A 144,179-nucleotide genomic window follows, 5' to 3' on the forward strand; every position below is an offset into this window, starting at 1 on the left:
ACTCAGCCAGCTAGCTCTGATCCAGGTCCCACTCAGCCAGTTAGCTCTGATCCAGGTCCCATTCACGTAGCTAGCTCTGATACAGGTCCCAGCCAGCTAGCTCTGATCCAGGTCCCATTCACGTAGCTAGCTCTGATACAGGTCCCACCCAGCCAGCTAGCTCTGATCCAGGTCCTATTCGCATAGCTAGCTCTGATCCAGGTCCCACTCAGCCAGCTAGCTCTGATCCATGTCCCACTCAGTCAGCTAGCTCTGATCCAGTTCACATTCACTCAGCCAGCTAGCTCTGATCCAGGTCCCACTCAGCCAGTTAGCTCTGATCCAGGTCCCACTCAGCCAGCTAGCTCTGATCCAGGTTCCACTCAGCCAGTTAGCTCTGATCCAGGTCCCACTCAGCCAGCTAGCTCTGATACAGGTCCCATTCAGCCAGCTAGCTCTGATCCAGGTCCCATTCAAATAGCTAGCTCTGATCTAGGTCCCATTCACATAGCTACCTTTGATTCAGGTCCCACTCAGCCAGCTAGCTCTGATCCAGGTCCCATTCACATAGCTACCTTTGATTCAGGTCCCACTCAGCCAGCTAGCTCTGATCCAGGTCCCATTCACATAGCTAGCTCGGATCCAGGTCCCATTCACATAGCTAGCTCTGATCCAGGTCCCACTCATCCAGCTAGCTCTGATCCAGGGCCCACTCAGCCAGCCAGATCTGATCCAGGTCCCATTCAGCCAGCTAGCTCTGATCCAGATCCCACTCAGCCAACTAGCTCTGATCCAGGTCCCATTCAGCCAGCTAGCTCTGATCCAGGTCCCACTCAGCCAGTTAGCTCTGATCCAGGTCCCATTCACATAGCTAGCTCTGATCCAGGTCCCATTCACATAGCTAGCTCTGATCCAGAGCCCAGTCAATTTGCTAGTTCTGCTCTACTACTATGGTTTTATAATCTGAGTGTATGAAATGTCCACAGTTGTGTTACCTGTCCAACTTCATGTCATCTGACCAGGTGAGCTCATGTGACAGCTCTCTTCCAGTCTATTAAAACCATAGATTTGAAATGTCTTTATTCTTTTGGATCTTTTGTGAGTGTAATGTTTACTGTACATGTTTTGTTTATTTCACTTTTGTTTATCTATTTCACTTGCTTTGGCAATGTAAACATGTTTCCCATGCCAATAAAAGCCCTTAGTTTGAAATTTAATTGATAGAGCTCACAAATGCCCAAAAGCCAGTTTTGCATGGGCAGTGCCTTTAACCATGTGTATGTGACAAATAAAATTTGATTTGATTTGAGGACTTCCACCATTTTTAAGTAGTCAACTGGGTGGGACTTCCTATCGGTTAAGGAAGGATCACATAATTCCATTTAGGTCATCAGGAGGGATCAGCCAATTAATTATAGTGGTGAGCAAACTTTGCATAACTGCAGGTAAATCGCCAACCTTGGCTTTATACCTAATTCAAACAACATACTCTAGGCGACAGTATGCACCCTTTCAGTTATATTTCTGTTCTAATCTCCACCTGGCACAGCCAGAAGAGGACTGGCCACCCCTCATAGCCTGGTTCCTCTCTAGGTTTATAATCTCCACCTGGCACAGCCAGAAGAGGACTGGCCACCCCTCATAGCCTGGTTCCTCTCTAGGTTTATAATCTCCACCTGGCACAGCCAGAAGAGGACTGGCCACCCCTCATAGCCTGGTTCCTCTCTAGGTTTATAATCTCCACCTGGCACAGCCAGAAGAGGACTGGTCACCCCTCATAGCCTGGTTCCTCTCTAGGTTTATAATCTCCACCTGGCACAGCCAGAAGAGGACTGGTCACCCCTCATAGCCTGGTTCCTCTCTAGGTTTATAATCTCCACCTGGCACAGCCAGAAGAGGACTGGCCACCCCTCAGAGCCTGGTTCCTCTCTAGGTTTATAATCTCCACCTGGCACAGCCAGAAGAGGACTGGCCACCCCTCATAGCCTGGTTCCTCTCTAGGTTTATAATCTCCACCTGGCACAGCCAGAAGAGGACTGGCCACCCCTCATAGCCTGGTTCCTCTCTAGGTTTATAATCTCCACCCGGCACAGCCAGAAGAGGACTGGTCACCCCTCATAGCCTGGTTCCTCTCTAGGTTTATAATCTCCACCCGGCACAGCCAGAAGAGGACTGGTCACCCCGCATAGCCTGGTTCCTCTCTAGGTTTATAATCTCCACCCGGCACAGCCAGAAGAGGACTGGTCCCCCCTCATAGCCTGGTACCCCTCATAGCCTGGTTCCTCTCTAGGTTTATAATCTCCACCCGGCACAGCCAGAAGAGGACTGGTCACCCCTCATAGCCTGGTTTCTCTCCAGGTTTCTTCATAGGTTTTGGCCTTTCTATGTAGTTTTTCCTTGCCACCGTGCTTCTACACCTGCATTGCTTGCTGTTTGGGGTTTTAGGCTGGGTTTCTGAAAAACACTTTGAGATATCAGCTGATGTAAGAAGGGCTTTATAAATAGATTTGATTTGTTTACCAACTCATAGACGTAGTAGAAGCAAAAAATGTACCACTTCAAAATGGAGATGGCCTTAATGGTGCTGCCCATGCCCACACAGACGCCATTATGGGACAGATGAAAGAGGAGTCCTCTATCATTCTCTATGTTTAAAACACACCACCATAGAAGAAGTGTGATGTTATAAAAATATGACAACTATAAAGATAAACATATAAAGCAGTCTAAGATGGAAAGGCTGAAATGAGATGTTCTGATTAATAAAGTTTCCATTGATTCCACTCTAACTGATGACACTTTCTTGTCTTGCAGAACCTCAGGGAGACAAAGACGCCGGAACCATGTCACAGCCTCTGCACCCTGCAGCCCAGGAGACTGAGCTAGCATGACCAGTACTGCAGCCAGACCACCATAACCCCCGGACAGACGGACGCACAGAGGTATCTGCTGTCTGGCCCTGCTGCCTAGACCTCACCCCGGTCTGGCCCTGCTGCCTAGACCTCACCCCGGTCTGGCCCTGCTGCCTAGACCTCACCCCGGTCTGGCCCTGCTGCCTAGACCTCACCCCGGTCTGGCCCTGCTGCCTAGACCTCACCCCGGCCCGGCCCTGCTGCCTAGACCTCACCCCGGCCTGGCCCTGCTGCCTAGACCTCACCCCGGCCCGGCCCTGCTGCCTAGACCTCACCCCGGTCTGGCCCTGCTCTTGGTTCTGCTGTATGGCTGATCTGCCCCCCTGCAGTAGCAGCAGTATGGAGGAATGGCATGAGAAACGAGGCCTGCAGACGGTAAGTAGAGAAACCACTACCAGACCACCTGGACAATGAGCCTTTATATTCTATTATAAACTGGGTGGTTCAAGCCCTGAATGCTGAAAGCCGTGGTATATCAGACCGTATACCACGGGTAGGACAAAACATTTATTTTTACTGCTCTAATTATGTCGGTAACCAGTTTATAAGCAATAAGGCACCTCGGGGGTTGGTGATATATGGCCAACGGGTGTATCCAGGCACTCCGCTTTGCCTAATTTATCTATTATATACTGTTTGGATACATACAGACTGTGGCCAGAGAAACCAGACCAGCTGGACTATGAGTTAGCCTTTATATTCTAATATACACTGCCATTCAAAAGGTTGGGGACACTTAGAAATGTCCTTGTTTTTGAAAGAAAGTTAGTTTTTTTGTCCATTTAAAATAACATCAAGTTGATCAGAAATACAGTGTGGACATTGTTAATGTTGTAAATGACTATTGTAGCTGAAAATGGCAGATTTTTTTGTTTTCTGTGGAATATCTACATAGGCGTACAGAGGCCCATTATCAGCAACCATCACTCCTGTGTTCCAATGGCACGTTGTGTTAACTAATCAAAGTTTATCATTTTAAAAGTATAATTGATCATTGGAAAACCCTTTTGCAATTATGTTAGCACGGCTGAAAACTGTTGTTCTGATTAAAGAAGCAATAAAGCTGGGTTTCTTTAGACTAGTTGAGAATCAGGAGCATCGGCGTTTGTGGGTTCAATTACAGGCTCAAAATGGCCAGAAATAAAGAACTTTCTTCTGAAACTCATCAGTCTATACTTTTCTGAGAAATGAAGGCTATTCCATGTGAGAAATTGCCAAGAAACTGAAGATCTCGTACAACACTGTGTACTACTCCCTTCACAGAACAGAGCAAACTGGCCCTAACCAGAATAGAAAGAGGAGTGGGAGGCCCTGGTGCACAACTGAGCAAGTGGACAAGTACATTAGTGTCTAGTTTGAGAAACCGATGCCTCACAAGTCCTCAACTGGCAGCTTCATTAAATAGTACCCACAAAACACCAGTCTCAACGTCAACAGTGAAGAGGAGACTCCGGGATGCTGGCCTTCTAGGCAGAGTTCCTCTGTCCAGTCTCAACGTCAACAGTGAAGAGGAGACTCCGGGATGCTGGCCTTCTAGCAGAGTTCCTCTGTCCAGTCTCAACATCAACAGTGAAGAGGCGACTCCGGGATGCTGGCCTTCTAGCAGAGTTCCTCTGTCCAGTCTCAACGTCAACAGTGAAGAGGAGACTCCGGGATGCTGGCCTTCTAGCAGAGTTCCTCTGTCCAGTCTCAACGTCAACAGTGAAGAGGAGACTCCGGGATGCTGGCCTTCTAGGAGGAGGAGGAGACTCCGGGATGCTGGCCTTCTAGGAGGAGGAGGAGACTCCGGGATGCTGGCCTTCTAGCAGAGTTCCTCTGTCCAGTCTCAACATCAACAGTGAAGAGGAGACTCCGGGATGCTGGCCTTCTAGGAGGAGGAGGAGACTCCGGGATGCTGGCCTTCTAGCAGAGTTCCTCTGTCCAGTCTCAACGTCAACAGTGAAGAGGAGACTCCGGGATGCTGGCCTTCTAGCAGAGTTCCTCTGTCCAGTCTCAACATCAACAGTGAAGAGGAGACTCCGGGATGCTGGCCTTCTAGGCAGAGTTCCTCTGTCCAGTCTCAACGTCAACAGTGAAGAGGAGACTCCGGGATGCTGGCCTTCTAGCAGAGTTCCTCTGTCCAGTCTCAACGTCAACAGTGAAGAGGAGACTCCGGGATGCTGGCCTTCTAGCAGAGTGCCTCTGTCCAGTCTCAACGTCAACAGTGAAGAGGAGACTCCGGGATGCTGGCCTTCTAGCAGAGTTCCTCTGTCCAGTCTCAACGTCAACAGTGAAGAGGAGACTCCGGGATGCTGGCCTTCTAGCAGAGTTCCTCTGTCCAGTCTCAACATCAACAGTGAAGAGGAGACTCCGGGATGCTGGCCTTCTAGGAGGAGGAGGAGACTCCGGGATGCTGGCCTTCTAGGCAGAGTTCCTCTGTCCAGTCTCAACGTCAACAGTGAAGAGGAGACTCCGGGATGCTGGCCTTCTAGGAGGTGGAGGAGACTCCGGGATGCTGGCCTTCTAGCAGAGTTCCTCTGTCCAGTCTCAACATCAACAGTGAAGAGGAGACTCCGGGATGCTGGCCTTCTAGGAGGAGGAGGAGACTCCGGGATGCTGGCCTTCTAGCAGAGTTCCTCTGTCCAGTCTCAACATCAACAGTGAAGAGGAGACTCCGGGATGCTGGCCTTCTAGGAGGAGGAGGAGACTCCGGGATGCTGGCCTTCTAGCAGAGTTCCTCTGTCCAGTCTCAACATCAACAGTGAAGAAGAGACTCCGGGATGCTGGCCTTCTAGGAGGAGGAGGAGACTCCGGGATGCTGGCCTTCTAGCAGAGTTCCTCTGTCCAGTGTGAATCTTTTTATTGGCCAGTCTGAGATATGGCCTTTTCTTTGCACTGTATTTCTGATAAATTTAATGTTATTTTAATGGACAAAAAAATTGCTTTTCTTTCAAAAACAAGGACATTTCTAAGTGACCCCAAACTTTTTAAGGGTAGTGTATCTATTATATACTGTTTGGATACATACAGACAGTGGCTAGAGAAACCAGACCAGCTGGACTATGAGTTAGCCTTTATATTCTAATATACCTATTATATACACACTGAGTGTACAAAACTGCTCCTTCCATGAGACCCGAAAAGGTGAAAGCTATGATCCTTTTTGATGTCACTTGTATTTTCACTTATATCAGTGTAGATGAAGGGGAGGAGACGGGTTGAAGAAGTCTTGAGACATGGATTGTCACATTCACAGGGTGAATGAACAAGACAAAATATTTAAGTGCCTTTCAATGGGGTATGGTAGTAGGTGCCAGGTGCACCGGTTTGTGTCAAGAACTGCAATGTTGCTGGGTTTTTCATGCTAAACAGTTTCCCGTGTGTATCAAGAATGGTGCACCACCCAAAGGCCATCCAGCCAACTTGACACAACTATGGGTAGGATTGTAATCAACATGGGCCAGCATCCCTGTGGAACGCTTTCGACACCTTGTAGAGTCCGACCCCAGATTAATTGAGGCTGTTCTGAGGGCAAACGGTGTGCTTCTCAATATTACGAAGGTGTTCTATGTCTCAAGGCTTAAAAATCATTATTTAACCTGTCTCCTCTCCTACACTGATTTTAAGTGGGTTTAAGAAGTGACATCAATAAGCTTAGCTTTCACCTGGTCAGTCAATGTCAATGTTTTGTCCACAGTGAATTTAGGTCTACATAGTGAACTCAATGTTGTCTGTTGTTTTTATTGGATAGTTTATTGACCAATGCTGTGTCTCCGTCAGATGAACCTGCGGTCTGTGTTCACATTGGAGCAGCAGCGAGTCCTGGAGAGCTACTATGACAACGGGATGACCAATCAGAGCAAGAGCTGCTTTCAGCTGATCCTTCAGTGTGCTCAGGAGACCAAGCTGGACTTCAGTGTGGTGCGGGTATGTAGGGAAATAGAAAATCGCTAAATGTTTTGCTACTTTGAGACCACTTTTTTTCTGTGTTCTCTGCATCATGGATTTTCTAAGGCCCTAGGTACGATCTATTCTCTATATCTATACTCTATCTATACATTCAGCATGATGCCAGTACGATCTATGACCTCTATCTATACACTCCTATTATTATTTATCCATCAGCTGTTATCCTCTAGTGCAGGGTATTTATCCATCAGCTGTTATCCTCTAGTGCAGGGTATTTATCCATCAGCTGTTATCCTCTAGTGCAGGGTATTTATCCATCAGCTGTTATCCTCTAGTGCAGGGTATTTATCCATCAGCTGTTATCCTCTAGTGCAGGGTATTTATCTATCAGCTGTTATCCTCTAGTGCAGGGTATTTATCTATCAGCTGTTATCCTCTAGTGCAGGGTATTTATCCATCAGCTGTTATCCTCTAGTGCAGGGTATTTATCTATCAGCTGTTATCCTCTAGTGCAGGGTATTTATCCATCAGCTGTTATCCTCTAGTGCAGGGTATTTATCCATCAGCTGTTATCCTCTAGTGCAGGGTATTTATCCATCAGCTGTTATCCTCTAGTGCAGGGTATTTATCTATCAGCTGTTATCCTCTAATGCAGGGTATTTATCTATCAGCTGTTATCCTCTAGTGCAGGGTATTTATCTATCAGCTGTTATCCTCTAGTGCAGGGTATTTATCCATCAGCTGTTATCCTCTAATGCAGGGTATTTATCCATCAGCTGTTATCCTCTAATGCAGGGTATTTATCCATCAGCTGTTATCCTCTAGTGCAGGGTATTTATCCATCAGCTGTTATCCTCTAGTGCAGGGTATTTATCTATCAGCTGTTATCCTCTAATGCAGGGTATTTATCCATCAGCTGTTATCCTCTAATGCAGGGTATTTATCCATCAGCTGTTATCCTCTAGTGCAGGGTATTTATCCATCAGCTGTTATCCTCTAGTGCAGGGTATTTATCTATCAGCTGTTATCCTCTAGTGCAGGGTATTTATCTATCAGCTGTTATCCTCTAGTGCAGGGTATTTATCCATCAGCTGTTATCCTCTAGTGCAGGGTATTTATCTATCAGCTGTTATCCTCTAATGCAGGGTATTTATCCATCAGCTGTTATCCTCTAGTGCAGGGTATTTATCTATCAGCTGTTATCCTCTAATGCAGGGTATTTATCCATCAGCTGTTATCCTCTAATGCAGGGTATTTATCCATCAGCTGTTATCCTCTAGTGCAGGGTATTTATCCATCAGCTGTTATCCTCTAGTGCAGGGTATTTATCCATCAGCTGTTATCCTCTAGTGCAGGGTATTTATCTATCAGCTGTTATCCTCTAGTGCAGGGTATTTATCTATCAGCTGTTATCCTCTAGTGCAGGGCATTTATCTATCAGCTGTTATCCTCTAGTGTAGGGTATTTATCCATCAGCTGTTATCCTCTAGTGCAGGGTATTTATCTATCAGCTGTTATCCTCTAGTGCAGGGTATTTATCCATCAGCTGTTATCCTCTAGTGCAGGGTATTTATCTATCAGCTGTTATCCTCTAGTGCAGGGTATTTATCTATCAGCTGTTATCCTCTAGTGCAGGGTATTTATCTATCAGCTGTTATCCTCTAGTGCAGGGTATTTATCCATCAGCTGTTATCCTCTAGTGCAGGGTATTTATCCATCAGCTGTTATCCTCTAGTGCAGGGTATTTATCTATCAGCTGTTATCCTCTAGTGCAGGGTATTTATCCATCAGCTGTTATCCTCTAGTGCAGGTTTCCCACACCTTTTTCAGCCCACAACCCAATTTTGATATCTGAAAAATCAACAATGTAAAACATTTTTTACAGCCAATTGGACTATGGCAGTCAATAGAAAAACATTCAGTAACCCACGAGCTGAGACAAATAGTTAACACTACTACTATTACAGCATCACCCAGGTCTGCAGAGACAGACAGACACATAGTTAACACTACTACAACTAACATCAAATCAAACTTTATTTGTCACATGCGCTGAATACATCAGGTGTAGACCTTCCTACTTAGCCCTGAACTAACAATGCAGTTCCAGAAATAGTTAAGAAAATATTGACCAAATAATAAAAAGTAACACAATAAAATAACAATAATGAGGCTATATACAGGGGGTACAGAGATAATGTGCAGGGGTACAAGTAATTCAAGGTTATTTGTACATGTAGGTAGGGGTAAAGTGACTATGCATAGATAATAAACAGCGAGTAGCAGCAGTGTGGGGGGGGGGGGGGGGTCTGGAGACAAATCCATTCATCACATAGTTAACACTACTGAATATTGACTGATTTTCATCAAGCTGTCTGCTCAAGAGGAAGCTTCTCCTTGTAACCAGTGCCTGTAATCTGGTTCAGGTTATTAATCAACCTACCAGGGTGTTTACAAACACTACAGGAACTACATCATCCACATGTATTGATCACATTTTTACTAATGCTCCAGAAATCTGCTCTAAAGCTGTATCCGTACCCATGGGATGCAGTGATCACAATATAGTGGCTATATCCAGGAAAGACAGGAGACCTTTAAGCTTGCTGCCAGCTCTTAGCAAACTGATGGAATTTTTTGGGGACCAAATACAATGCTATTTCTCTGTAAACAAATGAACAACAGACTTTCAGCATGCTTATAGAGAAGGTGACTCAACATGTACTGCACTGACACAAATGACTGATGATTGGTTGAAAGGAATTGATAATAAGACGATTGTGGGAGCGGTACTGTTAGATTTCAGTGCAGTCTTTTGATATTATTGACCATAACCTGTTGTTGAAAAAAACATATGTCTTATGGCTTTTCAACCTCAGCTCTAAATCCACGATATTCCATTAATGGAAGCTTCTCTAATGTCAAACATGTAAAGTTTGGTGTACCGCAGGGCAGCTCTCTAGGCCCTCTACTCTTTTCTATTTTTACCAATGACCTGCCACTGGCATTAAACAAAGCATGTGTGTCTATGTATGCTGATAATTCAACCATATACACATCAGCAACCACAGCTAAAGAAGTCACTGAAACCCTTAACAAAGAGTTCCAGTCTGTTTTGGAATGGGTGGCCAGTAATAAACTGGTCCTGAACATCTCTAAAACTAAGAGCATTGTATTTGGTACAAATAATTCCCTAAGTTCTAGACCTCAGCTGAATCTGGTAATGAATGGTGTGGCCGTTGAACAAGTTGAGGAGACTAAATTACTTGACGTTACCTTAGATTGTAAACTGTCATGATCAAAATATATAGATTCAATGGTTGTAAAGATGGGGAGAGGTCTCACTGTAATAAAGAGATGGGGAGAGGTCTCACTGTAATAGAGAGATGGGGAGAGGTCTGTCTGTAATAAAGAGATGGGGAGAGGTCTCACTGTAATAAAGAGATGGGGAGAGGTCTCACTGTAATAGAGAGATGGGGAGAGGTCTGTCCGTAATAAAGAGATGGTGAGATGTCTGTCATAATATAGAGATGGGGAGAGGTCTCACTGTAATAGAGAGATGGGGAGAGGTCTGTCCGTAATAAAGAGATGGTGAGATGTCTGTCATAATATAGAGATGGGGAGAGGTCTCACTGTAATAAAGAGATGGGGAGAGGTCTGTCTGTAGTATAGAGATGGGGAGAGGTCTGTCTGTAATAAAGAGATGGGGAGAGGTCTCACTGTAATAAAGAGATGGGGAGAGGTCTCACTGTAATAAAGAGATGGGGAGAGGTCTGTCTGTAATAAAGAGATGGGGAGAGGTCTGTCTGTAATAAAGAGATGGGGAGAGGTCTGTCTGTAATAGAGAGATGGGGAGAGGTCTGTCTGTAATAAAGAGATGGGGAGAGGTCTGTCTGTAATAAAGAGATGGGGAGAGGTCTGTCTGTAATAAAGAGATGGGGAGAGGTCTGTCTGTAATAAAGAGATGGGGAGAGGTCTCACTGTAATAAAGAGATGGGGAGAGGTCTGTCTGTAATAAAGAGATGGGGAGAGGTCTGTCCGTAATAGAGAGATGGGGAGAGGTCTGTCCGTAATAAAGAGATGCTCTGCTTTTCTTTTTTGACACCACACTCCAGAAAGCAAGCCCTGCAGGCTCTAGTTTTGTCTAATCTTGATTATTGTCCAGTCGTGTGGTCCAGTGCTGCAAGGAAAGACCTAGTTAAGCTGCAGCTGGTCCAGAACAGAGCGGCACGTTCTGCTCTTCATTGTAATCAGAGGGATGATATAAATACTATGCGTGCCAGTCTCTCTTGGCGAAGAATGGAGAGACTGACTGCATCACTTCTTCTTTTTTATAAGAAACGTTAATGTGTTGGAGATAACGTGTGTTGAAAATAACGATAGCTACATGTACATACTACCTCAATCAGCCTGACTAACAGGTGTCTGTATATAGTCTCTCTACTGTATGTAGTCTCTCTACTGTATGTAGCCTCTCTCCTGTATATAGTCTCTCTACTGTATGTAGTCTCTCTACTGTATGTAGCCTCTCTCCTGTATATAGTCTCTCTCCTGTATATAGTCTCTCTACTGTATATAGTCTCTCTCCTGTATATAGCCTCTCTCCTGTATATAGTCTCTCTCCTGTATATAGTCTCTCTACTGTATATAGTCTCTCTCCTGTATATAGCCTCTCTCCTGTATATAGCCTTGCTACTCTTTTTTTCAAATGTATTTTTACTGTTGTTTTATTTCTTTACTTACCTACACACACACACCTTTTTCCCCCGCACCATTGGTTAGAGCCTGTAAGTAAGCATTTCACTGTAAGGTTGTATTTGGGCCACGTGACAAATAAACTTTGATTTGATCCCAACTTGTTTGCACAGTCAACTTACACACAGCTCTGACACACACACACTTACCCCACCAGACATGTCACCAGGGGTCTTTTCACAGTCCCCAAATCCAGAGCAGATCCAACAAAGCATACAGTATTATATAAAACTCTTTATTGCATGGAACTTCCTTCCGTCTCATATTGCTCAAATAAACAGCAAACGTGGTTTCAGAAAACAGATAAAGTATCACCTCACGGCACAACGCCTCTCCCCTATTGGACCTAGATAGTGTGTGTGTATGTATTGATATGTAGGCCACGTGTGCCTTTTTAAAATTAATGTAGTTCTGTCCTTGAGCTGTTCTTGTCTATTAATGTTCTGTATTATGTCATGTTTTGTGTGAACCCCAGGAAGAGTAGCTGCTGCTTTTGCAACAGCTAAATGGGGATCCTAATAAAATACCAAATAACTTTCCTCAAGTGAAATATATTTTCACGTGACGTTCCTTCTACCCAGATAAATCATTAAAACATAAAGTAGCCAATGGGCACACACGTCAATTCAACGTCTAATCCACGTTGGTTCAACCTTATTTAGTTGAAATGACATGGAAACAATGTTGATTCAACCAGTGTGTGGCAAGTGGGTAGATAGCTCTGAACATGCCAACCATTTACCCTCACTCAGTCTGGAGAGAGACACATAGTTAACAAAACTACCACCACTATTACTACTACAACAACATCACCCAGTTCTGGAGAGAGACACATAGTTAACACTACTAATACTACTACAATAACATCACCCAGTTCTGGAGAGAGACAGACAGACACATAGTTAACACTACTAATACTACTACAATAACATCACCCAGTTCTGGAGAGAGACACATAGTTAACAAAACTACTACTAATACTGTTACTGTTACTACTGCTACTAATACTACTGTTACTACAGCTACTAATACTACTACTACTGTTACTACTGCTACTACTACTACTACTGTTACTGTTACTACTGCTACTAATACTACTACTACTACTACTACTATAGTACTACTACTACTACTCCTATAGTACTACTACTACTATAGTACTACTACTACTACTGTTACTGTTACTACTGCTGATGCTACTACTACTACTACTAGACTACTACTACTACCATGCGTCTGTCTGTCTCTCCAGACCTGGGTGATGTTGTAGCAACGGTAGTGTTAACTATGTGTCTGTCTCTCTCCAGACCTGGGTGGGGAACAAGAGACGGAAGCTGGCCTCGAGGAATGACCAGAATGCGGGCGTATCCCACAGCATGGTTGGGGGAGCTCTGTCCAATCACAGCGTGGCTGGGGTAGCTCTGTCCAATCACACACTAGCAGGCGGGGCTTTAGTCGCGGGCGCCATGCAGACAGCAGAGATGGCGGCGGCTCGGTACATCCAGAGAGGCTCCTCCCATCTCCTCCCTTCCTCCTCCTCCTCTTCTTCTTCCTCTCCGCTTAGCTCTGTCAACAACAACAATGATGTCATCCTGACTGGGATTTACTCTCTAGGCTCCGCCTCTAGTTCCCGGCCCACTGTTAAGCCCCTCCCTTCTGACTCTGAGCTGCCTGCACATGTCCATCAAACTCTGCTTAACCAATCACAGCACAGGAGTAACAGTTCTGTCTCCTCCCCTCTCCAGCTCCACTCCAGATTGGGTACCTTGTCACTTCCTCACTATAAAACCCCCTCCCTCTCCTCTTCCCCCTCCTTCTCCTCACCCCCCTCCTCCTCACCCCCCGGCCCCCCAATCAACAGCATGTCCAAGAGGGTGGGTTTCCCCACAAGTGGGGCCATGGCCGGGGGGGCAGCAGGAGTGGCCGGGGTAGGAGGGGGGGTACCTCGGAGCTGGGCTAGACAGTATGGTTCTCTCCAGTCTGGCCCCTGGCCCTCTCCCTCCCAGCCCCAGACCAGGCCTCAATCCAACCACCAGACTCTCCCACCTCATCCCCCCAGGCCCCGTCCCTCCCCCTCTCCTCACCCCATCCCTCCCCCTTCAGACCACTCCCCCCGCATTCATCAGGTCTTCAGCCTATCAGAGAGGGGGGAAGGGGAGGGATTAGGACAAGGACAGCCTTCTGATAGGAGCAGGCTGGAGAAACACAGACCGACTCCCCACCCCTCGGACACTATTGGTTGCCTCTCTATCGCCATGGAGACGGGTGATGAAGAGGATGAGTGGCGGAGGGAGGAAGAGTTATCCAACATGGCTGCCACGGCCCATGGGGACCTCCAGAGAGGCCAGGGGGTGAGGGACAGCCCCAGCAGGGGAGAGGGATCTGGGGAGAGAGTCCTCACATCCCCCTCACTGGTCCTCAGCAGCTCCAGGCCTGGTCCATATCCTCGGGACAGCTACCCAGTTACTACAACACTACAGACCTCCCCTATTATACAGGTAGGGGTTACTGTTACTACTACTACTGCTACCCAGTTACTACAACACTACAGACCTCCCCTAGTATACAGGTAGGGGTTACTGTTACTACTACTACTACTACCCAGTTACTACAACACTACAGACCTCCCCTATTATACAGGTAGGGGTTACTGTTACTACTACTACTGCTACCCAGTTACTACAACACTACAGACCTCCCCTAGTATACAGGTATGGGTTACTGTTACTACTACTACTACTACCCAGTTACTACAACACTACAGACCTCCCCTAGTATACAGGTAGGGGTTACTGTTACTACTACTACCCAGTTACTACAACACTACAGACCTCCCCTAGTATACAGGTAGGGATTACTGTTACTGTTACTACTACTACTACTACTACTACCCAGTTACTACAACACTACAGACCTCCCCTAGTATACAGGTAGGGGTTACTGTTACTACTACTACTACTATTACTACCCAGTTACTACAACACTACAGACCTCCCCTAGTATACAGGTAGGGATTACTGTTACTACTACTACTACTACTACTACTACTACCCAGTTACTACAACACCACAGACCTCCCCTAGTATACAGGTAGGGATTACTGTTACTACTACTACTACTACGTCTACTACTACTACTACTACTACCCAGTTACTACAACTCTACAGACCTCCCCTAGTATACAGGTAGGGGTTACTGTTACTACTACTACTACTACCCAGTTACTACAACACCACAGACCTCCCCTATTATACAGGTAGGGGTTACTGTTACTACTACTACTGCTACCCAGTTACTACAACACTACAGACCTCCCCTAGTATACAGGTAGGGGTTACTGTTACTACTACTACTACTACCCAGTTACTACAACACTACAGACCTCCCCTATTATACAGGTAGGGGTTACTGTTACTACTACTACTGCTACCCAGTTACTACAACACTACAGACCTCCCCTAGTATACAGGTATGGGTTACTGTTACTACTACTACTACTACCCAGTTACTACAACACTACAGACCTCCCCTAGTATACAGGTAGGGGTTACTGTTACTACTACTACCCAGTTACTACAACACTACAGACCTCCCCTAGTATACAGGTAGGGATTACTGTTACTGTTACTACTACTACTACTACTACTACTACCCAGTTACTACAACACTACAGACCTCCCCTAGTATACAGGTAGGGGTTACTGTTACTACTACTACTACTACCCAGTTACTACAACACTACAGACCTCCCCTAGTATACAGGTAGGGATTACTGTTACTGTTACTACTACTACCCAGTTACTACAACACTACAGACCTCCCCTAGTATACAGGTAGGGGTTACTGTTACTACTACTACTACTACCCAGTTACTACAACACTACAGACCTCCCCTAGTATACAGGTAGGGGTTACTGTTACTACTACTACTACTACCCAGTTACTACAACACTACAGACCTCCCCTAGTATACAGGTAGGGATTACTGTTACTGTTACTACTACTACCCAGTTACTACAACACTACAGACCTCCCCTAGTATACAGGTAGGGGTTACTGTTACTACTACTACTACTACCCAGTTACTACAACACTACAGACCTCCCCTAGTATACAGGTAGGGGTTACTGTTACTACTACTACTACTACCCAGTTACTACAACTCTACAGACCTCCCCTAGTATACAGGTAGGGGTTACTGTTACTACTACTACTACTACCCAGTTACTACAACACTACAGACCTCCCCTAGTATACAGGTAGGGGTTACTGTTACTGTTACTACTACTACCCAGTTACTACAACACTACAGACCTCCCCTAGTATACAGGTAGGGATTACTGTTACTACTACTACTACTACCCAGTTACTACAACACTACAGACCTCCCCTAGTATACAGGTAGGGATTACTGTTACTGTTACTACTACTACCCAGTTACTACAACACTACAGACCTCCCCTAGTATACAGGTAGGGATTACTGTTACTGTTACTACTACTACCCAGTTACTACAACACTACAGACCTCCCCTAGTATACAGGTAGGGGTTACTGTTACTACTACTACTACTACCCAGTTACTACAACACTACAGACCTCCCCTAGTATACAGGTAGGGATTACTGTTACTGTTACTACTACTACCCAGTTACTACAACACTACAGACCTCCCCTAGTATACAGGTAGGGATTACTGTTACTGTTACTACTACTACTACTACTACTACCCAGTTACTACAACACTACAGACCTCCCCTAGTATACAGGTAGGGGTTACTGTTACTACTACTACTACTATTACTACCCAGTTACTACAACACTACAGACCTCCCCTAGTATACAGGTAGGGATTACTGTTACTACTACTACTACTACTACTACTACTACCCAGTTACTACAACACCACAGACCTCCCCTAGTATACAGGTAGGGATTACTGTTACTACTACTACTACTACGTCTACTACTACTACTACTACTACCCAGTTACTACAACTCTACAGACCTCCCCTAGTATACAGGTAGGGGTTACTGTTACTACTACTACTACTACCCAGTTACTACAACACCACAGACCTCCCCTAGTATACAGGTAGGGGTTACTGTTACTACTACTACTACTACCCAGTTACTACAACACTGCAGACCTCCCCTAGTATACGGGTAGGGATTACTGTTACTACTACTACTACTACTACTACTACTACTACTACTACTACTACTACTACTACTACCCAGTTACTACAACACTACAGACCTCCCCTAGTATACAGGTAGGGATTACTGTTACTACTACTACTACTACCCAGTTACTACAACACTACAGACCTCCCCTAGTATACAGGTAGGGATTACTGTTACTGTTACTACTACTACCCAGTTACTACAACACTACAGACCTCCCCTAGTATACAGGTAGGGATTACTGTTACTACTACTACTACTACCCAGTTACTACAACACTACAGACCTCCCCTAGTATACAGGTAGGGGTTACTGTTACTACTACTACTACTACCCAGTTACTACAACACTACAGACCTCCCCTATTATACAGGTAGGGGTTACTGTTACTACTACTACTGCTACCCAGTTACTACAACACTACAGACCTCCCCTAGTATACAGGTATGGGTTACTGTTACTACTACTACTACTACCCAGTTACTACAACACTACAGACCTCCCCTAGTATACAGGTAGGGGTTACTGTTACTACTACTACCCAGTTACTACAACACTACAGACCTCCCCTAGTATACAGGTAGGGATTACTGTTACTGTTACTACTACTACTACTACTACTACCCAGTTACTACAACACTACAGACCTCCCCTAGTATACAGGTAGGGGTTACTGTTACTACTACTACTACTACCCAGTTACTACAACACTACAGACCTCCCCTAGTATACAGGTAGGGATTACTGTTACTGTTACTACTACTACCCAGTTACTACAACACTACAGACCTCCCCTAGTATACAGGTAGGGGTTACTGTTACTACTACTACTACTACCCAGTTACTACAACACTACAGACCTCCCCTAGTATACAGGTAGGGGTTACTGTTACTACTACTACTACTACCCAGTTACTACAACACTACAGACCTCCCCTAGTATACAGGTAGGGATTACTGTTACTGTTACTACTACTACCCAGTTACTACAACACTACAGACCTCCCCTAGTATACAGGTAGGGGTTACTGTTACTACTACTACTACTACCCAGTTACTACAACACTACAGACCTCCCCTAGTATACAGGTAGGGGTTACTGTTACTACTACTACTACTACCCAGTTACTACAACTCTACAGACCTCCCCTAGTATACAGGTAGGGGTTACTGTTACTACTACTACTACTACCCAGTTACTACAACACTACAGACCTCCCCTAGTATACAGGTAGGGGTTACTGTTACTGTTACTACTACTACCCAGTTACTACAACACTACAGACCTCCCCTAGTATACAGGTAGGGATTACTGTTACTACTACTACTACTACCCAGTTACTACAACACTACAGACCTCCCCTAGTATACAGGTAGGGATTACTGTTACTGTTACTACTACTACCCAGTTACTACAACACTACAGACCTCCCCTAGTATACAGGTAGGGATTACTGTTACTGTTACTACTACTACCCAGTTACTACAACACTACAGACCTCCCCTAGTATACAGGTAGGGGTTACTGTTACTACTACTACTACTACCCAGTTACTACAACACTACAGACCTCCCCTAGTATACAGGTAGGGATTACTGTTACTGTTACTACTACTACCCAGTTACTACAACACTACAGACCTCCCCTAGTATACAGGTAGGGATTACTGTTACTGTTACTACTACTACTACTACTACTACCCAGTTACTACAACACTACAGACCTCCCCTAGTATACAGGTAGGGGTTACTGTTACTACTACTACTACTATTACTACCCAGTTACTACAACACTACAGACCTCCCCTAGTATACAGGTAGGGATTACTGTTACTACTACTACTACTACTACTACTACTACCCAGTTACTACAACACCACAGACCTCCCCTAGTATACAGGTAGGGATTACTGTTACTACTACTACTACTACGTCTACTACTACTACTACTACTACCCAGTTACTACAACTCTACAGACCTCCCCTAGTATACAGGTAGGGGTTACTGTTACTACTACTACTACTACCCAGTTACTACAACACCACAGACCTCCCCTATTATACAGGTAGGGGTTACTGTTACTACTACTACTGCTACCCAGTTACTACAACACTACAGACCTCCCCTAGTATACAGGTAGGGGTTACTGTTACTACTACTACTACTACCCAGTTACTACAACACTACAGACCTCCCCTATTATACAGGTAGGGGTTACTGTTACTACTACTACTGCTACCCAGTTACTACAACACTACAGACCTCCCCTAGTATACAGGTATGGGTTACTGTTACTACTACTACTACTACCCAGTTACTACAACACTACAGACCTCCCCTAGTATACAGGTAGGGGTTACTGTTACTACTACTACCCAGTTACTACAACACTACAGACCTCCCCTAGTATACAGGTAGGGATTACTGTTACTGTTACTACTACTACTACTACTACTACTACCCAGTTACTACAACACTACAGACCTCCCCTAGTATACAGGTAGGGGTTACTGTTACTACTACTACTACTACCCAGTTACTACAACACTACAGACCTCCCCTAGTATACAGGTAGGGATTACTGTTACTGTTACTACTACTACCCAGTTACTACAACACTACAGACCTCCCCTAGTATACAGGTAGGGGTTACTGTTACTACTACTACTACTACCCAGTTACTACAACACTACAGACCTCCCCTAGTATACAGGTAGGGGTTACTGTTACTACTACTACTACTACCCAGTTACTACAACACTACAGACCTCCCCTAGTATACAGGTAGGGATTACTGTTACTGTTACTACTACTACCCAGTTACTACAACACTACAGACCTCCCCTAGTATACAGGTAGGGGTTACTGTTACTACTACTACTACTACCCAGTTACTACAACACTACAGACCTCCCCTAGTATACAGGTAGGGGTTACTGTTACTACTACTACTACTACCCAGTTACTACAACTCTACAGACCTCCCCTAGTATACAGGTAGGGGTTACTGTTACTACTACTACTACTACCCAGTTACTACAACACTACAGACCTCCCCTAGTATACAGGTAGGGGTTACTGTTACTGTTACTACTACTACCCAGTTACTACAACACTACAGACCTCCCCTAGTATACAGGTAGGGATTACTGTTACTACTACTACTACTACCCAGTTACTACAACACTACAGACCTCCCCTAGTATACAGGTAGGGATTACTGTTACTGTTACTACTACTACCCAGTTACTACAACACTACAGACCTCCCCTAGTATACAGGTAGGGATTACTGTTACTATTACTACTACTACCCAGTTACTACAACACTACAGACCTCCCCTAGTATACAGGTAGGGGTTACTGTTACTACTACTACTACTACCCAGTTACTACAACACTACAGACCTCCCCTAGTATACAGGTAGGGATTACTGTTACTGTTACTACTACTACCCAGTTACTACAACACTACAGACCTCCCCTAGTATACAGGTAGGGATTACTGTTACTGTTACTACTACTACTACTACTACTACCCAGTTACTACAACACTACAGACCTCCCCTAGTATACAGGTAGGGGTTACTGTTACTACTACTACTACTATTACTACCCAGTTACTACAACACTACAGACCTCCCCTAGTATACAGGTAGGGATTACTGTTACTACTACTACTACTACTACTACTACTACCCAGTTACTACAACACCACAGACCTCCCCTAGTATACAGGTAGGGATTACTGTTACTACTACTACTACTACGTCTACTACTACTACTACTACTACCCAGTTACTACAACTCTACAGACCTCCCCTAGTATACAGGTAGGGGTTACTGTTACTACTACTACTACTACCCAGTTACTACAACACCACAGACCTCCCCTAGTATACAGGTAGGGGTTACTGTTACTACTACTACTACTACCCAGTTACTACAACACTGCAGACCTCCCCTAGTATACGGGTAGGGATTACTGTTACTACTACTACTACTACTACTACTACTACTACTACTACTACTACTACTACTACTACCCAGTTACTACAACACTACAGACCTCCCCTAGTATACAGGTAGGGGTTACTGTTACTACTACTACTACTACCCAGTTACTACAACACTACAGACCTCCCCTATTATACAGGTAGGGGTTACTGTTACTACTACTACTACTACTACCCAGTTACTACAACACTACAGACCTCCCCTAGTATACAGGTAGGGGTTACTGTTACTACTACTACTACTACTACCCAGTTACTACAACCCTACAGACCTCCCCTAGTATACATGTAGGGATTACTGTTACTACTACTACTACTACTACCCAGTTACTACAACCCTACAGATCTCACCTATTGCATAACCCAGCATACAGGTAGGGGTTACTGTTACTACTACTACTACTACTACCCAGTTACTACAACCCTACAGACCTCCCCTAGTATACATGTAGGGATTACTGTTACTACTACTACTACTACTACCCAGTTACTACAACCCTACAGATCTTACCTATTGCATAACCCAGCATACAGGTAGGGGATAGGAATCATTTGAAACTGAAAGTGTACTACTGTTCTGTACATGCAGTCCTCTCCTGTTATCTGTCTAGGTTCCAGTCAGCCTTTCCATTGCTCATCAGTAACTCTCCTCCTCTTTCCTCCTCTCTCTTCTCCTCTTTCCTCTTCTCGTCTCCTCCTTTCCCCTCTCCTCCTCTTTCCTCTTCTCGTCTCCTCCTTTCTCATCTTCTCCTCTTTCCACCTCTTGTCTTCTCCCCTCTCCTCCTCTTTCCTCTTCTCGTCTCCTCCCCTCTCCTCCTCTATCCTCCTCTCGTCTCCTCCCCTGTCTAGGTTCCAGTCAGTCCCTCTGCTCCGTGGCTCATCAGTAACTCCAGGAAGAGAACTGTAAGTCTTCATCTAGCAGTCTTTAGGAGATTAGAGCACTGTCACCATCAGACCATCTATACTGTTCCATAATATGTCATGTGTCTATAATGTATAGTGTGTGTGTTTAGCTACAGGACAGGACCCAGTTCAGTGATGTGGACCTGGGCCAGTTGAAGCGGTACTGGGATCGAGGGATGACCAGTCTGGGTTCTGTCTGCAGAGAGAAGATCAACGCAGCAGCCAATCAGCTCAACGTAGACACTGAGATAGTCAAGGTAGCAACCAATCAGAGGCTTCCTCTCAGTTGTATCAGCCAATCACACACTCCCTTTGAGTGTTGTACAGTATTAACATTAGTTGTGTTTGATTGACAGATGTGGATCTTAACCGTATATTATATTTTGTGATGTGTTTGATTTAGAGGCGAAAGAAACGCACGCCTATTTAGGCGAGGTGCTGGCTAGAGGAGTGGAACACTTAAAAAATACAGGAGAGCCACACTCTCTAGGAGCTCAGATACAAAAATAATTATGTCCAATGTTTCGACAGACGGTGGTGACCTCGACAATTCATTGTTAAAACGAGAGGCTGCCTGGATCTTTAATTTAAAGACCCTTTGCTCCCTTCGGTCTCAACGTAGACTTTGATCTGAAGCCATTCTTGTGATTATTGTGATTTTGCTATTCTAAATGTCTGTCTGCTTATGCAGCCAAATTGATCTATGATCGTACGCAATCCATTTGTTTTTTTGTATGCTATTTTAATATTTAATATATGAGAATAAACCAATGATATCAGGCCACACCCGGCCATGACTACAGACACCTGTGTGTCCTTTGACACGACATAATGAGTCACCCCACTGTGTTTGTCATTGTACCCTGCTGACGCGTTGGACCTACAGTGGGGAGTTTACATACACTGAGGTTGGAGTCATTAAAACTCGTTTTTCAACCACTCCACACATTTATTTTTAACAAACTATAGTTTTGGCAAGTCGGTAAGGACATCTACCTTCTGCATGACACAAGTAAGTTTTACTAAAATTGTTTACAGACAGATTATTTCACTTATAATTCACTGTATCACAATTCCAGTGGGTCAGAAGTTTATATACACTATACACTAAAGACTGTGCCTTTAAACAGCTTGGAAAATTCCAGAAAATGTCATGGCTTTAGAAGCTTCTGATAGGCTGATTGACATAATTTGTGTCAATTGGAGGTGTACCTGTGGATGTATTTCAAGGCCTACCTTCAAACTCAGTGCCTCTTTGTTTGACATCATGGGAAAATCCAAAGGAATCAGCCAAGACCTCAGAATAAAAATTGTAGACCTCCACACATCTGGTTCATCCTTGGGAGCAATCCACACGCCTGAAGATACCACGTTCGTACGCAAGTATAAACATCATGGGACCACACAGCCGTCATACCGCACAGGAAAGAGACGCGTTCTGTCTCCTAGAGATGAGCTTACTTTGGTGTGAAAAGTGCAAATCAATCCCAGAACAACAGCAAAAGACCTTGTGAAGATGCTGGAGGAAACAGGTACAACAGTATCTATATCCACAGTAAAACGAGTCCTATATCGACATAACCTGAAAGGCCGCTCAGAAATGAAGAAGCCACTGCTCCAAAACCGCCATAAAAAAGCCAGACTACGGTTTGCAACTGCAACTGTACATGGGGACAAAGATCGTACTTTTTGGAGAAATTTCCTCTGGTCTGATGAAACAAAAATAGAACTGTTTGGCCATAATGACCATCGTTATGTTTGGAGGTAAAATGGGGAGGCTTGCAAGCCGAAGAACACCATCCCAACCGTGGGGGCAGCACGGGGGGGGCAGCATGATGTTGTGGGGGTGCGTTGCTGCAGGAGGGACTGGTGCACTTCACAAAATAAATGTCATCATGAGGAAAGAGAATTTTTGTGGATATATTGAAGCAACATCTCAAGTCATCAGTCAGGAAGTTAAAGCTTGGTCTCAAACGGGTCTTCCAAATGGACAATGACCCCAAGCATACTTCCAAAGTTGTGGCAAAATGGCTTAAGGACAAGTCAATGTATTGGAGTGGCCATCACAAAGCCCTGACCTCAATCCTATAGAACATTTTTGGGAAGAACTGAAAAAGTGTGTGCGAGCATGGAGGCCTATAAACCTGACTCAGTTACACCAGCTCTGTCAGGAGAAATGGGCCAAAATTCACCCAACTTATTGTGGGAAGCTTGTGGAAGGCTACCCGAAACGTTTGACCCAAGTTAAACAATTTAAAGGCAATGCTACCAAATACTAATTGCGTGTACAGTCCTGGTCAAATGTTTTGAGAATGACACAAATATTAATTTACACAAAGTTTGCTTCTTCAGTGTCTTTAAATGTTTGTGTCAGATGTTACTATGGAATACTGAAGTATAATTACAAGCATTTCATAAGTGTCAAAGGCTTTTATTGACAGTTACATGAAGTTGATGCAAAGAGTCAATATTTGCAGTGTTGACCCTTCTTTTTCAAGACCTCTGCAAACCGCCCTGGCATGCAGTCAATTAACTTCTGGGCCATATCCTGACTGATGGCAGCCCATTCTTGCATAATCAATGCTTGGAGTTTGTCAGAATTTGTTGGTTTTTGTTTGTCCATCCACCTCTTGAGGATTGACCACAAGTTCTCAATGGGATTAAGGTCTGGGGAGTTTCCTGGCCATGGACCCAAAATATCGATGTTATGTTCCCCGAGCCACTTAGTTATCACTTTTGCCTTATGGCAAGGTGCTCCATCATGCTGGAAAAGGCATTGTTTGTCACCAAACTGTTCCTGGATGGTTGGGAGAAGTTGCTCTCGGAGGATGAGGTTGGTACCATTCGATATTCATGGCTGTGTTCTTAGGCAAAATTGTGAGTTGAGCCCACTCCCTTGGCTGATAAGCAACCCCACACATGAATGGTCTCAGGATGCTTTACTGTTGGCATGACACAGGACTGATGGTAGCGCTCACCTTGTCTTCTCCGACAAGCTTTTTTCCGGATGCCCCAAACAATCGGAAAGGGGATTCATCAGAGAAAATGACTTTACCCCAGTCCTCAGCAGTCCAATCCCTGTACCTTTTGCAGAATATCAGTCTGTCCCTGATGTTTTTCCTGGAGAGAAGTGGCTTCTTTGCTGCCCTTCTTGACACCAGGCCATCCTCCAAAAGTCTTCGCCTCACTGTGCGTGCAGATGCACCTCCTCCTGCCTGCTGCCAATCCTGAGCAAGCTCTGTACTGGTGGTGCCCCGATCCCACAGCTGAATCAACTTTAGGAGACGGTCCTGGCGCTTGCTGGACTTTCTTGGGCACCTTGAAGCCTTCTTCACAACAATTGAACCGCTCTCCTTGAAGTTCTTGATGATCCGATAAATTGTTGATTTAATTGCAATCTTACTGGCAGCAATATCCTTGCCTTTGAAGCCCTTTTTGTGCAAAGCAATGATGACGGCACGTGTTTCCTTGCAGGTAACCATGGTTGACAGAGGAAGAACAATGATTCCAAGCACCACCCTCCTTTTGAAGCTTCCAGTCTGTTATTCGAACTCAATCAGCATGACAGAGTGATCTCCAGCCTTGTCCTCGTCAACACTCACACCTGTGTTAACGAGAGAATCACTGACATGATGTTAGCTGGTCCTTTTGTGGCAGGGCTGAAATGTAGTGGAAACATTTTTGGGGGAATTCAGTTAATTTGCATGGCACAGAGGGACTTTGCAATTAATTGCAATTCATCTGATCACTCTTCATAACATTCTGGAGTATATGCAAATTGCCATCATTCAAACTGAGGCAGCAGACTTTGTGAAAATTAATATTTGTGTCATTCTCAAAACTTTTGTATGTTAACTTCTGACCCGCTGGGAATGTGATGAATGTAATAAAAGCTGAAATAAGTAGAGAGAATGATTTATTTCAGCTTTCAGTCTTAGGTCAGTTAGATCACCACTTTATTTAAAGAATGTGAAATGTCATTCTTTAAATAAAGTGGTGATCTAACTGACCTAAGACAGGGAATTTTTACTAAGATTAAATGTCAGGAATTGTGAAAAACTGACTTTAAATGTATTTGGCTGTGTATGTAAACTTCCGACTTCAACTGTAAATATTTTGCGTCTGAGCTCCTAGAGTGTGTGGCTGTCCTTCATTTTTTAAAGTGATGTATATGTTTGACAGACGTGGATCTTAACAGTATGTTGGGCTATGTGTTTGTTTGACAGACGTGGATCGGGAACCGGAGGAGGAAGTACCGTCTGATGGGCATCGAGATCCCGTTCCCTAAATGTGGGCCGGCCGTGTTCCTGACATCACAGGAAGGGGAGGAGTCTCCCTCTGCGCTGAGTTCCGATGGGGAGGGGCTTGGAACACCAGAGTTGGGAGACAACCTAAACGATGGAGCATCCTTCTGTCTGTCCGAGGGTGAGACGCGCGCGCACACACACACACACACAACCACCCCCAGTAGCAGTGTCCAGTGTAACAGTGTTGTTGTTTTAGATGGGACCAGTGATTCGTACCAGAGAGAAGAAGAGAATGGAGTAGAGGACAGCAGCAGCGCTCCCATGGTTCACGACGTGGTACTGCAGTATACACTAGTACACTACACTGTTATTACACTAGAGGGACACTGTTATGACACTAGAGACACGAGAGAGACCCTGTTATGACACTAGAGAGTCCCTGTTATGACACTAGAGAGACCCTGTTATGACACTAGAGAGACCCTGTTATGACACTAGAGAGACCCTGTTATGACACTAGAGAGACCCTGTTATGACACTAGAGAGACCCTGTTATGACACTAGAGAGACCCTGTTATGACACTAGAGAGACCCTGTTATGACACTAGAGAGACCCTGTTATGACACTAGAGAGACCCTGTTATGACACTAGAGAGACCCTGTTATGACACTAGAATGACCCTTTTATGACACTAGAGGCACTAGAATGACCCTGTTATGACACTAGAGACACTAGAATGACCCTGTTATGACACTAGAGATACCCTGTTATGATACTAGAGAGACCCTGTTATGACACTAGAGACCATGTTATGACACTAGATACCCTGTTATGACACTAGAAAGACCCTGTTATGATGTTAGAGACACTAGAGACCCTGTTATGACACTAGAGAGACTAGAGACACTGTTATGACACTAGAGGGACACTGTTATGACACTAGAGACACAAGAGAGACACTGTTATGACACTAGAGAGTCCCTGTTATGACACTAGAGAGTCCCTGTTATGACACTAGAGAGACCCTGTTATGACACTAGAGAGACCCTGTTATGACACTAGAGAGACCCTGTTATGACACTAGAGACCCTGTTATGACACTAGAGAGACCCTGTTATGACACTAGAGAGACCCTGTTATGACACTAGAGAGACCCTGTTATGACACTAGAGAGACCCTGTTATGACACTAGAGAGACCCTGTTATGACACTAGAGAGACCCTGTTATGACACTAGATACCCTGTTATGACACTAGAGAGACCCTGTTATGACACTAGAGAAACTAGAGAGACCCTGTTATGACACTAGAGAGACCCTGTTATGGCACTAGAGAGACCCTGTTATGACACTAGAGAGACCCTGTTATGACACTAGAATGACCCTGTTATGACACTAGAGAAACTAGAGAGACCCTGTTATGACACTAGATAAACTAGAGAGACCCTGTTATGACACTAGAGAAACTAGAGACCCTGTTATGATACTAGAGACTATAGAGACCCTGTTATGACACTAGAAAGACCCTGTTATGATGTTAGAGACACTAGAGACCCTGTTATGACACTAGAGAGACTAGAGACACTGTTATGACACTAGAGAGACTGTTATGACACTAGAGAGACCGTGTTATGACACTAGAGAGACCGTGTTATGACACTAGAGAGACCCTGTTATGACACTAGAGAGACCCTGTTATGACACTAGAGAGACCCTGTTATGACACTAGAGGCACTAGAGAGACCCTGTTATGATACTAGAGACTATAGAGACCCTGTTATGATACTAGAGAGACTAGAGTGACCCTGTTATGATACTAGAGACTATAGAGACCCTGTTATGATACTAGAGAGACTAGTGACCCTGTTATGATACTAGAGACTATAGAGACCCTGTTATGATACTATAGAGACTAGAGTGACCCTGTTATGATACTAGAGACTATAGAGACCCTGTTATGATACTAGAGACCCTGTTATGATACTAGAGAGACCCTGTTATGACACTAGAGAGACCCTGTTATGATACTAGAAAGACCCTGTTATGACACTAGAATGACCCTGTTATGACACTAGAGAGACCCTGTTATGATGCTAGAGACACTAGAGACCCTGTTATGACACTAGAGAGACTAGAGACCCTGTTATGACACTAGAGAGACTAGAGACCCTGTTATGACACTAGAGGGACTGTTACTTTACACTGTAAACATGGGAATGTAAAGAAGAGCGTTGAGATTTAGCCACTGACTATATAGGGTTGTGTTTCCTGACAGATTTAGCCACTGATTATATAGGGTTGTGTTTCCTGACAGATTTAGCCACTGATTATATAGGGTTGTGTTTCCTGACAGATTTAGCCACTGATTATATAGGGTTGTGTTTCCTGACAGATTTAGCCACTGATTATATAGGGTTGTGTTTCCTGACAGATTTAGCCACTGACTATATAGGGTTGTGTTTCCTGACAGATTTAGCCACTGATTATATAGGGTTGTGTTTCCTGACAGATTTAGCCACTGATTATATAGGGTTGTGTTTCCTGACAGATTTAGTCACTGATTATATAGGGTTGTGTTTCCTGACAGATTTAGCCACTGACCAAATAGGGTTGTGTTTCCTGACAGATTTAGTCACTGATTATATAGGGTTGTGTTTCCTGACAGATTTAGCCACTGACTATATAGGGTTGTGTTTCCTGACAGATTTAGCCACTGATTATATAGGGTTGTGTTTCCTGACAGATTTAGCCACTGATTATATAGGGTTGTGTTTCCTGACAGATTTAGTCACTGACTATATAGGGTTGTGTTTCCTGACAGATTTAGCCACTGACTATATAGGGTTGTGTTTCCTGACAGATTTAGCCACTGATTATATAGGGTTGTGTTTCCTGACAGATTTAGCCACTGATTATATAGGGTTGTGTTTCCTGACAGATTTAGCCACTGATTATATAGGGTTGTGTTTCCTGACAGATTTAGTCACTGACTATATAGGGTTGTGTTTCCTGACAGATTTAGTCACTGATTATATAGGGTTGTGTTTCCTGACAGATTTAGTCACTGACTATATAGGGTTGTGTTTCCTGACAGATTTAGTCACTGATTATATAGGGTTGTGTTTCCTGACAGATTTAGTCACTGATTATATAGGGTTGTGTTTCCTGACAGATTTAGTCACTGATTATATAGGGTTGTGTTTCCTGACAGATTTAGTCACTGACTATATAGGGTTGTGTTTCCTGACAGATTTAGTCACTGACTATATAGGGTTGTGTTTCCTGACAGATTTAGTCACTGATTATATAGGGTTGTGTTTCCTGACAGATTTAGTCACTGATTATATAGGGTTGTGTTTCCTGACAGATTTAGCCACTGATTATATAGGGTTGTGTTTCCTGACAGATTTAGTCACTGATTATATAGGGTTGTGTTTCCTGACAGAAGATAGAGGTGATTGATGATGATGATGATGATGATGATGGTGTTGAGATGGTCGGATCTGATATGGAAAACATGCAGAACCTCCTGGAGTTTAAGGTGATGGGACACACACACACACACACACACACACACACACACACACACACAACCATACCATGATGTGTATAGGCCAGTATGTCATGTTGTCTGTGTGTGTTTCAGCTTGAGGAGGTGCAGTATCTGGAGAGCCAACTAGAGAATCAGAATCAGAGATATTATGAGTTGGAGACCTTCACCAAGAGTCTTCTGACTGCTGTAAGGACCAACAACCTGGACAGACAACAGGTACACACACACAACCACACTTACACAACATAATTTCATTTCGAAACAGCATAGTGTGTCTCTGACTGTGTGTGTGTGTGTGTGTGTGTGTGTGTAGGAACTTCTAGCCAGTCTACCTCAGCCTGCAGATCAGGACTGGGACATGAGTCCAGAGGGAGGAGCCAACCCCATCTCCATAACAACAAACTCTGCATCCAATCACGAGTCCCCGTTGGCCGGGAGCAATGACGAGACACCATTGGTCAACCCCAACAAGGACCTCCCATTGGTCACTGTAAACGAAGACGGTTCATTGATTGCTGAGCTCAACGAGTCGTCTGTATCAGAGGAGCTAGAGACTGAGACCGGACCAGAGTGACTGTACTGACACACACAACCACTCCACACCCTGTGCCTGTGGAAGGATCCTAAACTAACTGTGCTGGGCTCACAATGCCTTTTCTATTACTTATCACTACGCCTTGTCTGGTCTAGTATCAGACACAACAATAAACAGACTCCATAATAACTGACCTGACGACTCCGTCTGTTGTTACTCTGCTTAGAATGTCTGTTACTGTCTGTTACCATCCAGAATGTCTGTTACTCTATTGACTGTCTGTTACCATCCAGAATGTATGTTACTCTGTTGGCTGTCTGTTACCATCCAGAATGTCTGTTACTCTCTGTTACCATCCAGAATGTCTGTTACTGTCTGTTAACATCCAGAATGTCTGTTACTCTATTGACTGTCTGTTACCATCCAGAATGTATGTTACTCTGTTGGCTGTCTGTTACCATCCAGAATGTCTGTTACTCTGTTGGCTGTCTGTTACCATCCAGAATGTCTGTTACTGTCTGTTACCATCCAGAATGTATGTTACTCTCTGTTACCATCCAGCATGTCTGTTACTCTGTTGGCTGTCTGTTACCATCCAGAATGTCTGTTGCTCTGTTGGCTGTCTGTTACCATCCTGAATGTCTGTTACTCTATTGACTGTCTGTTACCATCCAGAATGTCTGTTACTCTATTGACTGTCTGTTACCATCCAGAATGTCTGTTGCTTTGTTGGCTGTCTGGTACCATCCAGAATGTCTGTTACTCTGTTGGCTGTCTGTTACCATCCAGAATGTATGTTACTCTGTTGGCTGTCTGTTACCATCCAGAATGTCTGTTACTCTGTTGGCTGTCTGTTACCATCCAGAATGTCTGTTACTGTCTGTTACCATCCAGAATGTATGTTACTCTCTGTTACCATCCAGCATGTCTGTTACTCTGTTGGCTGTCTGTTACCATCCAGAATATCTGTTGCTCTGTTGGCTGTCTGTTACCATCCTGAATGTCTGTTACTCTATTGACTGTCTGTTACCATCCAGAATGTCTGTTACTCTGTTGACTGTCTGTTACCAGCCAGAATGTCTGTTACTCTATTGACTGTCTGTTACCATCCAGAATGTCTGTTGCTCAATTGACTGTCTGTTACCATCCAGAATGTCTGTTACTCTGTTGGCTGTCTGTTACCATCCAGAATGTCTGTTACTCTATTGACTGTCTGTTACCAGCCAGAATGTCTGTTACCAGCCAGAATGTCTGTTACTCTCTGTTACCATCCAGAATGTCTGTTACTCTCTGTTACCATCCAGAATGTCTGTTACTGTCTGTTGCCATCCAGAATGTCTGTTACTCTCTGTTACCATCCAGAATGTCTGTTACTCTGTTGGCTGTCTGTTACCATCCAGAATGTCTGTTACTGTCTGTTACCATCCAGAATGTATGTTACTCTCTGTTACCATCCAGCATGTCTGTTACTCTGTTGGCTGTCTGTTACCATCCAGAATGTCTGTTGCTCTGTTGGCTGTCTGTTACCATCCTGAATGTCTGTTACTCTATTGACTGTCTGTTACCATCCAGAATGTCTGTTACTCTATTGACTGTCTGTTACCATCCAGAATGTCTGTTGCTTTGTTGGCTGTCTGGTACCATCCAGAATGTCTGTTACTCTGTTGGCTGTCTGTTACCATCCAGAATGTATGTTACTCTGTTGGCTGTCTGTTACCATCCAGAATGTCTGTTACTCTGTTGGCTGTCTGTTACCATCCAGAATGTCTGTTACTGTCTGTTACCATCCAGAATGTATGTTACTCTCTGTTACCATCCAGCATGTCTGTTACTCTGTTGGCTGTCTGTTACCATCCAGAATATCTGTTGCTCTGTTGGCTGTCTGTTACCATCCTGAATGTCTGTTACTCTATTGACTGTCTGTTACCATCCAGAATGTCTGTTACTCTGTTGACTGTCTGTTACCAGCCAGAATGTCTGTTACTCTATTGACTGTCTGTTACCATCCAGAATGTCTGTTGCTCAATTGACTGTCTGTTACCATCCAGAATGTCTGTTACTCTGTTGGCTGTCTGTTACCATCCAGAATGTCTGTTACTCTATTGACTGTCTGTTACCAGCCAGAATGTCTGTTACCAGCCAGAATGTCTGTTACTCTCTGTTACCATCCAGAATGTCTGTTACTCTCTGTTACCATCCAGAATGTCTGTTACTGTCTGTTGCCATCCAGAATGTCTGTTACTCTCTGTTACCATCCAGAATGTCTGTTACTCTGTTGGCTGTCTGTTACCATCCAGAATGTCTGTTACTGTCTGTTACCATCCAGAATGTATGTTACTCTCTGTTACCATCCAGCATGTCTGTTACTCTGTTGGCTGTCTGTTACCATCCAGAATGTCTGTTGCTCTGTTGGCTGTCTGTTACCATCCTGAATGTCTGTTACTCTATTGACTGTCTGTTACCATCCAGAATGTCTGTTACTCTATTGACTGTCTGTTACCATCCAGAATGTCTGTTGCTTTGTTGGCTGTCTGGTACCATCCAGAATGTCTGTTACTCTGTTGGCTGTCTGTTACCATCCAGAATGTATGTTACTCTGTTGGCTGTCTGTTACCATCCAGAATGTCTGTTACTCTGTTGGCTGTCTGTTACCATCCAGAATGTCTGTTACTGTCTGTTACCATCCAGAATGTATGTTACTCTCTGTTACCATCCAGCATGTCTGTTACTCTGTTGGCTGTCTGTTACCATCCAGAATATCTGTTGCTCTGTTGGCTGTCTGTTACCATCCTGAATGTCTGTTACTCTATTGACTGTCTGTTACCATCCAGAATGTCTGTTACTCTGTTGACTGTCTGTTACCAGCCAGAATGTCTGTTACTCTATTGACTGTCTGTTACCATCCAGAATGTCTGTTGCTCAATTGACTGTCTGTTACCATCCAGAATGTCTGTTACTCTGTTGGCTGTCTGTTACCATCCAGAATGTCTGTTACTCTATTGACTGTCTGTTACCAGCCAGAATGTCTGTTACCAGCCAGAATGTCTGTTACTCTCTGTTACCATCCAGAATGTCTGTTACTCTCTGTTACCATCCAGAATGTCTGTTACTGTCTGTTGCCATCCAGAATGTCTGTTACTCTCTGTTACCATCCAGAATGTCTGTTACTCTATTGACTGTCTGTTACCATCCAGAATGTCTGTTACTGTCTGTTACCATCCAGAATGTCTGTTACTCTCTGTTGCCATCCAGAATGTCTGTTACTCTCTGTTGCCATCCAGAATGTCTGTTACTCTATTGACTGTCTGTTACCAGCCAGAATGTCTGTTACCAGCCAGAATGTCTGTTACTCTCTGTTACCATCCAGAATGTCTGTTACTCTCTGTTACCATCCAGAATGTCTGTTACTGTCTGTTGCCATCCAGAATGTCTGTTACTCTCTGTTACCATCCAGAATGTCTGTTACTCTATTGACTGTCTGTTACCATCCAGAATGTCTGTTACTGTCTGTTACCATCCAGCATGTCTGTTACTCTCTGTTAACATCCAGAATGTCTGTTACTCTCTGTTGTATGTTATTGGAGAGTTCTATAGGAGAGTTCTATAGGAGAGTTATGTGGTGGGAGAGTTCTATAGGAGAGTTATGTGGTGGGATAGTTCTATAGGAGAGTTATGTGGTGGGAGAGTTCTATAGGAGAGTTATGTGGTGGGATAGTTCATGGGGAGGTTGGGGTGGATCAGCCACAAAGTTTTTCTAGCTGTGTGCGGCTGTTCATGTGGTTTGACATCCGAGTTGCTCCCAAAGGATAACATTGGTTTCAGGCATGCGATTTGCAAAATTCCTTTTGCCTCGTGTGCAGGGCCACCGGTACCCCTCAATATATCGATATTATGAGAGTAAGAAGGGCCTTTAAAGGGATGTATGAACTTACAATATATCATATGGCCAATGCCATTGTAAGATATGGCATTTGGACAGGAATCAATTCAGCCATCTCATTGCTTAAAATCATTATAAACAGTTATAGGACAGCACATTTGAGTTGTATTTGTACAGTAGTGTTCCAGTAGTGGACTTTGTTAGTTTAAACCCTTTAACTGCATGTCCAATTCGTGATGGTAAATGCCCATTGTAATATTTTGCCAATGGACAGTGTCCATATGATATATTCCCTGTGCCAACATTTCATACTGCAAATATTGGCACTGGCAGTATATCATATGGCCAATGGACACTGTCCATTTCCAATATATTTAGGTAGTGATTTACCATTACCAAATGGACAGGCTGAAATCAACACTAACGAGCGAGGGATTAGGAACCACTATCACTGCTAGGCAGTCCTGAGTTCAACAAGCCAGACAATTGGGCCTTTCAGCAATGTAACAACATGTCCAATTCGTGATGGTAAATGCCCATTGTAATATATTGCTAATGGCCAGTGTCCATTACACATAAGACATTCCCAGTATTAACATGTTCTACTGCAAATGGACAGTGTCCATTGTCAAAATTGTGCTGATGGACAGTGCCCATTGGACATAAGATACAGTACCAGTCAAAAGTTTGGACACACCTACTAATTCTGGGTTTTTTCTTTATTTTTACTATTTTATACATTGTAGAATAATAGTGAAAACATTAAACTATGAAATAAAACATGGAATCATGTAGTAACCAAAAAAGTGTTACAAAAATCGAAATATATTTTATATTTGAGATCCTTCAAAGTAGCCACCCTTTGCATTAATCAATCAAATGTATTTATAAAGCCCTTTTTACATTAAACAACGTCACAAAGTGCTATACAGAAACCCAGCCTAAAACCCTAAACAGTAAGCAATGCAGATGTAGAAGCACGGTGGCTAGGAAAAACTCCCTAGAAAGGCCAAAACCTAGGAAGAAACCTAGAGAGGAACCAGGCTCTGAGGGGTGGCCAGTCCTCTTCTGGCTGTGCCGGGTGGAGATTATAATAGTACATGGCCAAGATGTTCAAACGTTCATAGATGACCAGCAGGGTCAACTAACAATAATAATCACAGTGGTTGTAGGTTGCAAGGTCAGCACATCAAGGTCAGCATCTCAGGAGTAAATGTCAGTTGGCTTTTCATAGCCGATCATTCAGAGTCAGAGATAGCAGGTGCGGTAGAGAGAGAGAGTCAAAAACAGCAGGTCTGGGACAGGTAGCACGTCCGATGAACAGGTCAGGGTTCCATAGCCGCAGGCAGAATAGTTGAAACTGGAGCAGCAGCACAGCCAGGTGGACTGGGGACAGCAAGGAGACATGGTCATAGGGCTCAGGTCCTCCGGGAGGGGAGAGAGAGAGAGAGCATACTTACATTCACACAGGACACAGCTTTGCTCACTCTTGGCATTCTCTCAACCAGTTTCATGAGGTAGTCACCTAGAATGCATTTCAATTAACATGTGTACCTTGTTAAAAGTTAATTTAATAAATTTGAGCCAATCAATTGTGTCGTGACAAGGTAAGGGTGGTAAATGGCGCCGAAGGAGATGGCCACCGTTTTACGGTCTCCTAACCAATTGTGCTATCATGTGTTTGTTTTTTTGCGATATTTGTAAATGATTTTGTACATAATGTTTCTGCAACCGTATCTTACAGAAGAAAATAGCTTTTGGATATCAGGACAGCGATCACTTACCTCGGATTAGACGAAGATTTCTTCAACAACAACAACAACAAGCAGGACTCACACGATATTCTCCAAACACCCCACAGGGCAGACATCCCAATTATTCGCAAAAGGAAGCGATGCAGAAGAAGAAGAGTTGGATGCCTCGTCCGGACCGGCAGAAGACAACTAGGAAAGCTGCCGTTACCGTCAATATTACTCGCCAACGTGCAATCATTGGACAATAAACTAGACGAGGTAAGATCACGAATATCCTACCAACGGGACATCAAAAACTGTAATGTCCTATGTTTCACGGAATCGTGGCTGAATGACGACATGGATATTCAGTTAGCGGGATACACGCTGCATGGGCAGGATAGAACAGCACACTCCGGTAAGACGAGGGGGGGCGGTCTGTGCATATTTGTAAACAACAGCTGGTGCACAAAATCTAAGGAAGTCTCTAGATTTTGCTCGCCTGAAGTAGAGTATATTGTGTTAAATTGCAGGCCACACTACTTGCCTAGAGAGTTCTCAGCTATACTTTTAGTGGCTGTTTATTTACCACCACAGACAGATGCTGGCACTAAGACCGCACTCCGTCAGCTGTTTTAGGAAATAAGCAAGCAGGAAACCATTCACCCAGAGGCGGTGCTCCTAGTGGCCGGAGACTTTAATGCAGGGAAACTTAAATCAGTTCTACCAAATCTCTATCAACATGTTAAATGTGCAACCAGAGGGAAAAAAAATCTAGATCACCTGTACTCCACACACAGAGACGCATACAAAGCTCTCCCCCTTCCCTCCATTTGGTAAATCCGACCACAACTCTATCCTCTTGATTCCTGCTTACAAGCTAAAATTAAAGCAGGAAGCACCAGTGACTCGGTCTATAAAAAAGTGGTCAGATGAAGCAGATGCTAAACTACAGGACTGTTTTGCTATCACAGACTGGAACATGTTCCGGGATTCTTCCGATGTCATTGAGGAGTACACCATATCAGTCCCTGGCTTTATCAATTTGTGCATTGAGGACGTCGTCCCCACAGTGACTGTGCGTACATACCCCAACCAGAAGCCATGGATTTCAGGCAACATTCGCACTGAGATAAAGGGTAGAGCTTCCGCTTTCAAGATGCGGGACTCTAACCCGGAAGCTTACAAGAAATACCGCTATGCCCTGCGACGAACCATCAAACAGGCAAAGCGTCAATACAGGGCTAAGATTGAATCATACTACACCGGCTCCGACGCTCGTCGGATGTGGCAGGGCTTGCAAACTATTACAGAGTACAAAGGGAAGCACAGCCGTGAGCTGCCCAGTGACACGAGCCTACCAGACGAGCTAAATCACTTCTATGCTCGCTTCGAGGCAAGCAACACTGAGGCATGCATGAGAGCATCAGCTGTTCTGGACGACTGTGTGATCACGCTCTACGTAGCCGACGTGAGTAAGCCCTTTAAACAGGTCAACATACACAAGGCTGCGGAGCCAGACGGATTACCAGGACGTGTGCTCCGGGCATGTGCTGACCAACTGGCAGGTGTCTTCACTAACATTTTCAACATGTCCCTGATTGAGTCTGTAATACCAACATGCTTCAAGCAGACCACCATAGTCCCTGTGCCCAAGAACACAAAGGTAACCTGCCTAAATGACTACAGACCCATAGCACTCACGTCCGTAGCCATGAAGTGCTTTGAAAGGCTGGTAATGGCTCACATCAACACCATTATCCCAGAAACCCTAGACCCACTCCAATTTGCATAACGCCCCAACATATCCACAGATGATGCAATCTCTATTGCACTCCACACTGCCCTTTCCCACCTGGACGAAAGGAACACCTATGTGAGAATGCTGTTCATTGACTACAGCTCAGCGTTCAACACCATAGAGCCCTCAAAGCTCATCTCCAAGCTAAGGATCCTGGGACTAAACACCTCCATCTGCAACTGGATCCTGGACTTCCTGACAGGCCACCCGCAGGTGGTGAGGTTAGGTAGCAAAACATCTGCCACGCTGATCCTCAACACTGGAGCTCCCCAGGGGTGCGTGCTCAGTCCCCTCCTGTACTCCCTGTTCACCCACGACTGAGGCACGACTCCAACACCATCATTAAGTTTGCTGACGACACAACAGTGATAGGCCTGATCACCGACAACGACGAGACAGCCTATAGGGAGGAGATCAGAGACCTGGTCGGGTGGTGCCAGAATAACAACCTATCCCTCAACGTAACCAAGACTAAGGAGCTGATTGTGGACTACAGGAAAAGGAGCACTGAGCACGTCCCCATTCTCATCGACGGGGCTGTAGTGGAGCAGGTTGAGAGCTTCAAATTCCTTGGTGTTCACATCAACAAATCAAATCAAAACCAATTTTATTTGTCACATACACATGGTTAGCAGATGTTAATGCGACTGTAGCGAAATGCTTGTGTTTCTAGTTCCGACAATGCAGTAATAACCAACGAGTAATCTAACCTAACAATTTCACAACAGCTACCTTATACACACAAGTGTAAAGGGATGAAGAATATGTACATAAAGATATATGAATGAGTGATGGTACAGAACGGCATAGGCAAGATGCAGTAGATGGTATCGAGTACAGTATATACATATGAGATGAGTAATGTAGGGTATGTAAACATTATATTAAGTGGCATTGTTTAAAGTGGCTAGTGATACAATTTTTTTTACATGTATGGCAGCAGCCACTCAATGTTAGTGATGGCTGTTTAACAGTCTGATGGCCTTGAGATAGAAGCTGTTGTTCAGTCTCTCGGTCCCTGCTTTGATGCACCTGTACTGACCTCGCCTTCTGGATGATAGCGGAGGTGAACAGGCAGTGGCTCCCTCTGCTGTTTCCTGAAATCCACGATCATCTCCTTTGTTTTGTTGACGTTGAGTGTGAGGTTATTTTCCTGACACCACACTCCGAGGGCCCTCACTTCCTCCCTGTAGGCTGTCTCGTCGTTGTTGGTAATCAAGCCTACCACTGTAGTGTCGTCCGCAAACTTGATGATTGAGTTGGAAGCGTGCATGGCCACGCAGTTGTGGGTGAACAGGGAGTACAGGAGAGGGCTCAGAACGAACCCTTGTGGGGACCCAGTGTTGAGGATCAGCGGGGTGGAGATGTTGTTACCTACCCTCACCACCTGGGGGCGGCCCATCAGGAAGTCCAGTACCCAGTTGCACAGGGCGGGGTCGAGACCCAGAGTGGACCTATTAGGGCGGTAAGCATATTGGAGTGGGTCTAGGGTGTCAGGTAGGGTGGAGGTGATATAGTCCATGACTAGTCTCTCAAAGCACTTCATGATGACGGAAGTGAGTTCTACGGGGCGGTAGTCGTTTTGCTCAGTTATCTTAGCTTTCTTGGGAACAGGAACAATGGTGGCCCTCTTGAAGCATGTTGGAACAGCAGACTGGGATAAGGATTGATTGAATATATCCGTAAACACACCAGCCAGCTGGTCTGCGCATGCTCTGAGGACGCGGCTGGGGATGCCGTCTGGGCCTGCAGCCTTGCGAGGGTGAACACATTTAAATGTTTTACTCTCGTCGGCTGCAGTGAAGGAGAGTCCGCAGGTTTTGGTAGCGGGCTGTGTCAGTGGCACTGTATTGTCCTCAATGCGAGCAAAGAAGTTGTTTAGTCTGTCTGGGATCAAGACATCTTGGTCCGCGACAGGGCTGGTTTTCTTTTTGTAATCAGTGATTGACTCTAGACCCTGCCACATGCCTCTTGTTTCTGAGCCGTTGAATTGCGACTCTACTTTGTCTCTATCCTGAAGCTTAGCTTGTTTGATTGCCTTGCGGAGGGAATAGCTCCACTGTTTGTATTCGCTCATGTTTCCGGTCACCTTGCCCTGGTGAAAAGCAGTGGTTTGTGCTTTCAGTTTCGCGCGAATGCTGCCATCAGTCCACGGTTTCTGGTTGGGGAATGTTTTAATAGTTACTGTGGGTACGACATCGCCAATGCACTTGCTAATGAACTCGCTCACCGAATCAGCGTATTCGTCAATGTTATTGTTTGACGCAATGCGGAACATATCCCAATCCACGTGATCGAAGCAATCTTGAAGCGTGGAATCAGATTGGTCGGACCAGCGTTGAACAGACCTGAGAGCGGGAGCTTCCTGTTTTAGTTTCTGCCTATAGGCTGGAAGCAACCAAATGGAGTCGTGGTCAGCTTTTCCGAAAGGAGGGTGGGGGAGCTCCGCTGCATGAACTTCTATCGCCGCTGCATGAACTTCTAACACGGCTGCATGACCTTCTATCGCCGCTGCATGACCTTCTATCGCCGCTGCATGACCTTCTATCGCCGCTGCATGAACTTCTAACACGGCTGCATGAACTTCTAACACGGCTGCATGACCTTCTATCGCCGCTGCATGACCTTCTATCGCCGCTGCATGACCTTCTATCGCCGCTGCATGAACTTCTAACACGGCTGCATGAACTTCTAACACGGCTGCATGAACTTCTAACGCGGCTGCGTAAACTTCTAACACGGCTGCATGAACTTCTAACACGGCTGCATGAACTTCTAACACGGCTGCATGAACTTCTAACGCGGCTGCGTGAACTTCTAACGCGGCTGCATGAACTTCTAACTCGGCTGCGTGAACTTCTAACGCGGCTGCGTGAACTTCTAACGCGGCTGCATGAACTTCTAACTCGGCTGAATGAACTTCTGACGTGGCTGCATGGACTTCTAATGCGGTTGCATGGGATTTGTCAGATATAAAGCTGCTGGGTTTCGTTGCATTCAAAGGTAGTGTAGGCGATAAGGTTACACAAGGTTGCTTGTGGATTTGACAGCTCTAATGCAGATCCACTTCCGACAAAACAACCGCCATACGGTGTCAACGCTAATGTGATTGAATCGAGCCCTAGAACTTTCAGATTTAGTTTTTTCCTCTGTTTGCATGGATATTGGCATACTTTGCATTCAGAAAGTATTCAGACCCCTTGACTTTTTCCACATGTTGTTACGTTACAGCCTTATTCTAAAATTGATTAAATAAATACAAATGTACGCACAATACCCCATAATGACAAAGCGAAAACAGGTTTTTAGAAATGTTTGCAAATGCATTAAAAATAAAAAAACTTATTTACATAAGTATTCAGACACTTTACTATGAGATTTGAAATTGAGCTCAGGTGCATCCTGTTTCCATTGATCATCATTGAGATGTTTCTACAGGTTGATTGGAGTCCACCTGTGGTAAATTCAATTGATTGGACATGATTTGGAAAGGCACTCACCTGTCTATATAAGGTCCCACAGTTGACAGTGTATGTCAGAGCAGAAATCAAGCCACGAGGTCAAAGGAATTGTCCGTAGAGCTCCGAGACAGGATTGTGTGGAGGCACAGATCTAAGAAGGGTACCAAAAAATGTCTGCAGCATTGAAGGTCCCCAAGAACAGTGGCCTCCATCATTCTTAAATGGAAGAAGTTTGGAACCACCAACACTCTTCCTAGAGCTGGCCGCCCGGCCAAACTGAGCAATCGGGGAGAAGAGCCTTGGTCAAGGAGGTCTCTGCAGCACTCCATCAATCAGGCCTTTATGGTAGAGTGGCCAGACGGAAGCCACTCCTCAGTAAAAGGCACATGACAGCCTGCTTGGAGTTTGGCAAAAGGCACCTAAAGGCACATAAAGACTCTCAGATAAAAGCAAGATTCAACTCTTTGACTTTGAATGCCAAGCGTCATGTTGGGGATGCTGGTATGATGGTGACCAAACTGGTCCATGTTGGGGATGCTGGTATGATAGTGACTAAACTGGTCCATATTGGGGATGCTGGTATGATGGTGACCAAACTGGTCCATGTTGGGGATGCTGGTATGATAGTGACTAAACTGGTCCATATTGGGGATGCTGGTATGATGGTGACCAAACTGGTCCATGTTGGGGTTGCTGGTATGATGGTGACCAAACTGGTCCATATTGGGGATGCTGGTATGATGGTGACCAAACTGGTCCATATTGGGGATGCTGGTATGATAGTGACCAAACTGGTCCATATTGGGGATGCTGGTATGATAGTGACCAAACTGGTCCATATTGGGGATGCTGGTATGATAGTGACCAAACTGGTCCATATTGGGGATGCTGGTATGATGGTGACCAAACAGGTGCGTGTTGGGGATGCTGGTATGATGGTGACCAAACGGGTGCGTGTTGGGGATGCTGGTAGGATAGTGACCAAACTGGTGCGTGTTGTGGATGCTGGTATGATAGTGACCAAACTGGTCCATATTGTGGATGCTGGTATGATGGTGACCAAACTGGTCCATATTGGGGTTGCTGGTATGATGGTGACCAAACTGGTCCATGTTGGGGATGCTGGTATGATGGTGACCAAACGGTCCATATTGGGGATGTTGGTATGGTGACCAAACTGGTCCATATTGGGGATGCTGGTATGATGGTGACCAAACTGGTCCATATTGGGGATGCTGGTATAATGGTGACCAAACTGGTCCATGCTGGTCAAACTGGTCTTACCACGCCCATCATTATTATATTTCCCAGAATGCTCTATTGTAATTGTTTCAATATCTTTTTTTGTTAGTGTTTTTGCATTGACTGATTAATGAATCTTATGCAACACAAAGACAAATCTAGAGGCGAAAGATACATAATATACATTTTTCTCAACTATTGCATCCATTACTGAAATGGTTGTTCTAGTGTAGATGGTTTAGGTCATCTAATTTATTAATCTTTCTGACTGCTAAAACACTGCTAAGGCACCATGAAAACACTGTTAAGGCACCATGAAAACACTGCTAAGGCACCGCGAAAACGCTGCTAAGGCACCGCGAAAACGCTTCTAAGGCACCGCGAAAACGCTGCTAAGGCACCGCGAAAACGCTGCTAAGGCACCGTGAAAACGCTGCTAAGGCACCGCGAAAACGCTGCTAAGGCACCACGAAAACGCTGCTAAGGCACCACGAAAACGCTGCTAAGGCACCACGAAAACGCTGCTAAGGCACCGCGAAAACGCTGCTAAGGCACCGCGAAAACGCTGCTAAGGCACCGCGAAAACACTGCTAAGGCACCGCGAAAACGCTGCTAAGGCACCGCGAAAACGCTGCTAAGGCACCGCGAAAACGCTGCTAAGGCACCGCGAAAACGCTGCTAAGGCACCATGAAAACGCTGCTAAGGCACCGCGAAAACGCTGCTAAGGCACCGCGAAAACGCTGCTAAGGCACCGCGAAAACGCTGCTAAGGCACCACGAAAACGCTGCTAAGGCACCACAAAAACGCTGCTAAGGCACCACGAAAACGCTGCTAAGGCACCACGAAAACGCTGCTAAGGCACCACGAAAACACTGCTAAGGCACCGCGAAAACGCTGCTAAGGCACCACGAAAACACTGCTAAGGCACCACGAAAACGCTGCTAAGGCACCACGAAAACACTGCTAAGGCACCGCGAAAACACTGCTAAGGCACCGCGAAAACGCTGCTAAGGCACCACGAAAACGCTGCTAAGGCACCACGAAAACGCTGCTAAGGCACCGCGAAAACACTGCTAAGGCTGGTCACCAGCCAAACCAGCTCCTATGCTGGACCAGCCTGTATGGACCCCAAAAGGAGCCTTGGCCCCCCAAAAATGTAATTTCGATCTCTGAGCACACTTGTTTTCCTTAGAGATGATTACAATAGCCACTACACCAAAAGACATGTGTAACTGTGTGTATTGTTGTCAGACAGGACCATACAGCACTGAATGAGAGAACATTTGACTTATCTATTAATCAGCTACCAAAAAGTAAAACTTAAATTCATCATAAAAATTCATAGTTGATATTTACGCCTATTGTAAATGTGTTTACAGGTCTATATTTACAAGATGCATTAAAAGTATGTAAGACAGCAGATTACTTGTATTCCACATTTTTGCAATATCAGCACTTGCAATATTGGGTTCCATGAGTTTCTGTCACAACATCATTCAACCATCCATTTGACAAATGGGAGGAGACATTAGAGATGTGAAAAGACATGGTTGTGTTTTGTTCCACCTCGGGTAAGGTTATCTAAAAAGAAATGTAGAGGCCTTGCCACTAGCCTATACAGTTTCTAGACAGTCAATGTGTGATAACATCAATGCACAACGCTGTTATAACCAGTAAAACAACTCTCAGATCTTTATTGTACACAAAAATAAGACTATTATGGTGAGGCAGAGAAGAGAGGAGAGATTATATGGATCATATTATACTATGGCACCAAGCTGAACAAACATTCTGACCAGTATATGTGTGAATCTGAATTGAGTAGTTAGCGGTATACAGACATGTTTACAATAATACATCACCTCTCTGCTTCCGTTACAGATGTATATTTTGGCATGTTATATTTGTATTACTTCATGTTATCTTTATCACATTTCATCTCTATCAAAACAAGCAGATCAAAACATTAAGTCACAGGGCCTCAGGCATAAAACAACTAGCATCTAGGTGCCGTGTTCTCTGTAGAACAGAAGATGGTCAGATTGCTGAGAATAGTGGAGGGAGAGGAAGAAGTAGACAGGAGGACAGCTGGGACATTTGGAGAGAGGAGGAAGGCAACATTTTGTGTTTAACATTAGAGAGAAGTGCTACTCTGATAGTACATCCTGTCTTCTAGAGGACATGCATTCAGACTGACTGGGACATCATGACATCAGGTGTGGAGACATTCAGACAACAGGCTTTAAGGCCAGCGGAGGGACTCATGGGTACCCAGCATGCTCTGCTTCAGTACCTCCTCACACCCAGCTGATAAGGCACAGCTGAAGCATGAGACACAACAACAACAAAACTAAACTAAACATCTGGAAAGAACCCCCTGACCTCTAACAGAGTGAGAATAATATGGTATGGTCTGCCCAGCAGGCTCTGGCTTGGTCATGGTCTGGTCTGGTCTGTGGTTGGAGGAAGGAGCACTGTGGAACTATTGCTGCTCTCTCTTGGCTAGGGCCTCAGCCTCCTACAGAGAGAAATATGAAGAGAGAGCGGGAGGGAGAGAGAGAGGTGGGAAAAGGGAGAGTGAGATTGGGAGGGGGGAGAGCGAGAGAGAGGAAGAGGGAGGGGGAGAGAGAGAGAGGTAAAGAGAATGGGGAAGGGGAGAGAGAGAGGTGTAGAGTGGAAAAGGGGAGAGAGAGAGAGTGGGGCGGGAGAGAGAGGGAGAGTGGGGAGGGGGAAAGAGGTGTGGTGAATTTTAGTAGTAAGGTCTGTTGGTTTTAACAGCTTCAGTGTGACCAAAGAAAGCCCCTGTATCTCCATGGTGATAGACACACCTCCCTGAAGTTCCCTGAGTGGCGGAGAGGGGGAGCCAGGGTGCAGAGACAGACAGACAAAGGGGTATGTATATACAGGATGAAGTTGGGTTTGGTAATATGTGTAACTGATAGAAGACAGAATGTGACAGGTGTGGTTATGGTTAAGTGTTAGGTATTTGCATTTATTATGGATCCCCATTAGTTCCTGTCAAGGTAGCAGCTACTCTTCCTGGGGTTTATTATGGATCCCCATTAGTTCCTGCCAAGGCAGCAGGTACTCTTCCTGGGGTTTATTATGGATCCCCATTAGTTCCTGTTAAGGTAGCAGCTACACTTCCTGGGGTTTATTATGGATCCCCATTAGTTCCTGTCAAGGCAGCAGCTACTCTTCCTGGGGTTTATTATGGATCCCCATTAGTTCCTGTCAAGGCAGCAGCTTCTCTTCCTGGGGTTTATTATGGATCACCATTAGTTCCTGTCAAGGCAGCAGCTACTCTTCCTGGGGTTTATTATGGATCCCCATTAGTTCCTGTCAAGGCAGCAGCTACTCATCCTGGGGTCCAGCAACACACATACATTCAGAACAGATTTCACAACACATTAAATTTGTGCCCTCAGGCCCCTACTCTACTGCCACATATCTACAACACAAAATCCATGTGTACGTGTGTGTATAGTGCATATGTTATCGTGTGTGTGTGTATGCATGTGTCTGTGCGTATGTTTGTGTTGCTTCACAGTCCTCGCTTCCATAAAGTGTATTTGTATCTGTTTTTTAATCTAATTCTCCTGCTGCATCAGTTACCTGATGTGGAATAGAGTTCCATGTAGTCATGGCTCTATGTAGTACTGTGGAATAGAGGTCCATGTAGTCATGGCTCTATGTAGTACTGTGGAATAGAGTTCCATGTAGTCATGGCTCTATGTAGTACTGTGGAATAGAGTTCCATGTAGTCATGGCTCTATGTAGTACTGTGGAATAGAGTTCCATGTAGTCATGGCTCTATGTAGTACTGTGGAATAGAGTTCCATGTAGTCATGGCTCTATGTAGTACTGTGGAATAGAGTTCCATGTAGTCATGGCTCTATGTAGTACCTTGAGCCTCCCATAGTCTAGTTCTGGATTGTGAAGAGACCCTTTGTGGCATGTATTGTGGGGTATGCATGGGTGTCCGAGCTGTGTGCCAGTATTTTAGACAGACAGCTCGGTGCATTCAACATGTCAATAACTCTGACAAATACAAGTTGTGATGAAGTCAATCTCTCTTCCACTTTGAGCCAGGAGAGATTGACATGCATATTATTAATATTAGCTCTCTGTGTACATCCAAGGTAAAAAGAGGCTATTCTTTTAGTACAGTTCACAAACACAGTAAGGCAGTTTGATTACTATGCTGCCCTGTTCTGAGCCAGTTGTGGCACCTCATTGTGGCACTTGACCAGACGACTGAACAGTAGTCCAGGTACGTCAAAACTAGGGCCTGTAGGATCTGCCTTGTTGATAGTGTTGTTAAGAAGGTAGAAACTAGGGCCTGTAGGACCTGCCTTGTTGATAGTGTTGTTAAGAAGGTAGAAACTAGGACCTGTAGGATCTGCCTTGTTGATAGTGTTGTTAAGAAGTTAGAAACTAGGGCCTGTAGGACCTGCCTTGTTGATAGTGTTGTTAAGAAGGTAGAAACTAGGGCCTGTAGGACCTGCCTTGTTGATAGTGTTGTTAAGAAGGTAGAAACTAGGGCCTGTAGGATCTGCCTTGTTGATAGTGTTGTTAAGAAGGTAGAAACTAGGGCCTGTAGGATCTGCCTTGTTGATAGTGTTGTTAAGAAGGTAGAAACTAGGGCCTGTAGGACCTGCCTTGTTGATAGTGCTGTTAAGAAGGTAGAAACTAGGGCCTGTAGGACCTGCCTTGTTGATAGTGCTGTTAAGAAGGTAGAAACTAGGGCCTGTAGGACCTGCCTTGTTGATAGTGTTGTTAAGAAGGTAGAAACTAGGACCTGTAGGATCTGCCTTGTTGATAGTGTTGTTAAGAAGGTAGAAACTAGGGCCTGTAGGACCTGCCTTGTTGATAGTGTTGTTAAGAAGGTAGAAACTAGGGCCTGTAGGACCTGCCTTGTTGATAGTGTTGTTAAGAAGGTAGAAACTAGGGCCTGTAGGACCTGCCTTGTTGATAGTGTACCTTGGACTAAAGTTGATGACTAAAGTTAGAGTGTGTTACCTTAGAGCCTGGTGGGGTGCTCATCAGCCTCAGACAGAGGATGTGGGTGGGACTTCCAACCCTCTGAGGTTTTAGCCTCCTATAGTAACTGACTGTAGGCCTAGAATGCTCATGTAGCCTAATATAATAATAATGTCTTGCAGTAAAATGATACAGAATGGCACCGGAGGGAATGGCTGACATTTTACAGGCTCCTAACCAATTGCACTATTTTTTGTGTTTTTTCGCATTGTTTGTAACTTATTTTGTACATAATGTTGATTATTTCTTTAATGAGTCTGACAAGAAGGATATAACGTTGCTCCCAGACAAGTCCCAAATCCCCATCATTCACATGAAGAACATAAGGAACTACAGGGGGCGGAGATCAAGGTGCCTTGCAAGAATTGGGCGGCGAGTGGGTTATCTGATTCTGCCTCTACCAGACCCAGGAAGAGTTAGGGATTTGGGTGTAGAGGTTAGGGTACCTTAGATCCAGGGGGAGCGGTGAGACCCAGGAAAGCGTAGACAATATTGTCTTCTCTGGCATCAAAGAACGCCTCGTAGTTCTGAAGGAGAGAGAGATAAATCCCTTATAAACCCTACAGCCTCGTAGTTCTGAAGGAGAGAGAGATACATCCCTTATAAACCCTACAGCCTCGTAGTTCTGAAGGAGAGAGAGATACATCCCTTATAAACCCTACAGCCATGTAGTTCTGAAGGAGAGAGAGATAAACCCCTTATAACCCTACAGCCATGTAGTTCTGAAGGAGAGAGAGATAAATCCCTTATAAACCCTACAGCCATGTAGTTCTGAAGGAGAGAGAGAGATAAATCCCTTATAAACCCTACAGCCATGTAGTTCTGAAGGAGAGAGATAAACCCCTTATAAACCCTACAGCCATGTAGTTCTGAAGGAGAGAGAGATAAATCCCTTATAAACCCTACAGCCATGTAGTTCTGAAGGAGAGAGAGATAAACCCCTTATAAACCCTACAGCCATGTAGTTCTGAAGGAGAGAGAGATAAATCCCTTATAAACCCTACAGCCATGTAGTTCTGAAGGAGAGAGAGATAAATCCCTTATAAACCCTACAGCCATGTAGTTCTGAAGGAGAGAGAGATAAACCCCTTATAAACCCTACAGCCTCGTAGTTCTGAAGGAGAGAGAGATACATCCCTTATAAACCCTACAGTCATGTAGTTCTGAAGGAGAGAGATAAACCCCTTATAAACCCTACAGCCTCGTAGTTCTGAAGGAGAGAGAGATAAACCCCTTATAAACCCTACAGCCATGTAGTTCTGAAGGAGAGAGAGATAAATCCATTATAAACCCTACAGCCATGTAGTTCTGAAGGAGAGAGAGATAAACCCCTTATAAACCCTACAGCCTCGTAGTTCTGAAGGAGAGAGAGATAAATCCCTTATAAACCCTACAGCCTCGTAGTTTCTGAAGGAGAGAGAGATAAACCCCTTATAAACCCTACAGCCATGTAGTTCTGAAGGAGAGAGAGATAAACCCCTTATAAACCCTACAGCCATGTAGTTCTGAAGGAGAGAGAGATAAACCCTACAGCCTCGTAGTTCAGAAGGAGAGAGAGATAACCCCCTTATAAACCCTACAGCCATGTAGTTCTGAAGGAGAGAGAGATAAACCCCTTATAAACCCTACAGCCATGTAGTTCTGAAGGAGAGAGAGATAAACCCCTTATAAACCCTACAGCCTCGTAGTTCTGAAGGAGAGAGAGATAAATCCCTTAGAAACCCTACAGCCATGTAGTTCTGAAGGAGAGAGAGATAAATCCCTTATAAACCCTACAGCCATGTAGTTCTGAAGGAGAGAGAGATAAATCCCTTATAAACCCTACAGCCTCGTAGCTCTGAAGGAGAGAGAGATAAACCCCCTATAAACCCTACAGCCATGTAGTTCTGAAGGAGAGAGAGATAAACCCCTTATAAACCCTACAGCCATGTAGTTCTGAAGGAGAGAGAGATAACCCCCTTATAAACCCTACAGCCTCGTAGTTCTGAAGGAGAGAGAGATAAACCCCTTATAAACCCTACAGCCATGTAGTTCTGAAGGAGAGAGAGATAACCCCCTTATAAACCCTACAGCCTCGTAGTTCTGAAGGAGAGAGAGATAAACCCCTTATAAACCCTACAGCCATGTAGTTCTGAAGGAGAGAGAGATAAACCCCTTATAAACCCTACAGCCATGTAGTTCTGAAGGAGAGAGAGATAAATCCCTTATAAACCCTACAGCCATGTAGTTCTGAAGGAGAGAGAGATAAACCCCTTATAAACCCTACAGCCTCGTAGTTCTGAAGGAGAGAGAGATAAACCCCTTATAAACCCTACAGCCATGTAGTTCTGAAGGAGAGAGAGATAAACCCCTTATAAACCCTACAGCCTCGTAGTTCTGAAGGAGAGAGAGAAGGTTAACAGGAGCTATTCAATAATAGCAAGTCCAGCTTATTTTATTATCTCACAGGACAAGCTGGCTTCACACCCAACACACACACACACACACACACTTTACTACAGAGCACAAACTTTACTGAAGCTTCATGTCATCTCCTCTGTCTTATGTGTTATTGAACCCTCTACTACATCCTCTATTAGTCCTTTATACCATAACCTCATCACCCCTCTACTACATCCTCTATTAGTCCTTTATACCAAAACCTCATCACCCCTCTACTACATCCTCTATTAGCCCTTTATACCATAACCTCATCACCCCTCTACTACATCCTCTATTAGTCCTTTATACCATAACCTCATCACCCCTCTACTACATCCTCTATTAGTCCTTTATACTATAACCTCATCACCCCTCTACTACATCCTCTATTAGTCCTTTATACCAAAACCTCATCACCCCTCTACTACATCCTCTATTAGTCCTTTATACCATAACCTCATCACCCCTCTACTACATCCTCTATTAGTCCTTTATACTATAACCTCATCACCCCTCTACTACATCCTCTATTAGTCCTTTATACTATAACCTCATCACCCCTCTACTACATCCTCTATTAGTCCTTTATACCATAACCTCATCACCCCTCTACTACATCCTCTATTAGTCCTTTATACCATAACCTCATCACCCCTCTACTACATCCTCTATTAGTCCTTTATACTATAACCTCATCACCCCTCTACTACATCCTCTATTAGTCCTTTATACCATAACCTCATCACCCCTCTACTACATCCTCTATTAGCCCTTTATACCATAACCTCATCACCCCTCTACTACATCCTCTATTAGTCCTTTATACCATAACCTCATCACCCCTCTACTACATCCTCTATTAGTCCTTTATACCATAACCTCATCACCCCTCTACTACATCCTCTATTAGTCCTTTATACCATAACCTCATCACCCCTCTACTACATCCTCTATTAGCCCTTTATACCATAACCTCATCACCCCTCTACTACATCCTATTAGTCAACATGATGCCTGACTGACTGAGCTGAACCCACATTCAACTCTCTAAACCTGGACAGAAAAACTGGGTCAATCTAATGAAAACTCTAGTAGGGCTGTTACAGACTAACATAGAAACAGAATGATGCTCGTACACCTGCTGAGTGAGTCAATGCATGATACCAATCCATTAGAATTCACTATCGCTCATTATCCTGCACCCACCCCGCAGTATCTGTCCTGGTTGAAGATCTGTGGAGGTAGAGGGTTCCCTGCAGCGGGTCGAGCCTCCTCCGGAACATTCTCTCTCATCCACTTCCTGTTGTCCTCATTGGCAGCGATGTCACACTCCTCAAACTCAATCTTATTGGCTGACAGGAAGCCCATCACATCCTGCTGCTGTTTCTTTATCTGTAAGAAGGGGAGGAGGGATGTGTTCATTTCATATTCATATTGTCTTTCTTTTTGTTATCTCTTCTGTGAGGAACTGAAGTCAGCTGTACTGAGAGCTGTGTAGAGTCAGCTGTACTGAGAACTGTGTAGAGTCAGCTGTACTGAGAACAGTGTAGAGTCAACTGTACTGAGAACAGTGTAGAGTCAGCTGTACTGAGAACTGTGTAGAGTCAGCTGTACTGAGAACTGTGTAGAGTCAGCTGTACTGAGAACAGTGTAGAGTCAGCTGTACTGAGAACAGTGTAGAGTCAGCTGTACTGAGAACTGTGTAGAGTCAGCTGTACTGAGAACTGTGTAGAGTCAGCTGTACTGAGAACTGTGTAGAGTCAGCTGTACTGAGAACTGTGTAGAGTCAGCTGTACTGAGAACTGTGTAGAGTCAGCTGTACTGAGAGCTGTCTAGAGTCAGCTGTACTGAGAACTGTGTAGAGTCAGCTGTACTGAGAACAGTGTAGAGTCAGCTGTACTGAGAACTGTCTAGAGTCAGCTGTACTGAGAACAGTGTAGAGTCAGCTGTACTGAGAACTGTGTAGAGTCAGCTGTACTGAGAACTGTGTAGAGTCAGCAGTACTGAGAACTGTGTAGAGTCAGCTGTACTGAGAGCTGTCTAGAGTCAGCTGTACTGAGAGCTGTGTAGAGTCAGCTGTACTGAGAACAGTGTAGAGTCAGCTGTACTGAGAACAGTGTAGAGTCAGCTGTACTGAGAACTGTGTAGAGTCTGCTGTACTGAGAACTGTGTAGAGTCAGCTGTACTGAGAGCTGTCTAGAGTCAGCTGTACTGAGAGCTGTGTAGAGTCAGCTGTACTGAGAGCTGTGTAGAGTCAGCTGTACTGAGAGCTGTGTAGAGTCAGCTGTACTGAGAGCTGTGTAGAGTCAGCTGTACTGAGAGCTGTGTAGAGTCAGCTGTACTGAGAGCTGTCTAGAGTCAGCTGTACTGAGAACAGTGTAGAGTCAGCTGTACTGAGAACTGTGTAGAGTCAGCTGTACTGAGAACTGTGTAGAGTCAGCTGTACTGAGAGCTGTCTAGAGTCAGCTGTACTGAGAACAGTGTAGAGTCAGCTGTACTGAGAACTGTGTAGAGTCAGCTGTACTGAGAGCTGTCTAGAGTCAGCTGTACTGAGAACAGTGTAGAGTCAGCTGTACTGAGAACAGTGTAGAGTCAGCTGTACTGAGAGCTGTCTAGAGTCAGCTGTACTGAGAACTGTCTAGAGTCAGCTGTACTGAGAACTGTCTAGAGTCAGCTGTACTGAGAACTGTGTAGAGTCAGCTGTACTGAGAACTGTGTAGAGTCAGCTGTACTGAGAACTGTGTAGAGTCAGCTGTACTGAGAGCTGTCTAGAGTCAGCTGTACTGAGAGCTGTGTAGAGTCAGCTGTACTGAGAGCTGTGTAGAGTCAGCTGTACTGAGAGCTGTGTAGAGTCAGCTGTACTGAGAGCTGTGTAGAGTCAGCTGTACTGAGAGCTGTGTAGAGTCAGCTGTACTGAGAGCTGTCTAGAGTCAGCTGTACTGAGAACAGTGTAGAGTCAGCTGTACTGAGAACTGTGTAGAGTCAGCTGTACTGAGAACTGTGTAGAGTCAGCTGTACTGAGAGCTGTCTAGAGTCAGCTGTACTGAGAGCTGTCTAGAGTCAACTGTACTGAGAACTGTGTAGAGTCAGCTGTACTGAGAGCTGTCTAGAGTCAGCTGTACTGAGAGCTGTCTAGAGTCAGCTGTACTGAGAACAGTGTAGAGTCAGCTGTACTGAGAACTGTGTAGAGTCAGCTGTACTGAGAACTGTGTAGAGTCAGCTGTACTGAGAGCTGTGTAGAGTCAGCTGTACTGAGAACTGTGTAGAGTCAACTCTACTGAGAACTGTGTAGAGTCAGCTGTACTGAGAACAGTGTAGAGTCAGCTGTACTGAGAACTGTGTAGAGTCAGCTGTACTGAGAACTGTGTAGAGTCAGCTGTACTGAGAACTGTGTAGAGTCAGCTGTACTGAGAACTGTGTAGAGTCAGCTGTACTGAGAACTGTGTAGAGTCAGCTGTACTGAGAGCTGTGTAGAGTCAGCTGTACTGAGAACAGTGTAGAGTCAGCTGTACTGAGAACAGTGTAGAGTCAGCTGTACTGAGAACTGTGTAGAGTCAGCTGTACTGAGAACTGTGTAGAGTCAGCTGTACTGAGAGCTGTGTAGAGTTAGCTGTACTGAGAACTGTGTAGAGTCAGCTGTACTGAGAGCTGTGTAGAGTCAGCTGTACTGAGAACTGTGTAGAGTCAGCTGTACTGAGAACTGTGTAGAGTCAGCTGTACTGAGAGCTGTGTAGAGTCAGCTGTACTGAGAACAGAAAAAACATGATCAAATACAAATCTTAGAATCAACTATTAAAGAACAGAAACCCACTGGATTCTCCAATTACATTGAATGAACTTCAGGCCAAAATACAAACCCTCTAACCCAAAAAGGCCTGTGGTGTTGATGCCATCCTAAACTAAATGATAAAATATACAGACCACAAATTCAAATTGGCTATTCTTAAACTCTTTAACATCATCCTCAGCTTGGGCATCTTCCCCAATATTTGGAACCAACCCCAATCCACAAAAGTGGAGGGAAATTTGACCCCAATAACTACTGTACCATGGCATATGTGTCAACAGCAACCTTGGGAAAATCCTCTGCATTATAATTAACAGCAGACTCGAACATTTCCTCAGTGAAAACAATGTACTGAGCAAATGTCAAATTGGCTTTATAACAAATTACCGTACAACAGACCACGTATTAATTTTATTTAACTAGGCAAGTCAGTTAAGAACAGATTCTTATTTACAATGAAGGCCTAGGAACTGCCTTGTTCAGGGGCAGAACGACAGATTTTTACCTTGTCAGCTCAGGGATTCGATCTAGCAACCTGGCCCAACGCTCTAACCACTTGGCTACCTTCCGCCCCACACTGTCACTACATTAAGTAGGTTACTAGCCCAATGCTCTAACCACTAGGCTACCTGCCGCCCCACACTGTCACTACATTAAGTAGGTTACTGGCCCAACGCTCGAAACCACTAGGCTATCTCCCGCTATAGGGTTTATAAGGGTTTTATCTCTCTCTCCCAACGCTCTAACCACTAGGCTACCTGCCGCCCCACACTGTCACTACATTAAGTAGGTTACTGGCCCAACGCTCTAACCACTAGGCTATCTGCCGCTATAGGGTTTATAAGGGTTTTATCTCTCTCTCCCAACGCTCTAACCACTAGGCTACCTGCCGCTATAGGGTTTATAAGGGTTTTATCTCTCTCTCCCAACGCTCTAACCACTAGGCTACCTGCCACCCTCTGCACACCCTAATTGACAAACACACCAAAACAAAGGAAAAGTGTTCTCATGCATTGTTGATTTCAAAAAGCTTTTGACTCAATTTGGCACGAGGGTCTGCTATACAAATTGATGGAAAGCGGTGTTGGGGGAAAAATATATGAAGTTATAAAATCCATGTACACAAACAACAAGTGTGCAGTTAAAATTGGCAAAAAAACCACACATTTATTTCCACAGGGTCATGGGGTGAGACAGGGATACAGCTTGAGCCCCATCCTCTTCATAATATACAGTACATGTGACTTGTTTTTTTATCCAAATATATATGTGTTGATACAGTGCCTTGCGAAAGTATTCGGCCCCCTTGAACTTTGCTACCTTTTGCCACATTTCAGGCTTCAAGCATAAAGATATAAAACTGTATTTTTTTGTGAAGAATCAACAACAAGTGGGACACAATCATGAAGTGGAACGACATTTATTGGATATTTCAAACTTTTTTAACAAATCAAAAACTGAAAAATTGGGCGTGCAAAATTATTCAGCCCCTTTACTTTCAGTGCAGCAAACTCTCTCCAGAAGTTCAGTGAGGATCTCTGAATGATCAAATGTTGACCTAAATGACTAATGATGATAAATACAATCCACCTGTGTGTAATCAAGTCTCCGTATAAATGCACCTGCACTGTGATAGTCTCAGAGGTCCGTAAAAAGCGCAGAGAGCATCATGAAGAACAAGGAACACACCAGGCAGGTCCGAGATACTGTTGTGAAGAAGTTTAAAGCCGGATTTGGATACAAAAAGATTTCCCAAGCTTTAAACATCCCAAGGAGCACTGTGCAAGCGATAATATTGAAATGGAAGGAGTATCAGACCACTGCAAATCTACCAAGACCTGGCCGTCCCTCTAAACTTTCAGCTCATACAAGAAGACTGATCAGAGATGCAGCCAAGAGGCCCATGATCACTCTGGATGAACTGCAGAGATCTACAGCTGAGGTGGGAGACTCTGTCCATAGGACAACAATCAGTCGTATATTGCACAAATCTGGCCTTTATGGAAGAGTGGCAAGAAGAAAGACATTTCTTAAAGATATCCATAAGTGTTGTTTAAAGTTTGCCACAAGCCACCTGGGAGACACACCAAACATGTGGAAGAAGGTGCTCTGGTCAGATGAAACCAAAATTGAACTTTTTGGCAACAATGCAAAACGTTAAGTTTGGCGTAAAAGCAACACAGCTGAACACACCATCCCCACTGTCATGGGGTGGCAGCATCATGGTTTGGGCCTGCTTTTCTTCAGCAGGGACAGGGAAGATGGTTAAAATTGATGGGAAGATGGATGGAGCCAAATACAGGACCATTCTGGAAGAAAACCTGATGGAGTCTGCAAAAGACCTGAGACTGGGACGGAGATTTGTCTTCCAACAAGACAATGATCCAAAACATAAAGCAAAATCTACAATGGAATGGTTCAAAAATAAACATATCCAGGTGTTAGAATGGCCAAGTCAAAGTCCAGACCTGAATCCAATCGAGAATCTGTGGAAAGAACTGAAAACTGCTGTTCACAAATGCTCTCCATCCAACCTCACTGAGCTCGAGCTGTTTTGCAAGGAGGAATGGGAAAAAATGTCAGTCTCTCGATGTGCAAAACTGATAGAGACATACCCCAAGCGACTTACAGCTGTAATCGCAGCAAAAGGTGGCGCTACAAAGTATTAACTTAAGGGGGCTGAATAATTTTGCACGCCCAATTTTTCAGTTTTTGATTTGTTAAAAAAGTTTGAAATATCCAATAAATGTCGTTCCACTTCATGATTGTGTCCCACTTGTTGTTGATTCTTCACAAAAAAATACAGTTTTATATCTTTATGTTTGAAGTCTGAAAAGTGGCAAAAGGTCGCAAAGTTCAAGGGGGCCGAATACTTTCGCAAGGCACTGCAGTTCTTTCTACAGTACCATTTTTTAAAGTTATAACATTAGCCATTGACAACTACAAAAGTGTTCTACTTTTCTCAACAACATTGATACCCTGAATTTATCAGGTGCTATCAACAGATGAGTTGGAAAAACTGATGGTCTACTTCCACGGTCAGTGTGAACTGGAGTGACTTGACACAGTGTGAACTGGAGTGACTTGACACAGTGTGAACTGGAGTGACTTGACACAGTGTGAACTGGAGTGACTTGACACAGTGTGAACTGGAGTGACTTGACACAGTGTGAACTGGAGTGACTTGACACAGTGTGAACTGGAGTGACTTGACACAGTGTCAACTGGAGTGACTTGACACAGTGTGAACTGGAGTGACTTGACACAGTGTGAACTGGAGTGACTTGACACAGTGTGAACTGGAGTGACTTGACACAGTGTGAACTGGAGTGACTTGACACAGTGTGAACTGGAGTGACTTGACACAGTGTGAACTGGAGTGACTTGACACAGTGTGAACTGGAGTGACTTGACAACACTGACCAAACAAGATGTAGCTACAAACAGAAGGTCGTTAAATGGTTCCAGTCTGCCGTGAAGCCTTCATCCATGTATATGAGTTAGAGTCTAGCTACATTTTCTGATATACATTTCTAATTTTGTCAGAAATTCATTTTTATTTCAAGTTAAAGCGTACTGTTAGTTAGCTAGCAAATGTCAGCTTGCTGGTTCGCTAGATAACGTCACGTGTATGATCTGTGTAGGATTATTATTCTAATCAGAAATCCATTTGCATTGCTAGTTTTAGCCTAATGTTAGCTAGCTAGCTACATGTCTAAACAAAAGACTTCACTTCACCAGATGATTACATGACCCATCAAGTTAGCCAGGTGTGTCTGGGGGTGATTATGTACATCTATTGTATTTCATGAACATGTGAACATGTCTAGACAATAGAGAGTTAGCTAGATGTGTCTGGTGGTTATAGCATTTCCTTCAATTTAGACAAGTGTGTCGGGTAAGCGTAATCTGATAATCATAATATATAATAAAAAATATATCAAATATTTTTTATCTGGACACTTTCTGTTTTTGATATTGCTACTATAGTAACCATTTCAGTGTACCGTGTACACCTTCCGTATCCTGTGCATGTGACAAATAAACTTACATTTGATTTGACATAGTGTGTGTTTATCACATGGCATCACATGTGAATCCTTAAAGAGACGGGTTAAACCCTCTCAGGGTGTGAACGATGCTGAACGGGTGTCGACTAAGATATGCCCTCCAACAGCTGTAACAAAATATTCAAGGGCCATTTCCTCCTGGAAGGAGATCTCAGGAAGACGAAGATAATGGTTTCCAATTGTCAAGACAACAAATACAAACTCCATCTAGAGACCGTTGCCCTGGAGCACACCAAACTATACATACCACGGCCGAAACATCAGCACCACAGGTACCTTCCACAAAGCTGTGAACGACCTGAGAGACAAGGCAAGAAGGGCCTTCTACGATATAAAAAGGAACATAAAATTCAACATACCAATTAGGATCTGGCTAAAAATACTTGTATCAGTTATAGAACCCATTGTCCTTTATGGTTGTGAGGTCTGGGTTCCGCTCACCAACCAAGAATTCACAAAACGGTACAAACACCAAATTGACACTCTGCATGCAGAACTCTTTAAAAAATATCCTCTGTTCAAAACGTAAAACAATAAATAATACATGCAGAGCAGAATTAGGCAGATACCCACTAATTATCAAAATCCAGAAAAGAACCGTTAAATTCTACAACCACCTAAAAATAAGTGATTCCCAAACCTTCCATAACAAAGCCATCACCTACAGAGAGATGAACCTGGAGAAGAGTCCCCTAAGCAAGCTGGTCCTGAGGCTCTGTTCACAAACAGACCCCACAGAGCACCAGGACAGCAACACAATTAGACCCAACCAAATCATGAGAAAACAAAATGATAATTGCCTGACACATAAGAAAGAATTAACAAAAAAACTGAGCGAACTAGAATGCTATTTGGCCCTAAACAGAGAGTAAACAGTGGCAGAATACCTGACCACTGTGACCGACCCAAACTTAAGGAAAGATTTGACTATGTACAGACTCAGTGAGCATAGCCTTGCTATTGAGAAAGGCTGCCATAGGCAGACCTGGCTCTCAAGAGAAGACAGGCTATGTGCTCACTGCCCACAAAATGAGGTGGGAACTGACATGCACTTCCTAACCTCCTGCCAAATGTATGACCATATTAGAGAAACATATTTCCCTCAGATTACACAGATCCACAAAGAATTTGAAAACAAATACAATTTTGATAAACTCTCATCTGTACTGGGTGAAATACCACAGTGTGACATCACAGCAGCAAGATGTGTGACCTGTTCGCACAAGAAAAGGGCAACCAGTGAAGAACAAACACCATTGTAAATATAACCCATATTTATGTTTACTAAATGTCCCTGGTTATGGTTATAACACTGTATATATACAAAATATTACATTTGTTATTTATCTACTTCAAAATCTTTCGCATGCCAATAAAACCTTTTGAATTTAATTAGGAGAGAGAGAATACTATATTGACTGGGTTAGTACTGTATTGACTGGGTTAGTGTTAGTACTGTATTGACTGGGTTAGTACTGTATTGACTGGGTTAGTGCTGTATTGACTGGGTTAGTGTTAGTACTGTATTGACTGGGTTAGTACTGTATTGACTGGGTTAGTGTTAGTACTGTATTGACTGGGTTAGTGTTAGTACTGTATTGACTGGGTTAGTACTGTATTGACTGGGTTAGTGTTAGTGCTGTATTGACTGGGTTAGTGTTAGTACTGTATTGACTGGGTTAGTGTTAGTGCTGTATTGACTGGGTTAGTGTTAGTACTGTATTGACTGGGTTAGTACTGTATTGACTGGGTTAGTGTTAGTACTGTATTGACTGGGTTAGTGTTAGTACTGTATTGACTGGGTTAGTACTGTATTGACTGGGTTAGTGTTAGTGCTGTATTGACTGGGTTAGTGTTAGTACTGTATTGACTGGGTTAGTGCTGTATTGACTGGGTTAGTGCTGTATTGACGGGGTTAGTACTGTATTGACTGGGTTAGTGTTAGTACTGTATTGACTGGGTTAGTGTTAGTACTGTATTGACTGGGTTAGTACTGTATTGACTAGGTTAGTACTGTATTGACTGGGTTAGTGTTAGTACTGTATTGACTGGGTTAGTACTGTATTGACTAGGTTAGTACTGTATTGACTGGGTTAGTGTTAGTGCTGTATTGACTGGGTTAGTGCTGTATTGACTGGGTTAGTGTTAGTGCTGTATTGACTGGGTTAGTGCTGTATTGACTGGGTTAGTGTTAGTGCTGTATTGACTGGGTTAGTAATGTATTGACTGGGTTAGTGTTAGTACTGTATTGACTGGGTTAGTACTGTATTGACTGGGTTAGTACTGTATTGACTGGGTTAGTACTGTATTGACTGGGTTAGTGTTAGTGCTGTATTGACTGGGTTAGTGGTAGTACTGTATTGACTGGGTTAGTGTTAGTACTGTATTGACTGGGTTAGTGTTAGTGCTGTATTGACTGGGTTAGTGTTAGTACTGTATTGACTGGGTTAGTGTTAGTGCTGTATTGACTGGGTTAGTGCTGTATTGACTGGGTTATTACTGTATTGACTGGGTTAGTGTTAGTGCTATATTGACTGGGTTAGTGTTAGTACTGTATTGACTGGGTTATGGTTAGTACTGTATTGACTGGGTTAGTGCTGTATTGACTGGGTTATTACTGTATTGACTGGGTTAGTGTTAGTGCTATATTGACTGGGTTAGTGTTAGTACTGTATTGACTGGGTTAGTGTTAGTGCTGTATTGACTGGGTTAGTACTGTATTGACTGGGTTAGTACTGTATTGACTGGGTTAGTACTGTATTGACTGGGTTAGTGTTAGTGCTGTATTGACTGGGTTTGTACTGTATTGACTGGGTTAGTGTTAGTGCTGTATTGACTGGGTTAATGCTGTATTGACTGGGTTAGTGCTGTATTGACTGGGTTGGTACTGTATTGACTGGGTTAGTACTGTATTGACTGGGTTAGTGCTGTATTGAATGGGTTAGTGTTAGTGCTGTATTGACTGGGTTAGTACTGTATTGACTGGGTTAGTGTTAGTGCTGTATTGACTGGGTTAGTGTTAGTGCTGTATTGACTGGGTTAATGCTGTATTGACTGGGTTAGTGCTGTATTGACTGGGTTAGTGTTAGTGCTGTATTGACTGGGTAAGTGTTAGTACTGTATTGACTGGGTTAGTGTTAGTACTGTATTGACAGGGTTAGTAATGTATTGACTGGGTTAGTGTTAGTGCTGTATTGACTGGGTTAGTGCTGTATTGACTGGGTTAGTGTTAGTACTGTATTGACTGGGTTAGTGTTAGTGCTGTATTGATATTGACTGGGTTAGTGTTAGTGCTGTATTGACTGGGTTAGGGTTAGTACTGTATTGACTGGGTTAGTGTTAGTGCTGTATTGACTGGGTTAGTGTTAGTGCTGTATTGATATTGACTGGGTTAGTACTGTATTGACTGAGTTAGTGTTAGTACTGTATTGACTGGGTTAGTGTTAGTACTGTATTGACTGGGTTAGTGTTAGTGCTGTATTGACTGGGTTAGTGTTAGTGCTGTATTGATATTGACTGGGTTAGTGTTAGTGCTGTATTGACTGGGTTGGTGTTAGTACTGTATTGACTGGGTTAGGGTTAGTACTGTATTGACTGGGTTAGTGTTAGTACTGTATTGACTGGGTTAGTGTTAGTGCTGTATTGATATTGACTGGGTTAGTGTTAGTGCTGTATTGACTGGGTTAGTGTTAGTACTGTATTGACTGGGATAGGGTTAATACTGTATTGACTGGGTTAGTACTGTATTGACTGGGTTAGGGTTAGTACTGTATTGACTGGGTTAGTACTCTATTGACTGGGTTAGTGTTAGTACTGTATTGACTGGGTTAGTGCTGTATTGACTGGGTTAGTACTGTATTGACTGGGTTAGTACTGTATTGACTGGGTTAGGGTTAGTACTGTATTGACTGGGTTAGTGCTGTATTGACTGGGTTAGTGTTAGTACTGTATTGACTGGGTTAATGTTAGTACTGTACTGACTGGGTTAGTGTTAGTACTGTATTGACTGGGTTAGTGTTAGTGCTGTATTGACTGGGTTAGTGTTAGTGCTGTATTGAAATTGACTGGGTTAGTGTTAGTGCTGTATTGACTGGGTTAGTGTTAGTACTGTATTGACTGGGTTAGGGTTAGTACTGTATTGACTGGGTTAGTGTTAGTACTGTATTGACTGGGTTAGTACTGTATTGACTGGGTTAGGGTTAGTACTGTATTGACTGGGTTTGTAAACCTATTGACTGGGTTAGTGTTACTGCTGTATTGACTGGGTTAGTGTTAGTACTGTATTGACTGGGTTAGTGTTAGTACTGTATTGACTGGGTTAGGGTTAGTACTGTATTGACTGGGTTAGTACTGTATTGACTGGGTTAGTACTGTATTGACTGGGTTAGTGCTGTATTGACTGGGTTAGTGTTAGTACTGTATTGACTGGGTTAGTGTTAGTGTTGTATTGAGTGGGTTAGTGTTAGTGCTGTTTTGACTGGGTTAGTGCTGTATTGACTGGGTTAGTACTGTATTGACTGGATTAGTGCTGTATTGACTGGGTTAGTGTTAGTACTGTATTGACTGGGTTAGTGTTAGTACTGTATTGACTGGGTTAGTACTGTATTGACTGGGTTAGTGTTAGTACTGTATTGACTGGGTTAGTACTGTATTGACTGGGTTAGTGTTAGTGCTGTATTGACTGGGTTAGTGTTAGTACTGTATATACTGGGTTAGTACTGTATTGACTGGGTTAGTGTTAGTGCTGTATTGACTGGGTTAGTGCTGTATTGACTGGGTTAGTACTGTATTGACTGGGTTAGTGTTAGTACTGTATTGACTGGGTTAGTACTGTATTGACTGGGTTAGTGTTAGTACTGTATTGACTGGGTTAGTGTTAGTGCTGTATTGACTGGGTTAGTGTTAGTACTGTATTGACTGGGTTAGTGTTAGTGCTGTATTGACTGGGTTAGTGCTGTATTGACTGGGTCATTACTGTATTGACTGGGTTAGTGGTAGTACTGTATTGACTGGGTTAGTGTTAGTACTGTATTGACTGGGTTAGTGTTAGTGCTGTATTGACTGGGTTAGTGTTAGTACTGTATTGACTGGGTTAGTGTTAGTGCTGTATTGACTGGGTTAGTGCTGTATTGACTGGGTTATTACTGTATTGATTGGGTTAGTGTTAGTGCTATATTGACTGGGTTAGTGTTAGTACTGTATTGACTGGGTTATGGTTAGTACTGTATTGACTGGGTTAGTGCTGTATTGACTGGGTTAGTGTTAGTACTGTATTGACTGGGTTAGTACTGTATTGACTGGGTTAGTGTTAGTACTGTATTGACTGGGTTAGTGTTAGTGCTGTATTGACTGGGTTAGTGTTAGTACTGTATTGACTGGGTTAATTCTGTATTGACTGGGTTAGTGCGGTATTGACTGGGTTGGTACTGTATTGACTGGGTTAGTACTGTATTGACTAGGTTAGTGCTGTATTGACTGGGTTAGTATTGTATTGACTGGGTTAGTGTTAGTGCTGTATTGACTGGGTTAGTGTTAGTGCTGTATTGACTGGGTTAATGCTGTATTGACTTGGTTAGTGCTGTATTGACTGGGTTAGTGTTAGTGCTGTATTGACTGGGTAAGTGTTAGTACTGTATTGACTGGGTTAGTGTTAGTACTGTATTGACTGGGTTAGTAATGTATTGACTGGGTTAGTGTTAGTGCTGTATTGACTGGGTTAGTGCTGCATTGACTGGGTTAGTGCTGTATTGACTGGGTTAGTGTTAGTACTGTATTGACTGGGTTAGTGTTAGTACTGTATTGACTGGGTTAGTGTTAGCGCTGTATTGACTGGGTTAGTGTTACTACTGTATTGACTGGGTTAGTGTTAGTACTGTATTGACTGGGTTAGTGTTAGTGCTGTATTGACTGGGTTAGTGTTAGTGCTGTATTGATATTGACTGGGTTAGTACTGTATTGACTGAGTTAGTGTTAGTACTGTATTGACTGGGTTAGTGTTAGTACTGTATTGACTGGGTTAGTGTTAGTGCTGTATTGACTGGGTTAGTGTTAGTGCTGTATTGATATTGACTGGGTTAGTGTTAGTGCTGTATTGACTGGGTTAGTGTTAGTACTGTATTGACTGGGTTAGGGTTAGTACTGTATTGACTGGGTTAGTGTTAGTACTGTATTGATATTGACTGGGTTAGTGTTAGTGCTGTATTGACTGGGTTAGGGTTAGTGCTGTATTGACTGGGTTAGTGTTAGTGCTGTATTGATATTGACTGGGTTAGTGTTAGTGCTGTATTGACTGGGTTAGCGTTAGTACTGTATTGACTGGGTTAGTGTTAGTGCTGTATTGACTGGGTTAGTGTTAGTGCTGTATTGATATTGACTGGGTTAGTACTGTATTGACTGGGTTAGTGTTAGTACTGTATTGACTGGGTTAGTATTAGTGCTGTATTGACTGGGTTAGTGTTAGTGCTGTATTGATATTGACTGGGTTAGTGTTAGTGCTGTATTGACTGGGTTAGTGTTAGTACTGTATTGACTGGGTTAGGGTTAGTACTGTATTGACTGGGTTAGTGTTAGTACTGTATTGACTGGGTTAGTGGTAGTGCTGTATTGATATTGACTGGGTTAGTGTTAGTACTGTATTGACTGGGTTAGGGTTAATACTGTATTGACTGGGTTAGGGTTAGTACTGTATTGACTGGGTTAGTACTCTATTGACTGGGTTAGTGTTAGTACTGTATTGACTGGGTTAGTGCTGTATTGACTGGGTTAGTACTGTATTGACTGGGTTAGTACTGTATTGACTGGGTTAGGGTTAGTACTGTATTGACTGGGTTAGTGCTGTATTGACTGGGTTAGTGTTAGTACTGTATTGACTTGGTTAATGTTAGTACTGTACTGACTGGGTTAGTGTTAGTACTGTATTGACTGGGTTAGTGTTAGTGCTGTATTGACTGGGTTAGTGTTAGTACTGTATTGACTGGGTTAGGGTTAGTACTGTATTGACTGGGTTAGTGTTAGTACTGTATTGACTGGGTTAGTACTGTATTGACTGGGTTAGGGTTAGTACTGTATTGACTGGGTTTGTAAACCTATTGACTGGGTTAGTGTTACTGCTGTATTGACTGGGTTAGTGTTAGTACTGTATTGACTGGGTTAGTGTTAGTACTGTATTGACTGGGTTAGGGTTAGTACTGTATTGACTGGGTTAGTACTGTATTGACTGGGTTAGTACTGTATTGACTGGGTTAGTGCTGTATTGACTGGGTTAGTGTTAGTACTGTATTGACTGGGTTAGTGTTAGTGTTGTATTGAGTGGGTTAGTGTTAGTGCTGTTTTGACTGGGTTAGTGCTGTATTGACTGGGTTAGTACTGTATTGACTGGGTTAGGGTTAGTACTGTATTGACTGGGTTTGTAAACCTATTGACTGGGTTAGTGTTACTGCTGTATTGACTGGGTTAGTGTTAGTACTGTATTGACTGGGTTAGTGTTAGTACTGTATTGACTGGGTTAGGGTTAGTACTGTATTGACTGGGTTAGTACTGTATTGACTGGGTTAGTACTGTATTGACTGGGTTAGTGCTGTATTGACTGGATTAGTGTTAGTACTCTATTGACTGGGTTAGTGCTGTATTGACTGGGTTAGTACTGTATTGACTGGATTAGTGCTGTATTGACTGGGTTAGTGTTAGTACTGTATTGACTGGGTTATTTTTAGTACTCTATTGACTGGGTTAGTACTGTATTGACTGGGTTAGTGTTAGTACTGTATTGACTGGGTTAGTACTGTATTGACTGGGTTAGTGTTAGTGCTGTATTGACTGGGTTAGTGTTAGTACTGTATTGACTGGGTTAGTGTTAGTACTGTATTGACTGGGTTAGTGTTAGTGCTGTATTGACTGGGTTAGTGTTAGTACTGTATTGACTGGGTTAGTGTTAGTGCTGTATTGACTGGGTTAGTGCTGTATTGACTGGGTTATTACTGTATTGACTGGGTTAGTGTTAGTGCTATATTGACTGGGTTAGTGTTAGTACTGTATTGACTGGGTTATGGTTAGTACTGTATTGACTGGGTTAGTGCTGTATTGACTGGGTTATTACTGTATTGACTGGGTTAGTGTTAGTGCTATATTGACTGGGTTAGTGTTAGTACTGTATTGACTGGGTTAGTGTTAGTGCTGTATTGACTGGGTTAGTGTTAGTACTGTATTGACTGGGTTAGTACTGTATTGACTGGGTTAGTACTGTATTGACTGGGTTAGTGTTAGTACTGTATTGACTGGGTTAGTGCTGTATTGACTGGGTTAGTGTTAGTGCTATATTGACTGGGTTAGTGTTAGTACTGTATTTCTGGGTTATGGTTAGTACTGTATTGACTGGGTTAGTGCTGTATTGACTGGGTTAGTGTTAGTGCTGTATTGACTGGGTTAGTGTTAGTACTGTATTGACTGGGTTAGTACTGCATTGACTGGGTTAGTGTTAGTACTGTATTGACTGGGTTAGTACTGTATTGACTGGGTTAGTGTTAGTACTGTATTGACTGGGTTAGTGTTAGTACTGTATTGACTGGGTTAGTGCTGTATTGACTGGGTTCGTGTTAGTGCTGTATTGACTGGGTTAGTGTTCGTGCTGTATTGACTGGGTTAGTACTGTATTGACTGGGTTAGTGTTAGTACTGTATTGACTGGGTTAATGTTAGTACTGTATTGACTGGGTTAGTACTGTATTGACTGGGTTAGTGTTAGTACTGTATTGACTGGGTTAGTGTTAGTACTATATTGACTGGGTTAGTACTGTATTGAATGGGTTAGTGTTAGTACTGTATTGACTGGGTTAGTGTTAGTGCTCTATTGACTGGGTTAGTGTTAGTGCTGTATTGACTGGGTTAGTACTGTATTGACTGGGTTAGTGTTAGTGCTCTATTGACTGGGTTAGTGTTAGTACTGTATTGACTGGGTTAGTGCTGTATTGACTGGGTTCGTGTTAGTGCTGTATTGACTGGGTTAGTGTTAGTACTGTATTGACTGGGTTAGTGTTAGTACTGTATTGACTGGGTTAGTGTTAGTGCTGTATTGACTGGGTTAGTGTTAGTACTATATTGACTGGGTTAGTACTGTATTGACTGGGTTAGTGTTAGTACTGTACTGACTGGGTTAGTGTTAGTGCTCTATTGACTGGGTTAGTGTTAGTGCTGTATTGACTGGGTTAGTACTGTATTGACTGGGTTAGTGTTAGTGCTCTATTGACTGGGTTAGTGTTAGTACTGTATTGACTGGGTTAGTGCTGTATTGACTGGGTTCGTGTTAGTGCTGTATTGACTGGGTTAGTGTTAGTACTGTATTGACTGGGTTAGTGTTAGTGCTGTATTGACTGGGTTAGTGTTAGTACTGTATTGACTGGGTTAGTACTGTATTGACTGGGTTAGTTCTGTATTGACTGGGTTAGTACTGTATTGACTGGGTTAGTGTTAGTACTGTATTGACTGGGTTAGTGTTAGTACTGTATTGACTGGGTTAGTGTTAGTACTGTATTGACTGGGTTAGTACTGTATTGAATGGGTTAGTGTTAGTACTGTATTGACTGGGTTAGTACTGTATTGACTGGGTTAGTACTGTATTGACTGGGTTAGTGTTAGTACTGTATTGACTGGGTTAGTACTGTATTGACTGGGTTAGTACTGTATTGACTGGGTTAGTGCTGCTTTGACTGGGTTAGTACTGTATTGACTGGGTTAGTACTGTATTGACTGTGTTAGTGCTGTATTGACTGGGTTAGTACTGTATTGACTGGGTTAGTACTGTATTGACTGGGTTAGTGCTGTATTGACTGGGTTAGTGCTGTATTGACTGGGTTCGTTTTTGTGCTGTATTCCCTGTGTTAGACTGCAACTGACCTCAAGCCACACTTCAACATCCCAGACTGAGAAACACGTGTGTGTTTGGGGGTGTGGTTAGTGGCTGGTCCTGAGGCTGTGGTCCTATCAGAGCAGCCCTGGGCGGTGTCGGTGGGGCTAGGGAGAAAGGATGGCCCTATAAGGAGTCAGGAAGCTAAGGGCTTTAGAGGAACCAGTTTGTCGGTCAGACACACACCATATATGGCCTGGTACAGCTGTTACACACTGATACTCTACTGCAACACACACATGCACGCAAAAAAAAACAGGCATGCACACACACCCACACACACATACACACGCAAACCACACACCAGGAGAATAACAGCTAATGTCCCTCCATCCAGTATTGGTTCAGCTGAGTGAGTTCTAAATTAACAGTTCTGCTGTTTTAATCATTACATGATTGTTCGTATTATTGGGCCAAAGCCAATCCAGGGGAAGAGAGAGAGTTGAGGGAGAGGGAGGGGAGATGGAGGGAGGACAGGGTGAGGGAGGACAGGGGGAGAGAGATAGTTGAGGGAGGGGAGATGGAGGGAGGACAGGGTGAGGGAGGACAGGGGGAGAGAGAGAGTTGAGGGAGGGGAGATGGAGGGAGGACAGGGTGAGGGAGGACAGGGGGAGAGAGTTGAGGGAAGGCCGAGGGAGAGGGAGGGAGGGAGGGGAGATGGATGACAGGGGGTGTGATCGGAGGATGGGGTTGAGGGAGGGGGGAGGGTGGGAGAGAGAGAGGGGGAGGGAGGGAGGGAGGGAGGGAGGGAGGGAGGGAGGGAGGGAGGGAAGAGAGAGAGAGAGAGAGAGAGAGAGAGAGAGAGAGAGAGAGAGAGGGGTGACAGGGGAAGAGAGAGAGAGAGAGAGAGTGAGAGAGAGAGAGAGAGAGAGAGAGAGAGAGAGAGAGAGAGAGGTGACAGGGGAAGAGAGAGAGAGAGAGAGAGAGAGAGAGAGAGAGAGAGAGAGAGTGAGAGAGAGAGAGAGAGAGAGAGGGGGGTGACAGGGGAAGAGAGAGAGAGAGAGAGAGAGTGAGAGAGAGAGAGAGAGAGAGAGAGAGAGAGAGGTGACAGGGGAAGAGAGAGAGAGAGAGAGAGTGAGAGAGAGAGAGAGAGAGAGAGGGGGGTGACAGGGGAAGAGAGAGAGAGAGAGAGTGAGAGAGAGAGAGAGAGAGAGAGGGGTGACAGGGGAAGAGAGAGAGAGAGAGAGAGAGAGAGAGAGAAGTAGCAGTCATGTGGAACAACCTCCACAACCAGAGAGTATGCTGGGAAAACCTGCACAGCAGTAACAAACTCCCACCCTTTCTACCCTTTCTTTCTTTCTTTTTTCCTCTCCTTCTCCTCTCCTCTTCCCTCTCTTCTCTCCTCTCAATGTTAACAAAGCTCTATTGTGCAGACGACAAACAAAATTAAGTTAGATGAGATCTCCAGTCTCCATCTGCTCCACTACACTAATTACACAACTACAACTGGAACATTCTCGCTGTAACCATACAGTAACGTAATATATTTATTTATACACAGCGTGCAACAATCTTTTTTTATTTATTTTATAGATTACTGTTTATTTGCCACTAGTCAGCAACTTTACACAAAACCATTTTCTCTGGGTGTGCTTTTAAATAGACTCTAACCAGACTTTAACAGAAGAGTAATGTCCTGTAACCAGACTGTAACAGAAGGGTAATGTATGTCCTGTAACCAGACTGTAATAGAAGGGTAATGTATGTCCTGTAACCAGACTGTAATAGAAGGGTAATGTATGTCCTGTCACCAGACTGTAACAGAAGGGTAAGGTCTGGGGTATTTCCTGTAACCAGACTGTAATAGAAGGGTAATGTATTTCCTGTAACCAGACTGTAACAGAAGGGTAATGTATGTCCTGTCACCAGACTGTAACAGAAGGGTAAGGTCTGGGGTATTTCCTGTAACCAGACTGTAACAGAAGGGTAATGTATGTCCTGTAACCAGACTGTAACAGAAGGGTAATGTATGTCCTGTCACCAGACTGTAACAGAAGGGTAATGTATTTCCTGTAACCAGACTGTAACAGAAGGGTAATGTATTTCCTGTCACCAGACTGTAACAGAAGGGTAATGTATTTCCTGTCACCAGACTGTAACAGAAGGGTAAGGTCTGGGATATTTCCTGTCACCAGACTGTAACAGAAGGGTAAGGTCTGGGATATTTCCTGTAACCAGACTGTAACAGAAGGGTAAGGTCTAGGGTATTTCCTGTCACCAGACTGTAACAGAAGGGTAATGTATGTCCTGTAACCAGACTGTAACAGAAGGGTAATGTATGTCCTGTAACCAGACTGTAACAGAAGGGTAAGGTCTGGGGTATTTCCTGTAACCAGACTGTAACAGAAGGGTAATGTATGTCCTGTCACCAGACTGTAACAGAAGGGTAATGTATGTCCTGTCACCAGACTGTAACAGAAGGGTAATGTATTTCCTGTCACCAGACTGTAACAGAAGGGTAAGGTCTGGGATATTTCCTGTCACCAGACTGTAACAGAAGGGTAAGGTCTGGGATATTTCCTGTAACCAGACTGTAACAGAAGGGTAAGGTCTAGGGTATTTCCTGTCACCAGACTGTAACAGAAGGGTAATGTATGTCCTGTAACCAGACTGTAACAGAAGGGTAATGTATGTCCTGTAACCAGACTGTAACAGAAGGGTAAGGTCTGGGGTATTTCCTGTAACCAGACTGTAACAGAAGGGTAATGTATGTCCTGTCACCAGACTGTAACAGAAGGGTAATGTATGTCCTGTCACCAGACTGTAACAGAAGGGTAAGGTCTAGGGTATTTCCTGTCACCAGACTGTAATAGAAGGGTAATGTATTTCCTGTAACCAGACTGTAACAGAAGGGTAATGTATGTCCTGTAACCAGACTGTAACAGAAGGGTAATGTATGTCCTGTCACCAGACTGTAACAGAAGGGTAATGTATGTCCTGTCACCAGACTGTAACAGAAGGGTAATGTATTTCCTGTCACCAGACTGTAACAGAAGGGTAATGTATTTCCTGTAACCAGACTGTAACAGAAGGGTAATGTTTGTCCTGTCACCAGACTGTAATGGAAGGGTAAGGTCTAGGGTATTTCCTGTAACCAGACTGTAACAGAAGGGTAATGTATATCCTGTCACCAGACTGTAACAGAAGAGTAATGTATGTCCTCTAACCAGACTGTAACAGAAGGGTAATGTTTGTCCTGTCACCAGACTGTAACAGAGGGGTAAGGTCTAGGGTATTTCCTGTAACCAGACTGTAACAGAAGGGTAATGTATGTCCTGTAACCAGACTGTAATAGAAGGGTAATGTATTTCCTGTAAACAGACTGTAACAGAAGGGTAAGGTCTAGGGTATGTCCTGTCACCAGACTGTAATAGAAGGGTAATGTATTTCCTGTCACCAGACTGTAACAGAAGGGTAATGTACGTCCTGTAACCAGACTGTAATATAAGGGGCGGCAGGGTAGCCTAGTGGTTAGAGCATTGGACTAGTAACCGGAAGGTTGCGAGTTCAAACCCCCGAGGTACAAGGTACAAATCTGTCGTTCTGCCCCTGAACAGGCAGTTAACCCACTGTTCCCAGGCCGTCATTGAAAATAAGAATTTGTTCTTAACTGACTTGCCTGGTTAAATAAAGGTAAAAAAAAAATAAAATAAAAAAATAAATAAGGGTAATGTATGTCCTGTAACCAGACTGTAATATAAGGGTAAGGTCTGGGGTATTTCCTGTAACCAGACTGTAACAGAAGGGTAATGTATGTCCTGTCACCAGACTGTAACAGAATGGTAAGGTCTAGGGTATTTCCTGTCACCAGACTGTAACAGAAGGGTAATGTATGTCCTGTAACCAAAGATCTCGGCGCTACTCTGGACCCTGATTTCTCTTTTGATGAACATATCAAGACTGTTTCAAGGACAGCTTTTTTCCATCTAACATGTAACATTGCAAAAATCTGAAGCTTTCTGTCCAAAAATGATGCAGAAAAATGAATCCATGCTTTTGTCACTTCTAGGTTAGAATACTGCAATGCTCTAGTTTCCGGCTACCCGGATAAAGCACTAAACAAACTTCAGTTAGTGCTAAATACGGCTGCTAGAATCCTGACTAGAACCAAAAAATTGTATCATATTGCTCCAGTGCTAGCCTTTCTACAATGGCTTCCTGTTAATTAATAACTAGGGGGCAGTATTGACTAAAGGGCAGCATTTTCATTTTTGGAAAAATAACGTTCCCATAGTAAACGGGATATTTTGCCAGGACAAGATGCTAGAATATGCATATAATTGACAGCTTATTATAGAAAACACTCTAAAGTTTCCCAAACTGTAAAAATATTGTATGTGAGTATAACAGAACTGATATTGCAGGCAAAAGCCTGAGAAAAATCTAATCCGGACCTCTGAGACTATCACAGTGCAGGTGCATTTATACGGAGACTTGATTACACACAGGTGGATTGTATTTATCATCATTAGTCATTTAGGTCAACATTGGATCATTCAGAGATCCTCACTGAACTTCTGTAGAGAGTTTGCTGCACTGAAAGTAAAGGGGCTGAATAATTTTGCACGCCCAATTTTTCAGTTTTTGATTTGTTAAAAAAGTGTGAAATATCCAATAAATGTCGTTCCACTTCATGATTGTGTCCCACTTGTTGTTGATTCTTCACAAAAAAATACAGTTTTATATCTTTATGTTTGAAGCCTGAAATGTGGCAAAAGGTTGCAAAGTTCAAGGGGGCCGAATACTTTCGCAAGGCACTGTACCTGGCCTGGTGACTACCTGGCCTGGCCTTGTCCCCAGTCCACCTGGTCGTGCTGCTGCCCCAGTTTCAACTGTTCTGCCTGCGGCTATGGAACCCTGACCTGTTCACCGGACGTGCTACCTGTCCCAGCAGTGCTACCTGCTGTTTTCAACTCTCTAGAGACAGCAGGAGCGGTAGAGATACTCTTAATGATCGGCTATGAAAAGCCAACTGACATTTACTCCTGAGGTGCTGACTTGCTGCACCCTCGACAACTACTGTGATTATTATTATTTGACCATGCTGGTCATTTATGAACATTTGAACATCTTGGCCATGTTCTGTTATAATCTCCACCAGTACAGCCAGAAGAAGACTGGCCACCCCTCATAGCCTGGTTCCTCTCTAGGTTTCTTCCTAGGTTTTGGCCTTTCTAGGGAGTTTTTCCTAGCCACCGTACTTCTACATCTGCGTTGCTTGCTGTTTGGGTGTTTTAGGCTGGGTTTCTGTACAGCACTTTGTGACATCGGCTGATGTAAAAAGGGCTTTATAAATAAATTCATTTATTTTCTCACACATTTTCTCTGAAGAGCTGCCTTTTCTCACACATTTTCTCAACTCCTGGAGCTGCAGCCTGCCTTGACATGATCATGCTGCTGTAACAGTAGTGGGTAGAGGCAAAGGTTTCATGACTCCACAACACTCAACTCTCTCTAGCAGACTGACTCTCTTCATGACTCCTGTGATCAAGGGTTAGGGGAAGGTCGTGGGACTCACCATACTAGTTATTCAAGGGTTAGGGGAAGGTCGTGGGACTCACCATACTAGTTATTCAAGGATTAGAGGAAGGTCGTGGGACTCACCATACTAGTTATTCAAGGGTTAGGGGAAGGTCGTGGGACTCACCATACTAGTTATTCAAGGGTTAGGGGAAGGTCGTGGGACTCACAGTACGAGTATTCAAGGGTTAGGGGAAGGTCGTGGGACTCACCATACTAGTTATTCAAGGGTTAGGGGAAGGTTGTGGGACTCACCATACTAGTTATTCAAGGGTTAGGGGAAGGTCGTGGGACTCACAGTACTAGTTATTCAAGGGTTAGGGGAAGGTCGTGGGACTCACCATACTAGTTATTCAAGGGTTAGGGGAAGGTCGTGGGACTCACAGTACTAGTTATTCAAGGGTTAGGGGAAGGTCGTGGGACTCACCATACTAGTTATTCAAGGGTTAGGGGAAGGTCGTGGGACTCACAGTACTAGTTATTCAAGGGTTAGGGGAAGGTCGTGGGACTCACCATACTAGTTATTCAAGGGTTAGGGGAAGGTCGTGGGACTCACCATACTAGTTATTCAAGGGTTAGGGGAAGGTCGTGGGACTCACCGTACTAGTTATTCAAGGGTTAGGGGAAGGTCGTGGGACTCACCATACTAGTTATTCAAGGGTTAGAGGAAGGTCGTGGGACTCACCATACTAGTTATTCAAGGGTTAGGGGAAGGTCGTGGGACTCACAGTACGAGTATTCAAGGGTTAGGGGAAGGTCGTGGGACTCACCATACTAGTTATTCAAGGGTTAGGGGAAGGTCGTGGGACTCACAGTACTAGTTATTCAAGGGTTAGGGGAAGGTCGTGGGACTCACCATACTAGTTATTCAAGGGTTAGGGGAAGGTCGTGGGACTCACAGTACTAGTTATTCAAGGGTTAGGGGAAGGTCGTGGGACTCACCATACTAGTTATTCAAGGGTTAGGGGAAGGTCGTGGGACTCACCATACTAGTTATTCAAGGGTTAGGGGAAGGTCGTGGGACTCACCGTACTAGTTATTCAAGGGTTAGGGGAAGGTCGTGGGACTCACCATACTAGTTATTCAAGGGTTAGAGGAAGGTCGTGGGACTCACCATACTAGTTATTCAAGGGTTAGGGGAAGGTCGTGGGACTCACCGTACTAGTTATTCAAGGGTTAGGGGAAGGTCGTGGGACTCACAGTACTAGTTATTCAAGGGTTAGAGGAAGGTCGTGGGACTCACCATACTAGTTATTCAAGGGTTAGGGGAAGGTCGTGGGACTCACAGTACGAGTATTCAAGGGTTAGGGGAAGGTCGTGGGACTCACCATACTAGTTATTCAAGGGTTAGGGGAAGGTTGTGGGACTCACCATACTAGTTATTCAAGGGTTAGGGGAAGGTCGTGGGACTCACAGTACTAGTTATTCAAGGGTTAGGGGAAGGTCGTGGGACTCACCATACTAGTTATTCAAGGTTTAGGGGAAGGTCGTGGGACTCACCATACTAGTTATTCAAGGGTTAGGGGAAGGTCGTGGGACTCACCGTACTAGTTATTCAAGGGTTAGGGGAAGGTCGTGGGACTCACCATACTAGTTATTCAAGGGTTAGGGGAAGGTCGTGGGACTCACCATACTAGTTATTCAAGGGTTAGGGGAAGGTCGTGGGACTCACCATACTAGTTATTCAAGGGTTAGGGGAAGGTCGTGGGACTCACCGTACTAGTTATTCAAGGGTTAGGGGAAGGTCGTGGGACTCACCATACTAGTTATTCAAGGGTTAGGGGAAGGTCGTGGGACTCACCATACTAGTTATTCAAGGGTTAGGGGAAGGTCGTGGGACTCACAGTACGAGTATTCAAGGGTTAGGGGAAGGTCGTGGGACTCACCATACTAGTTATTCAAGGGTTAGGGGAAGGTTGTGGGACTCACCATACTAGTTATTCAAGGGTTAGGGGAAGGTTGTGGGACTCACAGTACTAGTTATTCAAGGGTTAGGGGAAGGTCGTGGGACTCACCATACTAGTTATTCAAGGGTTAGGGGAAGGTCGTGGGACTCACAGTACTAGTTATTCAAGGGTTAGGGGAAGGTCGTGGGACTCACCATACTAGTTATTCAAGGGTTAGGGGAAGGTCGTGGGACTCACAGTACTAGTTATTCAAGGGTTAGGGGAAGGTCGTGGGACTCACCATACTAGTTATTCAAGGGTTAGGGGAAGGTCGTGGGACTCACCATACTAGTTATTCAAGGGTTAGGGGAAGGTCGTGGGACTCACCGTACTAGTTATTCAAGGGTTAGGGGAAGGTCGTGGGATTCACCATACTAGTTATTCAAGGGTTAGGGGAAGGTCGTGGGACTCACCATACTAGTTATTCAAGGGTTAGGGAAAGGTCGTGGGACTCACCGTACTAGTTATTCAAGGGTTAGGGGAAGGTCGTGGGACTCACAGTACTAGTTATTCAAGGGTTAGAGGAAGGTCGTGGGACTCACCATACTAGTTATTCAAGGGTTAGGGGAAGGTCGTGGGACTCACAGTACGAGTATTCAAGGGTTAGGGGAAGGTCGTGGGACTCACCATACTAGTTATTCAAGGGTTAGGGGAAGGTTGTGGGACTCACCATACTAGTTATTCAAGGGTTAGGGGAAGGTCGTGGGACTCACAGTACTAGTTATTCAAGGGTTAGGGGAAGGTCGTGGGACTCACCATACTAGTTATTCAAGGGTTAGGGGAAGGTCGTGGGACTCACAGTACTAGTTATTCAAGGGTTAGGGGAAGGTCGTGGGACTCACCATACTAGTTATTCAAGGGTTAGGGGAAGGTCGTGGGACTCACAGTACTAGTTATTCAAGGGTTAGGGGAAGGTCGTGGGACTCACCATACTAGTTATTCAAGGGTTAGGGGAAGGTCGTGGGACTCACCATACTAGTTATTCAAGGGTTAGGGGAAGGTCGTGGGACTCACCGTACTAGTTATTCAAGGGTTAGGGGAAGGTCGTGGGACTCACCATACTAGTTATTCAAGGGTTAGGGGAAGGTCGTGGGACTCACCATACTAGTTATTCAAGGGTTAGGGGAAGGTCGTGGGACTCACCGTACTAGTTATTCAAGGGTTAGGGGAAGGTCGTGGGACTCACAGTACTAGTTATTCAAGGGTTAGAGGAAGGTCGTGGGACTCACCATACTAGTTATTCAAGGGTTAGGGGAAGGTCGTGGGACTCACAGTACTAGTTATTCAAGGGTTAGGGGAAGGTCGTGGGACTCACCATACTAGTTATTCAAGGGTTAGGGGAAGGTCGTGGGACTCACCATACTAGTTATTCAAGGGTTAGGGGAAGGTCGTGGGACTCACCGTACTAGTTATTCAAGGGTTAGGGGAAGGTCGTGGGTTCAATCTGAGTGGTGGACACTTGTTTTGTTTTAACCGTATCTCTTAAAACCCATAACACACACAGAGATACACACATGGTCTCTTCTAAACACAGGACCAGTATACTGAACAGATTGTCAGACCAAATAGCAGCCTTAGAGCTGACTCAGACAAACACATAACCCCTCCCTTAACACAGACACACATTTTATTATAGGTAAATGAGGCAGTAAAGTAGTGATATTGTGAAGGACTTTGTCCCATATTTTCACAGGCTGGTTGTCGTGGTTACCAAGATGACGTACTCTTTCTCCATAGGTTCATTATTCCATTACCAACCACACCTCCCCCCTCTCTCTCCTTCTCGCTTTCCCTTTCTCCCGCTCTATATCCCTCTCTCTCCCTCTACCTCCCTCCATCTCTTGCTTTCCCACTTCCTACCTGTCTCTCGTCCTCTTCCTCTCTCCCTCTCTATCCCTCTATCTCCCTATTCCTTCCTCTCTCTCTCTTCCTATCCCTCCCTCTCTCTCTCTTCCTCTTTCTCCCTCTTCCTCTCCTTCCCGTTCACTCTCTCCCTCTTCCTATCCCTCCCACTCTCTCTGTCCCTTTTCCTCCCTCTCTCCTACCTCTCTCCTTCTCTCTCCCTATTCCTTCCTCTTCCTCCCTCTCCCTCCCTCCCTCTCTCTCTGTCCCTCTTCCTCCCTCTCCCTCTTCCTCTCCATCTCTCTCTGTCCCTCTTCCTCCCTCTCCCTCTTCCTATCCCTCCCTCTCTCTCTGTCCCTCTTCCTCCCTCTCTCTCTGTCCCTCTTCCTCCCTCTCCCTCTTCCTCCCTCCCCATCTCTCTCTCTTCCTCTCCATCTCTCTCTCTCTCTTTCCCTCTCTTTCTCCCTCTTTCTATCCCTCTCTTTCTCCCTCTTCCTTTCCCTCCCTCTCTCTCTCCCTCTTCCTCCCTCTCTCCCTTTCTCTCTCAGGTTCCTCTTCCTCTCTCTCTCTTTCTCCACTCTCTTTTCTGATATCTCCCTCTTCCTCCCTCACTCTCTCCTCTCCATTTCTCCCTATTCCCCTCTCTCTCTTCCTCTCCCTCTCACTGTCCCTGTCTTTCTTCCTCTCTCTCTTTCTCTCCTTCCTCTCTCTCTCTCTCAGAGAGAGTGAGAGAGGGAGAGAGGGGGAAGAGGATTACCAGGCAGATTTTTAAAATTTTCTTTTTTCTTTTACTGTTATTTTACCAGGTCAGTTGACTGAGAACACATTCTCATTTACAGCAACGGCCTGGGGAATAGTTACAGGGGAGAGGAGGGGGATGAATGAACATATTGTAAGCTGGGGATGATTAGGTGACCATGATAGGATGAGGGACAGCTTGGGAATTTAGCCAGGACACCGGGGTTAACACCCCTACTCTTGCGATAAGTGCTATGGGATCTTTAATAACCTCAGAGAGTCAGGACACCCGGTTAACGTCCCATCTGAAAGACGGCGCCCTACACAAAGCAATGTCCCCAATCACTGCCCTGGGGCATTGGAATATTTTTTTAGGCCAGAGGAAAGAGTGCCTCCTACTGGCCCTCCAACACCACTTCCAGCAGCATCTGGTCTCCCATCCAGGGACCAACCAGGACCAACCCTGCTTAGCTTCAGAAGCATGCACTGGATTACCAGGATGTGTACTGCGAGCATGCGCTGACCAACTGGCAAGTGTCTTCACTGCCATTTTCAACCTCTCCCTGACTGAGTCTGTAATACCAACATGTTTCAAGCAGACCACAATAGTCCCTGTGCTCAAGAACAATAAGGTAACCTGCCTAAATGACTACGTAAGACATCTGTAACCATGAAGTGCTTTGAAAGGCTGGTCATGGCTGACATCAACACCACTATCCCAGAAACCCTAGACCGACTCCAATTTGCATACCGCCCCAACAGATCTACAGATGATGCGAACTCTATTGCACTCCACACTGCCGTTTCCTACCTGGATAAAAGGAACACCTATGTGAGAATACTATTCATTGACTACAGCTCAGCATTCAACACCACCATAGTGCGCTCAAAACTCACCAATAAGCTAAGGACTCTGGGACTAAACACCTCCCTCTGCAACTGGATCCTGGACTTCCTGACGGGTCGCCCCCAGGTGGTAAGGGTAGGAAACAACACATCCGCCATGCTGATCCTCAACACGGGGACCCCTCAGGGGTGCGTGCTCAGTCCCCTCCTGTACTCCCTGTTCACTCATGACTGCATGGCCAGACACGACTCCAACACCATCATTAAGTTTTCCGACGACACAACAGTAGTAGGCCTGATCACCGACGACGACGAGACAGCCTATAGAGAGGAGGTCAGAGACCTGGTGCCAGAAGAACAACTTCTCCCTCAACGTAACCAAGACAAAGGAGATGATTGTGGACTACAGGAAAAGGTGGACTGAGCACGCCCCCATTCTCATCGATGTAGTGGAGCAGGTTGAGAGCTTCATGTTCCTTGGCGTCCACATCACCAACAAATTAACATGGTCCAAGCACACCAAGACAGTTGTGAAGAGGGCACGACAAAACCTATGCCCCTCAGGAGACATACAATTTTGCCATGGGTCCTCAGATCCTCAGCTGCACCATCGAGAGCCTCCTGACGGGTTGCATCGCTGCCTGGTATGGCAACTGCTCGGCCTCCGTCCTCAAGGCATTACAGAGTGTAGTGCGTACGGCCCAGTACATCACTGGGGCCAAGCTTCCTGCCATCCAGGACCTCTATATCAGGCGGTGTCAGAGAAAGGTCCTAAAAATTGTCAAAGACTCCAGCCACCCCAGTCATAGACTGTTCTCTCTGCTACCGCACGGCAAGCAGTACCGGAGCGCCAAGTCTAGGACCAAGAGGTTTCTAAACAGCTTCTACCCCCAAAGCCATAAGACTCCTGAACATCTAATCAAATGGCTACCCAGACTATTCACATTTCCCCCAACCCCTTTTACGCTGCTGCTTCTCTTTGTTGTTACCTATGCATTGTCACTTTAATAACTAAACTACCGTTCAAAAGTTTGGGGTCACTTAGAAATGTCCTTGTTTTCCATGAAAACATACATGAAATGAGTTGCAAAATGAATAGGAAATATAGTCAAGACGTTGACAAGGTTATAAATAATGACTTTTAATTGAAATAATAATTGTGTCCTTCAAACTTTACATTCGTCAAAGAATCCTCCATTTGCAGAAATTACAGCCTTGTTGACCTTTGGCATTCTAGTTGTCAATTAGTTGTCAATTTGAGGTAATCTGAAGAGATTTCACCCCATGCTTCCTGAAGCACCTCCCACAAGTTGGATTGGCTTGATGGGCAATTCTTACATACCATACGGTCAAGCTGCTCCCACAACAGCTCAATAGGGTTGAGATCCGGTGACTGTGCTGGCCACTCCATTATAGACAGAATACCAGCTGACTAGTTTGGAGCAGTGCTTTGGGTCATTGTCCTGTATGAGGACATTGTCTCCAATTAAGGACCGTCCACGGGGTATGGCATGGCGTTACAAAATGGAGTATTAGCATTTCATCTTCAAGATCCCTTTTACCCTGTACAAATCTCCCACTTTACCACCACCAAAGCACCCCCAGACCATCTCCTTTTACCCTGTACAAATCTCCCACTTTACCACCACCAAAGCACCCCCAGACCATCTCCTTTTACCCTGTACAAATCTCCCACTTTACCACCACCAAAGCACCCCCAGACCATCTCCTTTTACCCTGTACAAATCTCCCACTTTACCACCACCAAAGCACCCCCAGACCATCTCCTTTTACCCTGTACAAATCTCCCACTTTACCACCACCAAAGCACCCCCAGACCATCTCCTTTTACCCTGTACAAATCTCCCACTTTACCACCACCAAAGCACCCCCAGACCATCTCCTTATACCCTGTACAAATCTCCCACTTTACCACCACCAAAGCACCCCCAGACCATCTCCTTTTACCCTGTACAAATCTCCCACTTTACCACCACCAAAGCACCCCCAGACCATCTCCTTTTACCCTGTACAAATCTCCCACTTTACCACCACCAAAGCACCCCCAGACCATCTCCTTTTACCCTGTACAAATCTCCCACTTTACCACCACCAAAGCACCCCCAGACCATCTCCTTTTACCCTGTACAAATCTCCCACTTTACCACCACCAAAGCACCCCCAGACCATCTCCTTTTACCCTGTACAAATCTCCCACTTTACCACCACCAAAGCACCCCCAGACCATCTCCTTTTACCCTGTACAAATCTCCCACTTTACCACCACCAAAGCACCCCCAGACCATCACATTGCCTCCACCATGCTTGACAGATGACGTCAAGGACTCCCTCGGCATCTTTTCAATTTTTTCTGCATCTCACGAATGTTCTTCTTTGTGATCCGAACACCTCAAACTTAGATTTGTCTCTCCATAACACTTTTCTCCAATCTTCCTCTGTCCAGTGTCTTTATTTTGCCCATCTTAATCTTTTCTTTTTATTGGCCATTCTGAGATATGGTGTTTTGCGGGTACTATTTAATGAAGCTGCCAGTTGAGGACTTGTGAGGCGTCTGTTTCTCAAACTAGACAGTAATGTACTTGTCCTCTTTCTCAGTTGTGCACCAGGGCCTCCCACTCCTCTTTCTATTCTGGGTAGAGCCAGTTTGCGCTGTTCTGTGAAGGGAGTAGTACACAGCATAAGTATAGAAGTATAGAATGATGAGTTTCAGAAGAAAGTTATTTGTTTCTGGCCATTTTGTTCCTATAATCGAACCTACAAATGCTGATGCTCCAGATACTCAACTAGTCTAAAGAAGGCCAGTTTTATTGCTTTTGCTGACTGTCTAACACTGCCAGAGTAATCTAATGAAGGAAAAGGCAGCAGGAGAATAGAAGCCTGATGAGCTAAAGGTTTGATTCAAAACGTTAGACTACAAATCCCATGAGTCTTATACAGCAATCACTTGCTGTATACCTCTGATGATAAAGCTAAATGTGTGCTATTGTTTTACATGGAATAATGGTGTAGGTGTCACTATGCTCTTCAAGAGGTGATGATTTTACAACCAAATAGTTCAGATGTATTTAACAATCAGTTGTCAATGGTTTTAGCGGCGCTGTGGGTCTCGCTGTCTTGTTTATTGAAAACAACCTATAGAACAGGTGCCTAACGGGCATAGTGGAAGGCAGGTTCATTTTCCTGAGGTGTGTCCCTGTCTGATGACATCATCGTCAGCTGTAGTAGTAGTCAGGTCTCTGGAGACAGAGGAGAGGACACACCAGAACAACACCTAAAGAGACAGATAACATCACTCCACCAGACTGCTCTCTAGCTCCTCTTGAGGTTAGAGGAGAGGGGTCAGAGTTCAGAGGTGAGAGATCAGGGGGTTGAGTGTGAGGTCCTATAGTATCTAGTGGGTTGATATTCCAGCTATAAACCCTGTTGCAACGCTGTTCTGTTGTCCTGGTGGGTTGCTGGGTCCGTTGAGTTGACAGTTTCATCTGAAGCAGCACTCCACTGGCCAACTCAACTGTCAACAAACTTTTACTTCAATCGGGCATATTTATAAACCCTCTCTCCCTCCCTCCCTTCCTCTCTCTCGCTCTCCCTCACCGTTCTCCTTCTTTCCTTTCGCTCCCTTCTCTCTGCCCCTCCTCTCCCACTCTCTCCCTAAAACTTGAAGACTTGTGATCACTTCCTGTTCAGAGCCCTGGGGTAAGCTTCCTGTTCAGAGCCCTGGGGAGAGAAGACTGAACATTCACTCTTTTTCTGCTCTATTTTTTTTTTTCCACCCCCCCTTCTCTCTCTCTCTGCAGAATGTCATATTATCCAGTAGATTATATTATAGTCCTGGTAGGGTTAGGGCAGGTTAGGGCAGGTTGGGTTACGGTTAGGGCAGGTTGGGTTACGGTTAGGGTAGGTTAGGGTTAGGGCAGGTTAGGGTTAGGGCAGGTTGGGTTACCGTTAGGGCAGGTTAGGGCAGGTTGGGTTACGGTTAGGGCAGGTTAGGGTTAGGGCAGGTTAGGGCAGGTTAGGGTTAGGGCAGGTTAGGGTAGGTTAGGGTTACGGTTAGGGCAGGTTAGGGTTAGGGAAGGTTAGGGCAGGTTGGGTTACGGTTAGGGCAGGTTAGGTTAGGATTAGGGCAGGTTAGGGCAGGTTGGGTTAAGGCAGGTTGGGTTAAGGCAGGTTGGGTTAGGGCAGGTTGGGTTACGGTTAGGGCAGGTTAGGGTTAGGTCATGTTAGGGTTACGGTTAGGGCAGGTTAGGGTTAGGGCAGGTGAGGAATAGGGTTAGGGTAGGTTAGGGTTAGGGCGGGTTTGGGTAGGTTAGGGTTACGGTTAGGGCAGGTTAGGGTTAGGGCAGGTTAGGGTAAGGGCAGGTTAGGGTTATGGTTAGGGCAGGTTAGGGTTAGGGCAGGTTAGGGTTAGGGCAGGTTAGGGTTACGGTTAGGGCAGGTTAGGGTTAGGGCAGGTGAGGAATAGGGTTAGGGTGGGTTAGGGTTAGGGCAGGTTAGGGTTAGGGCAGGTTAGGGTTAGGGCGGGTTAAAGTTAGCAGGTTAGGTTAGGGTTAGGGCAGGTTAGGGTTAGGGAAGGTTAGGGCAGGTTAGATTAGGGTTAGGGCAGGTTAGGGTTAGGTCATGTTAGGGTTACGGTTAGGGCAGGTTAGGGTTAGGGCAGGTGAGGAATGGGGTTAGGGTAGGTTAGGGTTAGGGCGGGTTTGGGTAGGTTAGGGTTACGGTTAGGGCAGGTTAGGGTTAGGGCAGGTTAGGTTAAGGGCAGGTTAGGGTTATGGTTAGGGCAGGTTAGGGTTAGGGCAGGTTAGGGTTAGGGCAGGTTAGGGTTACGGTTAGGGCAGGTTAGGGTTAGGGCAGGTGAGGAATAGGGTTAGGGTGGGTTAGGGTTAGGGCAGGTAAGGGTTAGGGCAGGTTAGGGCGGGTTAAAGTTAGCAGGTTAGGTTAGGGTTAGGGCAGGTTAGGGTTAGGGAAGGTTAGGGCAGGTTAGATTAGGGTTAGGGCAGGTTAGGGTTAGGGAAGGTTAGGGCAGGTTAGATTAGGGTTAGGGCAGGTTAGGGTTAGGGAAGGTTATGGCAGGTTAGGTTAGGGTTAGTTACCAGGTTATCATAGATTACATAATAGTCCTGATAGGGTTAGGGTTAGTTAGGGCAGGTTAGGTTAGGGTTAGGGTTACAGCAGGTTAGGTTAGGGTTAGGGCAGGTTAGGGTTAGAGAAGGTTAGGGCAGGTTGGGGTTAGGGTTAGGACAGGTTAGTGTTAGGGCAGATTAGGGAAAGTTAGGGTTAAGGTTAGGGTTAGGGCAGGTTTGGGTTAGGGCAGGTTGGAGTTAGGGTTAGTTACCAGGGTATTATAGATGACATGATACTCCTGATAGGATTAGGGTTAGGCCAGGTTAGGGTTAGGGTGGGTTAGGGTAGTTTAGGGTTAGGACAAGTTAGGTAAACAGGGTGTGTTACCAGGTTATAATAGATGACATTATAGTCATGTTAGGGTTAGAGCAGGTTAGGGTAGGTTAGGTAAACAGGTTGTTACCAGGTCAGCCAGCCGGTCAGTCAGCCAGCCAGTCAGCCGGTCAACCAGCCAGTCGGTCAGCCAGTCAGGCAGCCGGTCAGCAAGCCAGCCAATCAGCCAGCCAGTCAGTCAGTCAGCCAGCCAGCCAGCCGGTCAACCAGCCAGTCGGTCAGCCAGTCAGGCAGCCGGTCAGCCAGCCAGCCAGTCAGCCGGTCAGCCAGCCTGCCAGTCAGTCAGTCAGTCAGCCAGCCAGCCGGTCAGTCAGCCAGCCAGTCAGACGGTCAGCCAGCCAGCCTGCCAGTCAGCCAGCCAGTCAGCCAGCCAGTCAGCCGGTCAGTCAGCCAGCCAGTCAGCCGGTCATCCACCCAGCCGGTCAGCCTGCCAGTCAGCCAGCCAGTCAGTTAGTCAGTCAGCCAGCCAGCCGGTCAGTCAGCCAGTCAGTCAGCCAGCCAGCCGGTCAGTCAGCCGGTCAGCCAACCAGTCAGCCAGCCAGCCGGTCAGCAGGCCAGCCATTCAGTTAGCCCGCCAGCCGGTCAGCTAGCCAGTCAGTCAGCCAGTCAGGCAGCCGGTCAGCCAGTCAGCCGGTCAGTCAGCCGGTCAGTCAGCCAGCCAGTCAGCCGGTCAGCCAGCCAGCCGGTCAGCCAGCTGGCCAGCCTGCCAGTCAGCCAGCCACAGTTAGTCAGTCAGTCAGTCAGCCAGCCAGCCGGTCAGTCAGCCAGAAAGCCGGTCAGTCAGCCAGCCAGATGGCCAGTCAGCCAGCCAGTCAGTCAGTCAGCCAGCCAGCCGGTCAGTCAGTCAGCCGGTCAGTCAGCCAGCCAGCCAGACAGCCAGCCAGCCAGCCAGCCAGCCATTCAGTCAGCCAGCCAGCCTGCCAGTCAGCCAGCCAGCCGGTCAGCCAGCCAGCCAGCCAGCCAGTCAGTCAGCCAGCCAGTCAGCCGGTCAGCCAGCCGTTCAGTCAGCCTGCCAGTCAGCCAGCCAGCCGGTCAGCCAGCAAGTCAGCCAGCCAGCCAGTCAGCCAGCCAGCCGGTCAGCCAATCAGCCAGCCAATCAGCCAGTCAGCCAGCCAGCCGTTCAGTCAGCCACCCAGTCAGCCGGTCAGCCAGCCAGTCAGTCAGCCAGCCAGCCGGTCAGTCAGCCAGCCAGTCAGCCAGCCAGCCAGCCAGCTGGTCAGCCAGCCAGCCAGTCAGTCAGCCTGCCAGCCAGTCAGCCGGTCAGTCAGACAGCCAGCCAGTCAGCCATAGTGGATGCTGGCTAAGTAATATCAAGGCAAGTGAAAATAAACTAAACGCAAGGACAGACAACCCAGCTCATAAAGTTATACAACAATCTCAAAAGGCTAGTCATACTTGATCCAGGAGGGGATTGATTGTCTCTGCTGTAAACAAGGGAGCTTGATCCCGGAGGATTGATTGTCTCTGCTGTAAACAAGAGAACTTGATCCCGGAGGGGATTGATTGTCTCTGCTGTAAACAAGGGAGCTTGATCCCGGAGGGGTTTGATTGTCTCTGCTGTAAACAAGGGAGCTTGATCCCGGAGGGGATTGATTGTCTCTGCTGTAAACAAGAGAACTTGATCCCGGAGGGGATTGATTGTCTCTGCTGTAAACAAGGGAGCTTGATCCCGGAGGGGATTGATTGTCTCTGCTGTAAACAAGGGAGCTTGATCCCGGAGGGGATTGATTGTCTCTGCTGTAAACAAGGGAACTTGATCCCAGAGGGGATTGATTGTCTCTGCTGTAAACAAGGGAACTTGATCCCGGAGGGCATTGATTGTCTTTGCTGTAAACAAGGGAACTTGATCCTGGAGGGGATTAATTGTCTCTGCTGTAAACAAGGGAACTTGATTGGCGCCCCCCCTCGGGTTGTGCCGTGGCGGAGATCTTTGTGGGCTACACTCGGCCTTATATCCTTCCTGTTTGGCCCTGTCCGGGGGTATCATCGGATGGAGCCACAGTGTCTCCTGACGCCTCCTGTCTCAGCCTCCAGTATTTATGCTGGAGTAGTTTATGTGTCGGGGCTAGGGTCAGTTTGTTATATCTGGAGTACTTCTCCTGTCCTATCCGGTGTCCTGGGTGAATTTAAGTATGCTCTCTCTAATTCTCTCTTTCTCTCTTTCTTTCTCTCTCTCGGAGGACCTGAGCCCTAGGACCATGCCTCAGGACTACCTGGCATGATGACTCCTTGCTGTCCCCAGTCCATCTGGCCGTGCTACTGCTCCAGTTTCAACTGTTCTGCCTGTGATTATTATTATTTGACCATGCTGGTCATTTATGAACATTTGAACATCTTGGCCATGTTCTGTTATAATCTCCACCCGGCACAGCCAGAGGAGGACTGGCCACCCCTCATAGCCTGGTTCCTCTCTAGGTTTCTTCCTAGGTTTTGTTCTTGCTAGGGAGTTTTTCCTAGCCACCGTGCTTCTACACCTGCATTGCTTGCTGTTTGGGGTTTTAGGCTGGGTTTCTGTACAGCACTTTGAGATATCAGCTGATGTACGAAGGGCTATATAAATACATTTGATTTTGATTTGATATTGAAAGCTAGCCACCTATAGCTAGCAAGTTAGCAAAACAAAAGCTGGAGAAAATGTATTTGGCACATTAAATAGTTAACTTATAGTTATAGAATATTTAGCTGGAAAACATTAGTAGTAAATTTCAAGTGTAACTTGATAACCTCTCTTGTGCTGCTCAACAGTAGATCTTCTGTTTGCTCCATGTGCTCTTTTTAAATAAACTTACCATGTGACTGGATCAATTATATTTTAGTGAGTAAATCATATCGGCTGTATTTCAAAATACCCCAGTACACAGTATTTACGGTATACTGCCCAAGCCTAGTCCGTCAGGCAGTCAGTCAGCCGGTCAGCTAAACAGTCAGTCAGTCAGCCGGTCAGCTAAACAGTAGAAAGGGGGGGTGGTCTTCCCCAACTAGATGGGAGGAAGGAGAGATAAGAGTGGACAGAGGAGAAGAGAGGAGTGCATTTTTTATTTAGCCTTTATTTAACAAGGCAAGTCAGTTAAGAACAAATTCTTATTTACAATGACGGCCTACCGGGGAACAGTGGGTTAACTGCCTTGTTCAAGGGCAGAACGGCAGATTTTTACCTTGCCACCTCAGGGATTCGATCCAGGATCCTTTCGGTTACTGGCCCAACGCTCTAACCACTAGGCTACCTGCTCAGTGAAGTGGAGAGATGAGAAGACCAGAAGAGTGGAGGAGAGGAGAGGTGTGGAGGGAGGAGAGGAGATAGGAGAAGAGTGGAGGGAAGTGAGAGGAGTGGAGCAGCGGAGAGGAGTGGAGGGAGAGGAGTGGAGGGAGGGGAAGAGATAGGAGAGGAGTGGAGAAAGGAGGGAGAAGAGGAGTGGAGGGAGGAGAATTATGCAGAGGAGTGGAGGGAGATGTGTGGAGAGGACTGGAGAGGAGTGGAGGGAGTAGAGGTGTGGAGAGGAGTGGAGAGGACTAGAGTGGAGGGTGTGGAGAGGTGTGGAGAGAGGAGAGGAGTGGAGGAGAGGTGTGGAGGGAGTGAACGGGGGGGGGTGTGGAGATAGGAGAAGAGTGGAGGGAGGCAAGAGGAGTGGAGCAGCGGAAGGGGAAGAGAGAGGAGAAGAGGAGTGGAGGAGAGGTGTGGAAGGAGGGGAAGAGATAGGAGAGGAGTGGAGAAAGGAGGGAAAAGAGGAGTGGAGGGAGGAGAATTGTGCAGAGGAGTGGAGGGAGATGTGTGGAGAAGACTGGAGAGGAGTGGAGGGAGTAGAGGTGTGGAGAGGTGTGTAGGGACTGAAGGGGGAGAGGTGTGGAGAGGACTAGAGTGGAGGGAGTAGAGGTGTGGAGAGGTGTGGAGAGAGTGTGGAGAGGTGTGGAGAGAGGAGTGGAGGGAGGGGGGGAGGGAGGGGAGGAGTGGAGGGAGGTGAGGTATGGAGTGGAGGAGAGTAGTGGAGGAAGGTGAGGTGTGGAGTGGAGAGAGGGAGGGAGGAGATAGGGGAGGTGTGTGGACTGTATACATTACAGAAAAGAGTGCAAACATCTAATGTGGGTCTCTAATCTATTCAGTCCATTAGTCTTATAACTCCATAATGTAACTGTGAGCACCCCCCCCCCCCCCCCCCCCCCCCTCTCTCAGTATTATACCAGTCAGTTATAGAAAGAGGAACTGTACTAGAGGAAGTAACTCTAAATAATGGAGTCAGTCTGTTCTCTGTTCCCTCGCTCTCTTTCTCAGTCGCTCTGTTCTCTCTCGCTCTCAAATTAATTCAATTAAATTCAAAGGGCTTTATTGGCATAGGAAACATTGTCAAAGCAAGTGAAGAAGATAATATATATTTTTTAAATAAACAAAAAATAACAGTAAAGATTACACTCACAAAAGTTCCAAAGGAATAGAGTCATTTCAAATGTTGTATTATGGCTATATACAGTGTTGTAACAATGTGCAAATAGTTAAAGTACAAAAGGGGAAATAAATCAACATAAAAAATATATGGGTTGTATTTACAATAGTGTTCTCTCTCTCTCTACTCTTGCCAGATAGTTCTCATGGTGGGTTCCTGCATGCTGCAGTGACTCTATGTCAGTTCCTCTCAGGCTCTCCTCCTCTCTTCAGTCAGTCAGCAGTATAGGGACACTCTGTTAACAACACTGCTTTGAGACTCAGCTAACACTAAACTGACGCAACAAACACTCCACTGACACTCTGCTGACACTCTACTGACACTCTACTAAAACTCTACTTACTGACACTCTACTGACACTCTACTAAAACTCTACTTACTGACACTCTACTGACACTCTACTAAAACTCTACTTACTGACACTCTACTGACACTCTACCGACAGTCTACTGACACTCTGCTGACACTATACTGACATTCTACTAAAACTCTACTTACTGACACTCTACTGACACTCTACTGACATTCTACTAAAACTCTACTTACTGACACTCTGCTGACACTCTACTGACATTCTACTAAAACTCTACTTACTGACACTCTACTGACACTCTACTAAAACTCTACTTACTGACACTCTACTGACACTCTACCGACAGTCTACTGACACTCTGCTGACACTCTGCTGACACTACAATGACACTCTGCTGACACTCTACTGACACTCTGCTGACACTAAACTGACACTCTCCTGGCACTCTGCTGACACTCTGCTGACACTCTGCTGACACTCTACTGACACTCTACTAACACTATTAAAACTCTACTAACACTCTACTGACTCTACTGATACCATTAAAACTCTACTGACACTCTACTGACACTCTGCTATTACTGCTGACACTCTACTAAAACTCAACTAAAACTCTACTGACACTCTGCTGACACTACTAAAACTCAACTAAAACTCTACTGACACTAACATTCTACTGACACTCTGCTGACACTCTACTAACATTCTACTGACACTCTGCTGACACTCTACTAACATTCTACTGACACTCTACTGACACTACTGACATTCTACTGACACTCTACTGACATTCTACTAAAACTCTACTGACACTGCTGACACTCGACTAAAACTCAACTGACACTCTACTAAACCTCAACTAAAACTCTACAGACACTCTACTAAAACTCTACTGACACTATACTAAAACTCAACTAAAACTCTACTGACACTACTGACACTCTGCTGATAGTCTACTAACACTCTACTGACACTGCTGACAATCTGCTGACACTGAACTAAAACTCAACTGACACTCTACTAAACCTCAAATAAAACTCTACTGACACTATACTAAAACTCAACTAAAACTCTACTGACACTCAACAAAAACTCTACTGACACTACTAAAACTCAACTAAAACTCTATTGACATATGTATAGCCTACATATAGCCTACATATAACTGTCTGGTATGGCCTACATATAACTGTCTGGTATAGCCTACATATAACTGTCTGGTATAGCCTACATATAGCCTACATATAGCCTACATATAACTGTCGGGTATGGCCTACATATAGCCTACATATAGCCTACATATAACTGTCTGGTATAGCCTACATATAACTGTCTGGTATAGCCTACATAAAAACTGTCTGGTATAGCCTACATATAACTGTCTGGTATAGCCTACATATAACTGTCTGGTATAGCCTACATATAACTGTCTGGTATAGCCTACATATAACTGTCTGGTATAGCCTACATATAGACTACATATAGCCTACATATAACTGTCTGGTATAGCCTACATATAACTGTCTGGTATAGCCTACATATAGACTACATATAGCCTACATATAACTGTCTGGTATGGCCTACATTTAGCCTACATATAACTGTCTGGTATAGCTACATATAACTGTCGGGTATGGCCTACATATAGCCTACATATAGCCTACATATAACTGTCTGGTATAGCCTACATATATCCTACATATAACTGTCGGGTATGGCCTACATATAGCCTACATATAACTGTCTGGTATAGCCTACATATAACTGTCTGGTATGTCCTACATATAGCCTACATATAACTGTCTGGTATAGCCTACATAAAAACTGTCTGGTATAGCTTACATATAACTGTCTGGTATGGCCTACATATAACTGTCTGGAATGGCCTACATATAACTGTCTGGTATGGCCTACATATAACTGTCTGGTATAGCCTACATATAACTGTCTGGTATAGCCTACATATAACTGTCTGGAATAGTCTACATATATACTACATATAGCCTACATATAACTGTCTGGTATAGCCTACATATAGCCTACATATAACTGTCTGGTATAGCCTACATATAACTGTCTGGTATAGCCTACATATAGCCTACATATAACTGTCTGGTATGGCCTACATATAGCCTACATATAACTGTCTGGTATAGCCTACATATAGCCTACATATAGCCTACATATAACTGTCTGGTATAGCCTACATATAACTGTCTGGAATAGTCTACATATATACTACATATAGCCTACATATAACTGTCTGGAATAGTCTACATATAGCCTACATATAACTGTCTGGTATAGCCTACATATAACTGTCTGGTATAGCCTACATAAAAACTGTCTGGTATAGCCTACATATAGCCTACATATAACTGTCTGGTATAGCCTACATATAACTGTCTGGTATGTCCTACATATAGCCTAAATATAACTGTCTGGTATAGCCTACATATAACTGTCTGGTATGTCCTACATATAGCCTAAATATAACTGTCTGGTATAGCCTACATATAACTGTCTGGTATAGCCTACATATAAATGCCTGGTATAGCCTACATATAGCCTACATATAGCCTACATATAACTGTCTGGTATAGCCTACATATAACTGTCTGGTATAGCCTACATATAACTGTCTGGTATAGCCTACATATAACTGTCTGGTATAGCCTACATATAAATGCCTGGTATAGCCTACATATAGCCTACATATAGCCTACATATAACTGTCTGGTATAGCCTACATATAACTGTCTGGTATAGCCTACATATAACTAACTGTCTGGTATAGTCTACATATAACTGTCTGGTATAGCCTACATATAGCCTACATATAACTGTCTGGTATAGCCTACATATAGTCTACATATAACTGTCTGGTATATCCTACATATAGCCTACATATAACTGTCTGGTATAGCCTATATATAGCCTACATATAGCCTACATATAACTGTCTGGTATAGCCTACATATAACTGTCTGGTATGGCCTACATATAACTGTCTGGTATGGCCTACATATAGCCTACATATAGCCTACATATAACTGTCTGGTATAGCCTACATATATAGCCTACATATAACTGTCTGGTATGGCCTACATATAGCCTACATATAACTGTCTGGTATGGCCTACATATAGCCTACATATAACTGTCTGGTATAGCCTACATATAGCCTACATATAGCCTACATATAATTGTCTGGTATAGCCTAGATATAACTGTCTGGTATAGCCTACATATAACTGTCTGGTATAGCCTACATATAGCCTACATATAGCCTACATATAACTGTCTGGTATGGCCTAGATATAACTGTCTGGTATGGCCTACATATAGCCTACATATAACTGTCTGGTATAGCCTACATATAGCCTACATATAACTGTCTGGTATAGCCTACATATAACTGTCTGGTATAGCCTACATATAACTGTTTGGTATTTTCTACATATAGTCTACATATAGCCTACATATAACTGTCTGGTATGGTCTACATATAACTGTCGGGTATGGCCTACATATAGCCTACATATAGTCTACATATAGCCTACATATAACTGTCTGGTATAGCCTACATATAGCCTACATATAGTCTACATATAGCCTACATATAACTGTCTGGTATAGCCTACATATAACTGTCTGGTATAGCCTACATATAACTGTCTGGTATAGCCTACATATAGCCTACATATAGCCTACATATAACTGTCTGGTATAGCCTACATATAGCCTACATATAACTGTCTGGTATAGCCTACATATAACTGTCTGGTATAGCCTACATATAACTGTCTGGTATAGCCTACATATAGCCTACATATAGCCTACATATAACTGTCTGGTATGGCCTACATATAGCCTACATATAACTGTCTGGTATGGCCTACATATAGCCTACATATAACTGTCTGGTATAGCCTACATATAGCCTACATATAGCCTACATATAATTGTCTGGTATAGCCTAGATATAACTGTCTGGTATAGCCTACATATAACTGTCTGGTATAGCCTACATATAACTGTCTGGTATAGTCTACATATAACTGTCTGGTATAGCCTACATATAGCCTACATATAACTGTCTGGTATGGCCTACATATAACTGTCTGGTATAGCCTACATATAACTGTCTGGTATAGCCTACATATAACTGTCTGGTATAGCCTACATATAACTGTCTGGTATAGCCTACATATAGACTACATATAGCCTACATATAACTGTCTGGTATAGCCTACATATAACTGTCTGGTATAGCCTACATATAGACTACATATAGCCTACATATAACTGTCTGGTATGGCCTACATATAGCCTACATATAACTGTCTGGTATAGCTACATATAACTGTCTGGTATGGCCTACATATAGCCTACATATAGCCTACATATAACTGTCTGGTATAGCCTACATATATTCTACATATAACTGTCGGGTATGGCCTACATATAGCCTACATATAACTGTCTGGTATAGCCTACATATAACTGTCTGGTATAGCCTACATATAGCCTACATATAGCCTACATATAACTGTCTGGTATAGCCTACAAATAGCCTACATATAACTGTCTGGTATAGCCTACATATAACTGTCTGATATAGCCTACATATAACTGTCTGGTATAGCCTACATATAGCCTACATATAGCCTACATATAACTGTCTGGTATGGCCTACATATAGCCTACATATAACTGTCTGGTATGGCCTACATATAGCCTACATATAACTGTCTGGTATAGCCTACATATAGCCTACATATAGCCTACATATAATTGTCTGGTATAGCCTAGATATAACTGTCTGGTATAGCCTACATATAACTGTCTGGTATAGCCTACATATAACTGTCTGGTATAGTCTACATATAACTGTCTGGTATAGCCTACATATAGCCTACATATAACTGTCTGGTATGGCCTACATATAACTGTCTGGTATAGCCTACATATAACTGTCTGGTATAGCCTACATATAACTGTCTGGTATAGCCTACATATAACTGTCTGGTATAGCCTACATATAGACTACATATAGCCTACATATAACTGTCTGGTATAGCCTACATATAACTGTCTGGTATAGCCTACATATAGACTACATATAGCCTACATATAACTGTCTGGTATGGCCTACATATAGCCTACATATAACTGTCTGGTATAGCTACATATAACTGTCGGGTATGGCCTACATATAGCCTACATATAGCCTACATATATCTGTCTGGTATAGCCTACATATATCCTACATATAACTGTCGGGTATGGCCTACATATAGCCTACATATAACTGTCTGGTATAGCCTACATATAACTGTCTGGTATGTCCTACATATAGCCTACATATAACTGTCTGGTATAGCCTACATAAAAACTGTCTGGTATAGCCTACATATAAATGTCTGGTATGGCCTACATATAACTGTCTGGAATGGCCTACATATAACTGTCTGGTATGGCCTACATATAACTGTCTGGTATAGCCTACATATAACTGTCTGGTATAGCCTACATATAACTGTCTGGAATAGTCTACATATATACTACATATAGCCTACATATAACTGTCTGGTATAGCCTACATATAGCCTACATATAACTGTCTGGTATAGCCTACATATAACTGTCTGGTATAGCCTACATATAGCCTACATATAACTGTCTGGTATGGCCTACATATAGCCTACATATAACTGTCTGGTATAGCCTACATATAGCCTACATATAGCCTACATATAACTGTCTGGTATAGCCTACATATAACTGTCTGGAATAGTCTACATATATACTACATATAGCCTACATATAACTGCCTGGAATAGTCTACATATAGCCTACATATAACTGTCTGGTATAGCCTACATATAACTGTCTGGTATAGCCTACATAAAAACTGTCTGGTATAGCCTACATATAGCCTACATATAACTGTCTGGTATAGCCTACATATAACTGTCTGGTATGTCCTACATATAGCCTAAATATAACTGTCTGGTATAGCCTACATATAACTGTCTGGTATGTCCTACATATAGCCTAAATATAACTGTCTGGTATAGCCTACATATAAATGCCTGGTATAGCCTACATATAACTGTCTGGTATAGCCTACATATAACTGTCTGGTATAGCCTACATATAACTGTCTGGTATAGCCTACATATAACTGTCTGGTATAGCCTAAATATAAATGCCTGGTATAGCCTACATATAGCCTACATATAGCCTACATATAACTGTCTGGTATAGCCTACATATAACTGTCTGGTATAGCCTACATTTAACTAACTGTCTGGTATAGTCTACATATAACTGTCTGGTATAGCCTACATATAGCCTACATATAACTGTCTGGTATAGCCTACATATAGTCTACATATAACTGTCTGGTATATCCTACATATAGCCTACATATAACTGTCTGGTATAGCCTACATATAGCCTACATATAGCCTACATATAATTGTCTGGTATAGCCTAGATATAACTGTCTGGTATAGCCTACATATAGCCTACATATAGCCTACATATAACTGTCTGGTATGGCCTAGATATAACTGTCTGGTATGGCCTACATATAGCCTACATATAACTGTCTGGTATAGCCTACATATAGCCTACATATAACTGTCTGGTATAGCCTACATATAACTGTCTGGTATAGCCTACATATAACTGTCTGGTATAGCCTACATATAGTCTACATATAGCCTACATATAACTGTCTGGTATGGTCTACATATAACTGTCGGGTATGGCCTACATATAGCCTACATATAGTCTACATATAGCCTACATATAACTGTCTGGTATAGCCTACATATAGCCTACATATAGTCTACATATAGCCTACATATAACTGTCTGGTATAGCCTACATATAACTGTCTGGTATAGCCTACATATAACTGTCTGGTATAGCCTACATATAGCCTACATATAGCCTACATATAACTGTCTGGTATAGCCTACATATAGCCTACATATAACTGTCTGGTATAGCCTACATATAACTGTCTGGTATAGCCTACATATAACTGTCTGGTATAGCCTACATATAGCCTACATATAGCCTACATATAACTGTCTGGTATGGCCTACATATAGCCTACATATAACTGTCTGGTATGGCCTACATATAGCCTACATATAACTGTCTGGTATAGCCTACATATAGCCTACATATAGCCTACATATAATTGTCTGGTATAGCCTAGATATAACTGTCTGGTATAGCCTACATATAACTGTCTGGTATAGCCTACATATAACTGTCTGGTATAGTCTACATATAACTGTCTGGTATAGCCTACATATAGCCTACATATAGCCTACATATAACTGTCTGGTATAGCCTAGATATAACTGTCTGGTATGGTCTACATATAGCCTACATGTAACTGTCTGGTATGGCCTACATATAGCCTACATATAACTGTCTGGTATAGCCTACATATAGCCTACATATAACTGTCTGGTATAGCCTACATATAGTCTACATATAGCCTACATATAACTGTCTGGTATGGTCTACATATAGCCTACATATAGTCTACATATAGCCTACATATAACTGTCTGTTATAGCCTACATATAACTGTCTGGTATAGCCTACATATAACTGTCTGGTATAGCCTACCTATAAATGCCTGGTATAGCCTACATATAGCCTACATATAGCCTACATATAACTGTCTGGTATAGCCTACATATAACTGTCTGGTATAGCCTACATATAACTAACTGTCTGGTATAGTCTACATATAGCCTACATATAACTGTCTGGTATGGCCTACATATAACTGTCTGGTATGGCCCACATATAACTGTCTGGTATAGCCTACATATAGCCTACATATAACTGTCTGGTATAGCCTATATATAGCCTACATATAGCCTACATATAACTGTCTGGTATAGCCTACATATAACTGTCTGGTATAGCCTACATATAACTGTCTGGTATGGCCTACATATAACTGTCTGGTATGGCCTACATATAGCCAACATATAACTGTCTGGTATAGCCTACATATAACTGTCTGGTATAGCCTACATATAGCCTACATATAACTGTCTGATATAGCCTACATATATAGCCTACATATAACTGTCTGGTATGGCCTACATATAGCCTACATATAACTGTCTGGTATGGCCTACATATAGCCTACATATAACTGTCTGGTATAGCCTACATATAGCCTACATATAGCCTACATATAACTGTCTGGTATAGCCTAGATATAACTGTCTGGTATGGCCTACATATAACTGTCTGGTATGGCCTAGATATAACTGTCTGGTATAGCCTACATATAGCCTACATATAACTGTCTGGTATAGCCTACATATAACTGTCTGGTATAGCCTACATATAACTGTCTGGTATAGCCTACATATAGCCTACATATAGCCTACATATAACTGTCTGGTATAGCCTAGATATAACTGTCTGGTATGGTCTACATATAGCCTACATGTAACTGTCTGGTATAGCCTACATATAGCCTACGTATAACTGTCTGGTATGGCCTACATATAGCCTACATATAACTGTCTGGTATAGCCTACATATAGCCTACATATAACTGTCTGGTATAGCCTATATATAGCCTGCATATAGCCTACATATAACTGTCTGGTATAGCCTACATATAACTGTCTGGTATAGCCTACATATAACTGTCTGGTATGGCCTACATATAGCCTACATATAACTGTCTGGTATGTCCTACATATAGCCTACATATAACTGTCTGGTATAGCCTACATATAGCCTACATATAACTGTCTGGTATGGCCTACATATAACTGTCTGGTATAGCCTACATATAACTGTCTGGTATGGCCTACATATAACTGTCTGGTATAGCCTACATATAGTCTACATATAGCCTACATATAACTGTCTGGTATGGCCTACATATAACTGTCGGGTATGGCCTACATATAGCCTACATATAGTCTACATATAGCCTACATATAACTGTCTGGTATAGCCTACATATAGCCTACATATAGTCTACATATAGCCTACATATAACTGTCTGGTATAGCCTACATATAACTGTCTGGTATAGCGTACATATAACCTATATATAACTGTCTGGTATAGCCTACATATAGCCTACATATAACTGTCTGGTATAGCCTACATATAACCTATATATAACTGTCTGGTATAGCCTACATATAGCCTACATATAACTGTCTGGTATAGCCTACATATAACCTATATATAACTGTCTGGTATAGACTACATATAGCCTAAATATAACTGTCTGGTATAGCCTACATATAGCCTATATATAACTGTCTGGTATAGCCTACATATAGCCTACATATAACTGTCTGGTATAGCCTACATATAGCCTACATATAACTGTCTGGTATGGCCTACATATAACTGTCTGGTATGGCCTACATATAACTGTCTGGTATGGCCTACATATAGCCTACATATAGCCTACATATACTGTCTGGTATAGCCTACATATAGCCTACATATAACTGTCTGGTATAGCCTACATATAGCCTACATAAAAACTGTCTGGTATGGCCTACAAATAACTGTCTGGTATGGCCTACATATAACTGTCTGGTATGGCCTACATATAGCCTACATATAGCCTACATATACTGTCTGGTATAGCCTACATATAGCCTACATATAACTGTCTGGTATAGCCTACATATAGCCTACATAAAAACTGTCTGGTATGGCCTACAAATAACTGTCTGGTATGGCCTACATATAACTGTCTGGTATAGCATACATATAACTGTCTGGTATAGCCTACATATAACTTTCTGGTATGGCCTACATATAACTGTCTGGTATGGCCTACATATAACTGTCTGGTATAGCATACATATAACTGTCTGGTATAGCCTACATATAACTTTCTGGTATGGCCTACATATAACTGTCTGGTATAGCCTACATATAACTGTCTGGTATAGCCTACATATAACTTTCTGGTATAGCCTACATATAACTGTCTGGTATAGCCTACATATAACTTTCTGGTATGGCCTACACCCTTCTACTGTACTGGCTGCTATTGGCTAAAACACATTTGAATGGAGTCATGTCTCCAGCTCTCCAGTGTGTCAGTTCAAACTGGGTGGGTGACCAACTGAGGCACGTCAGAGAATATTGTCTTATTGCTGATTAGAAATACATACTGTATCTGCACATCGTTATTATATACAGTATCTCCGCCTGGTAAAGAAACAGCCCAGCTAGGAGCTACAGCTGTGGCAGCCTACCTTCTCTATACCAGACCCCCCCACATGTAGTAAACCATCATCACCAGAACCCCCGACCCCTGCAAATCGTATGAAAAGTGTAAAAGTCGTTCTTACCGAGGTGGAACCGGAAGAGGTTGCTATATAGACCTTGATCACCATGTTAGAGTGCGTTGTCGCCGAGGCTCCAGTCAGGCAGATTGATGCTTTGCTCTGCTCTGTTCCAATAGTAATAATGTGAGTTTCACAGCGATGACTCACAAAACAACTTCCTCCAGTCCTGGTCTGAACGATCCGCCCCTCTTCTCTTTCTATTATTTCACACCGTCCGTTTCTCGTTGAATCATGTCACCGTGACTTGATCAGTGGCAAAAATTCGGCCACAGACTCAACAGCCTAAATGCCTGGACGTAAAGAGTCAGGAACTGTAACTTTCAAGAAGAAATATAACCTTCTAGTTCTAGTCTGTCCAGTCAATGTTATGTCTATTTTCACCTTCTGATTGAATTCCCTCATTAGCTCCACTTTGTGTCTGAATGCAACAATGTATCGAGAAGTAGCATCCATTAGAATGACGTCATAATCGAACCCAGTTACAGTTGGTTACAATGTCGCACCAGGTTGCGGTTAAAGGGCGTCTCAGAGCGCCCCCCAGTGGCATACATGAAACACTGCATCCCCACTACAATACCGGTACATCCGGCCTTTTGGGGGATTTTAGTCCAGTAAATTAATGGCTATGAATTACAATAGCTAATAGAAGTACTAGTTGGTCACATTTGAAGGTGATCATTCATATTCCGCCCTTTCTATCTCTATTCGGTGTGTCTGACTAGATAAGAGAGGAAGACTGAGGATGTTTTGGTGAGGTGTGCCGTCTGTCCTCGGCCGCCAGGGGTGCAGGGAGAACTGCTCATTCATTCACACTGGGCTTTGTAGCTGAAGCCACCTACAGGCGCCCGGACGATGCGACGTAAACGTTCCCTCTCCTCAGATTCATTTAGAAAAGCCGACAAACAAAAATGTGTCGAGCAAGAAGGGCGCCATGTTGGCCACAAGCACGAAGCCAAATGTTGATGTATTTTTCGTCTTATTTTGGGCAGAAGTTAAAATTGTGTAGTAGATGGTGACTTGCCTAGGTAAATAAAGGTTAAATAAAAATAAAATATATAAAAAAGACAGTCGTTCTATGATGCTTGGAATAGAGGGAGATTATTTTCTTTGAGTTCCATTGAAATAAGACATAAATTAAACACAACCTCTATCAAATCATGTTCTCTGTTCGCAGGGGCACGTACTAATCATGCGCTCTCTATTATTTCATGGAGATGTTCTTGATTTTAGCAAGGCTTTTCTTCCCTCGCTTTGCTAGAAGCACTTCGCGCGTAAAGAACATCACCGGTTCCCAAATTCTCCGTGTTCTGCAGCTGCGAATAGCGCTCCGTAATTGGCGGAGAGCACATCAATCCTGCGTTTAGCCGCACCCCTCCCCCCATTCAGCCAGTCTGGTGGCTGTTCCTGTGTGTTTACTACACGGACCAGGCAGCAGCAGACACTTGGCTTCACATGCACCTAACTCACAACAGCTAGCTAGCTAAACACTTTATAGTTCCATTTGAAAGAGAATCTCCAATAATCCAACATGCCCAAGAGAAAGGTACGTAGTTTGGTGACTATTTAGAGAGGATTGTGAAATAAGAAAAGCAGGTAGCTATTGATAGCGTGCAAATGAATGTAGAGAGCCATCGCTTCTCCAACGATTAGTTAATTATAAACCTATTTCTTTTGAGAATTTATGGTATTTATTTGGAGGGTATTTTCTAAAAATATGTATTTTTTTGTGTGTTTTAAATGAATATTTTTTCTGATTGCTTGTGGGCTTAAAAGGCTGCTTTCCCCCCGGCAGTCGCTGTCCTTTGGGAAGCCAGAAGTCTGTCTCCATGTAGTTAAAGCACAACCAGCAGCCATGCTTTGCAGCCCAAGTCTTCCTCTCTTCTTCGACCTACCGAACAGAAACGCTTCAGTTACAGACATTTTCCCCTCAATCCGCCCAAAATGACCCCGAGAATATTCGTTCGTATCTCTAGTTTAAATTCTGATCGTTAAAAGATGCAATCGTCGTCGTATTTCGATAAAAATGTATATTTTTTGTCTTTGTTCATGGTCCCAGGTGGCTGCAGTGTCGTGTCTCTACCGCCGGGCGGCGCTGCGGAGGCTTAACTCTGCTCCTCCCTCTTGCTTATTCCGTCCCGCGCGAGTTTTCAAATCCTGCCTGAGCTCATAGAAAGAAGAGAGAGATGGAGAGAGTGGAGAAAGAGAGACAGATACTTTAGGACCCCAACTTTCAGTGTTACTGGTCCCAAAACATATAAACTGTTAACAAAACTCAAGTATTACATTACACTTCCATCTAATGGGTCTAAAAACACCTTTATTTTAACATTATCTATGACATTTTTACTTTTTTCTTGAAATTGAAAAGTTATCTGGGGTCTTCCCTGACAGTGAAGAAATATGTAATTTGAGCCTCCGTAGACTGTTGCCTGCTCTTATAAAGGCCAATAAAGTGTTGTTGTTGTGATAAAAGTTGTTTATTTGTCGTTGTTTGTGTTTGCCCTCAGCAGGGAGCCGCTGGGGACACTAAGGAGGAGGTAAGACCGAGATCCTCGACTACAACTCATCCCCTATAATTAATATTCAATAAATGAACTCATATTGTCAGCTCAGTTTCATCATAGTTGATCTCTGACAGCGTGTGTGTTGACATGTTTTCTCTTCCTCTTCCTGTTGCAGCCCCAGAGGAGATCCGCCCGGTTATCAGCGGTGAGACCAGCTACGATACAGACATTATACACTACCTTATGACACGTCATATAACCTGTACTACCTTATGACACGTCATATAACCTGTACTACCTTATGACGCGTCATATAACCTGTACACTACCTTATGACGCGTCATATAACCTGTACTACCTTATGACACGTCATATAACCTGTACTACCTTATGACACGTCATATAACCTGTACTACCTTATGACACGTCATATAACCTGTACTACCTTATGACACGTCATATAACCTGTACTACCTTATGACGCGTCATATAACCTGTACACTACCTTATGACGCGTCATATAACATTTACTACCTTATGACGCGTCATATAACCTGTACACTACCTTATGACGCGTCATATAACCTTTACACTACCTTATGACGCGTCATATAACCTGTACACTACCTTATGACGCGTCATATAACCTGTACACTACCTTATGACGCGTCATATAACCTGTACTACCTTATGACGCGTCATATAACCTGTACACTACCTTATGAAGCGTCATATAACCTTTACACTACCTTATGACGCGTCATATAACCTGTACACTACCTTATGACGCGTCATATGACCTGTACACTACCTTATGACGCGTCATATAACCTGTACACTACCTTATGACGCGTCATATAACCTGTACACTACCTTATGACGCGTCATATAACCTGTACACTACCTTACGACACAGGTACAGCAGGTAATTAATTACATGTGTTGTCTGTATATATACAGCAGGTAAAATTACACATGTATGGTCTCTACCGTGTAATTACACATGTATGGTCTCTACCGTGTAATTACACATGTATGGTCTCTACCGGGTAATTACACATGTATGGTCTCTACCGTGTAATTACACATGTATGGTCTCTACCGGGTAATTACACATGTATGGTCTCTACCGGGTAATTACACATGTATGGTCTCTACCGTGTAATTACACATGTATGGTCTCTACCGTGTAATTACACATGTATGGTCTCTACCGGGTAATTACACATGTATGGTCTCTACCGTGTAATTACACATGTATGGTCTCTACCGTGTAATTACACATGTATGGTCTCTACCGGGTAATTACACATGTATGGTCTCTACCGGGTAATTACACATGTATGGTCTCTACCGGGTAATTACACATGTATGGTCTCTACCGTGTAATTACACATGTATGGTCTCTACCGGGTAATTACACATGTATGGTCTCTACCGGGTAATTACACATGTATGGTCTCTACCGTGTAATTACACATGTATGGTCTCTACCGTGTAATTACACATGTATGGTCTCTACCGTGTAATTACACATGTATGGTCTCTACCGGGTAATTACACATGTATGGTCTCTACCGGGTAATTACACATGCATGGTCTCTACCGGGTAATTACACATGCATGGTCTCTACCGGGTAATTACACATGTATGGTCTCTACCGTGTAATTACACATGTATGGTCTCTACCGTGTAATTACACATGTATGGTCTCTACCGGGTAATTACACATGTATGGTCTCTACCGGGTAATTACACATGTATGGTCTCTACCGTGTAATTACACATGTATGGTCTCTACCGGGTAATTACACATGTATGGTCTCTACCGGGTAATTACACATGTATGGTCTCTACCGGGTAATTACACATGTATGGTCTCTACCGGGTAATTACACATGTATGGTCTCTACCGGGTAATTACACATGTATTACTATTTTTTATTTTATTAATTGACCTTTATCTAACCAGGTAGGCTAGTTGAGAACAAGTTCTCATTTACAACTGTGACCTGGCCAAGATAAAGCAAAGCATTGTGACAGACAACAACACAGAGTTACACATGGAGTAAACAATAAACAAGCCAATAACACAATAAACAAGTCAATGACACAGTAGAGAAAATAAAGTATATATACAGTGTGTGCAAAGGGCATGAGGAGGTAGGCAATAAATAGGCCATAGGAGCGAATAATTACAATTTAGCAGATTAACACTGGTGTTATAAATGAGCAGATGATGTGCAAGTAGAAATACTGGTGTGAAAAAGAGCAGAAAATAAATAAAATTAAAACAGTATGGGGATGAGGTAGGTAAATTGGGTGGGCTATTTACCGATGGACTATGTACAGCTGCAGCGATCGGTTAGCTGCTCAGATAGCAGATGTTTCAAGTTGGTGAGGGAGATAAAAGTCTCCAACTTCAGCGATTTTTGCAATTCGTTCCAGTCACAGGCAGCAGAGAACTGGAAGGAAAGGCGGCCAAATGAGGTGTTGGCTTTGGGGATGGTCAGTGAGATATACCTGCTGGAGCGCGTGCTACGGATGGGTGTTGTTATCGTGACCAGTGAACTGATATATTGCGGAGCTTTACCTAACAAAGACTTATAGATGACCTGGAGCCAGTGGGTCTGGCGACGAATATGTAGCGAGGGCCAGCCGACTAGAGCATACAGGTCGCAGTGGTGGGTGGTATAAGGTGATTTGGTAACAAAACGGATGGCACTGTGATAAACTGCATCCAGTTTGCTGAGTAGAGTGTTGGAAGCAATTTTGTAGATGACATCGCCGAAGTCGATAGGTAGGATAGTCAGTTTTACGAGGGTATGTTTGGCAGCATGAGTGAAGGAGGCTTTGTTGCGAAATAGAAAAGCCTATTCTAGATTTGATTTTGGATTGGAGATGTTTAATATGAGTCTGGAAGGAGAGTTTACAGTCTAGCCAGACACCTTGGTATTTATAGTTTATAGTCCACATATTCTAGGTCGGAACCGTCCAGGGTGGTGATGCTAGATGGGTGGGCGGGTGCGGGCAGCGAACGGTTGAAAAGCATGCATTTGGTTTTACTAGCATTTAAGAGCAGTTGGAGGCCACTATATAGCAGGTAATTGCACATGCTAAATTAAACTCAGCTCCAATAGCATGTACACCTGAATAATATCTGCTACAATAACTAGACCATATTATTACACATGTTTAATAACTATACCCCGGGGTATTACACATGTTTAATAACTATACCCCGGGGTATTAGACATGTTTAATAACTATACCCCGGGGTATTACACATGTTTAATAACTATACCCCAGGGTATTAGACATGTTTAATAACTATACCCTGGGGTATTAGACATGTTTAATAACTATACCCTGGGGTATTAGACATGTTTAATAACTATACCCCGGGGTATTAGACATGTTTAATAACTATACCCCGGGGTATTACACATGTTTAATAACTATACCCCGGGGTATTAGACATGTTTAATAACTATACCCCAGGGTATTACACATGTTTAATAACTATACCCCAGGGTATTACACATGTTTAATAACTATACCATATTATTACACATGTTTAATAACTATACCCTGGGGTATTACACATGTTTAATAACTATACCCCGGGGTATTAGACATGTTTAATAACTATACCCCGGGGTATTACACATGTTTAATAACTATACCCCAGGGTATTACACATGTTTAATAACTATACCATATTATTACACATGTTTAATAACTATACCCCGGGGTATTAGACATGTTTAATAACTATACCCTGGGGTATTAGACATGTTTAATAACTATACCCTGGGGTATTAGCCATGTTTAATAACTATACCCTGGGGTATTAGACATGTTTAATAACTATACCCCAGGGTATTACACATGTTTAATAACTATACCCTGGGGTATTAGACATGTTTAATAACTATACCCCGGGGTATTACACATGTTTAATAACTAGACCCCGGGGTATTACACATGTTTAATAACTATACCCCAGGGTATTACACATGTTTAATAACTATACCCCGGGGTATTACACATGTTTAATAACTATACCCTGGGGTATTACACATGTTTAATAACTATACCCCGGGGTATTAGACATGTTTAATAACTATACCCCAGGGTATTAGACATGTTTAATAACTATACCCCAGGGTATTACACATGTTTAATAACTATACCCTGGGGTATTAGACATGTTTAATAACTATACCCCGGGGTATTACACATGTTTAATAACTATACCCCAGGGTATTACACATGTTTAATAACTATACCCCGGGGTATTAGACATGTTTAATAACTATACCCCGGGGTATTACACATGTTTAATAACTATACCCCAGGGTATTACACATGTTTAATAACTATACCCCGGGGTATTAGACATGTTTAATAACTATACCATATTATTACACATGTTTAATAACTATACCCCGGGGTATTAGACATGTTTAATAACTATACCCCGGGGTATTACACATGTTTAATAACTATACCCTGGGGTATTACACATGTTTAATAACTATACCCCGGGGTATTAGACATGTTTAATAACTATACCCTGGGGTATTACACATGTTTAATAACTATACCCCGGGGTATTAGCCATGTTTAATAACTATACCATATTATTACACATGTTTAATAACTATACCCCGGGGTATTAGACATGTTTAATAACTATACCCCGGGGTATTACACATGTTTAATAACTATACCCTGGGGTATTACACATGTTTAATAACTATACCCCGGGGTATTAGACATGTTTAATAACTATACCCTGGGGTATTACACATGTTTAATAACTATACCCTGGGGTATTACACATGTTTAATAACTAGACCCCGGGGTATTACACATGTTTAATAACTATACCCCAGGGTATTACACATGTTTAATAACTATACCCCGGGGTATTAGACATGTTTAATAACTAGACCATATTATTACACATGTTTAATAACTATACCCCGGGGTATTACACATGTTTAATAACTATACCCCGGGGTATTACACATGTTTAATAACTATACCCTGGGGTATTACACATGTTTAATAACTATACCCCGGGGTATTAGACATGTTTAATAACTATACCCTGGGGTATTACACATGTTTAATAACTATACCCTGGGGTATTACACATGTTTAATAACTAGACCCCGGGGTATTACACATGTTTAATAACTATACCCCAGGGTATTACACATGTTTAATAACTATACCCCGGGGTATTACACATGTTTAATAACTATACCCCGGGGTATTACACATGTTTAATAACTATACCCCGGGGTATTACACATGTTTAATAACTATACCCCGGGGTATTACACATGTTTAATAACTATACCCCGGGGTATTACACATGTTTAATAACTATACCCCGGGGTATTACACATGTTTAATAACTATACCCCAGGGTATTACACATGTTTAATAACTATACCCCGGGGTATTAGACATGTTTAATAACTATACCCCGGGGTATTACACATGTTTAATAACTATACCCCGGGGTATTACACATGTTTAATAACTATACCCCAGGGTATTACACATGTTTAATAACTATACCCCGGGGTATTAGACATGTTTAATAACTATACCCCGGGGTATTACACATGTTTAATAACTATACCCCGGGGTATTACACATGTTTAATAACTATACCCCGGGGTATTACACATGTTTAATAACTATACCCCGGGGTATTAGACATGTTTAATAACTATACCCCGGGGTATTACACATGTTTAATAACTATACCCCAGGGTATTACACATGTTTAATAACTATACCCCGGGGTATTACACATGTTTAATAACTATACCATATTATTACACATGTTTAATAACTATACCCCGGGGTATTACACATGTTTAATAACTATACCCCGGGGTATTACACATGTTTAATAACTATACCCCGGGGTATTACACATGTTTAATAACTATACCATATTATTACACATGTTTAATAACTATACCCCGGGGTATTAGACATGTTTAATAACTATACCCCGGGGTATTACACATGTTTAATAACTATACCCCGGGGTATTACACATGTTTAATAACTATACCATATTATTACACATGTTTAATAACTATACCCCGGGGTATTACACATGTTTAATAACTATACCCCGGGGTATTAGACATGTTTAATAACTATACCCCGGGGTATTACACATGTTTAATAACTATACCCCAGGGTATTACACATGTTTAATAACTATACCATATTATTACACATGTTTAATAACTATACCCTGGGGTATTACACATGTTTAATAACTATACCCCGGGGTATTACACATGTTTAATAACTATACCCTGGGGTATTAGACATGTTTAATAACTATACCCCGGGGTATTAGACATGTTTAATAACTATACCCCAGGGTATTACACATGTTTAATAACTATACCCTGGGGTATTAGACATGTTTAATAACTATACCCCGGGGTATTAGACATGTTTAATAACTATACCCTGGGGTATTACACATGTTTAATAACTATACCCCGGGGTATTACACATGTTTAATAACTATACCCTGGGGTATTAGACATGTTTAATAACTATACCCCGGGGTATTACACATGTTTAATAACTATACCCCGGGGTATTACACATGTTTAATAACTATACCCCGGGGAATTAGACATGTTTAATAACTATACCATATTATTACACATGTTTAATAACTATACCCCGGGGTATTACACATGTTTAATAACTATACCCCGGGGTATTACACATGTTTAATAACTATACCCCGGGGTATTACACATGTTTAATAACTATACCCCAGGGTATTACACATGTTTAATACCTATACCCCGGGGTATTAGACATGTTTAATAACTATACCATATTATTACACATGTTTAATAACTATACCCTGGGGTATTACACATGTTTAATAACTAGACCCCGGGGTATTACACATGTTTAATAACTATACCCTGGGGTATTAGACATGTTTAATAACTATACCCTGGGGTATTAGCCATGTTTAATAACTATACCCTGGGGTATTAGACATGTTTAATAACTATACCCCGGGGTATTAGACATGTTTAATAACTATACCCCGGGGTATTACACATGTTTAATAACTATACCCTGGGGTATTAGCCATGTTTAATAACTATACCCTGGGGTATTACACATGTTTAATAACTATACCCCGGGGTATTAGACATGTTTAATAACTATACCCCGGGGTATTACACATGTTTAATAACTATACCCTGGGGTATTAGCCATGTTTAATAACTATACCCCGGGGTATTACACATGTTTAATAACTATACCCTGGGGTATTAGCCATGTTTAATAACTATACCCCGGGGTATTACACATGTTTAATAACTATACCATATTATTACACATGTTTAATAATTATACCCTGGGGTATTAGACATGTTTAATAACTATACCCCGGGGTATTACACATGTTTAATAACTATACCCCGGGGTATTAGACATGTTTAATAACTATACCCCGGGGTATTAGACATGTTTAATAACTATACCATATTATTACACATGTTTAATAATTATACCCCGGGGTATTACACATGTTTAATAACTATACCCCGGGGTATTACACATGTTTAATAACTATACCCCGGGGTATTACACATGTTTAATAACTATACCCCGGGGTATTACACATGTTTAATAACTATACCCCGGGGTATTACACATGTTTAATAACTATACCCCGGGGTATTACACATGTTTAATAACTATACCCCGGGGTATTACACATGTTTAATAACTATACCCCGGGGTATTACACATGTTTAATAACTATACCCCGGGGTATTACACATGTTTAATAACTATACCCCAGGGTATTACACATGTTTAATAACTATACCCCAGGGTATTACACATGTTTAATAACTATACCCCGGGGTATTACACATGTTTAATAACTATACCCCAGGGTATTACACATGTTTAATAACTATACCATATTATTACACATGTTTAATAATTATACCCCGGGGTATTACACATGTTTAATAACTATACCCCGGGGTATTACACATGTTTAATAACTATACCCCGGGGTATTACACATGTTTAATAACTATACCCCGGGGTATTACACATGTTTAATAACTATACCATATTATTACACATGTTTAATAATTATACCCCGGGGTATTACACATGTTTAATAACTATACCCCGGGGTATTACACATGTTTAATAACTATACCATATTATTACACATGTTTAATAACTATACCCTGGGGTATTACACATGTTTAATAACTATACCCCGGGGTATTACACATGTTTAATAACTATACCCCGGGGTATTAGACATGTTTAATAACTATACCATATTATTAGACATGTTTAATAACTATACCCTGGGGTATTACACATGTTTAATAACTATACCCCGGGGTATTACACATGTTTAATAACTATACCATATTATTACACATGTTTAATAATTATACCCCGGGGTATTACACATGTTTAATAACTAGACCCCGGGGTATTACACATGTTTAATAACTAGACCCCGGGGTATTAGACATGTTTAATAACTATACCATATTATTAGACATGTTTAATAACTATACCCTGGGGTATTACACATGTTTAATAACTATACCCCAGGGTATTACACATGTTTAATAACTATACCCCGGGGTATTAGACATGTTTAATAACTATACCCCAGGGTATTACACATGTTTAATAACTATACCATATTATTACACATGTTTAATAACTATACCCTGGGGTATTAGACATGTTTAATAACTATACCCTGGGGTATTAGACATGTTTAATAACTATACCCTGGGGTATTAGACATGTTTAATAACTATACCCCGGGGTATTAGACATGTTTAATAACTATACCCCAGGGTATTAGACATGTTTAATAACTCTACCATATTATTACACATGTTTAATAACTATACCCTGGGGTATTAGACATGTTTAATAACTATACCCTGGGGTATTAGACATGTTTAATAACTATACCCCGGGGTATTAGACATGTTTAATAACTATACCCCGGGGTATTACACATGTTTAATAACTATACCCCGGGGTATTAGACATGTTTAATAACTATACCCCGGGGTATTACACATGTTTAATAACTATACCCTGGGGTATTAGCCATGTTTAATAACTATACCCCGGGGTATTAGACATGTTTAATAACTAGACCCCGGGGTATTACACATGTTTAATAACTATACCCCGGGGTATTACACATGTTTAATAACTATACCCCGGGGTATTAGACATGTTTAATAACTATACCCCGGGGTATTACACATGTTTAATAACTATACCCCAGGGTATTACACATGTTTAATAACTATACCCTGGGGTATTACACATGTTTAATAACTATACCCCGGGGTATTACACATGTTTAATAACTATACCCTGGGGTATTACACATGTTTAATAACTATACCCCGGGGTATTACACATGTTTAATAACTATACCATATTATTACACATGTTTAATAACTATACCCTGGGGTATTAGACATGTTTAATAACTATACCCTGGGGTATTAGACATGTTTAATAACTATACCCCGGGGTATTACACATGTTTAATAACTATACCCCGGGGTATTACACATGTTTAATAACTATACCCCGGGGTATTACACATGTTTAATAACTATACCCCGGGGTATTAGACATGTTTAATAACTATACCCCGGGGTATTAGACATGTTTAATAACTATACCCCGGGGTATTAGACATGTTTAATAACTATACCCTGGGGTATTACACATGTTTAATAACTATACCCTGGGGTATTAGACATGTTTAATAACTATACCCCGGGGTATTACACATGTTTAATAACTATACCCTGGGGTATTAGACATGTTTAGGCACTGTACATATTACCTCAACTAACCTCACTAACGTGTACCCCCTGCATATAGCCTCCACATTGACTCTGTACCGGTACCCCCTGTGTATAGGCTCGCTATTGTTATTTTACTGCTGCTGTTGAATTATTTCTTACTTTTATTTTCTATTTTTTCTTAACTTCTTAAAGCGTTGTTGGTTAGTAAGCATTTCACTGTAAGGTCTACCTACACCTGTTGTATTCGGCGCATGTGACGAACAAAATTTTTTGGACATGACTGCTAATTCCACATGTATTACATATTTAGCAGGTTACAGAACTCTGAACCAGTTGATACATCTCAGTAAAGTCCCACTGAAGCCCTAGCTCCTACTGGTCAGTAGATCTGAAGCCCTAGCGCCTATTGGGCAGTAGAACTAGGAATGATCAGTGGTTGTAGAACACATGAGGCTGATGTTTGTTTTCTCTGTCTCCAGAAACCAGCCCCAGCCAAGACTGAACCCAAGGCCAAGAAGGAGAAACCAGCAAAGGCAAGAGAACAGAACTACAAACCCCAGGGTTGCGCATAATAGAACTACAAACGCTAGAGCAGTCACATTACAGAACTACAAACTCCAGGGTTGTACATAATGTACTGAACCAAAATAAAAACACAACATGCAACAATTTCAAAGATTTTACAGTTCTAGTTCATAGAAGGAAATCAGTCAATTGAAATAAATTCATTATGCCCTAATCTATTGATTTCACATGACTGGGCAGTGGTCCCACCCACTTGGGAGCTAGGTCCACCCCCTCGGGAGTCAGGCCCAGCCAATCAGAATTTGTTTTTCCCCCAAAAGGTCTTTATTACAGACAGAAATACTCCTCAGTACCCCGTTCCACTCCTCAGATGATCCCGCAGGTGACGAAGCCGGATGTGGAGGTCCTGGGCTGATGTGGTTACATGTGGTTGTGAGGCCGGTTGGGCGTACTGCCAAATTCTCTAAAGTGACTTTGGAGGCGGCTTATGGTAGAGAAATTCTCATTCAATTCTCTGGCAACAACTCTGTTGGACATTCCTGGAGTCAGCATGCCATTTGCACGCTCCCTCAACTTGAGACATCTGTGGCATTGTTGTGTGACCAAAATAAAAAGGTTGCCTTTATTGTCACAAGCACAAGGCTCACCTGTGTAATTATCATGCTGTTTTGAGAGAAAAAAAACGTTTTGTGTGTATGGAACATTTCTGGGATCTTTTATTTCAGCTCATGAAACATGGGACCAACACTTTACATGTTGTGTTTATATTTTTGTTCAGTATAGAACTCTAGAGCAATCACATTACAGAACTACAAATCCCAGAAGCATCACAAAAAAACAGAACTATAAGCCCACTCTCTAGAAAGAGCAGGCATGGTATATATTTAAGTGTAACCTTTGTTTAACTAGGTCAAGTCAGTTAAGAACAATTTCTCATTTACAATGACGGCCTACACCGGCCAAACCTGGACGCCGCTGGATCAATTATGCGCCGCCCTATGGGACTCCCAATCACGGCCAGTTGTGATACAGACTGGAATCGATCCTGGGTCTGTAGTGACGCCTCAAGCACTGAGATACAGTGCCTTAGACCGCTGTGCCACTCGGGAGCCCAGTATAGATGAGGATAATGTGAAGGATAATGTCTGTCATCCCCCCATCCAGAAAGAGAAGGCTGTGAACGACAAGAAGGAGGAGAAGAAAACTAAGAAGGCAGCAGCGAAGGAGAACTCAGAGGCCGCTGAGGAGAACCACTCTGAGAACGGAGATGCCAAGACCAACCAGGTAATATACATTACTATACTGTACACTACTGTACTATATTCTGTACACTGCCATACTGTACTGCATACTACTGTACTATATACTGTACACTGCCATACTGTACTGTACACTAAAGTTTGGACACCTAATCATTCAAGGGTTTTTCTTTCTTTTAATTATTTTCTACATTGTAGAATAATAGTAAAGACATAAACTATTAAATAACACATAAGCAATCATGTAGTAACCAAAAGAGTGTTAGAAGAATCTAAAATATATGTTGATTTGTTTAAGTAGCCACCTGCGGTCCAACTCATCCCAAACCATCACATTTGGGTTGAGGTTGGGTGATTGTGGAGGCCAGGTCATGTGATGCAGCACTCCATCACTCTCCTTCATGATCAAATAGCCCTTACACAAATCGGCCCTAATTAATCGGCCATTCCGATTAATCGGTCGACCTCTATACTTTACACTACTATAATGTACACTGCTATGCTATACACTTCTATACTGTACACTACTATACACTACTATATTGTACACTATTATACTGTACACTAATATACACTACTATACTATACACTACTATACTATACACTATTATACTATGCAATATTATACACTCCAATACTATACATTACTATACTATACACTCCTATACTATACACTATTATACTATACACTACTATAATATACGCTTCTATACTATATGCTACGGTATACTATACACTACTATATTATACACCCCTATACTATACACTACTATACACTTCTATATTATACACTACTATATTATACACTCCTCTACTATACACTTCTATACTATACACTACTATACTATATGCCACGGTATGCTATACACTCCTATACTATACAGTACTATATTATACACTCCTATACTATACACTACTATACACTTCTATACTATACACTACTATATTATACACTCCTATACTATACACTACTATACACTTCTATACTATACACTTCTATACTATACACTACTATACACTTCTATACTATACACTACTATACTATATGCCACTGTATGCTATACACTTCTATATTATACACTCCTATACTATACACTACTATACACTTCTATACTATACACTCCTATACTATACACTTCTATGCTATACACTACTATACTATATGCCACTGTATGCTATACACTCCTATACTATACACTACTATACTATACACTCCTATACTATACACTACTATACTATACACTACTATACTATACACTTCTATACTATACACTACTATATTATACACTACCATACTATACACTTCTATACTATACACTACTATACACTTCTATACTATACACTACTATACTATATGCCACTGTATGCTATACACTTCTATATTATACACTCCTATACTATACACTACTATACACTTCTATACTATACACTCCTATACTATACACTTCTATGCTATACACTACTATACTATATGCCACTGTATGCTATACACTCCTATACTATACACTACTATACTATACACTCCTATACTATACACTACTATACTATACACTACTATACTATACACTTCTATACTATACACTACTATATTATACACTACCATACTATACACTTCTATACTATACACTACTATACACTTCTATACTATACACTACTATACTATATGCCACTGTATGCTATACACTTCTATATTATACACTCCTATACTATACACTACTATACACTTCTATACTATACACTCCTATACTATACACTTCTATGCTATACACTACTATACTATATGCCACTGTATGCTATACACTCCTATACTATACACTACTATACTATACACTCCTATACTATACACTACTATACTATACACTACTATACTATACACTACTATACTATACACTCCTATACTATACACTTCTATGCTATACACTACTATACTATATGCCACTGTATGCTATACACTCCTATACTATACACTACTATACTATACACTACTATACTATACACTACTATACTATACACTACTATACTATACACTTCTATACTATACACTTCTATTATATACACTACTATACACTTCTATACTATACACTACTATACTATACACTACTATACACTTCTATACTATACACTACTATACTATACACTACTATACACTTCTATACTATACACTTCTATACTATACACTTCTATACTATACACTACTATACACTTCTATACTATACACTACTATACTATATGCCACTGTATGCTATACACTTCTATATTATACACTCCTATACTATACACTACTATACACTTCTATACTATACACTACTATATTATACACTCCTATACTATACACTACTATACACTTCTATACTATACACTCCTATACTATACACTACTATACACTTCTATGCTATACACTACTATACTATATGCCACTGTATGCTATACACTCCTATACTATACACTACTATACTATACACTCCTATACTATACACTACTATACTATACACTACTATACTATACACTTCTATATTATACACTACCAAAGTATACACTTCTATACTATACACACCGATACAATACACTCCTATACTATACACTACTATACTATACACTACTATACTATAGACACCGATACAATACACTCCTATACCATACACTACTAAACTATACACTTCAATACTATACGCGACTATACTATACGCTACTGTATAGTACACACTACTATACGCTACTGTATACTATACACTCCTATACTATACACTGCTCTAATTTACTATACACTTCTATACTGTACACTTCTATACACTACTAAACTATAAATCTCTATGCTAATCACTACTAAACCATACACTACTAAACTACAAACCTCTATGCTAATCACTACTAAACTACAAACCTCTATGCTAATCACTACTATACACTTCTATTATATGCACTACTATACTACACGCTGCTATACACTACTGTACTATACACTTCAATACTATACACACCGATACAATACACTCCTATACTATACACTACTATACTACACGCTGCTATACACTACTGTACTATACTCTGCTGTACTATTCACATCTTTACACTGCTATACTATACATTACTATACACTACTTTATAAACTGGGTGTTTTGACATTTGAATGCTGATTGGCTGACATCCGTGGTATATCAGACCTATACCACGGGTATGAGAACATTTATTTATACTCTAATTATGTTGGTAACCAGTTTATAATAGCAATAAGGCACCTCTGGGGTTTGTGATATATGGCCAATATACCACGGCTAAGGGCTGTATCCAGGCACTCTGCGATGCCTTGTGCGTACAAACAGCCCTTAGCTGTGGTATATTGGCCGTACATCACACCCCCTCGGGCCTTATTGCTTATGTACACTACTAGGAGGAACTAGAAAGACATGGACTGTAGAGGACATGAGGCTGGTCATAAAGATATCATGGACTGTAGAGGACATGAGGCTGGTCATAAAGACATAATGGACTGTAGAGGACATGAGGCTGGTCATAAAGACATCATGGACTGTAGAGGACATGAGGCTGGTCATAAAGGGACATTAGAAGACATTGGTCAGCTTGATGGCAGAGATAAGCTCCTGTTTTAGGATGAGAAACTACCAACAGGAATGTCAGGTTGTTCTACTGACCTCTAACCTCTGACCCTGCAGATGGAGGATGCTCCCGAGGCGGAGAAGGAGGAAGCCAAGTCTGAGTAGCAACACTGCCGACCCCTGACCTCCGACCCCCCCCCCCCCCCAGCCTGCCCCAGTGTTCGTGGTCCCCCTCCAAGGCATATTGTTAACAGAGGAATATTTTTATCAGTGATTTTATAAGTATACTATCTACTATCCGTACAGATTTTTAGCACAAAGCAAAGCTGAGTAATATAATGCAGATCTGCAGTGGTCATATCAACAAAGTGTCTGCAGGCAAGATGAACACACTAAAATCTTTTTTAATTAAACAGCATTTCATGATTGTGTAGGAAGCAAAGCGCGTCCCGTCCCATAGTGAGTTGTGTTCCTGTGCCCACCCTCCTCCACAGTTGGTTCTCCTAGGGTTCTACCTTTAGTCCTGGTTTATTAACGGTTCTCCCTGGCGTTCCCTTGCTTTGTCTAAATGTTCCTGTTTTTACATGAAACATGTTCTAAGCTTGTTGAAAGTGTGTTGTCCAATAAGAAAGAGGAAGAGGATCATGAGAAACATTCTGGACAGAGTGACGTGTGTGTCTCCTAGGCGACCCTGTAACAGTGACATGCATGTGTCTCCTAGGCGACCCTGTAACAGTGACATGCGTGTCTCCTAGGCGACCGCAGTAGTGTGTGACAGCTCTCCATCTTGCTGGTTTTTTAAACACATGTTTTTTTTTTAGATGAGCGGTTCTCTGACGTGTCTGATGTTCTGGAATTCTCCAATAAAACAAGTCCTGTGAATTTTCCTCAAAACTTTGTTGTCATTATTACATCCCCCGGTCTAGTTGGGTCTTAATTCTAGTTTTTATTATGTGTGAAGGCTGTTGCAGTTATGTTTTAGTTATATTGTAGTTCTGTTGTGGCTTCAGCTCCTGACCAGTCCGGCAGGAAATACATTAATCCTACTCTTGGATTCTCCATTGATCATGCTGTTTAGTCCAGGACTAGGCCCGACAGTGTTAATGTTAACCCCATTTTTCCTCACAGCTGCTCTGTTAGTTAAAATGCTCTATGGCAGTGTATAGACACAGAAAAGCCTGGGTCGCAGGCTCAACGCATTTTTAACATGAATACTTTACCTCTGAGATAAATCTACCAAGTGATACCTTTGACAAAATAAATACAAAGAGGGAAGGAAGAAGAAACTGAAGGAAGTATTGCATTGTAAACGATTATTTGAAGAACAGGCTCCATTTTGTCTCGTTTGTGAAGAGTGTAGTTATGTTTATGATCACTAGGTGTCAGCATTGTCCTGTAACAGCTAGCTGTGAGAACAGTGCCAGTCTTCTCTGCAGAGGGCTAAGAATTAGTGTGGCAGCAGGCCAAACAAGCAATGACACCTGATTCAACTAATCATCAAATCATGTTCATCAATGAGGAATATATTAGTTGTACCCACACTGCACCCACACTGACGCGGGTGAGTTAGAATGAGGAAACCATATACATAGAATTACTAGTTGGTAGAGTTGGTAAAGCTACTCTGAAAAGGAAATATTTAGGACTAACTTATTCCTTACTACCAATTCCGAAACTAACTGCAGCTGTTGGTTAACTTCTTATGGCTTGGGGGCAGTATAGAGTAGCTTGGATGAATAAGGTGCCCAGAGTAAACTGCCCCCTACTCAGTCCCAGATGCTAATATATGCATATTATTATTAGTATTGGATAGAAAACACTGAAGTATTTAAAACTGTTTGAATGATGTATGTGAGTATAACAACTCATATGGAAGGCAGAAACCAGAGAAAAAATCCAAACAGGAAGTGGTAAATCTGAGGTTTGTAGTTTTTGAACTCAGCCCCTATCAAATTCACAGTGGGATGTGTTATTTTGCACTTTCTAAGGCTTCCACTAGATGTCAACTGTCTTTAGAATGTTGTTTCAGGCTTCTGCTGTGAAGGGGGGCCGGATGAGAACTGTTTGACTAAGGGGTCAGCCAGCAGCCTCGTTCTCAGTCAACCGCATTTCACATGAGAGGTATCTCTCGTTCCATTGCTTTTCTACAGACAATGGAATTCCCTGGTTGGAACATTATTGAACATTTATGATAAAAACATCCTAAAGATTGATTCTATACTTAGTTTGACAAGTTTTTTCGACCTGTAATATAACGTTTTGAACTTTTCGTCTCACTTGACCTGAACACACTTTTGGATTTGTTTACCAAACGTGCTAACAAAAGAAGCTATTTGGACATAAATGGACATAAATGATGGACATTATCGAACAAAAAAACATTTATTGTGGAACTGCGATTCCTGGGAGTGCATTCTGATGAAGATCATCAAAGGTAAGTGAATATTTAGAATGCTATTTATGACTAATGTTGACTGCGCAACATGGCAGATATTTATTTTGGCTGGTTTGGGCTCTGAGCGTTCTCAGATTATGCTTTTTCCGTAAAGTTCTTTTGAAATCTGACAGCGGTTGCATTAAGGAGAAGTTTATCTAAAGTTCCATGCATAACACTTGAATTTTCATCAACATTTATAATTAGTATTTCTGTGAATTCATGTGGCTCTCTGCAATATCTCTGCATGTTTTGGAACTACTGAACATAACACACCAATGTAAAATAAGATTTTTGGATATAAATATGAACTTCACCGAACAAAACATACATGTATTGTGTAACATGAAGTCCTATGAGTGTCATCTGATGAAGATCATCAAAGGTTAGTGATTCATTTTATCTCTATTTGTGCTTTTTGTGACTCCTCTCTTTGGCTGGAAAAATTGCTGGGTTTTTCTGTGAGTTGGTGGTGACCTAACATAATCGTTTGTGGAGCTTTTGCTGTAAAGCATTTTTTAAATCAGACACTGTGGCTGGATTAACGAGCTTTTTTTCTTTAAAATGGGGCATAATACTTGTATGTTTGAGAAATTAGATTTATGATATTTCTGTTGATTTGTATTTGGCGCCATGCAATTTCATTGGCTGTTGGCGAAGGGTTCCGCTAACCTGTCCTAGACAGGTTAACTGTTGCTGGGTGCTATCACCCTCCATCAGCACTGGCCTGTACCCTACCTGCCTTAAGTTCTCTCCTGGCCCCTTATACTAAGTCTGAATTTGTCCTGCTAGGTGACCCAAACTATTTTTCCAGTATAATATAGTTTCATCAAATCCTGTTAATGTTTGGGATACCTTTAAATGTACCTTCCGAGGTCATTCAATTCAATATTAATCAATAATTAAAAAGCAGAGAGAAAGAGAAGAAGACTGACAAGGGAAATACATGAACTAATAGTACAGGTAGATAGCAATAAATACGATACTACAGAGATACAAAATATGTTACAGGGAAAACAAAAAGAACTTGAACTTTCAGTCTGGAAAACCCCCAGGGGTGATGGCATACCGGTAGAGGTATATGAAGCCTTTTTTTTATATACTTAAAGCTCCATTGTTAGATTGTTTTAACTACTCATACAAAAATACATGGTAGTCTGTCAGGTACTCAGCAGGACAAAATGCTAGCTATTAAAATCAGATCCAGTTACAACATTATAGGATTAGAAATCCAAGGCTTAAAAACAAAGGTGTCCATGTATGACGATGACTCAAGTTTTAAAACAAGACCCAGATGGCAAATATAAAGACCAAGTCTATGTAAAAAAAACTAGAGGCCCCTTCAATGTTGTGATGCAAAAATACAAGCGAAATGCATAGCACTCAGAATTAAAATAGTTTTACCTATTGTTGTTCATCCTGATCAGACAGGTTTTTTACATGGACGATACATTGGAGATGATATACGACAACTACTAGAAATAATAGAACATCATGAAACATCTAAGAAGCCAGGCCTGGTGTAGTGGATTATGAAAAGGCATTTGATAAAGTAAGACTGGATTGTATTTATAAATGCCTGGATTTCTTTTATTTCGATGAATCTCTTATAAAATGGATAAAAGTAATGTATAGCAACCCCAGGTGTAAAATAGTAAATAGCAGCTACTTCTCAGAGTTTTGAATTGTCAAGAGGAGTTAAACAAGGGTGTCCGCTGTCAACATAGCTATTCGTTATGGTCAACGAAATGCTAGCTATTAAAATCAGATCCAGTTACAACATTATAGGATTAGAAATCCAAGGCTTAAAAACAAAGGAGTTCATGTATGACTCAAGTTTTATATTAAGTCTGCAAGCTAGATCCCTGCAATGTTTCATTAAAGATCTAGATAACTTTTCTGGACTCTGGACTAAAACCAAATTATGATAAGTGTACAATATTACGTATTGGATCTTTAAAAAAATACAACTTTTACATTACCCTGCAGTTTACCTATAAAATGGGCTGACGGTGAAGTAGACATACTTGGTATTCATGTCATAAAGATATAAATGAGCTCTCCACAATGAATTTCAATAGAAACTTGTAAAAATAGACAAGATCCTGCAAAAGAGGTAAATACCTGTATATTTATGGAAAAATTGCCCTGATTAACTCCTTAGTCATATCTCAGTTTACTCACTTAAGGCACTGCCTACTCCTGATGATTTGTTTTTCAAATCATATGAGCAAAACATATTTAGCTTTATCTGGGATGCTACACCAGACAAAATAAAGCATGCTTATCTATCTAATGAATTGGGTTGAGATGATTAAATATAAAAGCACTAAACCTCTCTCTAAAAGTTTCACTTATTCAAAAGTTTTACTTGAACCCTAAATGGTTCTCAAGTAGATTACAAAGAAAACCTCATCCATTGTTTAAAAATGGCCTTTTAGCCTTTCAATGAATTGAAGATTATACTTTTTTCAAAGTATCTCTCTTTTTCAAACAAGCATTGCAGAGCTAGCTATAATTTCAATTTTATCCCCCTGAAAATATAGAACAAATATTACAACACATATTATGGCTAGACTCAAGTGTGCTGGTTGATAAAATACCCACAATTTATGGGAAAGATGTTTGAAAATGGTATTTTGTTCTTAAATTAGATTGTAAATTGGAATGGTAGCGTTATGTCTTTCATGTAGTTATCAGAATTATACGGGAAGGTCTGCTCAATCCAAGAGTACAACCAATTGATTACAGCATTACCCCAAAATGGAGGAGGCAGGTGGCAGCGGGAGGAGGTAGGGAACTGGTCTGTCTGCCCAATATAAAGGATCAAAACTAAATATAGCATAAATAGAAAAGTATAGCAGTTTCATTTGAGGACCAGGATGTTGATAACTGTGCCATAGAGATTGCAAAATAGTTGGGAAGAGATTTTTGATGTACCGATTCCATGGTACAGGGTGAATGAGTTGATATAGATTCAAGACTGTACTTTTCAGCTAAAATGATTATATAGAATTCTTGTCACCAACAAAATGTTGAATATTTGGGGCATAAAATCAACAAAGCTCTGCAGATTTTGTTGCAAGAATACAGAATCAATAGACCATTTATTTTGGTATTGCCCTCAGGGAGTCTGTTTCTCGTCTCAGGTTCAGGAATAGCTGAAAATGCATAACATTGATCTAAAATTGACAGTGGAAATAGTATTGATTGGAGATCTGGAGAGACCGGGTCAGCCAATTATTAATATACACACTAATGCTCTTAGTAATAGTATTTATCTTCAACTCGCAATCTGTGAATTCTATTAGATTAGATTGTAACTGTACGTTAAACATTACAGCATAGTTGAAAGATATATGTTGTGTAGAAATCCGAAGAGGTGGCCAGCAGAGATAGATAGGATGGGCTGAGGGTTGGTATGTGGAATTAGAGACAAGAGGGAGTGGAGTTGCAGGCCGGGGATGGTTGGTTAAAGATGAAAGATAAAAGTATTAAAAAAACAAGGTCAAAATAACGCATAATAAAAAGCAAGTTTGAATGACACTGAGGGGCAGTGTTTTTACAGCTAATTCTTGTTTGTCTGAGGCTGATGCCGTGCAGGTGTTTGTACACATGCATATACAGTGGTGCAAAAAAGTATTTAGTCAGCCACCAATTGTGCAAGTTCTCCCACTTAAAAAGATGAGAGAGGCCTGTAATTTTCATCATAGGTACACTTCAACTATGACAGACAAAATGAGAAAAAAAATCCAGAAAATCACATTGTAGGATTTTTAATTAATTTATTTGTAAATTATGGTGGAAAATAAGTATTTGGTCAATAACAAAAGTTTATCTCAATACTTTGTTATATACCCTTTGTTGGCAATGATAGAGGTCAAACGTTTTCTGTAAGTCTTCACAAGGTTTTCACACACTGTTGCTGGTATTTTGGCCCATTCCTCCATGCAGATCTCCTCTAGAGCAGTGATGTTTTGGGGCTGTTGCTGGGTAACACGGACTTTCAACTCCCTCCAAAGATTTTCTATGGGGTTGAGATCTGGAGACTGGCTAGGCCACTCCAGGACCTTGAAATGCTTCTTACGAAGCCACTCCTTCGTTGCCCGGGCGGTGGGTTTGGGATCATTGTCATGCTGAAAGACCCAGCCACGTTTCATCTTCAATGCCCTTGCTGATGGAAGGAGGTTTTCCCTCAAAATCTCACGATACATGGCCCCATTCATTCTTTCCTTTACACGAATCAGTCGTCCTGGTCCCTTTGCAGAAAAACAGCCCCAAAGCATGATGTTTCCACCCCCATGCTTCACAGTAGGTATGGTGTTCTTTGGATGCAACTCAGCATTCTTTGTCCTCCAAACACGATGAGTTGAGTTTTTACCAAAAAGTTATATTTTGGTTTCATCTGACCATATGACATTCTCCCAATCTTCTTCTGGATCATCCAAATGCTCTCTAGCAAACTTCAGACGGGCCTGGACATGTACTGGCTTAAGCAGGGGACACGTCTGGCACTGCAGGATTTGAGTCCCTGGCGGCGTAGTGTGTTACTGATGGTAGGCTTTGTTACTTTGGTCCCAGTTCTCTGCAGGTCATTCACTAGGTCCCCCCGTGTGGTTCTGGGATTTTTGCTCACCGTGCTTGTGATCATTTTGACCCCACGAGGTGAGATATTGCGTGGAGCCCCAGATCGAGGGAAATTATCAGTGGTCTTGTATGTCTTCCATTTCCTAATAATTGCTCCCACAGTTGATTTCTTCAAACCAAGCTGCTTACCTATTGCAGATTCAGTCTTCCCAGCCTGGTGCAGGCCTACAATTTTGTTTCTGGTGCCCTTTGACAGCTCTTTGGTCTTGGCCATAGTGGAGTTTGGAGTGTGACTGTTTGAGGTTGTGGACAGGTGTCTTTTATACTGATAACAAGTTCAAACAGGTGCCATTAATACAGGAAACGAGTGGAGGACAGAGGAGCCTCTTAAAGAAGAAGTTAAAGGTCTGTGAGAGCCAGAATTCTTGCTTGTTTGTAAATGACCAAATACTTATTTTCCACCATAATTTGCAAATAAATTCATTAAAAATCCTACAATGTGATTTTCTGGATTTTTTTCTTCTCATATCAGATCTGCAAAAGTTCTTCTGTTTATTAACATAGTGATTCCTGAACAGGGACTACAAAGTCCGCCCAATTCCCTTTGCCTGGGTCCTTATCCAGCATACCCGGAATCTACAGAGATGGAGAGAGAGAGGAACAGAACAAACAAACAACGCGCTCATCCACAACATTGATAACTATAAAAAATATTGCTTATATTAAATATGAACATTTGTCTGTTTATTTCTTTATACCATAACCGGTTACTGACATAAGTGTGAAATGTATGTACTAAGACAGAGTTCATTTGTATGTCGACCCACGTTGTTATCTTATAAAGGAGCAGGGAGGAGTGATGAATGTGTGCGTGCATTAAAGTACCAAATGCTGCCCGCGGCCAGTGACGGACTTCTACGCTTGGAGTTTGACAAAAGGAACCTAAAAGACTCTCAGACCATGAGAAACAAGGTTCTCTGGTCTGATGAAACCAAGATGGAACACGTTGGCCTGAATGCCTGAATCATTCTCTCATTTGATGGGCGTCGTGCTATTTTATTTGACTGGAGTGCTAGTACCTGGATCTAATGGGCGTTGTGCTATTTTATTTTACTGGAGTGCTAGTACCTGAATCTAATGGGCGTCATGCTATTTTATTTTACTGGAGTGCTAGTACCTGGATCTAATGGGCGTTGTGCTATTTTATTTTACTGGAGTGCTAGTACCTGGATCTAATGGGCGTCATGCTATTTTATTTTACTGGAGTGCTAGTACCTGGATCTAATGGGCGTTGTGCTATTTTATTTTACTGGAGTGCTAGTACCTGGATCTAATGGGCATCATGCTATTTTATTTTACTGGAGTGCTAGTACCTGGATCTAATGGGCATCATGCTATTTTATTTTACTGGAGTGCTAGTACCTGGATCTAATGGGCGTCATGCTATTTTATTTTACTGGAGTGCTAGTACCTGGATCTAATGGGCATCATGCTATTTTATTTTACTGTTACCTGTTACCTGTCACTCCACAGAGCATTATTACTTGTCACTCCACAGAGCATCTTTACCTGTCACTCCACAGAGCATCTTTACCTGTCACTCCACAGAGCATTATTACTTGTCACTCCACAGAGCATTATTACCTGTCATCCACAGAGCATCTTTACCTGTCACTCCACAGAGCATCTTTACCTGTCACTCTACAGAGCATTATTACTTGTCACTCCACAGAGCATTATTACCTGTCACTCCACAGAGCATTATTACTTGTCACTCCACAGAGCATTATTACCTGTCACTCTACAGAGCATTATTACCTGTCACTCCACAGAGCATTATTACCTGTCACTCCACAGACCGTTGTTACTTGTCACCTCACAGAGCATCGTTACCTGTCACTCCACAGAGTGTTGTTACCAGTCACTCCACAGAGCATCGTTACGTGTCACTCCACAGAGCGTTGTTACCTGTCACTCCACAGAGCATTATTACTTGTCACTCCACAGAGCATCTTTACCTGTCACTCCACAGAGCATCTTTACCTGTCACTCCACAGACCATTATTAACTGTCACTCCACAGAGCATTATTACCTGTCACTCCACAGAGTATCATTACCTGTCACTCCACAGAGCATTATTACCTGTCACTCCACAGAGCATTATTACCTGTCACTCCACAGAGCATCATTACCTGTCACCCCACAGAGCATCATTACCTGTCACTCCACAGAGCATTAGTACCTGTCACTCCACAGAGCATCATTAACTGTCACTCCACAGAGCATTATTACCTGTCACTCCACAGAGCATCATTACCTGTCACTCCAAGGAGCATTATTACTTGTCACTCCACAGAGCATTATTACCTGTCACTCCACAGAGTATTATTACCTGTCACTCCACAGAGCAATATTACCTATCACTCCACAGAGCATTATTACCTGTCACTCCACAGCGCATTATTACCTGTCACTCCACAGAGCATCATTACCTGTCACTCCACAGAGCATCATTACCTTTCACTCCACAGAGCATTATTACCTTTCACTCCAAGGAGCATTATTACTTGTCACTCCACAGAGCATTATTACCTGTCACTCCAAGGAGCATTATTACTTGTCACTCCACAGAGCATTATTACCTGTCACTCCACAGAGCATATTTACCTGTCACTACACAGAGCATTGTTTCCTGTCACTTCACAGAGTGCTGTCTACCTGTCTATCTCCACTCGGTCTACCTGTCTACCTGTCTATCTCCATTGAGTCACTAAAACAAACTTAGTTCATGTACCATTGGGACCAGACGAAAGTTCAACATATAGTTTTGATTTAAATTTGGTTGAGTTTTCAACTTCTGTGAAATCAACATGAAATCAATAGACAAATTCACCATGTCATTGGATTTAGGTTAAAAGTTCGGTGCAAAAATATGAAATGTCCTTATGTTGATGACTTTTTGCCAATCCGATTAGATTTGAACGTAAATTCAAAATCATAGCTTTGAATATTGGTTTGCAATGACTTGTAAACGGCATTGATTAAACAGGATATTGCCCAGAGGGTTGTTGGAGATATATAGAGTGGAGATAGCAGAGCACCTCACCTCAGTGGGTAGATAGCAGAGCACCTCACCTCAGTGGGTTGACAGGAGAGCACCTCACCTCAGTGGGTTGATAGCAGAGCACCTCAACTCAGTGGGTTGATAGCAGAGCACCTCAGTGGGTAGATAGCAGAGCACCTCACCTCAGTGGGTTGATAGCAGAGCACCTCAGTGGGTTGATATCAGAGCACCTCACCTCAGTGGGTAGATAGCAGAACACCTATCCTCAGTGGGTTGATAGCAGAGCACCTCCGTGGGTAGATAGCAGAGCACCAGCTCAGTGGGTGTATAGCAGAGCAATTCAGTGGGTAGATAGCAGATTATCGCAGTGGGTTGATAGCAGAGTACCTCACCTCAGTGGGTTGATAGCAGAGCAACTCACCTCAGTGGGTTGATAGCAGAGCACCTCAGTGGGTTGACAGCAGAGCACCTCACCTCAGTGGCTTGATAGCAGAGCACCTCACCTCAATGGGTTGATAGCAGCACACCTCACCTCAGTGGGTTGATAGCAGAGTACCTCACCTCAGGTGGTTGATAGCAGAGCACCTCACCTCAGTGGGGTGATTGCAGAGCACCTCACCTCAGTGGGTTGATTGCAGAGCACCTCACCTCAGTGGGTTGATTGCAGAGCACCTCACCTCAGTGGGCAGACAGCAGAGCACCTCACCTCAATGGGTTGATAGTAGAGCACCTCAGTGGGTTGATAGCTGAGCAACTCACCTCAGTGGATTGATTGCAGAGCACCTCACCTCAGTTGGTTGATAACAGAGCACCTCAGTGGGTTGACAGCAGAACAGCTAACATCAGTGGGTTGATAGCAGAGCACCTAAGTGGGTAGATCACAGAGCACCTTAGTGGGTTGATAGCAGAGCACCTGAACTCAGTGGGTTGATAGCAGAGCAGCTAAATATCAGTGGGTTGATAGCAGAGCACCTCAGTGGGTAGATAGCAGAGCATTTCAACTCAGTGGGTTGATAGCAGAGCACCTCAGTGGGTTGACAGCAGAGCACCTCACCTCAGTGGGTTGATATCAGAACACCTCACCTCAGTGGGTTGATAGCAGAGCACCTCACCTCAGTGGGTTGATAGCAGAGCACCTCACGTCACGGGGTAGACAGCAGAGCACCTCACATCAGTGGGTTGATAGCAGAGCACCTCACCTCAGTGGGTTGATAGCAGAGCACCTCACCTCATTGGGTTGATAGCAGAGCACCTCACCTCAGTGTGTTTATAGCAGACTTCCTCACCTCAATGGGGACATAGCAGAGCACCTCACCTCAGTGGGTTGATAGCAGAGCACCTCACCTCAGTGGGTTGACAGCAGAGCACCTCACCTCAAATGGGTTGATAGCAGAGCACCTCACCTCAGTGGGTTTATAGCAGAGAACCTCAGCTCAATGGGTTGAAAGCAGACCACCTCACCTAAGTGGGTTGACAGCAGAGCAACTCAGTGGGTTGATAGCAGAGAACCTCATCTCAGCGGGTTGATAGCAGAGAACCTCACATCAGTGGGTTGATAGCAGAGCACCTCACCTCATTGGGTTGATAGCAGAGCACCTCACCTCAGTTGGTTTATAGCAGACTTCCTCACCTCAATGGGAACATAGCAGAGCACCTCACCTCAATGGGTTGATAGCAGAGCACCTCACCTCAGTGGGTTGATAGCAGAGCACCTCACCTCAGTGGGTTGACAGCAGAGCACCTCACCTCAAATGGGTTGATAGCAGAGCACCTCACCTCAGTGGGTTTATAGCAGAGAACCTCAGCTCAATGGGTTGAAAGCAGACCACCTCACCTAAGTGGGTTGACAGCAGAGCAACTCAGTGGGTTGATAGCAGAGAACCTCTTCTCAGCGGGTTGATAGCAGAGAACCTCACCTCAGTGGGTTGATAGCAGAGCGCCTCACCTCAGTGGGTAGACAGCAGAGCACCTCAGTGGGTTGACAGCAGAGCACCTCACCTCAGTTGGTTGATAGCAGAGCACCTCAGTGGGTTGACAGCAGAGCACCTCACCTCAAATGGGTTGATAGCAGAGCACCTCACCTCAGTGGGTTTATAGCAGAGAACCTCAGCTCAATGGGTTGAAAGCAGACCACCTCACCTAAGTGGGTTGACAGCAGAGCAACTCAGTGGGTTGATAGCAGAGAACCTCTTCTCAGCGGGTTGATAGCAGAGAACCTCACCTCAGTGGGTTGATAGCAGAGCGCCTCACCTCAGTGGGTAGACAGCAGAGCACCTCAGTGGGTTGACAGCAGAGCACCTCACCTCAGTTGGTTGATAGCAGAGCACCTCAGTGAGTTGACAGCAGAGCACCTCACCTCAGTTGGTTGATAGCAGAGCACCTCACCTCAAGTGGGTAGATAGCAGAGCACCTCAGTGGGTTGATAGCACATCACCTCAGTGGGTTGATAGCAGAGCATCTCACCTCAGTTGGTTGACAGCAGAGCACCTCACCTGAGTGGGTTGATAGCAGAGCACCTCACCTCAGTGGGTTGATAGCAGAGCACCTCAGTGGGTAGATAGCAGAACACCTCACCTCAGTGGGTTGATAGCAGAGCGCCTCACCTCAGTGGGTAGATAGTAGAGCGCCTCACCTCAGTGGGTAGACAGCAGAGCACCTCAGTGGGTTGAAAGCAGAGCACCTCACCTCAGTTGGTTGATAGCAGAACACCTCAGTGAGTTGACAGCAGAGCACCTCACCTCAGTTGGTTGATAACAGAGCACCTCAGTGGGTTGACAGCAGAGCACCTCAGTGGGTTGACAGCAGAGCACCTCACCTCAATGGGTTGATAGCAGAGCACCTCACCTCAGTGGGTTGACAGCAGAGCACCTCACCTCAAATGGGTTGATAGCAGAGCACCTCACCTCAAATGGGTTGATAGCAGAGAACCTCATCTCAGCGGGTTGATAGCAGAGAACCTCACCTCAGTGGGTTGATAGCAGAGCGCCTCACCTCAGTGGGTAGACAGCAGAGCACCTCAGTGGGTTGACAGCAGAGCACCTCACCTCAGTTGGTTGATAGCAGTGCACCTCAGTGAGTTGACAGCAGAGCACCTCACCTCAGTTGGTTGATAGCAGAGCACCTCACCTCAAGTGGGTAGATAGCAGAGCACCTCAGTGGGTTGATAGCACATCACCTCAGTGGGTTGATAGCAGAGCATCTCACCTCAGTTGGTTGACAGCAGAGCACCTCACCTCAGTGGGTTGATAGCAGAGCACCTCACCTCAGTGGGTTGATAGCAGAGCACCTCAGTGGGTAGATAGCAGAACACCTCACCTCAGTGGGTTGATAGCAGAGCGCCTCACCTCAGTGGGTATATAGTAGAGCGCCTCACCTCAGTGGGTAGACAGCAGAGCACCTCAGTGGGTTGACAGCAGAGCACCTCACCTCAGTTGGTTGATAGCAGAGCACCTCAGTGAGTTGACAGCAGAGCACCTCAACTCAGTTGGTTGATAACAGAGCACCTCAGTGGGTTGACAGCAGAGCACCTCGTGGGTTGACAGCAGAGCACCTCAACTCAGTTGGTTGATAACAGAGCACCTCAGTGGGTTGATAGCAGAGCACCTCACCTCAGTTGGTTGATAGCAGAGCACCTCACCTCAAGTGGGTAGATAGCAGAGCACCTCAGTGGGTTGATAGCACATAACCTAAGTGGGTTGACAGCAGAGCACCTCACCTCAGTGGGTTGATAGCAGAGCACCTCACCTCAGTGGGTTGATAGCAGAGCACCTCACCTCAGTGGGTTGATAGCAGAGCACCTCACCTCAGTTGGTTGATAACAGAGCACCTCAGTGGGTTGATAGCAGAGAACCTCATCTCAGCGGGTTGATAGCAGAGAACCTAACCTCACTGGGTTGATAGCAGAGCGCCTCACCTCAGTGGGTAGATAGTAGAGCGCCTCACCTCAGTGGGTAGACAGCAGAGCACCTCAGTGGGTTGACAGCAGAGCACCTCACCTCAGTTAGTTGATAGCAGAGCACCTCAGTGAGTTGACAGCAGAGCACCTCACCTCAGTTGGTTGATAACAGAGCACCTCAGTGGGTTGACAGCAGAGCACCTCAGTGGGTTGACAGCAGAGCACCACACCTCAGTGGGTTGATAGCAGAGAACCTCATCTCAGCGGGTTGATAGCAGAGAACCTCACCTCACTGGGTTGATAGCAGAGCGCCTCACCTCAGTGGGTAGATAGTAGAGCGCCTCACCTCAGTGGGTAGACAGCAGAGCACCTCAGTGGGTTGACAGCAGAGCACCTCACCTCAGTTGGTTGATAGCAGAGCACCTCAGTGAGTTGACAGCAGAGCACCACACCTCAGTTGGTTGATAACAGAGCACCTCAAGTGGGTTGACAGCAGAGCACCTCAGTGAGTTGACAGCAGAGCACCTCACCTCAGTTGGATGATAGCAGAGAACCTCATCTCAGTGGGTTGATAGCAGAGCGCCTCACCTCAGTGGGTAGATAGTAGAGCGCCTCACCTCAATGGGTAGATAGCAGAGCACCTCAGTGGGTTGACAGCAGAGCACCTCACCTCAGTTGGTTGATAACAGAGCACCTCAGTGGGTTAAGAGCAGAGCACCTCACCTCAAGTGGGTAGATAGCAGAGCACCTCAGTGAGTTGATAGCACATCACCTCAGTGGGTTGATAGCGGAGCATCTCACCTCAGTGGGTTGATAGCAGAGCATCTCACCTCAGTGGGTTGACAGCAGAGCACCTCACCTCAGTGGGTTGATAGCAGAGCACCTCACCTCAGTGGGTAGATAGTAGAGCGCCTCACCTCAGTGGGTAGACAGCAGAGCACCTCAGTGGGTTGACAGCAGAGCACCTCACCTCAGTTGGTTGATAGCAGAGCACCTCAGTGAGTTGACAGCAGAGCACCTCACCTCAGTTGGTTGATAACAGAGCACCTCAGGGGGTTGACAGCAGAGCACCTCAGTGGGTTGACAGCAGAGCACCTCACCTCAGTTGGATGATAGCAGAGAATCTCATCTCAGTGGGTTGATAGCAGAGCGCCTCACCTCAGTGGGTAGATAGTAGAGCACCTCACCTCAATGGGTAGATAGCAGGACATCTCAGTGGGTTGACAGCAGAGCACCTCACCTCAGTTGGTTGATAACAGAGCACCTCACCTCAAGTGGGTAGATAGCAGAGCACCTCAGTGGGTTGATAGCACATCACCTCAGTGGGTTGACAGCAGAGCATCTCACCTTAGTGGGTTGACAGCAGAGAACCTCACCTCAGCGGGTTGATAACAGAGAAACTCAGCTCAATGGGTTGAAAGCAGACCACCTCACCTAAGTGGGTTGAGAGCAGAGCATCTAAGCGGGTTGATAGCAGAGAACCTCACCTCAGCGTGTTGATATCAGAGTTCCTCACCTTAGTGGGTTGATAGCAGAGCACCTCAGCGGGTTGATAGCAGAGAACCTCACCTCAGTGGTTTGATAGCAGAGAACCTCACCTCAGTGGGTTGATAGCAGAGCACCTCACCTCAGTGGGTTGATAGCAGAGCACCTCAGTGGGTTGATAGCAGAGCAACTTACCGCAGTGGGTTGATAGCAGAGCACCTCACCTCAGTGGGTTGATAGCAGAGCACCTAATCTAAGTGTGTTGATAGCAGAGCACCTAACCTCAGTGAGTTGATAGCAGAGCACCTCAGTGGGTTTATAGCAGAGCACCTCACCTCAGTGGGTTGATAGCAGAGCACCTCAGTGGGTTGACAGCAGAGCACCTCAGTGGGTTGATAGCAGAGAACCTCAGTTGGTTGATAACAGACCACCTCAGTGGGTTGATAGCAGAGCACCTCAGTGGGTTGATAGCAGAGCACCTCAGTTGGTTGATAGCAGAGAACCTCAGTTGGTTGATAACAGAGCACCTCAGTGGGTTGATAGCAGACCACCTCAGTGGGTTGATAGCAGAGCACCTCAGTGGGTTGATAGCAGAGCACCTCAGTTGGTTGATAACAGAGCACCTCAGTGGGTTGATAGCAGAGCACCTCAGTTGGTTGATAACAGAGCACCTCACCTCAGTGGGTTGATAGCAGAGCACCCCACCTCAGTGGGTTGATAGCAGAGCACCTCAGTGGGTTGATAGCAGAGCACCTTACCTCAGTGGGTTGATAGCAGACCACCTCAGTGGGTTGATAGCAGACCACCTCAGTGGGTTGATAGCAGAGCACCTCACCTCAGTGGGTTGATAGCAGAGCACCTCACCTCAGTGGGTTGATAGCAGAGCACCTCACCTGAGTGGGTTGATAGCAGAGCACCTCAGTGGGTTGATAGCAGAGCACCTCACCTCAGTGGGTTGATAGCAGAGCACCTCAGTGGGTTGATAGCAGAGCACCTCACCTCAGTGGGTTGATAACAGAGCACCTCACCTCAGTGGTTTGATAGCAGATCACCTCACTGGGTGGATAGCAGAGCACCTCACCTCAGTGGGTTGATAGCAGAGCACCTCACCTGAGTGGGTTGATAGCAGAGCACCTCAGTGGGTTGATAGCAGAGCACCTCACCTCAGTGGGTTGATAGCAGAGCACCTCAGTGGGTTGATAGCAGAGCACCTCACCTCAGTGGGTTGATAACAGAGCACCTCACCTCAGTGGTTTGATAGCAGATCACCTCACTGGGTGGATAGCAGAGCACCTCACCTCAGTGGGTTGATAGCAGATTACCTCACCTGTGAGAACCATGAGCACAGACAAGTCTGATTTGTCTACTGCTGTTTAGTTTTAAATAAAGTTAATTTAGAGATTCCTTAATTTAATGGACTGTTCTTAAAACTTGTTGACGCTACCCATCCCTTAAGCGGGATAATTGTCATCAGCAACCGCTGAATAGCATAGCGCCACAGTCAAATAATATTACTAAAAATATTTATATTCATGAAATCACAAGTGCAATATTTCAAAACACAACTTAGCCTTTTGTTAATCCTTCTGTAGTCTCAGATTTTGAAATTATGCTTCACAGCGAAAGCAATCCAATCGTTTGTAAATTTATCGATCACATGACAAAACATTAAGTACACTTAGCATCAGGTAGCTTGGTCACGAAAATCAGAAAAGCAATCAAATGAATCGTTTACCTTTGATGATCTTCGGACGTTTTCTCTCACGAGGCTCCCAGTTACACATTAAATGTTCCTTTTGTTCCATAAAGACTATTTTTATATCCAAAATACCTCTGTTTTTTAGACGCGTTATGTTTAGAAATCCACAGGATAGAGCGGTCACGACAACACTGATAATATCTGTAATGTCCACAGAAACATGTAAAACCTTTTTTTATAATCAATCCTCAGGTTGTTTTTCAAATATATAATCGATAATACAGTGGGGCAAAAAAGTATTTAGTCAGCCACCAATTGTGCAAGTTCTCCCACTTAAAAATATGAGAGAGGCCTGTAATTTTCATCATAGGTACACTTCAACTATGACAGACAAATTGAGGGAAAAAAATCCAGAAAATCAATTTGCAAATTATGTTGGAAAATAAGTATTTGGTCAATAACAAAAGTTTATCTCAATACTTTGTTATATACCCTTTGTTGGCAATGACAGAGGTCAAACGTTTTCTGTAAGTCTTCACAAGGTTTTCATACACTGTTGCTGGTATTTTGGCCCATTCCTCCACTCCTCTAGAGCAGTGATGTTTTGGGGCTGTTGCTGGGCAACACGGACTTTCAACTCCCTCCAAAGATTTTCTATGGGGTTGTGATCTGGAGACTGGCTAGACCACTCCAGGACCTTGAAATGCTTCTTACGAAGCCACTCCTTCGTTGCCCGGGCGGTGTGTTTGGGATCAATGTCATGCTGAAAGACCCAGCCACGTTTCATCTTCAATGCCTTGCTGATGGAAGGAGGTTTTCACTCAAAATCTCACGATACATGGCCCCATTCATTCTTTCCTTTACTCGGATCAGTCGTCCTGGTCCCTTTGCAGAAAGACAACCCCAAAGCATGATGTTTCCACCCCCATGCTTCACAGTAGGTATGGTGTTCTTTGGATGCAACTCAGCATTCTTTGTCCTCCAAACACGACGAGTTGAGTTTTTACCAAAAAGTTATATTTTGGTTTCATCTGACCATCTCCCAATCTTCTTGGGAGAACTTGCACAATTGGTGGCTGACTAAATACTTTTTTTGCCCCACTGTATATCAACCGCAACGGTCTTGTTCAGTAGGAAAGGGAAAGGAAATGGCTGTCTGAACTCTGTTGCGAGAGCAAAACTCATGTGACCACCTATCTTTCTGGCTCATTTTTGAAAATGAAAGCCTGAAACTATGTCTGAAGACTGTCGACACCTTGAGGAAGCGATAGGAAAAGGAATCTGGTTGATATCCCTTCAAAAGGAGCAATGGGAGGTTATGGAACATGGAGTTTTCAAAATAGAAGCCACTTCCTGGTTAGAATTTTCTCAGGGTTTTGCCTGCAATATCAGTTCTATTATACTCACAGACAATATTAGAGTGTTTTCTATCCTAATCTGTCAATTACATGCATATTCTAGCATCTGGTCCTGAGAAATAGGCTGTTTACTTTGGGAACGTTATTTTTCCAAATATAAAAATAGTGCCCCCTAGCTTCAAGAGGTTTTTAACGAATACACAACCAGTTTGCAAAACTGGACAGTTGTTGTGTCTCTACATGTTAAATTCTCTGACCTGGATTTGTGTGTGTGTGTGTGTGTGTGTGTGTGTGTGTGTGTGTGTGTGTGTGTGTGTGTGTGTGTGTGTGTGTGTGTGTGTGTGTGTGTGTGTGTGTGTGTGTGTGTGTGTGTGTGTGTGTGTGTGTGTGTGTGTGTTGCAGATGGTAAAGTGCTCTGCAGTCAGTCACACTCCTGCGTCTCTAATAGAATTAGCGATGACAGACCAGCTCCGGCCACGTTTGTGTGTGTGTCTCTGTGACCAGCAGTCCGCGGTGTGTGTGTATGGAAGTGAGAAGGCCTACCCCCTGTAATCAATTAGCTGTGTGAGAGTGTGTGTGGAGGTGGGGGTGAGAGGGGCACATCCTGCGCCAGCAGCCCAGACAGACAGCACCATCTGGGGCATGCGCCGGGCGACCCTGGCCCCGGAGTTGAATGAACCAGGGCATCCAGGACAGGACAGGAGAGCACAGGCCACTACTAAATCACGTTCTCTTTTCCTTCTCTCACACACCCTTCATCCAACACCCGATATACCAGGTTTAGGAGCCTCCTATCTCTCTCTGTTTCGGACAGATGGATGGATTCTCCTCTCCTCTGCCAGCTTCCTGTGTTTGACAGGTTATCATTCCTGAGAGAAAGAGAGAGGAGAGAGACAAAAAGAGAGAAAAGGAGAGAGAGTGAAAGAAGGAGAGACAGAGAAAGAGAATTCTCTGGTCTTTTTCATCCCCCTACCCAGTTGAATAGTATGTCTATATATGATAAACCGTATGTTAGAGAACACACCCTGCAGTGATTGACAGCTGGGGTCAGGGTGTTTGTTGGTCCAGAACTGAGTGCTGACAGGCTTATTGACCCACTTTGTGTATGTGTGTGTGAAGGCTGCTTGCTTCATTAAAGTTAAGTTTAGGCATTAATTTTTAATCTTGAAGCAAAAATATAATGAACAACTTTCTATCGCTGGATTTAAACATGCAACCTTTGGCTTCAGAGGCAGATGTCCCCGTCCACAACATCCTAGCAAATCCGAAACTTACTTGACGCTAACAGCACTCACTTTTGCCCCTAGCAGCCGGTTTCCACGCCATCTCTCGACGTTCTCAGACATGGATAGACTTTGAATACCAGCTTGTATCACTAGTGACCTGACTGGGAGGACGTGCCATCAGCGTGAGGCCCCAACAGAGGATGTAGGGAACTAGGCCACACACACTATCCTCCCCTCTCCCTCCCTCCTCCCAACCGACCAACCTCCACCTGGTAAAGTAGTTTCCTCCAGACTCACCTGCCCCCCTTCTCACGTGACCCCTGCTCCCTGGACACATGCCTGACTGACACCTGCCTGACCCCTCACCTCTGACCCTAAACGGAACAAAACCCTTGACCCTAGACGGAACACCCAGTCACAGATGGAACACGGGATTAAAAACGCTCTGATCAACAAGTTACTGTCTCATCAACACGATGAAACACTATCCACATCAGGTCTGTAGAAGAGAACATTAGAGTAGAGTAGAGACCAGTAGAGTAGAGAACAGTACACTAGAGAACTGTAGAGTAGAGAACAGTAGAGACCAGTAGAGTAGAGAACAGTAGAGTAGAGAACAGTAGGGTAGAGAACAGTAGGGTGGAGAACAGTAGAGTGGAGAACAGTAGAGTGGAGAACAGTAGAGTAGAGAACAGTATAGTAGAGAACACTATAGTAGAGAACAGTAGAGTGGAGAACAGTAGAGTAGAGAACACTAGAGTGGAGAACACTATAGTAGCGAACACTATAGTAGAGAACAGTAGAGTGGAGAACAGTAGAGTGAAGAACACTATAGTAGCGAACACTATAGTAGAGAACAGTAGAGTGGAGAACAGTAGAGTGGAGAACAGTAGAGTGCAGAACATTAGATGGGAGAACACTATAGTAGAGAACACTATAGTAGAGAACAGTAGAGTGGAGAACAGTAGAGTGGAGAACAGTAGAGTGGAGAACAGTAGGGTAGAGAACACTATAGTAGAGAACAGTAGAGTGGAGAACAGTAGAGTAAGTAAATAACAGTACAGTAGAGAACACTATAGTAGAGAACAATACAGTAAATAACTTTATAGTAGAGAACAGTAGAGAACAGTGGAGAAAAGAAGCGTAGAGAAAATTAGAGCAATGTAGAGAACAGTAGAGAACAGGTTTGTAGAAAAGAACATTAGAGTAGAGTAGAGACCAGTAGAGTAGAGAACAGTAGAGTAGAGTACAGTAGAAAATGTTAGAGAACAGTAGAGTGGAGAATGTTAGAGAACCGTAGAGTAGAGAATGTTAGAGAACAGTAGAGAACCGTAGTGTAGAGAACAGTAGTGAACAGTAGAGTAGAGAATGTTAGAGAACAGTAGAGAACAGTAGAGTAGAGAATGTTAGAGAACAGTGGAGTAGAGAATGTTAGAGAATAGTAGAGAACAGTAGAGTAGAGAATGTTAGAGAACAGTAGAGAACAGTAGAGTAGAGAATGTTAGAGAACAGTAGAGTAGAGAATGTTAGAGAATAGTAGAGAACAGTAGAGTAGAGAATGTTAGAGAATAGAATAGAACAGTAGAGTAGAGAATGTTTGAGAACAGTAGAGTAGAGAATATTAGAGAACAGTAGAGTAGAGAATAGTTGAGAATAGTTGAGTAGAGAACAGTAGAGTAGAGAATGTTAAAGAACAGTAGAGGAGAGAATGTTAGAGAACTGCAGAGTAGAGAATGTTAGAGAACCGTAGAGTAAAGAACAGTAGAGAACAGTAGAGAAATGTAGAGTAGAGAACAGTAGAGAACTGTAGCATAGAGAACATTAGAGTAGAGTAGAGAATGTTAGAGAACAGTAGAGTAGAGAACAGTAGAATAGAGAACAGTAGAGTAGAGAATGTTAGAGAACAGTAGAGTAGAGAATGTTAGAGAATAGTAGAGAACAGTAGAGTAGAGAATGTTAGAGAATAGAGTAGAACAGTAGAGTAGAGAATGTTTGAGAACAGTAGAGTAGAGAAACGTAGAGTAGAGAATGTTAGAGAATAGTAGAGAACAGTGGAGTAGAGAACAGTAGAGAACAGTAGAGTAGAGAATGTGAGAGAACAGTAGAGTAGAGAATAGTTGAGAATAGTTGAGTAGAGAACAGTAGAGTAGAGAATGTTAGAGAACAGTAGAGGAGAGAATGTTAGAGAACTGCAGAGTAGAGAATGTTAGAGAACCGTAGAGTAAAGAACAGTAGAGAACAGTAGAGAACTGTAGAGTAGAGAACAGTAGAGAACTGTAGCATAGAGAACATTAGAGTAGAGTAGAGAATGTTAGAGAACAGTAGAGTAGAGAACAGTAGAATAGAGAACAGTAGAGTAGAGAATGTTAGAGAACAGTAGAGTAGAGTAGAGAATGTTAGAGAACAGTAGAGCATAGAGCAGTAGTGAACAGTGGAGTAGAGAACAGCAGAGTAGAGAATGTTAGAGAACAGTAGAGAACCGTAGAGTAGAGATCAGTAGAGAACAGTAGAGTAGAGAACAGTAGAGAACAGTCGAGTAGAGAATGTTAGAGAACAGTAGAGAACCTTAGAGTAGAGAACAGTAGAGAACAGTAGAGTAGAGAAACGTAGAGTAGAGAATGTTAGAGAATAGCAGAGAACAGTGGAGTAGAGAACAGTAGAGAACAGTAGAGTAGAGAATGTTAGAGAACAGTAGAGTAGAGTATAGTTGAGAATAGTTGAGTAGAGAACAGTAGAGTAGAGAATGTTAGAGAACAGTAGAGGAGAGAATGTTAGAGAACTGCAGAGTAGAGAATGTTAGAGAACCGTAGAGTAAAGAACAGTAGAGAACAGTAGAGAACTGTAGAGTAGAGAACAGTAGAGAACTGTAGCATAGAGAACATTAGAGTAGAGTAGAGAATGTTAGAGAACAGTAGAGTAGAGAACAGTAGAATAGAGAACAGTAGAGTAGAGAACAGCAGAGTAGAGAATGTTTGAGAACAGTAGAGAACCGTAGAGTAGAGATCAGTAGAGAACAGTAGAGTAGAGAACAGTAGAGAACAGTCGAGTAGAGAATGTTAGAGAACAGTAGAGAACCTTAGAGTAGAGAACAGTAGAGAACAGTAGAGTAGAGAATGTTAGAGAACCGTAGAGAACAGTAGAGTAGAGAACAGTAGAGTAGAGAATGTTGGAGAACAGTAGAGAACCGTAGAGTAGAGAACAGTAGAGTAGAGAATGTTAGAGAACAGTAGAGAACCGTAGAGTAGAGAACAGTAGAGTACAGAATGTTAGAGAACAGTAGAGAACCGTAGAGTAGAGAACAGTAGAGTAGAGAACAGTAGAGTAGAGAATGTTAGAGATCAGTAGAGAACCGTAGAGAACAGTAGAGTAGAGAACAGCAAAGAACAGTAGAGAACCGTAGAGTAGAGAACAGTAGGGAACAGTAGAGTAGAGAACAGTAGAGAACAGTAGAGTAGAGTAGAGTAGAGAACAGTAGAGAACAGTAGAGTAGAGAACAGTAGAGTAGAGAACAGTAGAGAACAGTAGAGAGCTTTAGAGTAGAGAACAGTAGAGAACCGTAGAGTAGAGAACAGTAGAGTAGAGAACAGCAGAGAACAGTAGAGAGCCGTAGAATAGAGAACAGTGGAGTAGAGAACAGTAGAGTAGAGAACAGCAGAGAGCCGTAGAGTAGAGAACAGTAGAGTAGAGAACAGTAGAGATCCGTAGAGTAGAGAACAGTAGAGAGCCGTAGAGAACAGTAGAGTAGAGAACAGTATAGAACCGTAGAGTAGAGAACAGTAGAGATCCGTAAAGTAGAGAACAATAGAGTAGAGAAGAGTAGAGAGCCGTAGAGAGCCGTAGTGTAGAGAACAGTAGAGAACAGTAGAGAGCCGTAGAGAACAGTAGAGCCGTAGAGTAGAAAACAAGAGAGTAGAGAACAGTAGAGGGCCGTAGAGTAGAGATCCGTAGAGTAGAGAACAGTAGAGTATAGAACAGTAGAGAACAGTAGAGAGCCGTAGATTAGAGAACAGGCGAGTAGAGAACAGTAGAGATCCGTAGAGTAGAGAACAGTAGAGTAGAGAACAGTAGAGATCCATAGAGTAGAGAACAGTAGAGAGCCGTAGAGTAGAGAACAGTATAGAACCGTAGAGTAGAGAACAGTAGAGATCCGTAGAGTAGAGAACAATAGTGTAGAGAAGAGTAGAGAGCCGTAGATAGCCGTAGAGTAGAGAACAGTAGAGTAGAGAACAGTAGAGAACAGTAGAGAGCCGTAGAGTAGAAAACAAGAGAGTAGAGAACAGTAGAGAGCCGTAGAGTAGAGAACAGTAGAGAGCCGTAGAGTAGAGAACAGTAGAGAGCCGTAGAGAACAGTGGAGTAGAGAGCCGTAGAGAGCCGTAGAGAACAGTAGAGAACAGTAGAGTAGAGAACAGTAGAGTAGAGAACAGTAGGGTAGAGAACAGTAGAGAACAGTAGAGTAGAGAACAGTAGAGAACAGTAGAGTAGAGAGCCGTAGAGAACAGTAGAGAACAGTAGAGTAGAGAACAGTAGAGAACAGTAGAGTAGAGAACAGTAGAGTAGAGAACAGTAGAGAACAGTAGAGTAGAGAACAGTAGAGTAGAGAACAGTAGAGAACAGTAGAGTAGAGAGCCGTAGAGAACAGTAGAGAACAGTGGAGTAGAGAACAGTAGAGTAGAGAACAGTAGGGTAGAGAACAGTAGAGTAGAGAACAGTAGAGATCCGTAGAGTAGAGAACAGTAGAGAACAGTAGAGATCCGTAGAGTAGAGAACAGTAGGGTAGAGAACAGTAGAGAACAGTAGAGATCCGTAGAGTAGAGAACAGTAGAGAACAGTAGAGTAGAGAACAGTAGAGTAGAGAACAGTAGAGATCCGTAGAGTAGAGAACAGTAGAGCACAGTAGAGTAGAGAACAGTAGAGTAGAGAACAGTAGAGATCCGTAGAGTAGAGAACAGTAGAGAGCCGTAGAGATTATCATGCTGATCAACCAGTTGAAGCCTTCTTAATAACCAATCTTTCCAGCTCTCCTCAGTCACCTCCTTTAAGCTGACCTGATAAATAAAATGTTACAAAGAAAAGTGTCCATTTCCACCCTAACCCTAACCAGTGTTTAACACCGCCTGTACACAGACATGCCCATGGGGCATGGACCAGTGTGTGTGTGTATGTTAATCTAATGAGGAACATGTATATTTACACTCTGTCAGTCTGCTGCAGGTCTCTGCTCCAGCATGTAGTCAATGGAACCCTATTCCCTATATAGTGCACTACTATAGACCAGAGCCCTTTAGAACCCTATTCCCTATATAGTGCACTACTATAGACAAGAACCCTATGGAACCCTATTCCCTATATAGTGCACTACTTTTGACTATTGCCCAGAGCGAATAGACCACTTTAATTCCCTGTGGATATATAAATAAATTCTATATCTCCACACGGTTTAAATGAAGATTTAGATTTCACCTTTCTACCAGCCACATTTATACTGTTAAACAAGAACACTGTCCATATCAGATTTCTCATATAGTTTATGGCCCAACATATTTATGACGGCTGTGCCTGATGTCCTTTGTGGTGGGCTATCTCATGAATTGATGTATTTAGGTAAGCGGACACCTGGGGTGATTGATTTGTGAGTTGCCCTTCGTGTTCGCTCCCATACCCTGCCTTGGGGCGGCAGGTATCCTAGTGCTTAGAGCGTTGGACCAGTAACTGAAAGGTTGCTGGATCAAATCCCTGAGCTGACAAGGCAAAAATATGTTGTTCTGCCTCTGAACATGGCAGTTAACCCACTGTTCCCCGGTAGGCTGTCATTGTAAATAAGAATTTGTTCTTAACTGCCTAGTTAAATGAAGGTTAAATAATAATGTGCCTAATTTGTATACAGGTAGACCAGAGGGGCATAGTCACTGATTGGCAGATGAGTGGCAACACTGATTAGAAGCACCTGCTTCTCATAGGTTTTTCTTAACAAATGCTGTTTTGAATGAAATAATATTATACCTACATACTGTAAAGCCAAAATGTCTGTGTACGGTATCCCTGATGCAATAAAACATTTAAAACATGGAATAATGAAGTACGCTTTATGAGATATTTCTGAGTGTGTACCCATTACACCTTTTTGTTTGTCTGAATTGGCAGGTTATATGCACCAGGCTTCTGGGAGAGCACCTTCTTTCTGTTTTGATCACTTTAATTCTACCCACAGAAACATATACAGCACAAGCCCTCCCTCATCCTCCCTTTGGCAACTCTGACCATGACTCCATTCTCCTGCTTCCTGTTTACAAACAAAAGTTCAAACAGGAAGTACCAGTGATGCACTCAATACGGAAGTGGTCAGATGAAGCAAACGCGAGGCTACAAGACTGTTTTGCTAGTACAGATTGGGATATGTTCATCAATTAGTGCATAGACGATGTCATCCCGACAGTGACTATAAGAGCGTATCTAAACCAAAAACCATGGATTACAGGCAATATTTGCACTGAGCTAAAGGCTAGAGCTACCGCTTAGAAGGAACAAGACACAAGCATGGACGTATACAAGAAAGCCTGCAACGACCTCCGACTAGGCATCAAACACACAAAAGGACAATATAGGAGGAACGTGGAATCCTATTACACCGGCCACAACGCTCGTCGTATGTGGCAGGGCATGCAGATGATAACAGATTACAAAGGGAAACCCAGCCGTGAGCTGCCTAGCAATGCAGACCTCCCAAACGAGCTAAATGCCTTTTAAGCCGGTTTCTCCGGATGACTGTGTGATCTCACTCTCCATGGTCAATGTGAGCAAAACATTTAAACAGGTTAACAATCTCAAAGCCGATGGGCCAGAGAGGAATATCAGGGTGTGTTCTCAAAGCATGCACAGACCAGATAACATTTTCAATATCTCCTTGTCCCAGTCTGTAATCCCAACATGTTTCAAGCAAACCACCATTGTCCCTGTTCACAAGAGCTCCAAGGTAAGCTGCCTAAATGACTACCGACCCGTAGCACTCACGTCTGTAGCCATGAAGTGCTTTGAAAGGCTGGTCATGGCTCACATCAACATCAACACCATTATCTCAGAAACCCTAGAACCACTCCAATTAGCATCCTACCCCAACAGATCCACAGATGATGTAATCTAAATTGCACTTCACGCTGCCCTTTCCCACATGGACAAGAGGGGAAATAACTATGAGAGAATGCTGTTCACAGAATACAGCTCAGCGTTCAACACCATAGTCCCCTCCAAACTCATCACCAAGCTAGGGGACCCTGGGATTGAACCCCTCCCTGTGAAACTGGATCCCAGACTTCTTGACAGGCCACCCGCAGGTGGTGAGGGTAGGCAACAACACTTCTGCCACACTGACCCTCAATACGAGGGCCCCTCAGGGGTGTGTGATTAATCCACTTCTGTACTCCCTGTTCACCCACAACTCCAACACCATCATCCAGTTTGCTGACAACATGACAGTTGTAGGCCTGATCACAGACGGCAATGAGACAGCCTACAGGTGTCACACCAGCCTTGGCTTTGGCTCCCCCTCCTGTCCAGCTCAGGTGTTTGGTGTCGCCGGCCTTCTAGCTGCTGCCGAACCTGCAGCTGGCAATCACCCTTCACTTATCACTTGTCTCATCATCATTGCACACACCTAGGTTCCAATCCCCACTATCACTGTATATATACTCCCTCTGTCATTTGTCTTTGTCGATAATTGTAAATGTTGTTTATTTTCCTGAGAGGAATATCTCCTACTATTTTACTGAGTACTTTATTATTTTGCACTTTTCTGCAGCTTTTATACAGTATAGGAGCAAAGCTCCAATACCGCAACTCGTGCCTGGAGCACCTCGGGA

At 43.3% G+C, this 144,179-nt stretch overlaps 3 protein-coding genes across 7 annotated transcripts; 2 read left to right on the top strand and 1 right to left on the bottom strand.

Moving 5' to 3' along the window:
- Positions 1–3,126: 3,126 nt before the first annotated feature.
- Positions 3,127–30,166, top strand: hdx (highly divergent homeobox). Of its 4 annotated transcripts, none has more exons than XM_036969905.1 (10): positions 3,127–3,266; positions 6,651–6,797; positions 12,842–14,032; positions 21,586–21,639; positions 21,750–21,896; positions 25,866–26,064; positions 26,143–26,222; positions 29,331–29,426; positions 29,532–29,654; positions 29,752–30,166. In XM_036969905.1, exons 1-10 carry the CDS (start codon positions 3,198–3,200, stop codon positions 30,010–30,012), a joined length of 2,367 nt encoding a protein of 788 aa, XP_036825800.1. In that variant the 5' UTR covers positions 3,127–3,197; the 3' UTR covers positions 30,013–30,166. The 4 variants fall into 4 exon arrangements, 3 of the variants coding, with proteins under 3 accessions (XP_036825800.1, XP_036825801.1, XP_036825802.1); XM_036969906.1 differs by having other exon boundaries at positions 29,334–29,426; XM_036969907.1 differs by having other exon boundaries at positions 13,280–14,032.
- Positions 30,167–43,758: 13,592 nt separating this feature from the next.
- On the bottom strand, positions 43,759–99,281 carry sh3bgrl (SH3 domain binding glutamate-rich protein like). Its single transcript, XM_021583212.2, has 4 exons — positions 98,820–99,281; positions 50,762–50,947; positions 47,581–47,661; positions 43,759–44,609 (listed from the first exon to the last, which is right to left on the bottom strand). The coding sequence occupies exons 1-4, from the start codon at positions 98,862–98,864 to the stop codon at positions 44,574–44,576; spliced, it is 348 nt and encodes a 115-aa protein (XP_021438887.1). The 5' UTR covers positions 98,865–99,281; the 3' UTR covers positions 43,759–44,573.
- An 872-nt stretch (positions 99,282–100,153) lies between these two features.
- On the top strand, positions 100,154–117,470 carry LOC110504458 (non-histone chromosomal protein HMG-14A). Of its 2 annotated transcripts, none has more exons than XM_036969551.1 (6): positions 100,154–100,359; positions 101,327–101,353; positions 101,496–101,525; positions 111,718–111,771; positions 112,928–113,047; positions 116,694–117,470. In XM_036969551.1, the coding sequence occupies exons 1-6, from the start codon at positions 100,345–100,347 to the stop codon at positions 116,739–116,741; spliced, it is 294 nt and encodes a 97-aa protein (XP_036825446.1). In that variant the 5' UTR covers positions 100,154–100,344; the 3' UTR covers positions 116,742–117,470. The 2 variants fall into 2 exon arrangements, with proteins under 2 accessions (XP_036825446.1, XP_036825445.1); XM_036969550.1 differs by having other exon boundaries at positions 100,165–100,359; positions 101,324–101,353.
- Positions 117,471–144,179: the final 26,709 nt, after the last annotated feature.

Source organism: Oncorhynchus mykiss, chromosome 31, assembly GCF_013265735.2.
Source record: "Oncorhynchus mykiss isolate Arlee chromosome 31, USDA_OmykA_1.1, whole genome shotgun sequence".
Lineage (NCBI taxonomy): Eukaryota > Metazoa > Chordata > Actinopteri > Salmoniformes > Salmonidae > Oncorhynchus > Oncorhynchus mykiss.

Excerpts from the sequence above, each read along its gene's own strand:
- hdx (XM_036969905.1), top strand. The coding sequence starts at position 3,198 with ATGGCTGATCTGCCCCCCTGCAGTAGCAGCAGTATGGAGGAATGGCAT. Across the intron at positions 3,267-6,650 it reads AGAAACGAGGCCTGCAGACG|ATGAACCTGCGGTCTGTGTT; the intron begins GTAAGTAGAGAA and ends TGTCTCCGTCAG. Across the intron at positions 14,033-21,585 it reads AGACCTCCCCTATTATACAG|GTTCCAGTCAGTCCCTCTGC; the intron begins GTAGGGGTTACT and ends TCCCCTGTCTAG.
- sh3bgrl (XM_021583212.2), bottom strand. The coding sequence starts at position 98,864 with ATGGTGATCAAGGTCTATATAGCAACCTCTTCCGGTTCCACCTCG. Across the intron at positions 47,662-50,761 it reads ACCAGGACAGATACTGCGGG|AACTACGAGGCGTTCTTTGA; the intron begins GTGGGTGCAGGA and ends TCTCTCCTTCAG. Across the intron at positions 44,610-47,580 it reads CCGCTCCCCCTGGATCTAAG|GAGGCTGAGGCCCTAGCCAA; the intron begins GTACCCTAACCT and ends TTCTCTCTGTAG.
- LOC110504458 (XM_036969550.1), top strand. Across the intron at positions 101,354-101,495 it reads CTGGGGACACTAAGGAGGAG|CCCCAGAGGAGATCCGCCCG; the intron begins GTAAGACCGAGA and ends TTCCTGTTGCAG. Across the intron at positions 113,048-116,693 it reads GAGATGCCAAGACCAACCAG|ATGGAGGATGCTCCCGAGGC; the intron begins GTAATATACATT and ends CTGACCCTGCAG.